At 47.4% G+C, this 125,997-nt stretch overlaps 3 protein-coding genes across 4 annotated transcripts; 1 reads left to right on the top strand and 2 right to left on the bottom strand.

Annotated features, from left to right (window-relative positions):
* Positions 1 to 4,746: 4,746 nt before the first annotated feature.
* Positions 4,747 to 57,585, top strand: LOC136333758 (radial spoke head 10 homolog B-like). The gene is made up of 21 exons (XM_066273361.1): positions 4,747 to 4,885; positions 7,596 to 7,866; positions 8,705 to 8,780; positions 9,938 to 10,006; positions 10,801 to 10,974; positions 13,101 to 13,186; positions 14,285 to 14,405; positions 18,744 to 18,920; positions 27,447 to 27,594; positions 28,634 to 28,755; positions 35,109 to 35,298; positions 36,628 to 36,742; positions 37,602 to 37,681; positions 37,785 to 37,933; positions 44,278 to 44,385; positions 46,333 to 46,476; positions 49,058 to 49,174; positions 50,454 to 50,547; positions 54,802 to 54,900; positions 55,806 to 56,025; positions 57,179 to 57,585. The coding sequence occupies exons 2-21, from the start codon at positions 7,610 to 7,612 to the stop codon at positions 57,348 to 57,350; spliced, it is 2,718 nt and encodes a 905-aa protein (XP_066129458.1). The 5' UTR covers positions 4,747 to 4,885; positions 7,596 to 7,609; the 3' UTR covers positions 57,351 to 57,585.
* A 1,131-nt stretch (positions 57,586 to 58,716) lies between these two features.
* CCZ1 (CCZ1 homolog, vacuolar protein trafficking and biogenesis associated) lies at positions 58,717 to 76,840 on the bottom strand. Of its 2 annotated transcripts, XM_066273362.1 has the most exons (15): positions 76,645 to 76,840; positions 75,296 to 75,393; positions 75,105 to 75,198; positions 74,509 to 74,586; positions 73,575 to 73,622; positions 72,707 to 72,790; positions 71,504 to 71,679; positions 68,307 to 68,388; positions 67,820 to 67,881; positions 67,286 to 67,397; positions 66,981 to 67,014; positions 66,213 to 66,330; positions 62,967 to 63,125; positions 62,197 to 62,324; positions 58,717 to 60,544 (listed from the first exon to the last, which is right to left on the bottom strand). In XM_066273362.1, the coding sequence occupies exons 1-15, from the start codon at positions 76,750 to 76,752 to the stop codon at positions 60,489 to 60,491; spliced, it is 1,437 nt and encodes a 478-aa protein (XP_066129459.1). In that variant the 5' UTR covers positions 76,753 to 76,840; the 3' UTR covers positions 58,717 to 60,488. The 2 variants fall into 2 exon arrangements, with proteins under 2 accessions (XP_066129459.1, XP_066129460.1); XM_066273363.1 differs by lacking the exon at positions 58,717 to 60,544 and having other exon boundaries at positions 62,278 to 62,838; positions 62,941 to 63,125.
* Positions 76,841 to 88,783: 11,943 nt separating this feature from the next.
* OCM2 (oncomodulin 2) lies at positions 88,784 to 91,615 on the bottom strand. The gene is made up of 4 exons (XM_066277643.1): positions 91,547 to 91,615; positions 90,824 to 90,956; positions 90,275 to 90,384; positions 88,784 to 88,858 (listed from the first exon to the last, which is right to left on the bottom strand). Exons 1-4 carry the CDS (start codon positions 91,605 to 91,607, stop codon positions 88,833 to 88,835), a joined length of 330 nt encoding a protein of 109 aa, XP_066133740.1. The 5' UTR covers positions 91,608 to 91,615; the 3' UTR covers positions 88,784 to 88,832.
* Between the last annotated feature and the right edge of the window lie 34,382 nt (positions 91,616 to 125,997).

Below are 125,997 nucleotides of genomic sequence, written 5' to 3'. Positions count from 1 at the left end.
GTGTTAGTCGGGCGTTCGAGATCCACCTATCCGGTGGAGCCCGCAGCACTTGTTCTAAATAGTGCTCTCCAATGACCTGAATGTCTTGACCCAGAGTCAGTTTACTGGCCTCCTTAACAAGGATGGAGGTAGCAGCAAGTGCTCTCAAACAATTGGGCCATCCTGAGGACACGGGATCTAGTCTTCTGGACAGATAGGCTATTGGTCTCTTCCAAGGTCCCAGTTCTTGACAGAGGACCCCTAGAGCAATGCCCTTTTTCTCAGTTACAAATAGTTGAAAGGACGTAGACAAGTCTGGCAGGGTTAATGCCGGGGCTGTAACTAGGGCCTCCTTAAGTTTTTGAAAAGACTCTCGTGCCTCCTCTGTCCATACAAATTGTTCCTCTTTTCCCCATGTTAACTCATGCAAAGGTTTGGCCAGTTCTGCAAATCCCAGTATCCAAAGTCTGCAATATCCCACAGCACCTAAAATTCTCGCACTTGTCTTTTACTGACAGGCTCAGGAATCTGTAATATGGTCTGAATTCTTTGGCTAGACAAACTACGTTGTCCTCTCCTCAAGTCATACCCCAAGTAACTCACGGTTTGGGTGACAATTTGGGCCTTCTTAGCAGATACTCGATAGCCCATCCGTTGCAATTCTTGGAGTAGTTCTAACGTAGCTTCCTGGCAACTCTCCTGGTTTGGGGCCGCGATAAGGAGATCGTCCACATACTGCAGCAGTACAATTGAAGAGTGGCCGGCTCGAAACTCCTGTAAGTCTTTGCATAAAGCCTCATTAAATATGGTTGGGGAGTTCTTAAAACCCTGAGGGAGCCTGGTCCAAGTGTATTGGCCTGAAAGTCCATTCTCGGGATCATTCCACTCAAAGGCAAACATTTCCTGACTTTGCTTTGCTAATGGAATGCAAAAGAAGGCATCTTTCAAATCTAATACTGAATAGAAAACATGAGTCGGTGGCAATGAACTTAATAGGGTATAAGGGTTTGGCACAGTAGGATGTATGGTCTCTACCCGAGCATTCACTTCACGCAGGTCCTGCACTGGGCGATAGTCTTGAGTTCCAGGCTTTTGTACTGGTAGCAAAGGAGTGTTCCAGGCAGATTGGCATTCCCGGAGAATCCCGGCTTCCAATAAGCGCCTCAAGTGCTGCGCTATACCCTGTTTAGCCCGAGCAGGCACAGGATACTGCCTGATGCGTACTGGGCTAGCATCGCTCCGCAACAGCACTACTACAGGCGGCTGATGTATTGCCAATCCCAGAGGATTGTTCTCTGCCCAAACTCCAGGAACCTGCTGCTTTACTTCCTCGGGGACGCCCTTAAACCCGCTCTTACCTTCCGGGAGGGAGGCAATCAGGTATTCTTCTGATATTGGCACAGTCACTAATACCTTGCCTTCTGCATCCTTCTCCTGGTTGAAGGTTATTGTTGCTTGAAATTTTTGCAACAGATCTCGTCCCAACAGCGGGTAAGGGCAGTCTGGAATAATCAGGAAGGAATGAGTAATAGTCCCTCGCGCCAGGTCCGTAATCCGTGCAGTGGCTCGAGGATATGTGACAGCTTTGCCAGTGACCCCTATTACCTTTGTGGATTCCTTTTGTAATGTCCCAAGTGGTCTCTTTAGGACGGAATAAGTGGCCCCCGTGTCAACTAGAAAGGTAGTTGGTTTCCCTTCAATTGACAGTGTGACCATAGGCTCCTGGGGGCCAACGGAAATGGAGCCTTGGCCCCGTCAATCTAATTGGAGCAAAACTTGTGAGCCTTGTTCCTGATTTACGGCCTGTAGCTTAGGGCAATCCTTCTTCCAATGACCCTTCTCTTTGCAATAAGCACACTGGTCTCTATCTAATTGCTTCTGCGGGAAAGTTTCCTTCTTTCCCTTAAAGGGCTGCTGTTTCCCTTTCTTTCCTTTTGATTGCTGTGCCAAGAGTAGTTTTACAGCTGCTCTCCCTAACTCAGGGTCATCGCAATTGACAAAGACTCTCTGTGCTATTTCTAATAATTCACTCCTATTCTTTCCCTCAAATCCTTCTATTTTCTGGAGCTTCTTTCTAATGTCTGGGGCTGCCTGAGTGACAAAGGTTATGTTTATTAGCTTGCGATTTTCCTCTACCTCAGGATCAATAGGGGTATAAACCCGGTAGGCCTCCATTAGCCGCTCTAAATATGCAGCAGGGGACTCATCCCTCCCCTGAGTTACCTCACCTACCTTACTAAAGTTGGTTGGTTTCTTAGCAGCTGCCCTTATTCCCCTTAATAGCGCCTGGCGATATTGAGTAAGCGATTCCCTATCCCTGTCATTGTTTGGATCCCAACTGGGGGGGCTCCTGGGGAGAGTCCTCTCTAGGTCCCTTTTAGTGCCCCCTTCTTCCCTAAATACTTTTTCAGCTTCTTGGCTGATGCGGGTTCTTTCTTCTGTTGTGAACAAAGTGTGCAAAAGCTGCTGACAATCATCCCAAGTTGGTTGATGGGTCCTGAAAACAGTCTCAAGCAAAGAAATTAACCCCTGAGGTTTCTCTGAAAATGGCGGGGTCTGATGTTTCCAATTATAAATGTCACTAGTAGAAAAAGGAATATAAATCATTCGGGACGGTGCATGTGATCCTTCATCTAGTGGGGGCAACACCTCCCTAAGAGGTAACATTGGGGCACCTCCGGCAAAGGAAGGTTGAGCATAAGGAGTTCCCCCCCGGGTGTGGGGAGGACTCTGGACATTCTCGGGCACAGTTGAATCTGGCTCCCTGGGCTTCTGATAAGGAGGAGGATAATTTACAGGGTCTGCTATATCCTCAGTAACATCAGAAAGGACCGGATACGATTTGGGATGCTCTTTTTCAGGTGCAGGTGGAGCGGAGGGAGGGCGAGGCTTAATGTCCGCAGCGCTCACACAAATAGCTCTCTTAACCTTTTGATTTGCTTTTATGCACCTCTTAATGTACCCAGGTTTATCTGTAGCTATATCTATCCAAACATCTATATACACATATTGGTCTGGGTGAGGTACCTGATATATAATAGCTCTTACTGCAAAAACTATGGGCAGATCAAAAGTTCCTTCAGATGGCCATCCAACCTTAAGAGATGGCCACTCTACTTGGCTTAAGGTCCGGAGAGTTTCTCGATCGGGTGGAGGTCCCCCATAACCCTGAGCTCTCTTCTGAAAATCAGAGAAGTTACTTAAAATGCAATCAAGAGGGGACTTAAGAGTAGATTCTTGCTGTCCCATCTCGCGGTGCTTGTTCTTCTCAGCCAGGTATGCTTCTAGTCCTACAAAGACAACACACAGGATTCCCCACCCTATAAGCAGGGTAATCCAAATAGATGAGCGCTGATCACACTGTACTGGCAAACAAATTAACACTAAACACAACAATGCAGCAAATCCCAGGAGGGCAATACACAAAATTTCCCACACAGTCATTCAGGCTAAACAGACAACCAGACAGCAGCGCGGCGCAGCGCGAGTGAGCTCACTACTTTGAAACGATCGATCGATTTCAGACAGAAACAGAAACCTCGGCCGGCAGCGTCCTGCCCTTTGGCCCGAGTGTCTGGGCGGGTCACTGACAGCGTCCTGTCTGCCACCACAGACTGTAAGAGCTCCGGAGCCAGAATACAAAACCAAGAAATTCTACAACAAAATACTCACCAGCTTAAACAGCTGTTCCGCCTGTCTCCAGTCAAGATACCCGTAATGGGCAGTCCCGGGCGAGCCCCCATAAAATGTAGCACTCGCCCGGTAAAACAGACACTGGAGACGCTTGGAGAGTTTAAGACAAATCTTTATGGCCAAAAGAATTAGAGAACAAAACAAAGGAAAATAAACCTGCGCAGGGGTGGACTCTAATGGATAGTAACAAGAGCCACACCGAGCGCCTACAGTCTAGGGGTTTTTATAGCGTAGCAAGCAAGCAGTTCATACAGAAGCAAATTTGGCATTTAGCAATTGGCTCCCCCAAATTAAATTCTAGTCACGTGCCTTAGTAACCAGTCATACAGTTGAAAGCCCCAGCTGGAAATATCCCTATCTATCCCCTAGGATGTGGTTACATTTACTGTCTTAGGAGTTCTTGTGACTTCCTTATCTCAAGGACTCCTTAGCTCCTAACCATCCTGGGAGTCTAACGACTTCTCTATCTCAAGGACTCTTCAGCTCCTAGCCATCCTGGGAGTCTGGGCTCACCTGTTTACTGGACTAGTTCCTTTGAAGTTATTTCTAAAGCCTATTAATATATTTTATAGCTTTTATTCGAATGTCACACAAACGTGCTACTTTCAGGATGCCAGAAGGCAGCCTCCAGAAGCTGGAAAAGACAAAACATTCTCCCCTGGAGCCACCAGGATGAATGGGTCCTGTTGGGACTTGAACTTACAGAACCAGAAGATAAGTTTGTGTTCCTTAACTCCACTAAGCAAGTTTGTTTACAGCACAAAGAAAACCTAATGCCCGAATTAATCATTCCTGTGTTACAGTGAAAAGAAAGGGTGGGAGAGGCGAAGCGGCTCTTAGCAGAACTGGGGATACTCAGGTCGGGTGTACCCAGCTCTAGATTTTCACCCAGCCTTGTGGAGCAGAAGGCCAGAGAACACTAATGCTCTGTGGCTTCTTGGACGCCCGGCCCTTTTAAGGGTGGGGAGGGGCGGGGCTCGCGGTTGCCTGGAGACCGGTAGCGTTTGGACACACAGCCTGCAGCGCATCACCTTGATTGGCTGAACCCGGATCCCAGCACCGCAGGCCGTTGTGGAAACAGACTTGGCCGCCGAGCTGACCGGTCTCAGAGGACCTGAGCAGGTGTGTGACGGACGGACGAGGAGGGGTAGAAAGTGCGGGGACCCCCGGCTCAGAACTCGCGCTCCTTTTGTGCTTCCTCGGGAAAGAACAGGTGCGAGAACACGGTGTCAAGCCAGGGAGAAGAGATGAAACAGAAATTAATGGGAAACACGCCACGAGAAACGGAATCTGCGTTGTAGTTCAGCCTTCCCTGATACGGGACCAGAAAGCCTATGATAAAGGGCCGCCCGAGCTCAGAAGTGAGAGTGGCTTGCTTCCCGAGGACACAGTAATGGGGTGGGGGTGGGGGGCTGAGGCTGAAAGGGGGTTTTGAAGGAGGGAAGAAGCAGTGTAATTGGGAAGCCTAGAGGCGGGGTGGAGCTGGTGGGCGGGGTGTCCAGAGGCAGCCCCCACGCAGTGGGGGGCGGGGAGCACCCTCTGTGGCCTCTGGGCACAGGAGCTAGGATGTTGCCTGGTAATCCAGAACTCGTCAGTGCTCCACCTCCCGTTTTATTTTTTTAAAATTTCTTTCTTTTACGTGGTGGTGAGGGGGGAAAGATAAAGCGAAACATCAGTTTGCTGACCCACCCATTTATGTACTCATTGGCAGTTCCTTGTCTGTGTCCTGACCAGAAATCAAGCCCACAATCTTGGTGTATCGGGTCAATGTTGTAACCAGTTGAGTTACCTGGCCAGGGCTCTGCTCCTGCTTGATGGACTGGGATACTTTCAGTGGGGCCAGTTTTTGAGGACCGTGGATACTATGGCTTTGGAGTCCTGCCCCTCAGCTTGGACCTCAGTACCCTGTTTGTTGTTTGGCATAGGGGCCACTTGGTCAATGGTAGAGCTGTCCTAGAGAGTGGGCAGCCAAGGATTTCAAGTACCGAAACAGGAAAGTGACAAAATGATCACTGCATTATTGATTGTGCGCCCTTTCCCATACTTTAGAAATGTGTGCATCAATTTATTTAATCCATACAAGGAAACAGGTACTGCTGTTCCTATTTGGTGTCTGAAGCAGAAGGACATTAAGTAACTTGCTCAGGAACACACAGCTGGTCGGGGGAACGGGCGGAGCCTGAGTCCAGCTCTGAGCATTTTACTGTGCTGACATACCAGGAGACAGGCTTTTTTTTTGTTTTTTGTTTTGTTTTGTTTGTTTGTTTGTTTGTTTTTTTCTGAAGCTGGAAACAGGGAGAGACAGTCAGACAGACTCCCGCATGCGCCCGACCGGGATCCACCCGGCACGCCCACCATGGGGCGAAGCTCTGCCCACCAGGGGGCGATGCTCTGCCCATGCTGGGCGTCGCCATGTTGCGACCAGAGCCACTCTAGCGCCTGAGGCAGAGGCCACAGAGCCATCCCCAGCGCCCGGGCCATCTTTGCTCCAATGGAGCCTTGGCTGCGGGAGGGGAAGAGAGAGACAGAGAGGAAGGAGCGGCGGAGGGGTGGAGAAGCAAATGGGCGCTTCTCCTGTGTGCCCTGGCCGGGAATCGAACCCGGGTCCTCCGCACGCTAGGCCGACGCTCTACCGCTGAGCCAACCGGCCAGGGCCTGTTTTTTGTTTTTTTCCTGTATTTTTCTGAAGCCGGAAACGAGGAGAGACAGTCAGACAGACTCCCGCATGCGCCCGATCGGGATCCACCCGGCACGCCCACCAGGGGGCGATGCTCTGCCCCTCCGGGGCGTCGCTTTGTTGCGACCAGAGCCACTCCAGCGCCTGAGGCAGAGGCCAAGGAGCCATCCCCAGTGCCCGGGCCATCTTTGCTCCATTGGAGCCTCGGCTGCGGGAGGGGAAGAGAGAGACAGAGAGGAAGGAGAGGGGGAGGGGTGGAGAAGCAGATGGGCGCTTCTCCTGTGTGCCCTGGCCGGGAATCAAACCCAGGACTTCTGCACTCCAGGCCAATGCTCTACCACTGAGCCAACCGGCCAGGGCCAGGAGACAAGCTTTTAAAGTATGGACTGAGCCCTGGCCAGGTGGTTCAGGGAATGAAGCATCATCCCAGTGTACCAAGGTCACGGGTTCGATCCCCGGTCAGGGCATGTACAATAAGCAATCGATGAGTACACAACTAAAGGGAACAACTAAGTGGAACATGAGTTGATGCTTCTCTCTCTTCTTTTCTCTCTCTCTCTCTCTCAATGGGTAACTTTTTTTTTAATTTAAAGAATTTCTTCAAAAAAGTAAATAAGAAATAAAGTATGGACTGACAGCATGCGAGGCCTTAGAGGTTATTTAACCTTAGAGGTTCAGTAGCCATTTTTCTTGGACAGGGTTACCCTTCTTACTAGAACACTATTTGAAAACAAATGGTAGACACATGGTTTCAGTTTAAAGACTTTTAGGAACAACCAGTGCAATATTGAGGCTGTCTGACTCTTATAAACTGGTGATACGTGTTGTAATTTTTCAGGCTTTAGGAGAATGATAATGATATTGGGATGTAAAGCGAAAATTTTAATTGCAAGTGAAACCCTCAAGTCTTTAGAGACGCAATTTTTATTTTTCAGGTAAAACTCTTCGGTGCTTTGAAACAAACAGCTCTCAACCAAAGGAATCATTTGATACTTTAAAATAGATACCATCTGCCTGACCTGTGGTGGCGCAGTGGATAAAGTGTCAACCTGGAAATGCTGAGGTTGCCGGTTCGAAACCCTGGTCTTGCCTGGTCAAGGCACATATGGAGTTGATGCTTCCTGCTCCTCCCCCCTTCACTCTCTCTGTCTCTCTCTCTTCTCTTTCTTTCTCTCTCTCTCTCTCTCTCTCCTTTCTAAAATGGATAAATAAAAACAAAAATTAAAATAGATACCATCCACTTCAGGTCTTCTGAAGGCAATGGAGAAAGAAAAGAAAAAAACAGACAAAAAAGTGGATAAGTCGGCCCGCTCGCCCTCATCTCTCTCAGATAATCCAGAGTTTCCCAAGCAAGATAGCAGTTCTGCTAGACAGGAAACGTCCCCAACCATCGTCCCCTCGTTGGAAGCGCAGCTCAACGAACCGGGATTCCCAAGGGGGTCCAGAGTCGATCAGCAGCAGAATGAAGAGGCCGCTCAATACGAAGAGCCCGTGCTGAACAATCTCATCGTGGAAAGGTTGGGTCTGAATGGGCAGGGCCATCCACGCTCCCTTTTCTACCACGTGGACGCCCTCCATTCTCTCTCCCTGTAGCTTCCTCAACTGCCCCCACCCCCTCAGGTGACTGAGAACCTACGTTGTTAGCACTGTCCCCTCTCCTAGAGCTTGAGGTTCACGTGTCTAACTCCCTACTTACTGGACGTTGTCCACCGGACTTGACCCTCCCTGTGTCCAAAAGCAGAGACTGTGGGGCTTGAAATACGGTGAGCTGGATTTGGGTCAGCTGTAGGACAGAACCCCATCACTGAGTCTTTCTAAGCCTCGGGATCTTAATGAGGGACAATAAGAGAATAACACACTTCAGAAGGTTCCTCTGAGTGTGTCTGTTTCTCCCCCGGACGTTGGCTCCTCCTCTGGTCCCCATTTCTGTAAGAGCACCACCATTTTCTTGTGTTTCTGGGCTTGAGATCGGAGAGCTGCCCTCCTCCTCCTCCCCTGGACCTTTCATATTTCTTTTTTTCTTCCTCTCTCATTAGTCTCTTGCTCTGTGCAGACTCATCACCTCTTGACTTGGCTATTGGACTCACTTCCTAAAGACTTCTCTCCTTCTCATCTCTCTTCCCAAGCCTCCTGTATAGATTTACTTTCCTGTTTACATCACTCTCTGTATTATCTATCTCTGTAACAGAACACCCTAGAACATGACAGGAAGTATCGTCTCATACAGTTTATGGGAGTCAGGAGTCTGGGAGTGTCTGTTGAGTGAATGAATGTGAGATGTGCTTTGTTACCTTAACCCACTGGCACCGAGGTTTACTCATACTATTCATGACCTAGAATTTTACTTCTCTGTAGCTATCAAGGGGAAAAAGTCCGTGGACTATATGAGGGAGAAGGCACTGCAGTCTTCCAAGGCGGTTGTACCTACCGTGTGAGTTATATACATTTGGGGAGTGGGCAGGGAGGAAGGTATGGGGTGGGAGTTATAGGTTTGCATCTTCAGACAAATCCATTGATTCTGCAAAAGAACTTGGAAGTACTTAATGCTGATTTTATTTCGAACCTTGATGACATATTTTAAGGTAAAAACATGGCTCAGTACAACTGAAGTAGTCATCTTATTTTTCTTTTCCTGCTTATTATTTTGTTGTATGAACAACATTAGGATCACTACAGTAATTAATGAAGAGTAAAACCCCAGTACCATCATCCTTTTGCCGTAAATGTTTTTAATTTGCTATGTTCTTTTCATTCCTTGCGTGGATAAATGTATCAGCATTTTTACCTAGGCATGTTCATTTTACAGGAAACATTTTGGATCTTTTGTCACTTATGAATCCTTTGTACTGCTACATGGCTTCCTAGCTTCAGTTTTTGTATTGTGGAAAATACATACGACATAAAATGTATCATTTCAACCATTTGTAAGTGTCCATCCAGTTCAGTGGCGTTGTTGTCCAGCCTTGACCTCTATCCAATTCCGGAACTTTTTCATCATCCCAAACAAACCCTGTACCTGTGAAACACTAACTCCCCACTCCCTCCTCCCTAACAATTGTCTTAAACACTGCATAGTGTTCTGATTCACTATTCACAGCCATCCTAGAGTTGTTGGATACTTTGGGGGTGTTTTCATTTTTTTGTCTTTATTCCTAAGCCTCAAATGAAGATATTCAGTCATTCATTGAGCTTATATGATTGTTATAGGAGCACAAATTTTTGTGGCTGAAGCCATAGATAGGCATGGGTTTTCCTACCCCGATCTGTTTTGTTTTTCTCCTTAACATACAACATGTTCAACTTCCTGTGTCACAACCACTCTCTACGACCGACGCAGAGGCAGACTGAATTCAGGCTCCTGGTTAACCAAGGTGCAGGAATGGGACCGCCTGGGGTCCGTTGTAGGGCACTCACAGGATGAGTGCCAGCGCCGTGCCAGCTCGAAGGCGGGCCCGGCAGCCGTTGCTGAACCCGTGGACAGCCACATTCGTGGGTGTGAGTGAGGAGGAGAGGCTGACGCTGTGTGCAGCAGCTGTCACGTGAAATCCGTGACTGGTCCCAAGAGCGTGTCTTTGTTCTGTTTTGAAGGGTATGTTTTCAGAAGGACTCTTGCATGGACAAGGCACCTACATTTGGGCCAATGGATTGAAATATGAGGTAAAGCATATAACACGTTATAGTTCTCCCCTGTAATTATGAGATTGAAGGGTCAGGTTCCCACAATTAAACATACTATTTTCCTAAAAGTGATTCAGCACATGGGTTAAAGAAATGCACAGAACCAAAGAATAACAGGTGAAAAGTTATTCGTTATGGTCGGGGACCCTCTGATGTTCCTGTTAGCGGCGTCATAGGTATGTTCTGGAGGGCTCTGTGTTCTGTGCACGGAACAGCACACCTGCCTGTACTGGGCCTCTCCTACTTTTTACAGGTAGCTCATTATACACTCTTTTCTGTGCCTGCATTTTGAGCGATCAAGCCATAGCCATTCATGCGGCTCTACCTGTTTTTCCTGGCTGCTGTGTTCCGCTCTGTGGACTTCACTTAACCTGTCTTGCTGGGTTGAGGAAATATGTGTTTAACTAGATGGCTAGAAATGAACTGCCCCCCGAGAGAGGGCACAGACGTCACCTTCCACTCACAGCCTCCTTCGGGGTGGGTTCCAAGAAGTCCCAAGTTCCCAAGGCCAGGTGTCACCAGCTTGCTGCTCGGAGCACAGTGTGCACACAGCCTACCAGATATTTTTTTTCTACCTGGGCTTCTCGCCAGTGGAGGGATCCGGTGAGGGAGGGTGGGGTATGTAGAGAAGGAAGGAGGAGGGTGGTTGCTGGGGGGGAGGGTATTCGGGGGGGTGCGCGGGAGGAGAGACAGGTACAGTGTCGGTAGTCAAGAACGCGTCTCATACGTCCCACTGCCTTCTTTCTGTCACTCTTGTGGCCATTTTGCCTCAGGGGGAGTTTGTGAAGAACGTCCCCATGAACTATGGCATGTACACATGGCCCGATGGCAGCACCTACGAAGGAGAAGTGGTCAACGGCATGAGGAACGGAGTTGGTATCTTCAAGTTCAGCACCCGGCCCGTGTCCTATGTCGGCCTCTGGTGCTGCGGCACGAGACACGGGAAGGTGGGTATGGCAACCACATGCCAGTCACCTGTGCATCGACTGTTCCCACATGGAGGGCGGGAAGTGGGGGCTGTGAAGATCTAGCCACTTTGGGTTTATTTGTATTTATTTATGTAAGTGACAGGAGGGGACATAGTGAGACAGCCTCCTGCATGCTCCCCGACTGGGATCCACTGGCAACCCCCATCTGGGGCTGATGTCCTACCCAGCGGGGGCCATGCTCGCAACCGAGCTATTTTTAGTGCCTGAAGCTGATGTAGTCAGACCAACCAAGCTATCCTCAGTGCCCGGGGCCATGCTCTAACCAATCGAGCCACTGGCTGTGGGAGGGGAAGAGGGAGAGAAGGGGGAGAGAAGCAGATGATCACTTCTCCTGTGTGCCCTGACTGGAGTCGAACCCAAGAAATCCATCTGCCAGGCCGGGGCTCCACCAGCCAGGTCCACTTTTTGTTTATTGAGGTGAAATTCACATGACATGAAATTAACCATTTTAGAGTGAGCAGTTCAGTGGCATTTGGTGCATTCTCAATGTTGTACAAACACAACCTCTATTTTGTCCCAAAACATTTCACCACTCCAGAATAAACCCCATATCTATTAGGTAGTTCCTCCATAAACCCCCACCCCCGAACAATTTGCCTTCTGTCTCCTATGGGTTTACCTGTTCTGGACATTTCATATGAAACAGAATCATACAATATATGACCTTTCACTTAACATCATGTTTTTGAAGTTCATCCATAATGTAGGTAGTTCATTCCTTTTTACAGGTGAATAATATTCCAAGGTGTGGCTGTACTGCATTCTGTTTGTCCATTCACCCACTGCTGCACATTTGGGCTATTTCCATCTTTTGGCTACAGTGAAAGTGCTGTTATGAATGTCTGCAAGGATTCATTTGAGGACTTGTTTTTAGACCTTTTGGGTATATGTCTAGGCGTGAAATCACTAGGTCACATGGTATCTTGATACTTAATTTTTTTTTAATTTTTTTATTCATTTTTAGAGAGGAGAGAGAGAGACAGAGAGGGAGAGGAGAGAGAGACAGAGAGAAGGGGGGAGGAGCTGGAAGCATCAACTCCCATATATGCCTTGACCAGGCAAGCCCAGGGTTTCGAACCGGCGACCTCAGCATTTCCAGGTCAACGCTTTATCCACTGCGCCACCACAAGTCAGGCTTGATACTTAATTTGAAGAACCACCAAACTGTTTCCCCACAGTGGCTTCACCATTTACATTCTCACCATTGTGTAAGTTATATTCGCTTTTAAGCAAGGTGGTTGTTTTTGATAGCATCGTGTGCTTTTGTATGGGATGATAATATACTGTAGCAATGTTTTTGTTTTTTTTGTTTGTTTGTTTGTTTCTTTCTGAAGCTGGAAACAGGGAGGCAATCAGACAAACTCCTGCATGTGCCTGACTGGGATCCACCCGGCACGCCCACCAGGGGGCGATGCTCTGTCACGACCAGAGCCACTCCAGCGCCTGGGGCAGAGGCTAAGGAGCCATTCCCAGTGCCTGGGCCATCTTTTGCTCCAATGGAGCCTCGGCTGCAGGAGGGGAAGAGAGAGATAGAGAGGAAGGAGAGGGGGAGGGATGGAGAAGCAGATGGGCGCTTCTCCTGTGTGCCCTGGCCAGGAATTGAACCCGGGTCCCCCGCACGCCAGGCCGACGCTCTACCACGGAGCCAACCAGCCAGGGCCTGTAGCAATGTTTTTAGAAGGTGTCACAAGAGCCCTGGCTGAATAGCTCTGTTGGTTTTATTGTCACCATATAACTGAAGGTCGTTCATTATATTTGTAACTATTTGATTAATAGTTACAAATATAACAAACATACTGAACCTAATGAATGCAGTTGATGATCCATGCCCTCCTCTGGCACTTTGTCATTAAGGAGTAGTTGATTTGTGATATTATCTCTTTCTCCCTTGTTGTATACTTTACCATGTTCTTGATTTGCAAAATAGAAACATAACATGGATGATATATCTTGCCTAAGTGTGATGTTTGACTTCTGCATAGTTGAGGCTTCTTAAATTCATATAATATAATTTTAGCTTTACCTTTTAAAAAAAAGTTTGTTTTACATGGTTTGATGTTTTTTAATAATATTATTTATTTTAGGGTGCCATATATTACAATCAAGAGGGTACCTCTTGGTACGAGGGAACTTGGTTTCACAACACCAGAAAGGGCTGGGGGATAAGATGGTAGGTATCTCCACTCCTCGTTTTGGGTGTGGGGGCTTAAACGGTGTTCTCTTCGGCTACTTAAAGATAAGGTGCAGAAATCACAGAGAACACATTGTCTGTATAAGCAGGGTGGGATATTTAAATTAACCCCAAGAAAACCTCCATGGAGATGAACCTATGCTTCAGATAATTTAGAAAACCACCACATTAAATGTCTAATGATACTATTTTACTTTATGATATGTGGAAACTGTCTTTGTTCTTTGTATTCATCATGGATCTCCGTGGTAAGTTTTTCATTTTCTAAAGAATGTTGACACATATGATTGATTTTTTAGATTGCGCTGATAGAATCAAAATACTTGGGGGGCAGACCCTCGCTAGTTAGCTCAGTTAGTTAGAGTGTCACCCCCACATGCTGAGGTTGATTTGATCCCCGGTCAGGTCACATAGAAGAATCAACCAATGAATGCCTAACTAAATAGAACAAGAGATGAATGCTTCTCTCTCTCTGCCTCTGTCTCTGTCTCTCTCCCTTCCCCTCTCTCTAAAAATAAAATTTAAAGAGTACTTAATAAAATATTTGGGGGCAAAAGATTAACTGTTTATAATACTACAGGGAATTATTTTTAAAGATTTAAAATCCTGCCTGACCTGTGGTGGTGCAATGGATATAGCACCTACCTGGAATGTTGAGGTCGCCAGTTCAAACCCCCGGGCTTGCTGGGAAGCAACTATGAGTTGATACTTCCTGCTCCACCCTCTGCCTTTCTCTCTCTCTCTCTCTCTCTCTCTCTCTCTCTCTCTCTCTCTCCCCCCCTTACCTTTCTCTAAAATCAATAAATAAAATATTTTTTTTTAAATCAAAGATTTAAAATCCCTGCTCTTATCCACTTTCCTGCCTTATTAAATGATCAGAAGAAAGTTTAATAAAGTGACTAAGATGGTTTTTTACCGACCGCCGACTTATCCATGGAATTTAAATACAGGGAAGATTGTATGGGCAAGAGAGTTGGATAGCTTCGTGAGAGTTCGGGGAGAACATCTAAAATTCTTAGAGGTTCATGTATCTGAGATTAACTGGCTGTTGTTTTTGTTGTTTGTTTTTGGTCCCAGTTACCCATCTGGAAATACGTATGAAGGTCAGTGGGAGAACAACGTGCGCCACGGGATGGGCACGATGCACTGGCTGACCAGGAACGAAGAGTACAGCGGTCAGTGGGAGAGGGGCATCCAGGTACCCGTTAGCTGGCCGTGGCAGCGTGTTCCCGGAGGCAGGCCCTGTGCAGACCCGCAGCGCATGTCACTTGATACGGTGTCCTGTGGTCATCTGAAATTCAAGCTCTGCTAAATTCGGACACTCAACTTATGATTTACTGGTCAAAACCAGACTTTTATTTTTATTTTTTATTTATGTATGTATTTTTTTTTTCAGAGACAGAGAGTGAGTCAGAAAGAGGGATAGACAGAGACAGACAGACAGGAACGGAGAGAGATGAGAAGCATCAATCATTAGTTTTTCGTTGCGTGTTGCAACACCTTAGTTGTTCATAGATTGCTTTCTCATATGTGCCTTGACCGCGGGCCTTCAGCAGACTGAGTAACCCCTTGCTGGAGCCAGCGACCTTGGGTCCAAGCTGGTGAGCTTTTGCTCAAACCAGATGAGCCCGCGCTCAAGCTGGAGACCTCAGGGTCTCGAACCTGGGCCCTCTGCATCCCAGTCCAACGCTCCATCCACTGCGCCACCGCCTGGTCAGGCGACTTTTTTTTTTTTTTAGTGCTGTTTTATTACTTACTTTTCTCTAAAGGTCTTTCACACAAGCCAGGTTCTGCTATTGGCGAATCCACCATGCCTATGTTACCTATAAAGATGGAGACCATTATTTATGAATTAGAAGCTTGTACTTCCTGCACAGAAAAGAAAAGTTGTATGTGGTTAATTTTATATAGTTTATATAGCTAGGATTTTCTGTATTTTTTTTAGATTTAATTTATTCATTTTTTATTTTTTTATTTTTTTTGTATTTTTCTGAAGCTGGAAATGGGGAGAGACAGTCAGACAGACTCCCGCACGCACCCCACCAGGATCCACCCGGCACGCCCACCAGGGGCGAAGCTCTGCCCACCAGGGGGCGACGCTCTGCCTCTCCGGGGCGTTGCCCTGCTGCCACCACAGCCACTCTAGCGCCTGGGGCAGAGGCCAAGGAGCTATCCCCAGCGCCCGGCCATCTCCGCCCAACGGAGCCTAGGCTGCGAGAGGGGAAGAGAGAGACAGGAAGGAGGGGGGGGGGTGGAGAAGCAAATGGCGCTTCTCCTATGTGCCCTGGCTGGGAATCGAACCCGGGTCCCCCGCACGCCAGGCTGACGCTCTACCACTGAGCCAACCGGCCAGGGCCAATTTATTCATTTTTAGAGAGAGAGAGAGAGATAAGGATGGAGGAGCAAGAAGCATCAGCTCTCATATATGCCTTGACCGGGCAAGCCCAGAGCTTCAAACCGGTGACCTCAGCATTCCCAGATTAACGCTTTATCCACGGTGCCACCACAGGTCAGGCAATATAGCTAGGATTTTCTTTTTCTTTTTTTTTTTTCTTTTGCATTTTTCTGAAGCAGGAAACAGGGAGAGACAGTCAGATAGACTCCCGCATGCGCCTGACCGGGATCCACCCGGCACGCCCACCAGGGGGCGACGCTCTGTCCATCCTGGGCGTCGCCATGTTGCAACCAGAGCCACTCCAATGCCTGAGGCAGAAGCCACAGAGCCATCCCCAGCGCCCGGGCCATCTTTGCTCCAATGGAGCCTTGGCTGCGGGAGGGGAAGAGAGAGAGACAGAGAGGAAGGCACGGCGGAGGGGTGGAGAAGCAAATGGGCGCTTCTCCTGTGTGCTCTGGCTGGGAATCGAACCCGGGTCCTCCGCACGCTAGGCCGACGCTCTACCGCTGAGCCAACCGGCCAGGGCAGGATTTTCTGATGGTATCTTATATATAATAATCTGGTAACCAGGGAACTTCCTAAACTCAATATAATAGTTCTAGTCACGTTTCTGTAGGTTCCTTGGAATTTTATTTTATTTTATTTTATTTTTATTTATTTATTTAATTCATTTTTAGAGAGGAGAGAGAGGGAGAGAGAGGAGAGACAGAGAGAGAGAAGGGGGGAGGAGCTGGAAGCATCAACTCCCATATGTGCCTTGACCAGGCAAGCCCAGGGTTTCGAACCGGTGACCTCAGCATTTCCAAGTCGACGCTTTATCCACTGCGCCACCACAGGTCAGGCAGGATTTTATTTTATCTAGACATCATATTGTCTATAAATAGTCACCCTTGTATCTTTCTAACCGGTGTGCCATCTATTTTCCCTCTTGCCAGTTGCCCACTGGCTAAGACTGCCAGTGTGATACTGGATAGGAGCGGAGAGAGCAGACATCCCAGTATTGTTCCTGATCTTGGTGGGCAAGAATTATCTTCTGTCAAGTGTGATGTTAGCTGTAGGTTTCCGATAGATGCCCTTTATCAGGTTGAGGGACCTCTCTTTAATTTTTTAATTTGCTTACAGTTTTTTTTTTGTTTGTTTGTTTTTTTTAACACAAATGGATGTTGAATATTGTCTATCTAATGCTTTTTCTGCCTCTAGTCAGATGATCGTGTGGCTTTTCTTCCCTAGCCCGCTGATACGTTGAATAACATTCGTTGATTTTCAAATGTGGAACCAACCTTGCATTCCTGGGGTAAACCAGCTTGGTCATGATGATATTATCCTTTTTTTGTCTTCTGGATTCCTTTCCCTAATGCTTCGCTGGAGAATGTTTATGTCTCTGTTCATGAGGGATATTGATCTTTTAGTGTTCTTTCTTTATAGTATCTTTGTAACCTTTTAGTAATCAGGGTATTGTTGGCCTCCTAACACAAGTCGGAAAGTGTTCTCTTTAGTTTTCTGAAAGTTTGTAGAATTGGTGCTTTCCCTGTCTTAGCTGTTCACGCCAGGGAAGCCTTCTGGGTCTGCAGTTGTCTTTGTGGGAAGATTAACTGTAAATTAACTATGTATTAACTATAAAACATATTTCTTTGGTAAATAGTGTGCTACTCAGGTTCCTCATTTCTTCTTCAGTAAGCTTTGGAGGTTTGTGCTATTGAGGGAATTTGTCCATTTCATATAACTTGTTGAATTTATTGTCATTAAGTTGTTCATAATATTCATTTATTGTTTTTACATATGTAGGATCTATAGGGGTGTTCCCTCTTCTGATACTAGTAAATTGTGCTTTATTTTTTCATTAGTCAATCTAATTTTGATACATTTTGTTTTAATTTTTGTTCTATTCAATATATTTCCTAATTTCCCCATGACTTCCTCTTTAACGCATAAATTATTTTGAAGTATGTTGTTTAATTTTCAAATATTTGAGTGTGTTTTTTTTTCCAGATATCTTTCTATCGTTGATTTTATGGTTTAATTCCACTGTGTTCCGAGAGCATACTTTGTTTGGCTGCATTTCTTTTAAATACGTTGAGGTTCATTGTGTGGCCCAGAATATGGTCTGACTTGGTGAACGTTAGATGTATTTCCACTTTTGCTGAGTGGAGTGCTCTATAAATGTCAGCTATAGATGAATTTGGTTGTTCAGGCCTTCTATATCATTACTCATTTTCTGTCTACTTTTTTCTATCCATTTCTAAGAGTGTCGAAGGGTCCAAATTGTAGATTTGTCTATTTCTCTATTCCGACCTTACAGTTTTTCCTTCATATATTTTGAAGCTCTGACGTTTTAAGTGCATAGACGTTTAGGACTTAGTAGTGGTTACCTCTGGGAAGTGGGATTCAGGAAGGGTCACTTTTTTTTTTATTTTTATCAATCTGTACGCTAAAAATAAGTTAAATGTAAAATAATAGTTAAAATAGTCCGTATCAAGCCAGGCACCTTATAGGCACTGTCTTCAATCTTAATTTTTTTGTATTTTTCTGAAGTTGGAAACTGGGAGGTAGTCAGACAGATTCCCACATGCAGGATCCACCCGGCATGCCCACCAGGGGGCGATGCTCTGCCCATCTGGGGCGTCGCTCTGTTGCAACCAGAGCCATTCTAGTGCCTGAGGCAGAGGCCACAGAGCCATCCTCAGCACCTAGGCCAACTTTGCTCCAGTGGAGCCTTGATTGCGGAGGGGAAGAGAGAGACAGAGAGGAAGGAGAGGAGGAGGGGTAGAGAAGCAGATGGACGCTTCTCTTATGTTCCCTGGCCGGGAATCAAACCCGGGACTCCTACACGCCAGGCCGATGCTCTACCACTGAGCCAACCGGCCAGGGCCGCTGTCTTCAATCTTTACACCCAAACTTCAGGGTAGATGTTATTTCCATTTTCCAGGTGAAAGACAGAGAGGGCCAGAATAACACGCCTTCGGTCAGAAGGCTGTTTAGTCGGGAGCCGAGCTGGAACTGACCCTGATTCTGTGTGGCGCTGCGGGCTGTGCTCGCCTTCAGACGAGCCCTTGTGTTTTATCCACACCTCATTGTCAGTAGGTCCAAATAAAGAGAGGACCTGTTTTGAACATGTCTCATGGAAATTCTCTTTCTTTTCAGAATGGTATAGGAACTCACACATGGTTTCTAAAGAGAGTCCCCAACTCCCAGTATCCTCGGAGAAATGAATACAGAGGGAACTTCGTAAACGGGCGTCGTCACGGCTATGGAAAGTTTTACTATGCCAGTGGGGCCACATACGAGGGAGAATGGGTTGACAATAAGAAACATGGCATGGTGAGTACCAGCCTGTGATGATAACGTTGTCAAGATCATGAAGGCACTTGAAAGACGGAAGAGGCGTGCCATTCTCTAGCTCAGGGGTCCCCAAACTTTTTACACAGGGGGCCAGTTCACTGTCCCTCAGACCGTTGGAGGGCTGGACTATAAAAAAAACTATGAATAAATCTCTATGCACACTGCACATATCTTATTTTAAAGTAAAAAAACAAAATGGGAACAAATACAATATATATATATTTTTTTATTTATTTATTTTACAGAGACAGAGAGTGAGTCAGAGAGAGGGATGGACAGGGACAGACAGACAGGAACGAAGAGAGATGAGAAGCATCAATTATTAGTTTTTCATTGCGCGTTGCGACACCTTAGTTGTTCATTCATTGCTTTCTCATATGTGCCTTGACCAGGGGCCTTCAGCAGACTGAGTAACCCCTTGCTGGAGCCAGCGACCTTGGGTTCAAGCTGGTGGGCTTTTGCTCAAACCAGATGAGCCCGCGCTCAAGCTGGCAACATTGGGGTCTCGAACCTGGGTCCTCTGCATCCCAGTCCGACGCTCTATCCACTGCGTCACCGCCTGGTTAGGCCAATATTTAAAATAAAGAACAAGTAAATTTAAATCAACAAACTGACCAGTATTTCAATGGGAACTATGGGCCTGCTTTTGGCTAATGAGATGGTCAATGCCTGGTTCCATATTTGTCACTGCTAGCTGTAACAAGTGATATGATGCGCATCCGGAGCCGTGACGCGTGCATCCCGCGTCACCGGAAGTAGTACTGTACGTGAGCAACGCCGCGCTTTGCAGCGCCACCACATATAGTACTCCAGGAGCACAGGATGCGGACCACCAATGGAAGAGGTGCCCCTTCCAGAAGTGTGGCGGGGGCCGGATAAATGGCCTCAGGAGGACACATGCAGCCGCGGGCCGTAGTTTGGCGACCCCTGCTCTAGCTAGTCAAGTGCATTATCTGTTCTGCATGGGATCACTTCCTACCTTGTTAAGACAATTACATGAACTTTATAAATAACTACCAACATATCATCAACTTCCTGTACATTGAGAAATGATGTAATACGTTTGTGTTATATGTGTACATCTGTTTGAGGGTGATTTTAGTGGCAAGTAAAAGAAAATCTACCTTAGTCCTCTAGGAGTTATAAAAAAAAGGTGGGCCTCTCTGTGTTGGTGTGATTCAGCAACCCCGTGATGTCAGGGTTCCCCCCATCCATCCAGATGTCTCCTGCTGTGTCAGCCCCACCCTTACGCTGCCCTCCCCTCATCATGGCCAGATGGCCGCTGAGGTGCCCGACTTCACGTCCATGAACCACACTGAGTGGGAAAAGCAGAAATTGTTTTTCAAGAAGCTTGCCACAGATAATTAAAAAATTAATTAATTAATTAAAAATAAATAGTAAAGGGGGGAGAGAAGATGGCAGCGGAGTAGGCGGATGCACAGACACCCAGCTCTCAACACCAAACTGGAATACAAATCAATTTAGAAAAAATCAGCATGAAAAACCAACACTGAACTGCAAAAACAGCTCTCAAAAAATAAGGAGCAAAGAGGAAGCCACAATAATCCTGGTAAGGAGTGCCTGAATCTCCTCTGCTTACAGGAAGGGAAGGAGGGGGGTGAGGCTGAGAGCCCAGAGAGGATTTCACAGAGGAAAAAGAGCAGAAACTACTGCTCACAGCCACTTACCTGGCGACCAGGGAGCAAGGTGGGTTGAAAAGACCAGCTTATCTCCCAAGTGGAAAAGACAGGGAGAGGGACAGACTGTGAGGGGCTAAGGTATGCAAGAAACAAAATAAACAAGCTGACTCATTCGTGCTGGAGGCGGCCATAGCTGGGGGAGGGACTGAACCTTTCACAAAACAGAGCTGAAGTGCTTCTGGATCAGAGATCTCCGGACATCTATCCAGCTCCAATCAGCACAACAAGACACAGCTGAAAACAAGAAGTGGGGAGGAGGGGCAGTAACTCAGGTCTCCATGGAGATCTGAGATACACCTCCCCCTACTGAAGCTGAGAGAAAAAACCCTGCCCCCAGTGAGATTAGTTGGAGGAAGAGACCTTCAGCGTCTCAGGTTACACCCACAGCATTCCTGGATACAGTTTCAAGGAAGCCCCCTGCTGAGATCAGTTAACAAGACTATCACCTGTTAAGAAAACAAACAAATCAAGACTTCAAAGCTGCCCAAATCCGAAAGTGGATTACAAATAATAGCTGATACCAACCCACAAAGACCTAAAAATAACACAACTGAAAACTGGAGGCAGACAACACCAAGCCTAGACTCAATCAACTCTACAAATAAAAAAAGAGAAGAAGATGAGAAAACAAAGGAGTGCAATCCAAATGAAACCACAAGAGACACTTTCGAGAGATGAACTGAGTGATATGGAAATAATCAAACTTCCAGATGCGGAGTTCAAAATAATGATTGTAAGGATGCTTAGGGATCTTAGAACAACAATGGAGGGGGAGTTTGAAAACCTAAATAAAGAAATAACAAGTATAAAAAAGAATCAGTTGGAGACGACAAATACAATATCAGAAATAAAGACCACAATGGAAGGAATTAAAAACAGGATAGATAGAGCAGAGGATCGAATCAGCGAGTTAGAAGACAACTGGAATGAAGGCATGAAAGCAGAGAAGAAAAGAGAAAAAAGACTCAAAAAGTCAGAGGAAACTCTTAGAGAGCTCTGTGACAACATGAAGAGAAATAACATCCGCATCATAGGGGTTCCTGAAGAAGAAGAAAAAGAACAAGGGATAGAGACTTTGTTCAATCATATCATAGCTGAAAACTTCCCTAAATTAATGCAAGAGAAACTCTCACAAATCCAAGAAGCACAGAGGACTCCATTAAAGAGAAACACAAAGAAACCTACACCAAGACACATCATAATTAAAATACCAAAGCTAAGCGATAAAGAGAAAATATTAAAAGCTGCAAGAAAAAAAAAAGTTATCACCTACAAAGGAGCCCCCATAAGGATGACATCTGACTTCTCAACAGAAACACTTGAGGCCAGAAGGGAATGGCAAGAAATATTCAAAGTAATGCAGAACAAGAACCTACAACCAAGACTACTTTATCCAGCAAGGCTATCGTTTAAAATTGAAGGAGAAATAAAAAGCTTCCCAGACAAAAAACAACTCAAGGAATTCATTACAACCAAACCAATGCTGCAGGAAATATTAAGGGGCCTGGTGTAAACAGATAAAGTGGGAAAAGAATACAGAAAAAAAAAAAAAAAAAAAAAAAAAAAAAAAAAAGAAAAAGGAATACACCTTTAAAGAAGAAAATGGCAATAAACAACTACATATCAATAATAACCTTAAATGTAAATGGATTAAGTGATCCAATCAAAAGACATAGGGTAGCTGCGTGGATAAGAAAACAGGACCCATACATATGTTGTCTACAAGAGACACACCTTAGAACAAAAGACACACACAGATTGAAGGTAAAAGGATGGAAAAAAATGTTTCATGCAAATGGAAATGAAAAAAAATCTGGGGTAGCAATACTTATATCAGACAAATTGGACTTTAAAACAAAGGATATAGTAAGAGATAAAGAAGGCCACTACAGGCCTGACCTGTGGTGGCGCAGTGGGATAAGGCGTCGACCTGGAACACTGAGGTTGCCGGTTCGAAATCCTGGGCTTACCTGGTCAAGGCACATATGGGAGTTGATGCTTCCTGCTCCTCTCCTTTCTCTCTCTCTCTCTCTCTCTCTCTTTCTCTCTCCCCTCTCTCTAAAAATCAATAAATAAAATATTTAAAAAAAAAAAAAAAAAAAGAAGGCCACTACATAATGATAAAGGGAGTAATCCAACAGGAAGATATAACTATTATAAATATCTATGCACCTAATATAGGAGCACCCAAATATATAAAACAGACTTTGATGGATTTAAAGGGCGAGATCAACAGCAATACTATAATAGTAGGGGATTTCAATACCCCACTAACATCACTAGATAGATCCTCAAGAAAGAAAATTAACAAAGAAACAGCAGACTTATTGGAAACACTAGATCAACTCGATTTAATAGATATCTTCAGAACCTTTCACCCTAAAGCAGCAGAATATACATTCTTTTCAAGTGCTCATGGTACATTCTCTAGGATAGACCACATGTTAGGGCACAAAAGTGCTCTCAACAAATTTAAGAAGACTGAAATCATATCAAGCACTTTCTCCGATCACAACGGCATGAAACTAGAAATGAATCACAGCAGAAAAGCTCAAAAATTCTCAAACACATGGAAACTAAATAGCAGGGTGTTAAATAATGAATGGATTAAGAATGAGATCAAAGAAGAAATAAAGAAATTCCTAGAAACAAATGACAATGAGCATACAACAACTCAAAATTTATGGGACACAGTGAAAGCAGTGCTGAGAGGGAAGTTCATAGCACTACAGGCACACTTTCAGAAGCTAGAAAAAGCTCAAATAAACAACTTAACCCAGCATCTAAAAGATTTAGAAAAAGAACAGCAAGTAAAGCCCAAATGTAGTAGAAGGAAGGAAATAATAAAGATCAGAGCAGAAATAAATGACATAGAGGCTAAAGAAACAATACAGAGGATCAATGAAACTAGGAGCTGGTTCTTTGAAAAGGTAAACAAGATTGATGCACCTTTAAGTAGACTCACCAAGAAAAAGAGAGAGAGGACTCAAATAAATAAAATTAGAAATGAGAGAGGAGAAATAACAACTGACACAACAGAAATACAAAATATTGTAAGAAAATACTATGAAGAACTGTATGCCAAAACACTAGACAACCTAGATGAAATGGACAAATTCCTTGAAACGTACAATCTTCCAAAAATCAATCTGGAAGAATCAGAAAACTTAAACAGACCAATTACACCAAAGGAGATCGAAACAGTTATCAAAAAACTCCCAACAAAGAAAAGTCCGGGGCCCGATGGCTTCACAACGGAATTCTACCAAATATTCAAAGAAGAACTAACTCCTATCCTTCTCAAACTATTTCAAAAAATTCAAGAGGAAGGAAGACTTCCAAACTCCTTTTATGAGGCGAGCATAATTCTGATTCCAAAACCAGGCAAAGACAACACAAAGAAAGAAAATTATAGGCCAATATCTCTGATGAATATAGATGCTAAAATCCTCAACAAAATATTAGCAAACCGGATCCAACAATATATGGAAAAAATCATACACCATGATCAAGTGGGATTTATTCTGGGGAGGCAAGGCTGGTACAATATTCGTAAATCAATCAATGTGATTCATCACATAAACAAAAAGAAGGAGAAAAACCATATGATAATTTCAATAGATGCAGAAAAAGCATTTGATAAAATCCAGCACCCATTCATGATCAAAACTCTCAGCAAAGTGGGAATACAGGGAACATACCTCAACATGATAAAAGCCATCTATGAGAAACCCACAGCCAACATCATACTCAATGGGCAAAAATTAAAAGCAATACCCTTAAGATCAGGAACAAGGCAGGGGTGCCCCCTTTCACCACTCTTATTTAACATAGTCCTGGAAGTCCTAGCCACAGCAATCAGACAAGAAGAAGAAATAAAAGGCATTCAAGTTGGAAAAGAAGAAGTAAAACTATCATTATTTGCAGATGATATGATATTGTATATAGAAAACCCTAAAGTCTCAGTCAAAAAACTACTGGACCTGATAAATAAATTCAGCAAAGTGGCAGGATATAAAATCAATACTCAGAAATCAGAAGCATTTTTATACACCAACAATGAACAGTCAGAAAGAGAAATTAAGGAAACAATCCCCTTCACAATTACAACCAAAAAAATAAAGTACCTAGGAGTAAACTTAACCAAGGAGACTAAAGACTTGTACTCGGAAAATTACAAAACATTGATAAAAGAAATCAAGGAAGATACTAACAAGTGGAAGCATATACCGTGCTCATGGTTAGGAAGAATAAACATCATTAAAATGTCTATATTACCCAAAGCAATTTATAAATTCAATGCAATACCAATTAAAATACCAATGACATACTTCAAAGATATAGAACACATATTCCAAAAATTTATATGGAACCAAAAAAGGACACGAATAGCCTCAGCAATCTTAAAAAAGAAGAATAAAGTGGGAGGTATCACACTTCCTGATATCAAGTTATACTACAAGGCCATTGTACTCAAAACAGCCTGGTACTGGCATAAGAACAGGCATATAGATCAATGGAATAGAACAGAGAACCCAGAAATAAACCCACAGTTCTATGGACAACTGATATTTGACAAAGGAGGTAAGGAAATACAATGGAGTAAAGACAGCCTCTTTAACAAATGGTGTTGGGAAAATTGGACAGCTACCTGCAAAAAAATGAAACTAGATCACCAGCTTACACCACTCACAAAAATAAACTCAAAATGGATAAAAGACTTGAATGTAGGCCGTGAAACCATAAGCATCTTAGAAGAAAACATAGGCAGTAAGCTCTCCGACATCTCTCGGAGCAATATATTTGCTGATTTATCTCCACGGGGAAGTGAAATAAAAGACAGGATAAACAAATGGGACTATATCAAACTAAAAAGCTTTTGCACAGCTAAAGACAAGAACAGAATAAAAAGACAAACTACACAATGGGAGAACATATTTGACAATACGTCTGATAAGGGGTTAATAACCAAAATTTATAAAGAACTTGTAAAACTCAACACCAGGAAGACAAACAACCCAATCCAAAAATGGGCAAAAGAGATGAATAGACACTTCTCCAAAGAGGACATACAGATGGCCAATAGGCATATGAAAAAATGCTCAACATAACTAATCATTAGAGAAATGCAAATTAAAACCACAATGAGATATCACCTTACACCAGTCAGAATGGCGCTTATCAACAAAACAACACAGAATAAGTGCTGGCGAGGATGTGGAGAAAAGGGGACCCTCCTGCACTGCTGGTGGGAATGCAGACTGGTGCAGCCACTGTGGAAAACAGTATGGAGATTCCTCAAAAAACTGAAAATCGAACCGCCTTTTGACCCAGCTATACCACTTTTAGGAATATACCCCAAGGACACCATAGAACGGCTCGAAAAGGAGAAATGCACCCGCATGTTTGTGGCAGCATTGTTCACAATAGCGAAGATCTGGAAACAGCCCAAGTGTCCGTCAGAGGACGAGTGGATTAAAAAACTTTGGTACATATATACTATGGAATACTACTCAGCCATAAGAAATGATGACATCGGATCATTTACAATAACATGGATGGACCTTGATAACATTATACGGAGTGAAATAAGTAAATCAGAAAAAAAACTGAGATGAATCCATACATAGAAGGGACATAAAAATGAGACTCAGAGACATGAACAAGAATGTGATGGCAACAGGGGCGGGGGGGTTGGGGGAGGGGGGAGGAGGTGAAGAAGGAGAGAGGGGTTAGGGGAGGGGAGGGGCACAAAGAAAACCAGATAGAAGGTGACAGAAGACAATTTAACTTTGCGGGAGGGGTATACAGCACAATCAAATGTCAAAATAATCTAGAGATATTTTCTCTCAACATATGTACCCTGATTTATCAATGTCACTGTATTAAATTTAATAAAATAAATAAATAAATAAATAAATAGTAAAAAAGAAGCTTTCCACAGATGTCTTGAGTTTTATTGAGCTGAACTGGATCGTTGGTCCCTCTCTGAGTCAGACTGACTATGGGTCTGGGTTTGACAGATATAAAGATTGGGTTCCCAAGCCCTGGCCAGTTAGCTCAGTGGTAGAGCGTCAGCCTGGCGTGTGGAAGTCCCGGGTTCAATTCCCGGTCAGGGCACACAAGAGAATCACCCATCTGCTTCTCCACCCTTCCCCCTCTCTTTCCTCTCTATCTCTCTCTTTTCCTCCCACAGCCAAGGCTCCACTGGAGCAAAGTTGGCCAAGGCACTGAGGATGGCTCCATGGCCTCCACCTCAGGCGCTAGAATGGCTCCAGCTGCAACAGAGCAACGGCCCAGATGGGCAGAGCATCGCCCCCTGGTGGGCATGCCGAGTGGATCCCGGTTGGGTGCATGTGGGAGTCTGTCTGATTGCCTCCCCGCTTCTCACTTCAGAAAAATACAAGAAAAAGAAAAAAAAATAAAAAGAATTTAAAGCTCCCCCCTCAAAATGATTGGGTCTGTGTTCTGTGGTGGGTGCTCTGCTGGTCGTTAGCACAGTTTAGTCAGACACATTCTGTGACCTAAGGTGTTTAAAGCTGGGACGAGGGCTTGCGGCAGGTACAGCCAGAAGAGCGGAGAGAAGGAGGCCCAGGTCGGGGGAGGAGGAGGGCGTACACAGTGACTCAAGAGTCGAGGACGTGTGTGGAACTAAGCGCTTCTCTTAAAAACAAACAAGCAAGCAAGCAAACAAATGAAAAAAAAACACCACTCAAAACTCTTGAGAAAAACCGTAGTGCACATTTACCCATGTTTTTCTAAGAAATTTTTTCCTAAACTGCTAAGGTGACCTTTCTGTCTGCAGGGCCGATACACTTTCAAGAGCGGACGTGTGTATACTGGCCCGTTTTCCAATGACCACATGGTGGAGCTTCCGGATCTTGAAGATGAGCTGGTCAATGGCACAGACCCGGCCTCGGGACCCGCCCCCAGGAACCCATACAGTAGTGCTGGTAGGGAGCGCTCGCCTGTCGGTTGAAAGTTCAGTATTGTATGTTATCCATGGGATCCACTCATCAAAATATACATCCTACTTCAGAAAACAGAAGTTTGCTGAGCAACTGTTTTCTTTTTCTTTCTTTTTTTTTTTTTTTTTTTGCATTTTTCTGAAGCTGAAAATGGGGAGGCAGTCAGACAGACTCCTGCATGCGCCCGACCGGGATCCACCCAGCATGCCCACCAGGGGGCGATGCTCTGCCCATCTGGGGCATTGCTCTGTTGCAACCAGAGCCATTCTAGCGCCCGAGGCAGAGGCCACAGAGCCATCCTCAGCACCCGAGCCATCTTTGCTCCAATGGAGCCTTGGCTGCAGGAGGGGAAGAGAGAGACAGAGAGGAAGGAGAGGGGGAGGGGTGGAGAAGCAGATGGGTGCTTCTCCTGTGTGCCCTGGCCGGGAATTGAACCCAGGACTCCTGCACGCCAGGCCGACGCTCTACCACTGAGCCAACTGGCCAGGGCCTCTTCGTAGGTTTTTAAAAATACTCTTTTTTTTTTTTTTTTTTTTTTTTTCTGAAGCTGGAAACAGGGAGAGACAGTCAGACAGACTCCCGCATGCGCCCGACCGGGATCCACCCGGCACGCCCACCAGGGGCGATGCTCTGCCCACCAGGGGGCGATGCTCTGCCCCTCTGGGGCGTCGCTCTGTCACAACCAGAGCCACTCTAGCGCCTGGGGCCGAGGCCAAGGAGCCATCCCCAGCACCCGGGCCATCTTTGCTCCAATGGAGCCTTGGCTGCGGGAGGGGAAGAGAGAGACAGAGAGAAAGGAGGGGTGGGGTGGAGAAGCAAATGGGCGCCTCTCCTATGTGCCCTGGCCGGGAATCGAACCCGGGTCCCCCGCACGCCAGGCCGACGCTCTACTGCTGAGCCAACCGACCAGAGCCTTAAAAATACTCTTGTATCGCACTTATGTGGAAAATTATTTTGCCATAATGGAGAAAGATGTTAGCATTGCCTTCCCCAGTGATGCCCTGTATCTGCCTTCATTTGCTAGAAATGATCAGGAAGCTTGACACCAGCGACAGCAGTTCCATGTTAGGATTGGGCATCGAGCTGGACCTACGTTCGTTGCTAAGTGTGTACCCTGAGGAAGACCAGCCAGAGGAAAAGAAGCAGGTAGAAACTCGTACTGTTACACATCTGCATTTTAGGCTTTTAAAAATGATTTATTTTTCAGTTACAGTTGACGCGCAATAGTATATTAGTTTTAGGTGTACCACCCCGTGGCTGTACATTATATAACTCACTACGTGATCATCCCGATAAATCTTGCACCCGTCTGACGCCGTACGTAGTTATTTCAGTAGTACTGACTGTATTCCCTACTGCTTGTTCATTTGTTTTTTAGGTTACACATAGAAGCGACATCACCTGGCATTTGTCTTTCTCTGTCTGACTTATTTCACTCAGCACAGTACCCGCTAGATCAGGTGTCCCCAAACTACGGCCTGCAGGCCGCATGCAGCCCCCTGAGGCCATTTATCCAGCCCCCCCCACCGCACTCCCGGAAGGGGCACCTCTTTCATTGGTGGTCAGTGAGAGGAGCACTGTATGTGGTGGCCCTCCAACGGTCTGAGAGACAGTGAACTGGCCCCCTATGTAAAAAGTTTGGGGACTCCTTCTCTAAATTCATCCATGTTGTTGCAGATGGCAAGATTCCATTCTTTTTTCAGGCTGAGCCGTATCCCATGGTATGTATGGTACCACTTTTTCTTCATCTGCTCATCTATTGATGGACACTTGGGCTGCTTCCGTATCTTGGCTATTGTAAATAACGCTGCAATGAACATACAGATGTACATGTCTTTGATTAGTGTTTTGAGATTCTAATTTTATTTATTTATTTGTTTGTTTGTTTTTTTGAGACAGAGCAAGAGTCAGAAAGAGGGATAGATAGGGACAAACCTACAGGAACAGAGAGAGATGAGAAGCATCAATCATCAGTTTTTTGTTGCGACACCTTAGTTGTTCATTGATTGCTTTCTCATATGTGCCTTGACCACAGTACTTCAGCAGACCGAGGAACCCCTTGCTCAAACCAGCGACCTAGGGTCTAAGCTGGTAAGCTTTGCTCACACCAGATGAGCCTGCACTCAAGCTGGCGAGCTTAGGGTCTCGAACCTGGGTCCTCCACATCCCAGTCCGACGCTCCATCCACTGAGCCACCGCCTGGTCAGGCGAGTGTTTTGAGATTCTTTGGATAAATATCCTGAAGGGGAACTCCTGAGTCCCTCTTTGTCTCTTGTCATAGGCTTAAATACCAGGTCTACCGGAAAGTTCTGTTCGTTTCTATCACAACAAGTTTTGACACATAAGCACATGTTTATTTGGCGCATGTGTGCCTCTCTATTTTTATTACTTAATGTATACATACTGACGTAGCAAATTAACTAAAACAAAGTTGATTCACGTTAGTCTTATGTGTGAAGCGATAGTGTACCCATGGCTACTGATAAAGTTCATTTACACCACTGTAATTTTTACAAATTTCAACAAGGAAGAAATGCTACAGAAGCATGTAGAAATTTATTGAAAGTGTTTGGTGAAGGTGCAGTTTCTGATAGGACATGCAGAAGATGGTTTGAAAAATTCGAAACAGGTGATTTCGACCTTTCTGATAAGCCACATTCTGGGCGACCATCTTTCATCGATGACGATGTTGTTAAGACCATGTTGGAGCAAGATCCTTTTCTGACAATATCGGAGATTGCAGAAAGGCTTAATTTAGTTCAGCAAACCATTTCGGACCATATTCGGAAGATAGGATTGGTGTGGAAATATTCAAGATGGGTGCCACATGAATTAAGTCAGAAGAATTTGGATGATCGAGTCGTCATATGCACATCTCTGCTTGCTCGGAACAAAATCGAGCCCTTCTTGAACCGGATGATAACTGGGGATGAAAAGTAGACTACCTACGAAAACATTGTAAGGAAAAGGGCATATTGTGAACCCAGAAAACCTAGCCCTTCCACCTCTAAACCAAATTTGACTCTGAATAAGAAAATGTTGTGTATATGGTGGGACATTCAAGGACCAATACATTATGAGCTTTTAAAACTGAATGAAAAGCTCAATTCGGAGAAGTATTGTCAGCAACTGGATAATTTAAAGACAGCAGTCCAAGAAAAGAGGCCAGCGATGTTCAATAGGAAGAACATCATACTGCATCATGATAATGCCAGGCCACATGCTGCTTTGGGGACTGTCAAAAAAATTGCAGAACTAGGCTGGAAATTCTGTCGCATCCACCATATTCCCTGGACTTAGTACCCTCCGACTATCACTTGTTTTTGTCCTTACAAAATTCTTTGAAGGGCAAAAAATTCAACAATGAAGAAGATATCAAACAAGCACTGGTTCAATTTTTCGCATCAAAAGATAAAACATTTTTCAAAAATGGGATATACAAATTGCCCTCATGCTGGCAAGAAATCATTAATAATAATGGCAATTATATTATTTAATAAAGTTTATTGACAGTAAGAAAAATCTGTATTTTGTTTTATTCCAAAAACAGACAGAACTTTCCGGTAGACTGTATATTAATCAGGGTTTCCACAGTCCTAGGAAAATACCGTTGATGATGGCTGTCTTTTATATGAGTGTCTTTTATATGCCCGATGGGAGGTAGCTGTGAGCGAGGAGGCGTTATGAGGAAATGGAAGCCGGATGTAGGGACTCAGTGAATTATTAGTAACCCAGATCCCCAGAGCTCAAAGGGCCGAGTCACCCTGACACCCAGACTGGTCTGAAGGCCTAGGCTGTGGCCACCCCACTCAGCAGGACATTAATTCTACTGTGCATTGTTATGGGTTACCGAGGTTCAAAGAACCTCAAACCCTTTGAAATCATCAGAATCTAGGAATCCTTAGAGATGGAAAAATTGCGTGTACCTGGACCTCATGCAATTAGCATCTGGCCTCTATGTGTCTTCTGTGAAACTGCTGTTGAAGACGTTGCTTGTGACAAGAGAACCATTGGTACCTCGAAACTGCAAGGCATCTTTGCCCCTTGTCCCTTGCTCATTGCTGCCCCTTCTGGCCCCCAGGTTTTCGGGCCTCGGAAGGGACGCCCCCCCCCCCCCCCCCCCCCCGGCCCTGTCTCCTGGTCAACGCTGTACTCCGGGCTCCTGCGTCACTCACTCCATCTGTCAAGATTCCCATTAAAAATAGGAACCTTTATTACTTTCTCTGGTTACACAGGTTACACATGGTACTTGTAGAAAATTTAGAAAATTTCAATAAGAAAAAGTAGTACAGAAGAGCCTTGAGGAACCTGGACAAAATCTTGTTACCATCTCCCACTGATTTTTTTCCTGTGCAAATCCATCTCGTCGTGGGTCATTTTGTTTATGTAATGTCTCTTTGCAGGTCACATGTCACATGTAATGGTAGCTCTTCAGTGCCATGAAGGATATTCTGCCTCAATATTCAGATAAACAAATATAGATACTGATTTACCAACACAAGAAGGGATCACATTGTTTCACCGTATATACAGTTTTGTTTCACATACATATTATTTGTACTTTGGAGTTCTATTTTGAAACATGGGTCTTTCAAAACCTATGTACCGTATTTTTCGCTCCATAAGACACACTTTTTCCCCCCAAAAGAGGAGGGGAAAATGCCCATGCATCTTATGGAGCGAAAAATACAGTATTTTATTAAATATTTTAATATACCATTTGGTTCAGAATATTTTTTTTTCTTATTTTCCTCCTTAAAACCCTCGGTGCATCTTATGATCAGGTGCGTCTTATGGAGCAAAAAATTCGGTATTTGAAAAATATACCTCGACTGTTTTATAATTACAAAAGTAACACATGCTCTTACAAAAATCCAAACAGAAATCTTTGACATAGAAAGTGAAAGAATTCTGTAATTCCACACTTGAGGAATACCTTTAAAATATTTAATTATTAAAATCTTAAAAAAAAAATCTTGCCTGACCTGTGGTGGCGCAGTGGATAAAGCATCGACCTGGAAATGCTGAGGTCACCGATTCAAAACCCTGGGCTTGCCTGGCCAAGGCACATATGGGAGTTGATGCTTCCAGCTCCTCCCCCTTCTCTCTCTCTGTCTCTCTTCTCTCTCTCCCTCTCTGTTTCTCCCTCTCCTCTCTAAAATGAATAAATAAAAAAAAATTTTTAAAAATCTTTAATGGTAATATTTCACAACATGAACATACTACAATGTAGTTAGCAAAATCTACTTACTTTTTACTTATTTTTTTTTCTTTTTTCTTTTTTTTTTTCATTTTTCTGAAGCTGGAAACAGGGAGAGACAGTCAGACAGACTCCCGCATGCGCCCGACCGGGATCCACCCGGCACGCCCACCATGGGGCAACGCTCTGCCCACCAGGGGGCGATGCTCTGCCCATCCTGGGCATCGCCATGTTGCGACCAGAGCCACTCTAGCGCCTGAGGCAGAGGCCACAGAGCCATCCCCAGTGCCCGGGCCATCTTTGCTCCCATGGAGCCTTGGTTGCAGGAGGGGAAGAGAGAGACAGAGAGGAAAGCGCGGTGGAGGGGTGGAGAAGCAAATGGGCGCTTCTCCTATGTGCCCTGGCCGGGAATCAAACCCGGGTCCTCCGCACGCTAGGCCGACACTCTACCGCTGAGCCAACCGGCCAGGGCCAATTTTTACTTATTTATTTTACTTTTTATGTGAGATGATTTCAGACTTACAGAAGAGTTGGCAAAAGTAATACCGTTCCCATATTTCTCTCACCAAACCTCTCCCCATGTTGCCTATGTCACCATAGCATCTTAATCTAGCCCAAGAAATTAACTTGGCTACAGCGCTAGAACCCAACTACGGACTTGGTGGTCCCCCAGTGCCTCCTAATGCCCTTTCCTGTGTCCCAGGATTGCCCCCCCCCCAGGGTCCCGCACTGCATTTCGGCTGCACGCCTCTTTGTCCTCCCCCAACTTGTCCTGGCTCTTCCGTCCCTCACAACCTCAGGCTTTTTTTTTTTTAAAGAACTTTTTTTATTTTTATTTTTTGTATTTTTCTGAAGTTGGAAACGGGGAGGCAGTCAGACAGACTCCTGCATGTGCCCAACCGGGATCCACCTGGCACGCCCACCAGGGGGCGATGCTCTGCCCATCTGGGGTGTTGCTCTGTTGCAACCAGAGCCACTCTAGCGCCTGAGGCAGAGGCCACAGAGCCATCCCCAGCACCCAGGCCATCTTGGCTGCAGGAGGGGAAGAGAGAGACAGAGAGGAAGGAGAGGGGGAGGGGTGGAGAAGCAGATGGGCGCTTCTCCTGTGTGCCCTGGCCGGGAATCGAACTCGGGACTCCTGCACGCCAGGCTGACGCTCTACCACTGAGCCAACCGGCCAGGGCTTACCTCCAGGCTTTTGAAGAGCACTGGTCACTTACTCGGAAGAATGTCCCTCAACCTGGGTTTAGCTGATTCCCCCCCACACACATGATTATATGTTTTTATGATCTGTTATTAGAATCATTTGGTCCAAAGGTGGGTGTCTTCTCTTGAGCAGGGTTCTGGATCATTCTCTCTTCAGCTGGGACGAGCAGAAGCCTCCCCAGTGTATCCTTTCTCCTCCATGGCTGCCTTTGTCAGTCAGTTCAGTGTCACTGGTTAATCGGGGCTTCGGGGTGCGACAGGACAGAAGCCCGTCCTTCCAGCCTGCCTCTGTCAGCTCCCCACGCCTTGCCGTGCAGACATATTTTTTGAGCTATATCGCTAGATTCCATTTGCTAAGATTTTGTTGAGGATTTTTATATCTGTGTTCATGAGGGATATTTGTACGTAAGAGAATTTTATTGCTGCCATTCAAATAGGATGGCATCACATAGAAGCAGAAAGTAATTCCATTGTCCTGATAACAGCTTGTTTTTGTTTTTGTTTTTTTTTGTATTTTTTTTTCTGAAGCTGGAAACGGGGAGAGACAGTCAGACAGACTCCCGCATGCGCCTGACCGGGATCCACCCGGCAAGCCCATCAGGGGCGACGCTCTGCTCCTCCGGGACGTCGCTCTGTCACGACCAGAGCCACTCTAGCGCCTGGGGCAGAGGCCAAGGAGCCATCCCCAGCGCCCGGGCCATCTTTGCTCCAATGGAGCCTTGGCTGCGGGAGGGGAAGAGAGAGACAGAGAGGAAGGAGAGGGGGAGGGGTGGAGAAGCAGATGGACGCTTCTCCTGTGTGCCCTGGCCGGGAATCGAACCCGGGTCCCCCGCACGCCAGGCCGACGCTCTACCGCTGAGCCAACCAGCCAGGGCCAACAGCTTGTTTTTTACTGTTATTCAGAAATTGCATTTTATTGACCTGGGGATGGGTGGGTGGGTGGGTGGGACAAGTAACATTTATTGAGCTCTCACAGTGACAAGAGGTAGATACTATTTGTGTTTGTTATCTCGTTTAGTTTAGAAAGCAGGTGTTTCTTTTGCTTTTGTTATTCTTGGGTAAGTTTCAGATGGGCATGGCCTTCTCTTTCCAGGTGGAATTTGCTCTCTTAAGAAACATTACAGAATTAAGGAGAATCTATAACTTCTACAGCAGCCTAGGATGTGAGCGCCTCATGGACAACACCTTTCTGATGACAAAGCTTCACTTCTGGAGGTTTCTAAAGGATTGCAAACTTCATCACCACAAAATAACTCTTGCTGACATGGATAGGGTATTAAGTGGTGAGTATTCCAGGTCCTTCACACCTCGATGCCAGTTAGGAAATGTTGAGGAGTGACGGCGGCGGTTGGGAGAGGTGTTGTAGAAATCGACACCTGGGCTTCTTTCTTCACGAGGTGATTGAAACGTTCTTGAAGAGGCAGTCTCGTGATCTAACAGTAACAGCAAGACCATTTACAGCAGGGGTCAGCAAAACAGGGGTCCACCCCGCCTGTTCTTGTAAGTTAAGATTTACTGGGCCTGGCCAGTGGTGGCGTCTGGAATGCTGAGGTCCCAGGTTTGAAACCCTGAGGTCACCGGCTTGAGTGAGGGCTCAGCTGGCTTGAGAGTGCGCTCACCAGCTCGAGCGCAGAATGATTGACACGACCCCTTGGTCTCTGGCTCGAGCCCAGAAGTCCCTAGTTTGAGCCCAAATGTCACTGGCTTGAGCCGAAGGTTGCTGGCGTGAGCCCTAGGTTCCTGGCTTGACCAAGGGGTCGCTGGCTCGGCTGGAGTCCCCCGGCCAAGGCACATATGAGAAGCAATCAATGAACAGCTAAGGTGCCACAACTACAAGTTGATGTTTCTCATTCCTCATCCGTTCCTGTCTCTCACTCTTGCTTAAAAAAAAAAAAAATTATTATTTTTTTTGGAACACAGCCATGCCCATTTGGTTACATATTATCTATGGCTTCCTAAAACACCAGAACTCAGTGGTTGTGACAGAGGCTGGCCCACCTAGCCTAAAATATTTACCGTCCGGACCTTTGTAGAGACATTGCCTACTTCTGATCTATAGGAAAAACATGCTAAATTGTCAGGTCAGAAGCAGAGAGGGTCAGGGAGGGCTTGGAGCAGTTTAGGAAAGGCTCTAGGTGGTCTTGGGCTTGGGCTTGATTTCAAAGTAGAAAGTTCATGCAGTAAATTTAACTACTTTGAAGATTTTAAACCTTTCAGCCGAGTTTTGGGAGGCCGTTTCAAGTTATCTACGTGAAAAAATAAAATACTAGAACATTGTAATACCTCTTTACTTCAAGTCGGAGTTTGAAATAGACATAGAATCCATTTAGAATTACCAGCATTAATCACAGTGTGGCTCAGAAGACTTTGAAAAACCGCTGGGACGCGGCATCTTAAGTTTCTTATAAAGTGACCAGACACAGATCTTTCGAGGGAGACTTCATTTTTAGTTGGAAGTGGATCTGCAGGTCGGAGTAGTCTCTGGGGAGAAAAAGGACTCAGTTCTTGGAAATGGGTACCGACATTCAGATCCTTGAATTGTGGATCAGGAGCAAGTAAGGTAGAAGGTTCTAGAAAACACCAGGCATCCTCTCCACTTTTTCTTGTTTTAGCCAGTAATGACATCCCAGTTGAAGAGATTCATTTTCCATTTGCAAAAATACTTTTGAGGACATTTCTGAATTACCTCCTGCAGTTGGCCTACCACATTCATCACAAAGAGTTCCAGTAAGTACTTCCCTCTGGGCCCTGTGCGAGGAGGGGGTTCCAGCGTCAGGCCCCTGGCCTTGGGCGCCCGTAGACCTGCAGGACCAGGACAAAGCCGTTCGCCGCCAAACCCCCAGATGCCGGCTGAGAAACTGGGACGCCCTCCAGCTGTCACTCACTGGTTTAATACTGCAGACAGTCCTCGGGTTTCGTTCTCAATGGTCACAACCAGCTTCTCCTGAGGCCAGAATTTCCTGTCTGTCTCAGAGCAAAACTGATAGGTGGACCCTTCGCCCCTTCCCCGAATAACATCTGACCGACCGAGGTACACTTACGGAAATTGAGGCACTAAATACGGCTGTCATACCGTGACGTAAATGATAGACAGTCTGTGGATTTTCCAGGTTTTCCCGCTGACGTCCCTTTTCTATTCCCGGATCTAACCCAGGATCCCACATTGTGTGAAGCCGTCGTGTTTTAGCCTCCCTGCTCTCCTCTTCGTGACTGTTTCTCAGACTTTGTCTTTTATGCCCTTAACACTTTTGAAGAATATTTGTCAGTTATTCTGTAAACTGTCCCTTGAGTTCTGTCTGCTGACGTTTTCTCCTGATTACGCCGAACTGGTGGGCTTTGGGGGAAGTATGCCCAGGAGGTGAGCTGCCGTTCCTGTCATGGCCGGTCCGGGTCTCGTATCACGGGTGATGTTAACCCTGACCACCTGCTCACGGTGGTGTCGGCAGGACCGCCTTCTGCACACGCCCTCTTTCCCCCTTTCTCTGCTGGTAGAAGCCAGTCCCTGAGCCCACCTCCCACTCTGAGAGGGGCGTTGCGGCCCACTTCCTGCAGGGAGGAGTGACGGTGGCGTCCTTTCTAACCGCAGACACAGAAGCCCCTCGCTCTCCTTGTGTTTTACAAAGCTGATGAACGAGAACATTCATCCCAACGCCTGCTGCGTAAAAGGTGAGCGCAGAACCAGACCGTTCCACTGAGCACTCTTTCTCCAAAATATAATTTTGTGATAGTTTTTTTTTTCCCCAAATATTTCTTTCTGTGGTATTTTCAGGCAATTTATTCAGCGAGAGACAGCTGGCACTCTGCTTCCTGAATTACAGCGACAGGTGCTGGGAGGTATACACGGCGTACTGCCGGCCGAACGCGGAGCCGCCCCACGAGCTCACCATGAAGATGAGACACTTCCTCTGGATGCTCAGAGTAAGCGCTCACCGTGGACACTAGCCTTCTGTCCACAGGCATTCTGATTTCAATTAAGGGCGAAAGACGCTAGCCATGTTATGTGAATAATGAGGTGAAGACCTGGGATGCGTTTTCATAGCCATCAAACGTTTCCTGGGTCTCCTGTGGCAGAAAAGAGAAATTCCACTGGCCCGTGGTAGTGGGTGGCTGGAAACAGGGAGTGCCCGCCACTGTGCTTCCCACGGAGGGGAGTGGAAGGTGCAGTCGGGGCCTCTGATGTCTTCACTAATGCAGACCTTGCCATTAAAGGAAGGTGGGATGGCCTGACCAGGAGGTGGCGCAGTGGATAGAGCATCGAACTGGGATGCGGAAGGACCCAGGTTCGAGACCCCGAGGTCGCCAGCTTGAGTGCAGACTCATCTGGTTTGAGCAAAGTTCACCAGCTTGGACCCAGGGTCGCTGGCTCAAGCAAGGGGTTACTCAGTCTACTGAAGGCCCGTGGTCAAGGCACATATGAGAAAGCAATCAATGAACAACTAAGGTGTTGCAACGCGCAATGAAAAACTAATGATTGATGCTTCTCATCTCTCTCCATTCCTGTCTGTCTGTCCCTGTCTATCCCTCTCTCTGACTCACTCTCTGTCTCTGTAAAAAATTAAATAAATAAATAAAAATTAAAAAAAAAAAAGGAAGGTGGGATGGATATCATTTAAGAAAATTAGCATTCATCAAAAATGTAATTCTAGACCCTGGCTGGGTGCTCAGTGGATGGAACATCAGCCTGGTGTATGGACATCCTGGGTTTGACTGGGAGGTCAGGGCACACAAGAGAAGCAACCATCTCCTTCTTTCCCCCTTTCTATCCCCCTTCTCTCCCTCTTCGCCTCCTGCAGCCAGTGGTTTGAGTGTCAGCCCTGGGCACTAAAAATAGCTCAGTTGATTTGAGCATCGGCCCCAGACAGGATTGCCAGTTGGATCTTGATTGGGGCACATGTGGAAGAGTCTGTCTCACTATCTCCCCTCTTCTCACATTAAAAAAAAAAAGTAATTTTAAAAAGTTACCAGTTTAGAAAATAGAACATCAAATTTATACAATATTCTCATACTACTGGTATTTTTTGTTTCATAATACTTTTGATTTATCTTGTGGGAAGAAAAATGCTAAAACTAAAAGCAAGGAATACCAGTAGGAGATAGACTGCTTTAAGAAATTTAAGTGTTGTCTATATATATGAAAAACTGACAACCTAGTGTCTATAGGAAAATAGTGGGTTTTTTTAAAATTTTTTAAATTCATTTTTAGAGAGGAGAGAGAAAGGGAGAGAGAGAGAGACAGAGAGGAGAGAGAGACACAGAGAGAAGGTGGGGAGGAGCTGGAAGCATCAACTCCCATATGTGCTTTGACTAGGCAAGCCCAGGGTTTCGAACTGGCGACCTCAGCATTTCCAGGTCAACGCTTTATCCACTGCGCCACCACAGGTCAGGCAATAGTGGGTTTTTTAAGTAGGTGATTTTACACAGTGGATAGAGTGTTGGCCTGGGACGCTGAGAACTCTGGTTTGAAACCCTGGGGTTGCCTGCCTGAGTGTGGGATCATAGACATGACCCCATGGACGTTGGCTTGAGCCCAAAGGTCGCTGGCTTGAGCAAAGGGTCACTGGCTTGGCTGGAGCCCCCCGGTCAAGGCATGTGTGAGAAAGCAGTCAATGAACAACTAAGGTGCCGCAACTATGAGTTGATGCCTTTCATCTATCCCTGTCTGTCCCTCTTGCAAAACAAACAAACAAAAAAAGTATGTGATTTTTATTTTTGGGTGGAATATTATATAACTATTGATTTGTTCACTTTCCCCGGTTCTTCACTGTCCTTTATAATTGAAGAAAGGAGGTCGTGTGTCCCTGCAGATTGGTCAGTTTGGGCTGGCTGCAGCCTCCGAGTTGATGAACTTGTTTCTCCTTGAAGTTAGTTAGAAGCTTGGTTGGATTCAGGCTTTTTCCCCTGGCAGAGCCACAGCGGTTCTGCACACTACCTGTTGCATCACACCCAACGCTCCCTCTCAGGGCCGCTGACACAGACCAGCGGGTTATACGGTGTCAGCACAATCCTTCCATCAGCTCTACCCCGTAAGCCTTTCTGTCATGGCTGAGCAGCCCTGGGGGGTCACGGCTAACACCCACACTTCATAACGTGTCCCCCAACCGTAACTCTAATTCTGTCATTCCACCTGCATTGGTTAGCTGTGAATCCTATTTAAAGTCAAGAAGGTGACCTCATCAGCTATTTGATTACTCCGAAATCCAGCCCATCCAGGAAGGAGGGAGAGATGCTCTATTTCCCCTTTTTATTAATTTTCAGGATAAAGATCTGTGTCTTAGTAATTCTTCAAAGGTGACTGGTAAACTTTTCAAAAAATGATCATCAACTCTTGGATTTGTACATATTTTATGTGTTTTCAATCCATTGCCGTCATTTCTTTGTTGATGGTCAAAGAGTCTCTTCAAGTCGGGACCTGTTACCGTGAATCTATTGATGCTGTTTATCAGTTTTGAAAATTTCCCCAGTGTTACTACTTGAATCATTGCTTCTGAACCATTTCTCTCTCTGGGACTCTAACTAAAATATTTTACACTTTATAACACTGTAGCCTCTATTTCTTTTCTCACGTCCCATTCTTTTTTTCTCTTTGTAGCATACTCAGCATTACTTTTTAAAAAGAATTTACTGACTTTTATAGAGAGAGGAGGAAGGAGGAGTGAGAAGGATTGACTCATGGTTGCTTTACTTGAGTTGTTCATTGCTTGCTTGTCGTCTGTGCCTTGACCTGGGCGAGCCCAGGGTTTCAAACCAGCAACCTCAGCGTCCTGGGTCGATGCTCTGTCCACTATGCCACCACAGGCCAGGCATCAGCATAATTATTTTGAGATTCATCCAGGTTGTACTTATAGTTCTTCATTGCTGATTATATCCCATTTGATGACTGCAGTACACAGATTTGTTTATGCGCTCACCTATGGCCACCTGAGTTGTTTACAGTTTGCAGCTGTAATGAGTAAAGACAGTATGGCCTGACCAGATGGTGGCACATATGATATTCTATCCAGGTTTATTTATTCTGACCACCGCCTGGTCAGGATAGAGCGTCGGACTGGGATGTGGAAGATCCAGGTTCGACACCCCGAGGTCACTAACTTGAGCGCAGGCTCATCTGGTTTGAGCAAAAGCTCACCAGATTGGACCCAAGGTCACTGGCTCGAGCAAGAGGTTACTCGGTCTGCTGAAGGCCCGCGGTCAAGGCACATAAGAGAAAGCATTCAATGAACAACTAAGGTGTCACAACGAAAAACTGATGATTGATGCTTCTCATCTCTCTCCGTTCCTGTCTCTCTGTCCCTATCTATCCCTCTCTCTGACTCTCTCTGTCTCTGTAAAAAAAAAAAAAAAAAAAAAAGACAGTATGAAAAATTGTGTACAGGTTTTTCTATGGACACTTTTTATTTCTCTGGGGTAAATGCCCAAGACTGTAGTTGTTAGGTTGTGTAATAAATATTAAATTTTTTTAACATTATTTTTTAATCTTTTTTTAAAATTTTATTTATTCATTTTTAGAGAGGAGAGAGAGAGACAGAGAGGGAGAGAGAGGAGAGACAGAAAGAAGGAGCTGGAAGCATCAACTCCCATATGTGCCTTGACTAGGCAAGCCCAGGGTTTCGAACCGGCGACCTCGGCATTTCCAGGTCGACGCTTTATCCACTGCGCCACCACAGGTCAGGCTAAATATTAATTTCTTTTTAAAACTGCTATATTATCTTTGAACCCTCCTATCGTATGTCTCATTTCTGCTGGTCATATTCTTAATTTCCAAAAGCGTTCTTCGTTCTTTATCTCTTTTTTCAAGCACTTATTTTTTTATTTTTATACAGGACAGAGAGAGAGTCAGAGAGAGGGATAGACAGGGACAGACAGAGAGGAACGGAGAAAGATGAGAAGAATCAATCATCAGTTTTTTGTTGCGATCAAGCTGGCGACCTCAGGGTCTTGAACTTGGGTCCTCCGCATCCCAGTCTGAGGCTCTATCCACTGCGCCACCGCCTGGTCAGGCACAAGCACTGTTATTTTTTAAACCTGGATAGAATATCATTGTTTTCTTATGCCTCTGAACAAATGAGTGATCTGTGGGAGGGCGCTAAATGGAACGTGTTTTTCTGCACTCCGCCTCTGTGCCCTCCAAGTCCTGTTCCCCCCACCCCCATCTTGGTTTGGTCCTCTGTTGTGTGAAGGCTTTCGCTTTAATGTGTGGTGAACCTGGCTGGCCAGTCTTACATAGGACTGGGGCGTGATGAGCTGCCCGGGGCCTCTTTGTGGATGAGGGGCACTTGTCACAGATGAGGTTAGATTTCGTGGAGCAGCCAGGTCACTCTGTCCTCCCCCGCCAACGCTCCAGACACCCCTCTCTTCTCTCGGATGTGTCATTTTCCAGGAGAGGATTTCTCCTCACTCACTCCTGAGGGACGTAAACCTGGTTTCCAGTTCCTAGAACAGAGCGGAGGGGGAGGGTCCGTGGAGAGGCAGGGCCTTCCCAGGATGTACTCCACCTAATCCTTGGTTCAGCAGCACTGTGACGGTTACACAGGATTGACTGTTCTCCAGGCCAGATGCGTTCTGGTTCAGTATCGCAGAGAGCAGACCTGCCTTCTGCTCGAAGGTGGAAAGGGCCTTCACCTAGACTGTCACCTCGTCTCCGTGTGTTCAGCCCTACCTGCCGTGGGACTTCCAGAGGTGCCTCTGCTCCCCGAGTTCCCACAGCGTCTGCTGACTGTCCTCCCCCCTCCAGCTCTCCGTTCCTCTGCTCTGATGAGTCCGCCACCCAACATGTTCCCACTAACAGAACTGCGCTGATACCTCACGTCCAGATTACCTACGTTCCCATTCTCACTGTGCTGTGTTTATGCCTCTAAAAGAATCTTCCCTGTTACCTTTTAAAAGGATTTTAGGTTAGGAAAAAAGAGGCGACTACTGATGTTAATCCAGAATGCTTTACAAAATTACCAGGTTTTTTTGTTTTTGTTTGTTTGTTTTTGTATTTTTCTGAAGTTGGAAACGGGAGGCAGTCAGACAGACTCCTGCACGCGCCCAACCAGGATCCACCCAGCATGCCCACCAGGGGGCGATGCTCTGCCCATCTGGGGCATTGCTCCACTGCAACCAGAGCCATTCTAGCGCCTGAGGCAGAGGCCATAGAGCCATCCCCAGCGCCCGGGCCAACTTTGCTCCAATGGAGCATTGGCTGTGGGAAGAGAGAGACAGTGAGGAAGGAGAGGGGGAAATGTGGAGAAGCAGATGGGCACTTCTCCTGTGTGCCCTGGCCAGGAATCAAACCTGAGACTCCTGCACGCCAGGCCGATGCTCTACCACTGAGCCAACTGGCCAGGGCCAATTTTTTTTTTTTTTGTATTTTTTCAAAGTTAGAAGCGGAGAGGCAGTCAGACAGACTCCCACATGTGCCCAACCAGGATCTACCCGGCATGCCCACCAGGGGGCAATGCTCTGCCCATCTGGGGCATTGCTCCACTGCAACCAGAGCCATTCTAGCGCCTGAGGCAGAGGCCATTGAGGGGTCCTCAGTGCCCGGTCCAACTTTGCTGCAATGGAGCCTTGACTGCAGGAGAAGAGAGAGATAGAGAGAAAGGAGAGGGGAAGAGTAGAGTAGCAGATGGGCGCTTCTCCTGTGTGCCCTAACCGGGAATCGAACCTAGGACTTCCACAGGTTGGGCTGATGCACTACCACTGAGCCAACTGGCCAGGGCCCCAAATTACCAGTTTTTAATATAATTCATTTCTGGTACATTTTCTTAAAAGTGTTGTATCAATATAAGCTGACATTAAAAAAATATATGCCCTGGCCGGTTGGCTCAGCGGTTGAGCGTCGGCCTAGCGTGCGGAGGACCCGGGTTCGATTCCCGGCCAGGGCACACAGGAGAAGCGCACATTTGCTTCTCCACCCCTCCGCCGCGCCTTCCTCTCTGTCTCTCTCTTCCCCTCCTGCAGCCAAGGCTCCATTGGAGCAAAGATGGCCCGGGCGCTGGGGATGGCTCTGTGGCCTCTGCCCCAGGCGCTAGAGAGTGGCTCTGGTCGCAACATGGCGACGCCCGGGATGGGCAGAGCATCGCCCCCTGGTGGGCAGAGCCTCGCCCCTGGTGGGCGTGCCGGGTGAATCCCGGTCGGGCGCATGCGGGAGTCTGTCTGACTGTCTCTCCCTGTTTCCAGCTTCAGAAAAATGAAAAAAAAAATAAATAAATAAATAAATATATAGCTGTGTGTAATTATAGGCCATTACGGTCTGATTGGCTGTGTTTCTTTTACAGGACTTTAAAATGATAAATAAAGAATTAACAGCAACCAAATTTGTGGAGGTCATAGCAGAAGACAATCCTTTTGTATATGACGGAATTGACTACAACTGTGAACTTGAGGTCTGTAACGAGGTGACGCAAGTGGTAATGATCTAATTCAGGCTGTTTGTTTTACCTTGAATACCAAGAACCAAGATTTGATTGAAAGGAATTCTAACTCAAATACATAAAATTGTGTGTGTGTGTGTGTGTGTTTATCTCCTTGATTATATTAGAAACCTAGAGATTAACATTAAAAATCCTTCTGTCAGGACATGATGAACAAAGTCGAAAGAATATAAAGGTACCATATTATTTCATGGATAATTTACTGAGCAATTTAATACATATTCACGTCCTGTGCTTTACATGTCATATACTCCAAGAGGCTAATTGATCTGCAGCGAATTAGGGATGAGGGTCTGGGCTTGTTAGTGGTTCTTGTAGCAGGCAAACACCTCCTTGTGCCAGTTAGTTCAGTGGTCGGCAAACTCATGAGTCAACAGAGCCAAATATCAACAGTGTAACAATTGAAATTTCTTTTGAGAGCCAAATTTTTTAAACTTAAACTATATAGGTAGGTACATTCCTTATCGAGGTAGCGCCCACACGTGGTGTTTTGTGGAAGAGCCACACTCATGGGGCCAAAGAGCTGCATGTGGCTCGCGAGCCGTGGTTTGCTGACCAAGGTAATGGACCCACCTTCGGGCAGGTCTCAGCCCATCAGACCAGACACCCTGGTGCTGAGGGGATGCTGAGCAGACCCCCTTGGAGAAGCAAGTTTTGGGTCTTCGCTGGAAGCGATGTTCTTCTCCCTGGAAGCAGGCAGAGCTCAGGACCGACAGACATAAGAGGTGGACAAAGCCAGTCCACGCCGGCCATCTCCACACACACACACACACACACACACACTCTGCAGGCCCACGTGCTGGGGCCACAGAGGGTGGCAGGGAGGGCCGCAGCTGCTGAGTGGATAACACTTGCACGTCACAATTGGTGACCAGGTGCCACTTTGCTAATATTCAAGAAAAAAGGAAACGCTTTGGAAAATGACGGTTTTCAATTAGCTATATTACAAAATGTTTCCATCAAAGTAGGAAAAGTGACTTACAAATCTAATGCTAAAACATATATCATAATAGGTTGTTATTCTTTTTTAGTGAGAGGAAGAGAGAGAGAAAGAGAGAGAAGCAGCATCAACCTGCAGTTGCGTCACTTTAGTTGTTCACTGATTTCTTCTCATCCGTGCCTTGACCTGGGGGCTCAAGCCAAGCCAGTGACCCCTTGCTCAAGCTGGCAACCTTGGGCTTCATGCCGCGACCATGGGGTCATATTTATGATCCCACGCTCATGCTGGCGAGCCTGCACTCAAGCTGGATGAGCCTGTGCTCAAGCCAGCAACCTTGGGGTTCTGAACCTGGGACGTCAGTGTCCCAGGTCAACACCCAATGCACTGCACTACCACCGGTCAGGCCATAATAGGTCTCTTATTTATTTATTTATTTATTTATTGTATTTTTCTGAAGTTGGAAATGGGGAGGCAGACAGACTCCCGCATGTGCCCGACCGGGATCCACCCAGCATACCCACCAGGGGGCGATGCTCTGCCCATCTGGGGCATCACTCTGTTGCAACCAGAGCCATTCTAGCGCCTGAGGCAGAGGTCATAGAGCCGTCCCCAGCGCCCGGGCCAACTTTGCTCCAATGGAGCCTTGGCTGCGGGAGAGGAAGAGAGAGACAGAGAGAAAGGAGAGGGGGAGAGGTGGAGAAGCAGATGGGCGCTTCTCCTGTGTGCCCTGGCCGGGAATTGAACCCAGGACTCCTGCACGCCAGGCCGACGCTCTACCATTGAGCCAACTGGCCAGGGCCCATAGTAGGTCTTTTAAATGAAGTAGGTTTGATTGCAAATTGGTATACCCACGATCCTTAAGCACTGAAGAGGCGTTTCCTCTGGAGTGTAGGACTCTGAGGTGAGGTGCTGACTGAGCACAAGGTCAGGATGAACAAGACCATTTTCCTCTGTTTCAGCTGGTTTTCCTGGAATTCTTTGAAGCTCTCTTAAGCTTTGCATTCATCTCCGTTACTGACCGAATGACTAAGTCATCTATAAGTTTTCCAAATGATGACTTCACTGTAAACAAACCTGGAAGAAGTTCTAGGACAGAAAATAAGGTAACGAGCAATATCTTAGCATGCAGAGCAAGAAATGGTTTTATTCTGGAATGGTTAAACCATCCTCAAAACTGTCCTCAGCTTTTGTAACCCTTCAAGAAATAATTTAAGACTTCTCTTCACATTTTGGTTTTTTTTTTTTTAAGTTAGAGAAAATGTATTTCCTGGCCACAACCCAGGAAGCAGACTCCTAGCCACCAAAAAAAAAAAATAATAATAATAATAAAAAAATAAAGTAATGAAGGTCAGAGTGCTTACAAACTTGCTGGGTGGGCTGTGAGTCTTAGAACGCCGGAGAAGTATTGTTCTGAGATGTTTCGTTACACAATGCAGCGTGTGCGAGGGTGGTGAGCCTGCCCCCGGGGTGAAGTGCTGAGGGACAGCTCCTGAGTGTGTGTGGGATGCCAGATGGGTCCCTGGGGTGGGGGACCGTCTCACGGGGCTGGGCCCTGGCCTTCCCTGAGAGACTGCGGGGGGTTGGGGGCAGGGGCAGTAATTTACTGAAGGCGAGATCCGGTGCTGGGCACCCTGAGACAAAGCAGTTCTGGGTGGGGGTTTGAGGTTGATGGGCTCAAATGATTTCTGATTTTTTTTTTTTTTTGTATTTTTCTGAAGCTGGAAATGGGGAGAGACAGTCAGACAGACTCCCGCATGCGCCTGACCGGGATCCACCCGGCACACCCACCAGGGGCGAAGCTCTGCCCACCAGGGGGTGATGCTCTGCCCCTCCGGGGCGTCATTCTGCCGCGACCAGAGCCACTCTAGCACCTGGGGCAGAGGCCAAGGAGCCATCCGCAGCGCCCGGGCCATCTTTGCGCCAATGGAGCCTTGGCTGCGGGAGGGGAAGAGAGAGACAGAGAGGAAGGAGGGGGGGGGTGGAGAAGCAAATGGGCGCTTCTCCTATGTGCCCTGGCCGAAAATCGAACCCGAGTCCCCCGCACGCCAGGCTGACGCTCTACCGCTGAGCCAACCGGCCAGGGTGATTTCTGATTTTTGAGCCATTTATTTGGAGCCATAAGGGAGTCTTGGGGGCCAGGGAGCCCCACAGCTGCGAAATTCTTCAGAGCTGCTCATGCAGGAGCCCTCTCATTGTGGTTGGTCTAAGGACAGACGACATGAACCCTGGGCTGGACTTTGGGCCCTTCGTGTGCTGGAAGCTTCCTGTTCAACTTGAGCGGCTCAGGGTTCACCCCTGCAGCCAGATACGCCTCCTCCGGGCTGAAGACGTGACTGGGGTCCAGCTCTCGGCTCTGAGGGAACTGCATGTCCACCTTAAGTCCATCCATGATCTTATGGGTGGTGTCACCACGGCCTCTGGCCACCGACTGTGAACATTCTGGTCCAGGGATCGTCCTCAGACACCATCAGACCTGCTTCACTTCTGGATGTCGGTGTGGTGTTTCAAAATAAACAAACACTTACATTCATACAGGGGAGCGTGAGTCAGTGATGAAACAACTCATGACACACATAACACCACACATGAATCAAAACGAATATGCTGGCTGAAAGAAGGGTATATGCTGCTGTGATGATACAAGGTATATAAAATTCTAGAAAGTGCACAGTAACCTGTGGGGACAGAAAAAGCATGTCAGCGGCGCCTGAGGGTAGGGACGGGGGAGTTTAGCAAGAGGCACAGGAAATTTTCGGGGGTGACAGATATATTCACTGTTTTGACTGAGGTGGTTTCATCCATTAGGACACTATGTGTAGTTTATTGTAAATAGCACTTTATTAAAATTGCGTGCGGCCTAGCGTGCGGAGGACCCGGGTTCGATTCCCAGCCAGGGCACACAGGAGAAGCGCACATTTGCTTCTCCACCCCTCCGCCGCGCTTTCCTCTCTGTCTCTCTCTTCCCCTCCCGCAGCCAAGGCTCCATTGGAGCAAAGATGGCCCGGGCGCTGGGGATGGCTCTGTGGCCTCTGCCTCAGGCGCTAGAGTGGCTCTGGTCGCAACATGGCGATGCCCAGGATGGGCAGAGCATCGCCCCCTGGTGGGCAGAGCGTCGCCCCATGGTGGGCGTGCCGGGTGGATCCCGGTCGGGCGCATGCAGGAGTCTGTCTGACTGTCTCTCCCTGTTTCCTGCTTCAGAAAAATGAAAAAAAAAAAAAATTGCGTGGCCCTGGCCGATTGGCTCAGTGGTAGAGTGTCGGCCTGGCATGTGGAAGTCCCAGGTTCAATTCCCAGTCAGGACACCAGAAGAAGCACCCATCTGATTCTCCACCCTTCCCCTTCTCCTGTCTCTCTGCCTCTCTCTTCCCCTCCCGCAGCCAAGGCTCCATTGGAGCAAAATTGGCCCGGGCACTGAGGATGGCTCCATGGCCTCTGCCTCAGGCGCTAGAATGGCTCCAGCCGCAACAGAGCAATGCCCAGATGGGCAGAGCATCGCCCCCTGGTGGGCATGCCGGGTGGATCCCGGTCAGGCACATGTGGGAGTCTGCCTGACTGCCTCCCTGCTTCTAACTTCAGAAAAATACAAAACAAAAGAAAAAAACATATAAAATCGTGTGTATTTATGTCTGTCTCCACGGAAACCAGGAATTCTCTCACGGGTTTGTCCTTGCTTCGCATCCCCAGAACAGGAGTCTGGCCACAGTCACGAGCGAGGACTCCGATGCGACCGGGGGAGGCACCACGTCCTCTTCCAGCAAGATGGGGCTCCTGTTTGATTTCAGCAAAGTCAAGCTACCAGAGGTTAGTATTTACAGCGAACCCCAGAGACACAGCACGTGGTTGTGGTTTCACCACTGTTGTGCACCTGCTGTGTGAGGACGCTCTTCTCTGTGCTCGGGAATCGTGCCGTGAACAGAAGCCCGTCCTCTCGTGGACTGGATCTTCTAGTGAGATGGTGACAGGTGCCCTCAGGAACAGCTAACACCCGTGGGGTGCTTGCCAGGCACTTCCTGGGCACTCGCCCCCGCAATGCCCCCCGCAGCAGTTCGGGGCTGTTACCGTCTGTAGGCGGGAAGGGGGGCACAGAAAGGTTAAGTGACGTTTCCACAGCCTCGGAACCAGGACGCGGCGGAGTTGGGGACCGTATGCGGTGGTCTGGCTCCGGCTCTGCCTGTGAGCACGGCGCCACCGTACTTGACTCTTAGGGGGCAGAAGCGGCAGGAAGCGGCAGGCTCTGGTCTGCGTGGCAGCGGGGCAGGTAGGGAGGTCTTCTGACAAAGTGACCTTCCAGCATTCCTGAAGGAAGGGAGGTGCCCCCGTGTAATGACCCGGGGCTTGCGTTGTGGACGGGACCGGGCAGCAGCGAGCAGAGCCGCGCGGCACGGCTCAGGAAGGTGCACGCGGGCAGCGGAGGGCCAGCCCAGGGCAGCGTCTGGCCCTGGTGGGGGAGGTGAAGGCCCCCGCCACCCCCCCCCCCCGAGCAGAGGGGCCAACGGGCTCGCTGTGGCTTCGCTGCTGCCCAGTCAGGGGAATCATCTGAAGGCATTTTGAAAGCCATGGAGTCTGAGAGGGAAAGACAGGCGAAGATGATTGCAAGACTTCTGGCCAGAACGACTGGAATTCCGTGTAGAGTCACCATTGACCGTGGAGGGGAGATGAGATTGGGGCAAAATGAAGGGGTTGGTTTTGGACTAAGACACATGTCATCCAAGTGGTGACAGCAAGTGGCACGGCCGGATACACAGATGTCGAGGGTGAGAGCTAGCTGGAGACAGAAGTGTGGGTGCAAACAGCATGCCTATGGCAATTAAAGCATTAACATAGGAACGTCAGTAGGGTTAACTCTGTACAGTACTGTCTCAAATCTTTGGTTTCTTAGGGCTTGCAGTAGGTGCAAGAACTGTTACTCATTTCCTTAGTAGTATATCACTATTTTATACAGGTTAAAAATAGTCAAGGTAGCTTAAAGAGAAGGGCCTCATGAACAATTTTCTAAATTACTTATAATATAGAAAATTAGTTTTAGTCCATAATGATGCAGAAATAATATTTTGCTTTGTGATTATTTAAAATATAAAAGCGCAAGTCCGGAAGGTCTCTAAGTGATGACAGAATTTCCAAGATGAATTTCAGATGTCTAGGAAAAGGGCTAACCTCTCCTTTGTCTCAAAATGGTGAGTATTTGAATTGTAGAACTTTAATTTTGACAAAACTGTTGCTTATAAATGATTTAGTTTATAAAAAAAATGTATGACTCTTTTAAAACAAACACCGTTTTATGTATGTATATAAAGTTAGGCTGGTACTCCTGCTTCCAATTCTGCCGCCTGCTTGACCGAGTTCGCTTTGAAGGCGTGATCTTACTAAGGTTGTTTTTGTTTATGTTTTTTCAGTTTTATTGAGGTATAATTGACTTACATTGCTGTATAAGTTTAAGGTATACAACATAATGATCTGACATACCGTATTTTTTGCTCCATAAGATGCACCTGACCATAAGACACACCTAGAGTTTTAAGGAGGAAAATAAGAAAAAAAAACAAACATTCTGAACCAAATGGTATGTTAAAATATTTAATAAAATACCGTATTTTTCGCTTCACAGGATGGACGGGCATTTTCCCGTCCACTTTTGGGGGGGGGGAAGTGCGTCTTATGGAGTGAAAAATACGGTGGTATATATTATGAAATGATTATCACAATGTTTAATTAATAGCCATCATGTCATAGAGATACTAAAAAAAGAAATGTTTTCCTTGTGATTGAGAACTCTTATGATTTGCACTCTTAACGATAGCCTTCATGCTGTACATTGTATCCCTGCTGCTATTTATCTTATACATGGGTCTGTTCTTCTTGACTGCCATCTAATTCCCCTTCCCCCGCTTCCGGTAACCACAAATCGGATCTCCTTTTCTATGAACTTTTTTTTTTTTTTTTTTTTCATTTTTCTGAAGCAGGAAACAGGGAGAGACAGTCAGACAGACTCCCGCATGCGCCCGACCGGGATCCACCCGGCACGCCCACCATGGGGCGAAGCTCTGCCCACTAGGGGGCGATGCTCTGCCCATCCTGGGCGTCACCATGTTGCGACCAGAGCCACTCTAGCGCCTGAGGCAGAGGCCACAGAGCCATCCCCAGCGCCCGGGCCATCTTTGCTCCAATGGAGCCTTGGCTGCGGGAGGGGAAGAGAGAGACAGAGAGGAAAGTGCGGCGGAGGGGTGGAGAAGCAAAGGTGCGCTTCTCCTGTGTGCCCTGGCCGGGATTCGAACCCGGGTCCTCCGCACGCTAGGCCGACGCTCTACCGCTGAGCCAACCGGCCAGGGCTTCTATGAACTTTTTAAATGGTGGTGTTGGGATTACGTATAAGTGAGATCATAAGTGTTTGTCTTTCATTGCTTGACTTCCCTCACTTAGCATAATACCCTCAAGTCCGTCCCTATTGTTGCAAATGACAGGATTTCCTCCTTTTTTATGGCTGAACTATTGAATATATGGACCACAACTTCTTCATCCGTTCCTCTGTTGAATACTGGGGTTGTGTGAATATTGTGAGTCCTGCTGCTATGAACAAGGGGCACAGATACGTCTTTGACCCTGTCTTTTCCTTTTCCTGTGGCTAAACACCCAGAAGTGGGATTGCGGGATGATCAGGTCGTTCTATTTTTTTTTTTTTTTTTTTTTCATTTTTCTGAAGCTGGAAACAGGGAGAGACAGTCAGACAGACTCCCGCATGCGCCCGACTGGGATCCACCCGGCACGCCCACCAGGGGCGAAGCTCTGCCCACCAGGGGGCGATGCTCTGCCCATCCTGGGCGTCGCCATGTTGCGACCAGAGCAACTCTAGCGCCTGAGGCAGAGGCCACAGAGCCATCCCCAGCGCCCGGGCCATCTTTGCTCCAATGGAGCCTTGGCTGCCGGAGGGAACGAGAGAGACAGAGAGGAAAGCGCGACGGAGGGGTGGAGAAGCAAATGGGCGCTTCTCCTGTGTGCCCTGGCTGGGAATCGAACCCGGGTCCTCCGCACGCTAGGCCGACGCTCTACCGCTGAGCCAACCGGCCAGGGCTGGTCGTTCTATTTTTAACATTTTGAGGAACTGCCACACTATTTTCCATAGTGGTTGCCCCAGTTTACATTCCTCCAGTATGCAAGGGGTCCCTTTCCTCTACATCCTCACCGAGTTGTTTCTTGTCTTTTTGATGATGGCCATTCTCATAGGCCTGAGGTACTATCCCAGATGGTTTTGATTTGCATTTCCCTGATTAGTGACATGTGGAGCTGCTTTTCATGTTCCTGTTGACCGTATGGATGTCTTTGGAAAGAAGTCTACTTGAGTTCTCTGCTCATTCTTTTTTTTTTTTTTTGGTATTTTTCTGAAGTTGGAAAAGGGAGGCAGTCGGACAGACTCCCGCATGCGCCCAACTGGGATCCACCTGGCATGCCCACCAGGGGGCGATGCTCTGCCCATCCGGGGTGTTGCTCTGTTGCAACCAGAGCCATTCTAGCGCCTGAGGCAGAGGCCATGGAGCCATCCTCAGTGCCCGGGCCATCTTTGCTCCAATGGAGCCTCGGCTGCGGGAGGGGAAGAGAGAGACAGAGAGGAAGGAGAGGGGGAGGGGTGGAGAAGCAGATGGGTGCTTTTCCGGTGTGCCCTGGCCGGGAATCGAACCCGGGACTTCCACACGCCAGGCCGATGCTCTACCACTGAGCAAACCGGCCAGGACCCCTCTGCTCATTCTTAAATTAGATTGCATTTTGTTATTGAGTTGTATGAGGTCTTTAGGTATTTTGGATATTAACCCCTTCTCAGACAGATGACTTGCAAACATTTCCTCCATTCTGTATGTTTCCATTTTGCTGATGGTTCCTTTGCTGTGCAGAAGCTTCTTACTGTCCCTAAAGCTTCTGTATGCCTAAATAATATAGATAATTAGTTTAGGACAGAGATGCCTGAGTGGCAGTGCTGACTGCCAGGAGAGAAACCTATCGGAGATTTAACTAACAAGTGACACTGAGGGGGTCTCATTTGCTTTGGTTTTTAAAGATGCTCAAGTTAGGTCCTGGCTGGTTGGCTCAGTAGATAGAGCATTGGCCAGGTGTGTGAAAGTCCTGGGTTCTATCCCTGGTCATGGCACACAGGAGAAGTGACCATCTGTTTCTCTTCCCCTCCCTCTCTCCCTTCTCTCCCTCTTCTCCTCTCACAGCTAGTCAAGCATTGGCCCTGGGTGCTGAGGATAGCTTGGTTGATCTGAGCATTGGCCCTGGACAGGAGTTGCTGGGTGGGTCCTGGTTGGGGCACATGCAGGAGTCTCTATCTCTTCTCAACTCACTTTAAAACAAAAAAAAAAGCCTGACCAGGCAGTGGCGCAGTGGATAGAGTGTCGGACTGGGATGCAGAGGACGCAGGTTCGAGACCCTGAGGTCACCAGCTTGAGCACAGGCTCATCTGGCTTGAGCAAAAAGCTCACCAGCTTGGACCCAAGGTCACTGGCTTGAGCAAGGGGTTACTCGTTCTGAAGGCCCGTGGTCAAGGCACATATGAGAGGGCAGTCAATGAACAACTAAGGTGTCGCAACAAAAAACTAATGATTGATGCTTCTCATTTCTCTCGATTCCTGTCTGTCTGTCCCTATCTATCCCTCTCTCTGACTCTCTATCTCTGAAAAACAAACAAAAAACCCTCAAAACCAAAAAAACAAAAACAAAGGCTCAAATTATAAAGAACAGAATAAAACCCTTATTCAGTCTCTCAAATTCCTCTTAATACAATGAATCCGTAAAGTCATGGTGCACTTTTGACTGATCACAGGAAAGCAACAAAAGATGACAGAAATGTGAAATCTGCACCAAATAAAAGGAAAACCCTCCCAGTTTCTGTAGGATGATGTGGCAGCATGTGTGCATGCACAGATGATGACGTAACACCGTGTATACAGCGGAGCAGCCCACGGCCATACCAGTGTAGATGTGGACGGTACAGAGGAAAGCTTAGTGAGTTCTGTGGCTCGCTAAATTCGAATCCGTGAACAAAGTGCAACGTGAATATCGGCGTGTTTATAACGAGGCACCCCCACATAGGAATAACATTACTTGGTGGGATAAGCAGTTGAAGAAACCGGCAGTTTGGTGGAGAAACCCGTTCTGGTAGGCCATCAGTCAGTGACGAGTCTGTAGAGGCTATATGGGATAGCTACCGAAGGAGCCCTAAAAAATCTGTGCGTGAGCCCACATCGAACTGCACTGAATAGGTATGAAACTGGGAGAGTTTTCCTTTTATTTGGTGCAGATTTCACATTTCTGTCGTCTTTTGTTGCTTTCCTGTGACCGGTCAAAAGTGCACCATGACTTTACGGACACACTGTATATATTTTTTCATAGTCGAGTCACTCTATCATTCTGTCTGCTGACTCCATTTTGTCCTCTCCCAGCTGCTCCTCAGCCCTGTCCACAGTGGCCGCCACCTTCATGCCTCTCCTTCTGTTGGGGTCACCCAGAGCCTCATGGTCTTCTTACTAAAGAAGAACCAGGTATGTTGGGCTTGAAAAGCAACACACCATCCAACCACTTGGAAACTGAATGCAAACCAAACAACAAAAAGCCCCACCAAAACCACAGTCCTCTATTCTTCTTAGAGAAAATAAAATCGCATTGCTGAGAATACTCAGAAAATTGAAATAGCTTAAACACCACCCAGAAGGTATGGTCAAAACCATAAAGTAAATCTATAGAATTAAACGTGTTCGCTATCAAACAAGAAAACATCGTAACTTACACGTGCAGCCCAGAACGAGGAGAGCAAGGAGAAAAGCATTAACAAAATAAACTCACAAGTGATATGTAAGAAAACAGAAAATATTAATGCTCATCGTGATATCTCCCGGAGAGCCCCGAACTACCGGGGCACTGTCTGCCCAGAATCAACTGTTTTACACCCGCTCCGCAGCGGGTCTCTGCGGCCTCTGGATGGCGAAGCCGCCTCCTATGCAAGCCTGCGCTGTTATTTACCTTCCTGTTCGGCTGGGAGTTCAAGGCTGCCCATTATTTTCTTAATGGGCACTTGGACACTGCCTTTAAAGACGATATACTCAAATGCCAAGGGTCTCCCCCCCGCTCCGAAATAGGGAAAGTGGTGTACATTTTCTAAAACTGTACTTTTAGGAAACAACAAAAAAGCAAGCTATTTAGAAAATAAAGCCCAGGTACCAGGAGACTCCAAGGAAATGGTGACAGTCACAGCTACGGCCGACCTGGTGATTCGGCCTCTCGGCCTCGTCCCAGGTCGTCCGAGCAGCTACTTCAGCCCCCCCCCCCCCCCCCCCCCCGTCCTCCAGGGGGTGGGGGAACCGCCACAGTGAGGGGCAGAGGGTGGGCACTGGCCCGGAGGTCACTGCAGAACTGAACGGAAGTTCACGGAAGTCCCACCTTCTTGCAGAGCAGAAGGAACCACTCGAGGACGAACAAAACCACAGTCCCGCCCCGGGCGTCACCAGCGTGCACCCGTGCGTCACCAGCGTGCACGTCTTCCTCGTGCACATCCTCTTCCAAGCACACAGGCACGAGGAGGCCCTCCGGGAGACGGCGAGGGAGAAGGGGCTCTGGCACACGGTGACGGCCACCCAGCTGCCGGCGGAGGACGGCGAGCTGGAGGCCAGGTAAGGAGCGCGCCGCGCGGCTGCACTCCCGCCACCGCACACAGCCCCCACCCTTCCTTCCGCGGGCTCTCAAGACCAGGACACGGCTTCCTAAGGGCGGCCTGTCCTCAGGGGGTCCCGACAGCCTGTGGCCACCTGTTCTCTCTCCTGGTTGTCCGAGATGGTGGTGACATCTGTGTCCCCAGGCTCACACGAAGAGGCAGGGCGATGCGGTGGCTGAGAGACCACAGAGCTCGACTGCCTAGGTTCAAATCCCAGGTGGCCCTGGGCAGGGTCCGCCACTGTGTGCCTCTGTTTCCTCGTCTGTAAGCCGGAGACGATACCCCATAGGACCATGGGGAGGATTCAGTGACCTAAGGTTTGGAAGGCGTCTAAAACAATGACTGGCACCCAGGGGGAGCCCCATAAAACTGCTCATGCACCTTTCTAGAGCCGCTGTCTGGGGACAGTTCTAGGCAGGCACGCTGGCCCCAAGGACAGACCCCTGCTTTCAGGGCAGTGGTGCATCTCAAGCCTGTAGGTCTGCTGAAGGCATTAAACTATTACATAAGAAAAAATACTATACTAAGAAGTATAGTATTTTCAAAAGGCTATTTACCAGCTGCTGGTTGTTGCAGAGAAGAATGGTTCACAAGTCCCTGTAGATCAGGGGTCCCCAAACTACGGCCCGCAGGCCACATGTGGCCCCCTGAGGCCATTTATCCACCCCCCCACCCCCCGCACTTCTGGAAGGGGCACCTCTTTCATTGGTGGTCAGTGAGAGGAGCATAGTTCCCATTGAAATACTGGTCAGTTTGTTGATTTAAATTTACTTGTTCTTTATTTTAAATATTGTATTTGTTCCCGTTTTGTTTTTTTACTTTAAAATAAGATATGTGCAGTGTGCATAGGGATTTGTTCAGTTTTTTTTTATAGTCTGGTCCTCCAACAGTCTGAAGGACAGTGAACTGGCCCCCTGTGTAAAAAGTTTGGGGACCCCTGCTGTAGATATTTTCTAGGGATCACTTTGTTTCCGGGAAAGCGATAACTTAGTTTTGTTGACAAAAACTATTGACATCAAGGTAGGGACTACTTTACACCCCACATATACCATAACGCTGGGAAATTATCAAGGAAAAAGAAAAAACACCCTGCTGTTTGCTTCTGGTAATAGGCTGAATAGCTTGCGAGAGGAAGAAGCCAGAAGACCAGAGTATGAGGTGGACATCATGGTGATCAAGGAACCGGTGGAGGTCTCTTCCTCACCCGTCACACCGAGCCCCCCGAAAGAGGACACAGTGGTGGCCCAATCCAAATCCATCATAACTAAGAGAAAGAAAAAGTAGAGGTTCCTGGGTTAGTGAAGGAGCCACAAGAATAAACAGTTGGAAAAGGAGTTTAGAACCAGTGCACTGTCACCAACTTCCTGACCAGCACAGGTGTCTGACTTCCTGTCCCGGCGTGTCTGAAGTTGCACCACCTGGGCCCTCTGCGTTCCGACTTTTTTCTAAGGCGGGGGTCACTGAAATGCCTGCATTGGACAACTGAGCTGAATGAAAATACATGTGTGTGGGTAGTAAATGAGTGTATATTCAGTATGATTTTTATTCAGTATGACTGGGGATCAAGCTTAGAATCTGATAAAACCCATCAGATACCAGCGGTGAGTAGATGCAGTTCACGAAACATTTCTTCAGGCTCCCTTCCCCAGAACAGCTCCTTTGCCCCTGGTAACCCTGTGTCCACGTCCCACCTGGCCTTCATACGCCGCCTCGGACGTGGCTCTTCTCCTGCCCCTTGCCCACGAGTCACAGCACTGCAGACAACATGGTGTGGGGCAGAGGCTGAATGACAGGACCAGGAGCTGGTGTGCCGTCGGGGTTAAATGAGTACTTGGTCTCTGCTAGAAAAATGTAAGAGCTAATAGTTTATTTTAAAATTTATGAACCATTTGACCAGGTTGTGGCGCCGTGGATAGAGTGTTGGACTGGGATGCGGAGGACCCAGTTTCGAGACCCCGAGGTCGCCAGCTTGAGCGCAGGCTCATCTGGTTTGAGCAAAAGCTCACCAGCTTGGACCCAAGGTTGCTGGCTTGAGCAAGGGGTTACTCGGTCTGCTGAAGGCCCATGGTCAGGGCACATATGAGAAAGCAATCGGTGAACTACTAAGGTGTCACAATGAAAAACTGATGATTGATGCTTCTCATCTCTCTCTGTTCCTGTCTGTCTGTCTCTGTCTATCCCTCTCTCTGATTCTCTCTGTCTCTAAAAAAAAACAACTATAGCCCTGGCCGGTTGGCTCAGCGGTAGAACGTCGGCCTAGCGTGTGGAGGACCCGGGTTCGATTCCCGGCCAGGGCACACAGGAGAAGCGCCCATTTGCTTCTCCACCCCTCCGCCGCGCTTTCCTCTCTGTCTCTCTCTTCCCCTCCCGCAGCCAAGGCTCCATTGGAGCAAAGATGGCCCAGGCGCTGGGGATGGCTCTGTGGCCTCTGCCCCAGGTGCTAGAGTGGCTCTGGTCGCAACATGGCGACGCCCAGGATGGGCAGAGCGTCGCCCCTGGTGGGCGTGGCGGGTGGATCCCGGTCGGGCGCATGCGGGAGTCTGTCTGACTGTCTCTCCCTGTTTCCAGCTTCAGAAAAATGAAAAACAAAAACAAAAACAAAAAACAACTATGAATCAATAAAAACACAATCTATAGCTTCCAAAGTAGCAGAAGGAAGGAAACCACCATCCAACACAAACCTGGGAAAAGGAAAAACAACAAAAAAGAAAGATGGAAACAGAAAACAGAAGATGGTGGGAGAAGTCCCAGGATGGCAGGAGTCACCTGGTGAAACAGGCTCAACCCACCTCGTCCCCAGAGATACTTAGATTGGGTTAAAAAATCAAAATTCACTTCACTGTTACTCTTTACAAGGGAAACATCTTCCACACAAAGCCATACTGAGGCCCTGGCTGGGCAGATAGGTCAGTCAGAACATCATCCATAAGCCAAGGTTGCGGGTTCAATCCTTGGGCAGGGAGGGCACATACAAGAACCAACCAGTGAATGCATGGATGAGTGGAACAACAAAGTGATGTTTCTCACTAAAATCAAAAATAAAATTTAAAACCATATAGAAAGGATAAAATATGAAAAAAGGATGTACTAGGAAAATCTAATCATGATGATTAGACTAGCAAGCAATATTTTAAAGGTAGACAAAATAGAAATTAAGGCAAACATCTGCATTATATGGATAAAAATAAAAATGAAAAAGGACCAACAACCAGAAGGATGCAGGCTCAGGTGCATCTCACGTGCTAGCCTTGCAAAAGCAGTCTCAGGGAAGAAATCCTGAGGGAAGAAAGGGATCAGGAAGAGAAACATTTAGTAAGGATATAGATAATTTAAGCAACTATTTATTGATAAAAAGTCTGAACTAACACAGAAACCAGAATGCAACAGAAGAAACAATGACTACCTTTTTGGTAGAAATGTGTAACAGTTTCAAATCTTACATCAGATACCTACTCTAATTACACTGCAATTAATGTCAGTAATGAATGCACACTATTAAGCAAGCCTCAGATCATGGAAAACTGAACCCATACAATCTTAAGTAACTCCTGGTTAAGAGGAAATCCTGACGGAAAGTTGTGAATTACGAAGTTGTGAATTACGTAAGACATTAAAGAGACTGCCAGCTGATGCAAAGTTTGCCCCCTCCTCCCTAACTCAGCAGGCTCATGCGGGTCAGGGGGAGGGGGAGTCTAGAGCCCCTGCTGGGACCAGGGTAGTTCCAGTGTTCTAAGGCCATACCTGGCTAGTTTTCACCTAAACTCCGGGATGTCCCAACCACTAAAGGTTAGCTTATGTTAAATAAAATTCAGCCGGCTCCATCCCAGCCGTCCGGCTGCATGCAGAGTGTGGTGACCTGGGAGTTCTACGTGACAGACAAAAATGCTTTATGTTTAAATCACACTGGGGCACCTTCACCAATAGGTCTAAAAATCACATCAGCACTCAAGAGAAAAACCAAGTCTAGCAATTACTTTGGGCAAATGCCTTAATTCACCACGTGAGGTCCAGTGACCATGGAAGGGACCCAAACTCTGAGAAGCTCTCACTGCTGGTCCCCCCCCTCCAGGACGCGCCAGGGACCCGCTGGCCAGTGTGGTCTATGAACAGGCGACAGGAGAGAGACTTGGTGCAGAACCAGAGTTTAAAAAACTTTACCAATTTATTAGTCTTATTTTCCAGTAAAATAGTTGCATAATGCCACAAAAGAATGGAATGATAGAGATGTAGCTGACTACCTGTAACCAATTCCACATAAATATTTAAAATCTAAAAACTTGAGGGGATCATCAGACTGAGTAGAAATTTGATTTCTTCAGAGCAAGTATTGCTTTACTATTGTCATTAATCCAGTCAATAAAATGACCAATAACTTGCAGTGGTAAACAAAACACTTGCTGAGTTGTTTTGAGCCGTGATCGGTCAATCCAAGAAGAAGATGTTATTGAACTGCGTCGCGCAAAGTTTCTTTACTTCCTCTGCGAAAAGAACAGAAAACAGTGAGCAAGAGGTTTTCACATAGCCTGACCTGTGGTGGTGCAGTGGATAAAGCATCGACCTGGAATGCTGAGGTCACCAGTTCAAAACCCTGCCCTTGCCTGGTCAAGGCACATATGGGAGTTGATGCTTCCTGCTCCTCCCCTTCTCTCTCTTTCTCTCTCTTTCTCTCTCTCTCTCTCTCTCTCCTCTCTCCTCTCTAAAATGAATAAATAAATACAAAAAAAAATTTAAAAAAAAAAAAAAAAAAAAAGAGGTTTTCACATAAAGCTTATATAATACACATTAGTACCTTAAATTCTTCTGGAATCAAGCTGGGAATAAGGAAATGTCTGCATTAATTTGGACCTTATTTCTAAGAAGCTTACGGAGCAACGAGGCTAAACCGAGAGAAGAAAAAGCCTCACGTGCCCACGAGACCTCGATGCTCTAACAGAGACACACTGCTTCCCTGGGCCCGAGGAAGCTCGAACCCGGCACCCAGTGTCTGACACCCATGGGTTAGCGGGTTAGAAGCGCAACTTCTAAAACCTTGAGAACTCTGATGCACACACAGCACAACACTCCAGCCGCGGCCACACGGGCATCGCTGTCTTAGTGCCCCTGCACTGAGCCGTGTCTGCACCGAGGTTTCTACTGCACACAACTATCAGTCTGTGTTAATAAAAGAGAAAATTTAATATGCCCTAGAAGACATGCAGAAGGAAACCTCACACCTAACCTTCCTCACAGGTGGCACTTGGGGTGCATGCCCCCAACTGTCCACTCCATGCTCAGGGTCTCTTACAGAGCCACAGAGGAGCCGGATGCAGTAAAGGCGACACCCCCTTTCCTCCAGGGCAACAGAACTGCCAGGATCAGTCAGAGCAGCTGTTTGGATCACTCTGAGCAGAGGACCAGAGCTGCTGCTTTAGCCCTTTGGCCGAGACGGAAGGACACGTCCGCAGTGTCACCCTGCTCTGCACACAGGCAGGTGGCTATAAGCTGCTACAGGGACCTGGCAGCTTGGCACCAAAACGTGTCTTCTTATTACAGGAAATAAAAATGACCTGTTTAGCCGGACCAGTGGTGGTGCAGTGGATAGAGTGTTAGCCTGGGATGCTGAGGGTCTCTGGTCTGAGTGTGGGATCACAGACATGACCCCATGGTAGCTGGCTTGAGCCCAAGGTCACTGGCTTGAGCAAGGGGTCACTGGCTCAGCTGGAGCCCCCTGGCCAAGGCATGTATGAGAAGCCATCAGTGAACAATTAAAATGCTGCAACTATGAGTTGATGCTTCTCATCTCTCTCCCTTCCTGTCTCTCTCTCACTTAAAAAAAAAAAAAGACCTGCTTAGACACAGTAGATAAAGCCTGGGGCTTTTTTTTTCCTTTAGCATTATAAAAAAAATAATTTTCTTTTGGGCAATGTCACGTTTCCCATGACACAGGAAAATTTCTTACATACTTTTTCGAGGAACTAAGCTACAGAAAACATAGAATGGATTCAGTGGTTTCCTTTAAGCAAAAGGGGCATCTGCTTAAAACCTCGCAGGCTGCGATGTTCTGTTTGGCCCTTCTCAGTACAGTGAAAAGACAGCAGTTTTTAAATATCAGAAGCATTAAAATTCTGCTCACACACCACGTCCTACTTACCATTTACTTCAATCAGGTTTGCATTTTTTTGATTCAAAATAACATAGAGCTCCCGCTGATCAGACTTTTTCCCAACAACCCAATAATCGCTCATGGCTTTCACAATGATCTCCTCGTCCTCATCCACCCTGCAAGACAACGGTTTCAGAATGCCATCGTTTATTACAGATATAGCCAGACTCTGAAAAACAAAACAATCTAAAATAAAAACAGGAAACTTGAGTCACGTGTGAGGGACCAGGGACGTCTGGGCCTAACGGTCAGTCCGGAAGTGGCACCCGGAACTGTGGTCTAGCAGGAGCCCCTTCAAGGGGCCCTGGGTGACTGGATTTTGAAGATGGTTCCTTTCGTGGCTCGGGTCTTATTAGGAAGGGGACGCCTTGTTTGAGGCGTGGTCAGAGGTACCTCGTGAATTTATCAGGAAGGGGACGCCTTGTCGGAGGCGTGGTCAGAGGTACCTCGTGAATCTATCAGGAAGGGGACGCCTTGTCTGAGGCGTGGTCAGAGGTACCTCGTGAATTTATCAGGAAGGGGACGCCTTGTTGAGGCGTGGTCAGAGGTACCTCGTGAATTTATCAGGAAGGGGACGCCTTGTTGAGGCGTGGTCAGAGGTACCTCGTGAATCTATCAGGAAGGGGACGCCTTGTCTGAGGCGTGGTCAGAGGTACCTCGTGAATTTATCAGGAAGGGACGCCTTGTCGGAGGCGTCAGAGGTACCTCGTGAATTTATCAGGAAGGGGACACCTTGTCGGAGGCGTGGTCAGAGGTACCTCGTGAAGTCACTGTTGATGTCCCCCAGAATCTTCATTAAATCCGGGTGAACAGACGTCAGCGACACGCTCGGCGTTTTCCTCATGTGAATTGTGCTTTTTTCTGCTAAATTCATGTGGTTGAAGTAGATAAACTTAAACTGGGGCTCTTTCTCAGACCTGTGAAAACAGATCAGTGGAATGGTAACATTCTGAAAGGATTATCCAGACTATATGACCATGTCGTTAAAGTTTGGAAGTCGTGTGGCTAAGCTCTGTATTTCCAAGGGCTGGGTCAAGTCAAGAATCTCAGTTAGGACGCAATAGGCTCCTCATTCATTAGTAACTTACTTGATATTGTGAGGTATTCGATACGATGGAGTTTTCCAGAGAGCTGAAGTATACTTTTTTAAAAAACACGTATTTAAATCATTTTATGATTTTCTCAATAAAAGTAAAATGTTTTATAATGGCACTCGGCTATTCCCTCACTGTGCCCTCACTTAAGCCAGTCCTGGGTCTGGGTGCAAGCCTGGGAGGCTCAGAGCCTTCTCTGCTTACGTCAGGGCTAGCAGCCACGTTCTGGAGGGCTGAGGGTGCTGGAAATCCGACCTCCAGATAAGAAGGGCTACTACTATAATACTTTACATCCAGGCGAAGAAAGAATGTGGATGATTTAGTTTCCAGGAAAATGAAGAGGGAGTTCTTATAAAAGCAGATTTTTTTTTTTTAAAGATTTTATTTATTCATTTTAGAGAAAGGGGGAGAGAGGGAGGGGAGGAGCAGGAAGCATCAACTCCCATATGTGCCTTGACTGGGCAAGCCCAGGGTTTCGAACCGGCGACCTCAGCGTTCCAGGTCGACGCTTTATCCACTGCGCCACCACAGGTCAGGCAGTTTTGTTTTTTTTTAAGTGAGAGGAGGGGGGAGAGAGAGAGAGAGACAGACTCCTACATGCGTCCTAACTCCTACATGGATCCACACAGTAACACCTATCTGGGGCCGATGTTCGACAAGCTATCCCCAGAGCCCAGGGCTGATACTCAAACCAGCTGAGCTACTGGCCGCAGGAGGGGAAGAGGGAAAGAATGGGGAGTGGGAGGGGGAGGGGTGGAGAAGCAGATAGTTGCTTCTCCTGTGTGCCCTGACCAGGAATCGAACCTGGGACGTCCAAATGCCAGGCTGATTCTCTATCCACTGAGCCAACCGGCCAGGGCCTAAAAACAGAACTTTCTAGTAGACCCCCTGAAACTAAGACAAGAATACTTACAAGAAAAACTGGAAAGACAAAATATTAAAAGGTGTTTGGAAAGAGTCGGAAATTTAGTTGTTTGGTAGACAGACTTCCACCCAACTTCAATTGGACTTAAAAAGTTACGGCTGTTCCATCTAATCCAGTGGTCCCCAACCTTTTCTGGGCCACGGACCGGTTTAATGCATTCAGAAAATATTTTCACGGACCGGCCTTTAGGGTGGGACGGATAAATGTATCATGTGACCAACACAAGCATCAAGAGTGAGTCTTAGACGGATGTAACAGAGGCAATCTGGTAATTTTTAAAAAATAAAACATCGTTCAGACTTAAATATAAATAAAACGGAAATAATGTAAGCTATTTATTCTTTCTCTGTGGACTGGTACCAAATGGCCCACGGACCAGTACCAGTCCGCGGCCTGGGGGTTGGGGACCACTGAGCTAACCCCAAACATACAGTCTGGCTTTGCTCTTTCCCTCGTTTATAAGATATAAACTCTTCTCAAACTGAAATGATTTCTTTTTCTTATTTAGGTAGCTAAGGCAGGCAGAAGCGGCCTCTTCCCACTCCCCCTTCCACAAAAGATGATTATATTTAAAAACACATAGAAAATAGTGACTTGCAGTGTACTGTTAATAAAAAAAAAAGCCCTCACATTAAAAATAACAAGGATCATCTTCATCCTACAAGCGTGTTAGTTATCAAAATTAACATCTAACAGCGCATTAGTTCGAATTAGCAAGCAGCCACATTTATCTGGTATCTTTTCCAAAGAGATAAAACGTATTCTTTTTAAACACAAAAGCATTTTTTTCCAAACATGAGATGATACACTCTTGCCTCCCCCCCCCCCCCCGTGAGTAAACAGCACCAATTTTATTGAAATGCAAGATTTACATGTGTGAGGACCAGGTATGTGAAAACCTTCCCAAACTGCAAAAGCAAGCCAGGAATAGGTTTTTCACAGATTTCTTCAAAACGACCGATAAAAAAGGATTGTAAAGAAATTGCTCACATGACAGAGGTTCCTTTTCTCATAACTATATGTACTCCTCACACCTTCTCAAATTTAGTATTAGAACTGGCTAGTGTATGTGAAGGAAACAGAAACTAAAGACTCGCATCTTTAAAATCACTGACGTGTTCGAAAATTTTCATAATACTGTAAAATACTGGAGAGGAAAACTGCTTTCCAATTGTTGGAGAATCATTATCCAAGGCCCCCTTTCTTCTGTGCTAGGAAATCCTAAGGAGAGTTCATCCTATTTGCAGAATAGGAGGTGCGTGCGTGAGCCACACCTGATCTGTGGTGTGTGCTGATGAGTTACCCGAGACCCATCCCATCTACCAGAAGCACACACACGACGGCCAACCTGGCCAGCCGTCTCCCAGGGAGCTGGGGAGGAAGGCAGCTACCCTGGATCACTCCTGACTTAGTGCGTAACCCAAAGTTGATTTAACCCACTTACGCGTCCGCTAAAATAAAACATCTGGCAGTCTCATGTCTTAGAACCAAGAGGAGTTTGACTTTGAGTTCCTGGGTGCTTGGGGAGCGCCTTTTGGGGCCGCCGGCCTCAGCACCAGGGCCCAGACAGCTTCCAGCACAGGCCGCTGCGCCCGACACGTTTCTGCACAGTAAGGCAGAGGGCGTTCAGTCTCTGCAGAGCCAGCCCTGCTGGTGACTGCTGCCAGTGTAAGTACCACAGCCGAGGCTGGTCAAGTGGCAGGTCAGATGGCCCTCAAGGCCCAGTTCACAGGCCTGGCTAGCACACCTCAACCCACATTCCTGCCGCACTCAGGGGAGGGCCAGCCCCAGGCGTCCTCATGGGGCAGAAAACTCAGGAGCACTTCCCCAGGACGCTCTGCAGACAGGACCAGACAGCGCACTGCCGTTCTCTGGATGCAGAGAAGATGTAAATGTTAACACCGTCCACATCCTCAAGGAAAAAACACCCTGATCTTCCAAGCCCAGGTAAGTGCTTGAAAATAAACACAAAGCAAAGTACAAACCCAGACACTCTTTTGTTGATGTGAAATTGCTCACAAATGTCGGATGCCAGCACTGTGAGCTGGGGCCCCACAATGCTGTCCAGTCTCCGGCAGAAGTCCAGCGTAGGCTGTAGAGAGGCTAACAAGCAATTAAAAAAAATACCAGTGAGTGTTATCATACTTTGTGTTAAAATGGTCAATATTCATTTTATATCGTCTTAAGAATAATTCTGCCATCTTTACTGAGTTAACAATTCAATCTAAACTTTTACTGGATCTGGGAAATAAAATAATTAAGTGATCAGATCTCCCTGTCTACTCCCCTCCTCCAAATATAAGAGAAACAGAAAAATCAAAATTATCTTTACAATAAAAAAAAAATTCAGACCTATCCCACTGGGCATGCTGATTTAAGCACGTCCTACGGGGCGGTAAACGGGCTTGTCCACCCCAAGTAGACCTAGAAGGTCAAATATTTAACAAACATTACACAGCACTCCCCGGCCACATTTAGTGCTTTTCAAAGACTACTTCATTTGACCTTCAGAACTCCTACTGAGACGGGTGCTACTGTGACCACTCCTGGTCAGGGAGGCAGAGAAAGGTGCCCAGGACTTACTGCTGACAAGTGGGGAAACCAGGACCTGCAGGGGTCCCAGACGGGGCCCAGGCCTAATACAGCCTCTGAGTTGCTTATGACAACCTAGTTCTGACTTAGGAATGCAGCATAGCAAACTGCAAGGAGAAAAGCTTTCTTGGAGGCTGAAATCAGATACAGGATGTACCTACCGTCAATCATAAAGCAGACGGCAGCACTCATGGCCTGGGAGGGAGAACAGACAGGTTACCACGCGCCGCAGAAAGGAAGAGTCCTAACCCCGTGCTGTCCCCTTGGGCGACTCCTGACTGGGACAGACCAGCTTGATCAGGATATTGTTTAGTCAACTAGAGAAATCTGGGTAGGGACCGAGCATTAGATGATATTAAGGAAGAAATGCTTATTTCGTCAGGTGAGACAGCAGCAGGGAGCTACATTCAACAGATGTCCTTGTTAGAGCAGCACACTGAGGTATTCGGACAGAAAAAGTTGTTACCTTATAAACGATTAAGTGGAGGGCTTCGTAAGTGTCGTCTGTATTTACAAAGATTTTGGGGAATCTGCATTTTGCTTCTGGATCATTAAGGTTCAAGGGTCCAGTCAGAAATCTGAGAAGTGAGCAGAGAGATGATTCAATTCAAGCAGGTGAATTATAAACGGGAATTTACAGGGTGGGTAAAAGTAGGCTGACAGCTGTGACCACATGAAACAGTTTTTCTTGTAGTATCATTTATTAATTGTATTACTTTCCACAGGAACAACTGTAAAACCTACTTTTGTCCCACCCTGTATGGACGGGGTGCATTCCTACGTAACATACAGCCGTTTTTTTGGAAGGCAGACACTGCTTGGAAAGTACCAAGTCAGAATATAAAAATATAATAGTATTAATTCACTGGTAACAAGAGAATTCCTTTGTTGATTATTGTCAACAAAAATAGCACAAAGGCAATTCAGGGTTCATGATTTTATGTCTACCAAGAAAGATAATAAAAACCCAAAGCTGTGTATCAAAGAACAGAAGTCCTACCTTCCGTAGTGCTGAAGATTTCCTGGCATTTCTGTCCTTATGGGAGAATCCCTTCCTGCCAACTGTAAACACATGTAATGTTGAGAAATGACTTATTAGATTATCTACTTTCAAAGCTTTGAGCAACAGCCTCCATATCTACGAGCTGGCTCCGTGCCACTTTTTTCTGCATCAATTTCCCATAGTCCTGCCCACCAGAAAAGGGAAGATTACAGATAACTCATTTTAGCCAGAACGATCTTAACATAATAACTTCACTCCTCTACTCAGTGAACTGCTCAATGCTACTGCCACTGAACGTAACAAGACGAAGAAGAGCTAACACACCGGGTTTCTGTGTTAAAGTGATACACAACTAAATAGATCTCACTGAACATCACACTGGTGGTGTGAAACAGGGAGCAGAGCTGCCCTGCACGACCACCAACCCTGCGCGAGACACACATGCCTGCGTACCTATCGACGCGGTATTAGCACCCGGCCGTACCTCAGGTTCGATGTGCCTTGGAAATAGGGATGTGGTGAGGTATTTGTATAAAATTCTCATGTCGTCTTGCTCCAATCCACTCCTGAAACATCAAACACTGTGTTAGAAGCTTGGAACTGGTCTTGTCTTCCTGCTGCTCTACGATCAAGCTCATCCTTCTCCTTTCACATTATGCCCGGCAGTCCTTTGCTTTGCCAGGGAGGCCCACGAGGGAAGGACTCCCACTTGAGTCTGGCACTAGATCCTGGGCTGAAGCCACTGCTGCGTAGTCTTGTGTTTTCTGCGCCATTTAAAGTAAAATGTCACAAGACTTGATGCTCCGGTTGGAGTCCACCCGGGACCCTTCAGGAAGCATCAATAACCACAACGCTCCACTTCAGATCAAAGATCTCCCTCGGCTTTCGGGGCTGCAGGGCAATGCCATGCTCTTTCGCTCGGCATCCGAGGAGTACTGGATGCTGAGGACCAGGAACTGATGCTACTCTCAGAAGTGGAGTGGGTTTAAATTCTCTGGAGTTCAGTGTAGGCAAAAAGGAGGAAGAGAAAGAAGCCAACCCCGGGCAAACCATCTAACCTGAAATGCAACAATGAACAGCATGTGGGAAGATTACTGTGAAACGAGCAGGCATCGGACTCAATTTGAAGTTTTTGTTTTGTTTTTTTTTAATTTTAAGACTTTATTTACTTTAGAGAAGAAAGAGAGAAGGGGGGAGGAGCTGGAAGCATCAACTCCCATATGTGCCTTGACCAGGCAAGCCCAGGGTTTTGAACCGACGACCTCAGCATTTCCAGGTCGACGCTTTATCCACTGCACCACCACAGGTCGGGCCTGAAGTTTTGTTTTAGGTAGAATAGAAATAGTTGATGAGTCTGTATTTGTTTTTTGTTTTTTTCTGTTCAGGATAAATTTAAAAATCGTGTGAGGAAAGCTACCTTCACATGAATCAAGCCTCCATCCTGTACGCCAGTGGCTGTCCCCTCTTTTCCCGCTAAAACCATGTTAGAAGTGGTCTGTCCTGTCAAATGGGTGCTTCCCACCTCCCTGGACCCTCCGCTTTCTGTCTCTCCCCCACCACCTCGCTCCTTTCCAGGTCCGACCCCACGTCTGGGCCACAGCTGAAGCCAGGAGCCCTGCACCCTCAGCCTGGTCTGTCCCGTTTCCTGCCCAGGACAAGGAGGAGTTCCGGGTCCACAGGGAAAACCGGAGGGGAAGCCATGGAGGGGAACACGGAGGCTGGTCCTGCCCATGACAGCAACTCTGAAAGTGTCTCACAGCCAACCAGGCAGACGGAATTTCCAAATCAAACACATGGCAAGGTCACCCACTGTTTTTCTTTTTGCAGAAATAATTGAGATAAGGTGGGGGAGGGGGAGAAAAAAACAGCTTCTGAACTTTCTCTTTCCTTTTAAGACATAACTGTCAGGGGGAGGGGCTGTTAAGGATCGGCTGATGACAGTGTGTGAAGAACCGGGCGCTGGGCAGGTGCTTCCGTCGCTGCACCTCCAGTAACAGTGGCTGCTGGGCACAGCTGCCTGCTCAACACTTGAAATGCAGCTGGTCGGATGGGGGGGAATGTGCACTGGATCTCTGAGCTTTAGCACAAATGCAGCGCCTTACACAGGCAGCTTGCATTATATTCTCACCGGACGGTGCTGCTCTAGACCAGAGGACACTGCGCAGACAACGCCCTAGGACAGGAAACAGCGCAGAGTTCCTTAACTGCTCCCCCTGTGCACTGCGGGCAGGGCTCTGGTCTCACGACTGCCCTGGAAACCTAATGCTAGGCGTGCAACACTTTGCGCTGGTTTTCTGAGTAGGACTGTTTTCTGGGTAGGTTTGCTGGTTTCTGGGTAGGACTGTTTTCTGGGTAGGTTTGCTGGTTTCTGGGTAGGATGGTTTTCTGGGTAGGTTTGCTGGTTTCTGGGTAGGTTTTTTTTTTTTTTTTTTTTTTAATTTTCCTGAAGCTGGAAACAGGGAGAGACAGTCAGACAGACTCCCGCATGCGCCCGACCGGGATCCACCCGGCACGCCCACCAGGGGCGGTGCTCTGCCCCCCAGGGGGCGATGCTCTGCCCATCCTGGGCGTCGCCATATTGCGACCAGAGCCACTCTAGTGCCTGAGGCAGAGGCCACAGAGCCATCCCCAGCGCCCGGGCCATCTCTGCTCCAATGGAGCCTTGGCTGCGGGAGGGGAAGAGAGAGACAGAGAGGAAAGCGCGGCGGAGGGGTGGAGAAGCAAATGGGCGCTTCTCCTGTGTGCCCTGGCCGGGAATCGAACCCGGGTCCTCCGCACGCTAGGCCGACGCTCTACCGCTGAGCCAACCGGCCAGGGCCTGGGTAGGTTTTTTAAAAGAAAAAAAAAAACACAACAGTGCGCTGCAGCCAGCTGTTCAGAGCACAAAGCATCAGCAGGCGACTCCCGCTCTGCCCACGGAGAGGCGTGCCCAGGGGTAGGGTCTCCGCCAGCTCTGATCACAGCAGCGCTCTCCTGTGTCTGCCGCCCTGTCCCTACCCCTGCTCCCCTACAGGAGCAGATGACGTCATGTCCTATTATAGCTATGCAAGATGGTCCATCTGCAAAAAGTTATTATAACTGTATGGCAATATTCAACAATCTCAAATTAAAAAAAAAAATCAAACAAGTTCTTTCTTTAGAACAGGGGTAGTCAACCTTTTTATACCTACCGCCCACTTTTGTATCTCTGTTAGTAGTAAAATTTTCTAACCGCCCACCGGTTCTACAGTAATGGTGAGTTATAAAGTAGGGAAGTAACTTTACTTTATAAAATTTATAAAACAGAATTATAGCAAGTTAAAGCATATAATAATTACTAAGTACTTTATGTCGGATTTTCACTTAAGTTTGGCAGAATAAATCTTTATAAAACAACTTACTCTAGTTCAATCTATCTTTTTATTTATACTTTGGTTGCTCCGCTCCCGCCCACCATTGAAGCTGAAGCGCCCCCTAGTGGGCGGCAGGGACCAGGTTGACTACCACTGCTTTAGAACAAATAGGCAAACACACACATGAAGCCAACAAAACCCTGCAATGACAGGCCCAGTGACTCAGGACCCATCAGCGGCTCAATGACAGGCCCAGTGACTCAGGACCCATCAGCGGCTCACAGTGGACAGGACGCAGCCCTCTAGTGCTCAGAAGCGCATGTGTCCTCAAGCCTGAGGCTGCACCTACCAGATGAGCTGATCGTTGTACAGAAAGGCAGTGTACTTGACTACGCTCAGGCTTTCCTCCATCCTATTGATAAAGGACTGGATTTTCAAATAAGTCATTTTATCCAATGGGAAGAAGCTGATTCCACCAAAAATGTCAAGAAGATCACATGACTGCAGGTGCAACGTTTGCAAATACTGTAGAAAAAAGAAGGCATGGAATATTTACTAGTAAGTACACTGAATGCGGTCCTCTCTGACAACTGAAAACAACTAGTCCTGATCTATAGCACAATGCAAGGACACACTAGCAAACAGCACACTAACAAGTCAGCAGGTAGGGCAATAGGGGCCTGTGTCTGAAATCAGTACCATTTTCAGAATAAGTGTTCATGTTTACTCAGTGTTGTGGTTTTATCTCTGAAGTATTTAATTCCTTGTATTAGTGCTCTTCAAATTAGGTGAGCCTCATTAGGGAGGCACCCAGCTTTATAATGGACACCACTTAGGGCCTTCTTACACGTGGTCATAGAAGGGCAATAAACCCAAGAACGGGAATCAGGGGAGAGCACGAGAGTGAATAATTAGCCACTGAAGTGAAAAAGCAAGAAAAGTAATTCACAAAAATAATTTAGAAATTGGTATCAAAGGGAGAAAGAAAATTGAGCATGATTCTCCCAGACAAGCTGAGTTTGAACAGAGGCGGGGTGAGCAACGCAAAATTCAACTCCAGTGACGGAGAAGGGCTCCCACTGAGGGACGTTCGTGCGTCACTCCGCAAAAACCACACAAGGAACTGCTAACATGATAAAGTCTGTGCCCCAGCCAAAAACCTTCACCTTGAGTCAACACTGTTCAGTGGACAGAATCAATCGGTAAGAACGTGCAGCTCAGTGAAGAGTTTCAATTTTGCCAACTAACCAGCCCACCACACAGTAAGTTCAACTCTTGAGTCAGCTCACTCTGACCGCTGCAGGGGAAACGGATGAAGCCAAAAAATGTCTCCAGGAGCCATGCACCGATGCTAAAGGGCTCTGGTCCTACCCCCAGGGGAGGACAGTGAGTTTCCTCACTGGGAAGGTTCGGCCACAGTATATCTTAGGCTTTTGGCCACTTTCAACTTCTGGGGGGGGGTTTTGTATAGAAAAAAGAAACTTGTCTGTATAGTTCTCTAAAGGTTTGTCTAAACACTACCAAGATTATAAATAATATTCAAAATACTTACCCGATGGAAGAATTTCTCTAATCTTTCTTTTAGAAGCTTGACACCTCCGTCTTCCATGGCTCTCAGAAATGTACCATTAAAAAGCTAATGGTATAAAAGATTTTAAAAAGTCAGTTTTCTATGCCCTTCAAGTACCCAGAATGACAAGTTCTTATACTTTTAGATGAATTGTTGTAAGTCACCAAAAACTTAATGCACTGTTAAGTGCTATAATTTTTACAAAATCATCTAATCATTTTAATCTCAACTCATACCTAAGTTTAACTTTTTTTTTTTTGGACAGGGAGAGTCAGAGAGAGGGACAGACAGACAAGAAGGGAGAGAAATCAGAAACATCAGTTCTTTGTTGTGGCACCTTAGTTGTTCATTGATTGCTTTATCATATGTGCCTTGACTGGGGGACTACAGCAGAGCGAGTGACCCCTTGCTCAAGCCAGCGACCTTGAGCTTCAAGCCATCGACCCCACGCTCAAGCCAGATGAACCTGCACTCAAGCTGGCAACCTCAGGGCTTCGCACCTGGGTCCTCCGCATCCCAGTCCGAGGCTCTATCCACTGAGCCACCGCTTGGTCAGACCCTAAGTTTAACTTTATAAATAATATCACCAGACTTCTTAAACCATACAGTGTGTATTTTCCTCAAGAACCTGGACTGTCTTGTTTACCACTGGGGATACAATTTGTGGTCCAAGGCCAGGAAGAGAGAACAGAGAAGAGCTCAGGCCTCAGCGACAAGTGTCCATACAAACTCAGTACTGTTCCAAAGGCTACCAACAGATACACCGGCACCTTCCAGTCATCTAAAGGATTAAGAATCATGTAAACAGGGGTGACGGGCTAGCGTCCATGCAGAAGGCAGCCCGGCTTACCTTGTACATGCTGTAGCACTGCTGGAGAACCGAGCTGTAGACCTTGTCCTACAAACGACAGAGACGGAGCACAAATCTCAAGTTGAAAGGGAAAACAAATTCTGTGACAGAGCAGAGATACAGCGGCGCTTGGCAAAGCAATACAATGCTTGTAAAACCTGCTCCCGCAACAGCTGTGTGCTGAAAACAGCAATATTTAAACTCAATTATAAACCAGTAAGCCTAATTTTAGGAGGGAGTCAAACATAGATAACGAGGAGAAGGTATCAGTGAGACACGGTACATCCACATTTTCGTAAGACTGTACTAATGTCAATAGTTGACAGGAAAGCCTCCCTTTGTGGACACCCTGAGAACACACTTCTGCAAGGCAGCACAGCTTTCAAACTGACCCAGTCAGTCATTCAACATTTCGTAATACACTTTTTTCTAAAAACATGAAAGAGGACGAGTGGATTAAAAAGCTTTGGTACATTTATACTATGGAATACTACTCAGCCATAAGAAATGATGACATCGGATCATTTACAATAACATGGATGGACCTTGACAACATTATATGGAGTGAAATAAGTAAATCAGAAAAAAAACTAAGAACTATTATGAATCCATACATAGAAGGGACATAAAAATGAGACTCAGGGACATGAACAAGAATGTGATGGCAACAGGGGTGCGGGGTGGGGGGAGGGGGTGAAGAAGGAGAGAGGGGTTGGAGGAGGGGAGGGGCACAAAGAAAACCAGATAGAAGGTGACAAACGACAATTTAACTTTGGGGGAGGGGTATACAGCACAATCAAATGTCAAAATAATCTAGAGATGTTTTCTCTCAACATATGTACCTTGATTTATCAATGTCACTGCATTAAATTTAATAAATAAATTTTAAAAATAAAATATCTTAGTGTGTAAGTTAGACAAAAAAAAATATTACCAACAACTCTTCCTCTTGGTATTCAACAACTGGTTTTCCATCTTTGCTTTGCTTTTCAATTATAGGATTCCGAACAACCTATAAAATTCAGTAAACTGAAATTATACAATGGATCAATTATATGTGTTACATTTCCCCCAAAATTTAAATATTTGAGCATGCCACAACACCAGAAACACACTTCTCAAAACTTCCCTGAGGCCTGACCTGTGGTGGCGCAGTGGATAAAGCGTTGACCTGGAATGCTGAGGTCACCGGTTCAAAACCCTGGGCTTGCCTGGTCAAGGCACATATGGGAGTTGATGCTTCCTGCTCCTCCCCCCTTTCTCTCTCTCTCTCTCTCTTTCTCTCTCTCTCTCTCTCTTTCTCTCTCTCTCTCCTCTCTAAAAATGAATAAATAAATAAAATTAAAAAAAAAAAAAACTTCCCTGAGAACAAATACACCGAATGTGAATTTGATTTCAAAATTGCAACCAATTTTATTGTAATTCTACTTCGATGCAATAGCCACAAGACTTTTCTAAATTCCTAACAGTAAAAGATCACCCACAACTTTGCTATACAAATTCAAAAAGATGTACTGTGTATGTAAGTACCATGACCATCCAGAAATTTTCTTCTGGTTCATTGAAGAACTGTCTATTCTTCTGTGTATGTAAAGATTTTGCAGGTTTTGATGGGCTAAAGGTCCTAAAAGAGTTAAAAGAATATGTTGGGGACAACTCTCCAGTTTAAGTGGTAAGAATTCACTGACTAAGCTATGCAGAAGCACATTTAAAGGCATTACCTTGTAAACTGTACAATAGCTTCACATAATCCAACATTCCTAATTTTTTCATTCTTCTCTACTTCATTTGGATAATAAAACAAAATTTTATTTTCTTCCTAAAGTACAAAGAAACAGAATCACAACAGTAAACATTTTTTTATCTTAGCTGTTAAAAATGCTGTTTAATGTCAACCTCTTGTGTCATATATGCTATAGGCAAAACAAACAAAAAAGAAGTCCCAAAGCAAAAAACCCTTTTTTAAAAAAAGAATGAGCTTGCCTGATTAGGCAGTGGCACAGTGGATAGAGCTCTGGCCAGGGATGCAGAGGACCCAAGTTCATAACCCCGAGGTTCCCAGCTTGAGCGTGGGCACACCAGCTTGAGTGCGGGGTCCCTGGCTTGAGAGTGGGATCATAGACATGACCCCGTGGTCGCTGGCTTGAGCAAGGGGGTCACTGACTTAGCTGTAGAACCCCCCCACACCACCCGCACATATGAGAAAGCAATCAATGAACAACGGAGGTGCCACAAGAAAGAAATGATGCTTCTCATCTCCCTTCCTGTCTGTCTGTCCCTATCTGTCCCTCTGTCTCTAAAAAAAATAATGATCTCACTGTGTAAAACGCTTATCAGACTGAAAGACAATTGTGATACATTAAGTCACCTGTCATCTGAAGTAGCACTACTAGACAACTGTTTGGAGTTCTTTCCTCGTGCTAATTTGTAAAAAATACACCAACGCCTGTAAGAAATAAGCGTGGGCGTGTGCAAGTGCATAGGCTAATACCGCCCGCCTGCAAAATTAAACCCAGCAGGTTCACGGACACTTAGCCAGTCTTTTAAAGGACTGATCGGCTGCCAACAAAACCTAGCTCCGGATATCCTTTGAGGAAGTCACCGTCGCCAGCTAAAACATCAACACAAAACTCCTGCCACTTATTTATTTATGTAGGACTACATCGGAAATCCTTCCGAGGGTCCTCCAAGTCTGCATCGCTCTTCTTCCACGCTTCTCGTCGGGGACTTCCCGCAATAAAGACACAAGCTCGTTCTGAATCACTCCAGGATGAGCACAAAGGAAAAAAAGACTCAACCCGCGTGGAGGAATTCGTCTGAAGAACCTTCTATTCTAGACCCAGGCGCTGACCCGGGACCTGAAACAGATCCCACCCGCGCGGTCCGGCCCCCCGCCGCAGGCGTCTCACAGCCCCGCGCACACCTGGCGCCCGGCAGTCTCGCCAATGCGGCTCGAGGAGGGCAGAGTGGCAGGTGCTTCCCCGCGCTGGGCGGGCCAGGGCCGCCTCGGGGTACGTGCACCCCGCGGCTCCCCAGCCGGATGCCCGCCCGGCGGCCCCACTCCGCCTACCTCTCCCTCACGCGGCCCGAAACGCGGGTTGTAGATAAAGAAGCTCAGCAAGGCCGGCGGGAACTGCTTCTCTTGGGCAGTCCCGACCCCAGCCGCCGCTGCCGCCATCCCGGCCCGCTCACCACCCCCGCCTCGGGAGCCTCTGCGGGTCCGGAGACAGCCGCCGCTGGGAAACCGCACTTCCGCCTCGCTTGCGGCCGCCCCGGAAGTAGTCGCCACCGGCCCGGAAGTAAAAACACGCAGCCGAGTGTCTTTTTCTGACGCGTTCGTCTGGGTTTCTTCCTGGGTAGGCGTTTCTTATGTTAGAGGTAAGGTAAAGGTGAAATGTATTTGCTGTTGTTTGCGCCCAGATTTGTGTCCTGGATAAAAAGGGAGGTCACTTGCTTAACGAAAAACGGATGGAGCATAGCTTTTTGTAGAAGGGAGCGTGGAAGCCCAAAAGAAGCCCCTGCGTTCATTCAGCCGGAGAGATGTGCACTTCAGCGTCCCGCCGAGCATTGAAGGGTTTTTTGTTGTTTTTATTTTTATTTTTAAATCCCAGTTTGAGAGGCCTCAGATGACCATGAATGAAATAAACCGACAAGACTTTGCACTTTTCCTCAACTCCTCTGGCTCCAGGCAGAAGAAAAACTGCCCCAGAGCTGAAGGCGCCGCCCTGGGGAGGCGCCGCGCGTGTGCCTGGCGGGACCAGAGCGTGGCTTCCTCCGGAGTACCAGTTCCCTGGGCTCGGCACACAGGGCATTGCCCTTTGCAGCTTTTGGAATTCCCTTGCTTTTGAGTCCTGTGAATTGTAACACCGTTGGGATGGCTTGTTGCTTCTAGTAGTTGGAGTTCAAGCCCCTATAGCCCACTGCTTGGCCAAATTCAAGAAGACCTCGGTTTTAGGCTGTCTCACGTCCACCCACTGTTATCGGTGTCAATTCAACCAAGGAGTCCCCCATTTTGGGGTACAGAAAAGGGGGGGAGAAGTTATTCAGTACAAACATCTCGACTGTGATACCGCACAGCTGTGGAACAGCAGGGCTGTGGGCAGAAGTGGATTAAGGTCGGTTGAGTCCCTGGGCGCAGAAGAAAATATTGGGCCCCTGTCATTGGAGAAAAGTGTCAAGTTGGGGTTTCGCGGGACCCTTCAGAAGTCGGGGCCCATGTGGGTGCACGCCTGGTGCACCCGCCCGTTAAATCTGCCCTTGGCTCTGGGGCAGTTCAGGTGTGAGGCAGCCCAGTGTTGTATTGATAGCTTGGCCCCTCTCTGGCAAGGTAGCTCTGGCTCCACAACCCTCCACTCCAGCGAGACTCCGCTGCGCAGGTCCACTCTGGTCTGGCCAGCAAGACGACTTAGGCAGTACAGGACCACAGAGAGAGCCTTCCCCGAGTCAGAGGGAAGCTAACTTTAATATAGAGCCCCTGGTTCCTGATTGGGCTATTCTCATGCAAATGAGAACAACTAAACCTATTCTCATACAAATGAGGGCTCCTAAACCTCAGTTTGATTGGTCCAAAAAACAGCGTCCTGATTGGTCCTGATGGAAGCATCTGTTTGGTCAGTGAAAATGGTAATAAGGATATAGCTGTATAGTTCTAGGACAGGGAAGGTTACAGTTGTATTGATTGAAATAGGATTCCAGGGGTTTCTTTAGAAGGGTTGGCTCCGATGACAGGCAGGCAATTCAGTGCAGGCTTTTCTCTGAGGTGTGCCTTGTGCCAGAGGCCCCTATGTAGCAATGGTTACTAGTCCCTGCTTTTAAATTTGACCCAGTTAGGCCTTGGCTGGTGGCTCAGTGGATAGAGCTTTGCCAGTGTATGGACGTCATAGGATCCATTCCCCATCAGGGCACACAGGAGAAGTGACCATCTGCTTCCCTACCCATCCCTTTTCCTCTCCAGCAACCAGTGGCTTGACTGGTTCCAGCATGGCCCCAGACACTGAGGATAGCTTGGTTGCTCTGAACACATCAGTGTCAGGTGCTATTAGCGCCGTACTCAAGCATCAGCCCCAGAAAGGGGTTGCTAGGTGGATCGTGGTCTGGGCACATGCTGGAGTCTGACTATCTCTCCTCCTCTCACCTATTAAAGTTGGCTCAATTAGCCACCAAGAGCTCTTCTTGGTATTTTCTTTCTTGCAGTCAACAGTTGTCTGTCTCAGATGAAGTTTAGAAACAGGGCATCTTATCCAGCCTTGCAAAATGGATCTGCACATTAAGGGAGGCAATGTTGGAAATTGGACCTGAGACAGATCTGGGTACTTATCCTAGATCTATCACTCACTAGGTGTGAGACTTCTGACTGATTACCTAAACCTTCTCCAGCCTGTGTCTCATTTGTAAAATGACTAATAATAAATGCTTTCCTTGAAGAAATTTCACTGTAAGAATTAAATGAGAGTATGAATTGGACATCTAGTGCCCAGCATGTAATCATTATTCAGCAAATGATTATTATTATTTGCTCTTGAAAGACTCTCAACATTTGCAAATCAATATATGTGATACACCACATTAACAAAAGACAGTAAAAATCATATGATTGTCTGAATAGATGAGAGGCATTTGACAAAATTCAATATCCTATCATGCCTGACAAGGTGGTGGTGCAGTGGATAGAGTGTCGGACTGGGATGCAGAGGACCCAGGTTCAAGACCCCGAGGTCGCCAGCTTGAGCGCGGGCTCATCTGGTTTGAGCAAGACTCACCAGCTTGGACCCAAGGTCACTGGCTCGAGCAAGGGGTTACTCGGTCTGCTGAAGGCCCATGGTCAAGGCACATCATGGTCAAGGCACATATGAGAAAGCAATCAATGAACAACTAAGGTGTCACAATGAAAAACTAATGATTGATGCTTCTCACCTCTCTCCGTTCCTGTCTGTTTCTGTCCCTATATATCCCTCTCTCTGACTCTCTCTCTGTCTCTGAAAAAAAAAACTTTAAAAAATATCCTTTCATGATAAAAATTCAATAAACTGGGTATAGAAAGGATATATCAATACATCAGCCTAATAAACGTCATATTCATATAGTTTATTTACCCACAGCTAACATCATGTTCAATGGTGAAAGGTTGAAAGCTTTTCCTCTAAGATCAGGAACAAGACAAGCCATTTTTAGCTACTTTTATTCAACATAGTACTGAAATCCTAGCCAGAACAATTAGGCAAGAAAAAGAAATAAAAGGCATCCAGTCATAAAGGAAGAAATAAAATTGTCTCTGTTTGGAGATAACATTATCTTATATATAGAAAACCATAAAGACCCCACCAAAAATCTCTTAGAACTAATAAAGGAAGTCAGTGAAGTTGCAGGATACAATATCAATATATAAAAATCAGGGTTTTTTACATTAACAATGAACTATCGGAGAAATAAGAAAACTATTTACATTAACATCCAAAAGAATACTTAAGAATAAATTTAACCAAGGAGGTGAAAGGTCTGTGCACTGAAAACTATAAAACACCGATGAACAAGAAGAAGACACAAATAAATAGAAAGATATTCTGTGTTCAAGGATTGCAAGAATTAATATTGTTAAAATATGCATACTACCTAAAGTGATCTACAAGTTCAAAATGCCAGTGATGATTTTTATAGAGACAGAAAACCAATCCTAAAATTTGTATGAAACTACAAAGACCTTGAGTAGCCAAAGAAATCTTGAGAAAGAAGAACAAAACTGGAAGCATGTGGTCCCTGATTTCAAAGTATATTGCAAAGCTATAGAAATCAAAACAATATGGTATTGGCATAAAAACGGACATAAAATCATTGGAACAGAATAGAGAGCCCAGAAATAAGCCCATGCACATATGGTCAATTCGTTTATGATAGGAGGCAAAAATATACCATGGAGAGAGGATAGTCTCTTCAATAAATGGTGTTGGGAAAACTGGATAGCCACATGCAAAAGAATGAAACGATCTCTATTTTGCACATATGTAAAAATTCAAGATGGATTAAAGACTTGAACATAAAAGCTGAAACCATAAAACTAGAAGACAGGCAAGCTCCTTGCCATTGGTCTTGGCAATGACTTTTTGGATTTGAATCAAAAAGTGAATGCAGCAAAATAAGAAATAAACTACCAAGCTTCTGCACAGCAAAGGAAACCATCAATGAAATAAAAAGTCCATCTATAGAGTAAGAGAAAATACTTCCAAACCACACATCTGGTAAAGGGTTACTATCCAACATATCAAGGAACTCATTCAAACAATAAAAAAAAACCACCCTCAAATAACCCAATTTAAAAATGGGCAAAGGACTTGAGTAGACAGTTTTCCAAAGAAGATGTACATGATAAGATGCTCAACATCATTAATAATTAGCAAAATGCAAATCAAAACCACAATGACATAGCACCTCACATCTGTTAGGTCTATCTTCAGAAAGACAAGAGATAACAAATTCTGGCCAGGATGTGGAGAAAGGGGAACCCTTGTGCACAATTATTGGTAATGTAAATTGTAGCCACTATGGAAAACAGTACAGAGATTCCTCAAAAAAAAAAAATAAATAGAACTACCTTATGACCCAGCAATCTCACATCTGGTTATATAGTCAAAGGAAATAAAAATCATTATCTATATGAGATATCTGTGCTCCTCTGTTCATTGTAGTATCAGTCACAATAGCCAAGGTATGGAAACAAGTGTCTGTTGACAGATGAATGAGTAAACAGAATGTGGTACATATGGATACAGGAGGATATTATTCAGCCATGAGAAAGAAGGAAATCCCGCCGTTTGTGACATGATTGAGCCTAGAGAGCATTATGCATAGTGAAATTAGCCAGCCAAGGAAAGACAAATGCTTCATGGTATCACTTATAGGTGGAATCTTTAAAAAAAAGAAAAAGTCAAACTCAAAGAAACAGTAGTATAGTAGTTGCCATGGGCTGGAGAGAGAGGGGAAAAGGGAGAGACTAGTAACGGGGTACAAACTTTCAGTTATAAGATAAAGTCTAAGGATCGATCGTACAACATGGTAACTGTAGTTGATAACACTGTGCTTTATAATTGAAACTTGCTGAGAATAGAATTAGGTTTTCAAGCCCTGCCTCCCCCTTCCCCCCACACACAAAAGGTAAATATGTAAGGTAAGGAATGTGTTTCTTAGCTCGATGGTGGAAATCCTTTCACAAAGCATACGTACATGAAAGTATCACATTGTACATTTTAAATACATTACCATTTTACATGTCAATTATACCTCAATAAAGCTGAAAAAAGAATTTGTGAGCCCCAGTTCTGAGGGAATGGGAGGTAAGACAAGCATGTTTTTTTTTGGGGGGGGGGCAAGGGTGTAGAAGGGTGCACAGTTCCAGGTAGAAAGTCAGAGTTCCTGGGTGGGAGGCTCTGGATACGTTCTCACCTATATCAGGAGACCCCTGCTAACAAGAAAACTGAGCATCTACATGGTAGGACGATTGGGTCATTACTGTGGTCCCATTGTCCGGCCCAGTGCCTGTGTTAAAGGACACCGTGTGTGTGTGTGTGTGTGTGTGTGTGTGTGTGTGTGTGTAATGGATGAGCTTTGGCGGTTAGGAACAGAGTGGGTGGAGACACTTCAGAGATGGATTTCCTCCTTCCGAGTTCTGCCTGCTGCAGAACATGCCCACAGCGCTCAGTCACTGGCTGACCTCACACGCCAGCGCGTTCTCTCCTCCCTGTACTCCACTCAGTACTGAGCTCCGAGAGGAGGCTGCTGGGCAGAGGGCAGGGTGTGACAGACTCCTCCGAGGACATCTGTACAAAGGGCCACTTCATCCCACTCTGTAGGTTGAAATAACAGACGTGTGCGTCAAGGGTCCAATCCGTACTCTGCTGATTTCGAGTCGATACTCTGTCATTCAGAGGTGACTTGTCATCTTGAGGGTACACTTCTCTGTAGTGAAAACTGTCCTCAGTCTTCAAAAATGCGTGATTCTTTTTATTAAACAACGAAAAATCTGAAGCAAACTCTGTAAGTCTGTATTCAATTGGAGAATAGGACCCACTAGGAAAAAAATATACCATTCATCTCTATGTATATTCTATATCATGTAATTTTTAGATATTTATTGCAGGTATTATGCTATGATGTAGCCATGTAATATATAGTCAGAGGCAGGGATGAGCAAAAGTAGGTTAAATGACCAGCCATCATTGCCTAAAAGATAAATCATAAGGACACTGAATAATAATAAGACAAATAATACAAATAGATAATATAATAATGAATAAAATAATGAAGAACACAAGGATAAACTCTGTGTTTCACATACAGCTGAAAACCTACTTTTGTCCACCCTGTATGTATCTTTCTATCTTACAGGTCTGGGCTTGTTGAGCTAGAGAGCTAGTTCGACAGCCCCCTCAAGGCCGTTGCCTTCATCCACTGTGGAAGCTTTAAGTCAGGCAGTCAGGAAAGGATGACGGCCGTGAGCGAGGCCGTCGGAACCCACGACTGTAGACGGGAATTAATGTCAGTCTCGCATCGCCACCCCAACTCGGATCATAGGGTTCCTCCAGGAAGAGCTGGTGTCCTTTGTCACAGAAGAAAACACACACTTAGAACTGGACCCCACACCAAGGAAGGGAGCCTGAAGGTAGGTGACCCCCCTCCCCCATGGAAGGTAAAAACTTTGGCTGCTACTTCAAACCCACCCTCCAAATCTCAGGCAAAATGGCTCTTGTGGTCCACCCTAACTGGGTACTACAGCCTAAGCTGGTGGACAGATTACTAAGCCACCAGGCAGCTCATGCCAAGATTTGATGAAGTGAGGTGGTACCCGGGTGTTGATTTTGCTGCATAGTCTCAGCTGAATGCCTGAAAATACTCTGCAACTTAAAAATTATTGAAGCTGTGCTTTCATGTATTCATTGTAGAAGTCCTATAAAAATGATGTCGAAATTCATTCCCTGCCAAAAAAAAAAAAAGTTGCTTTTTAAAACCAGTTAAAACATTATGTAAATGAATAGCCTTTAGAGTGAATAAATTAACAGGCCTGGTGGAAACCATCCTGATGATTCCAATTTCATCTGTCGTCTTAAGTGTTTGCGAGGTAATGCCATACCTTAATATTAGCAGAGGAGATAGAAGATAGGTTTTTGCTTGAAATTGGATTCCTGAGTACTCATTACACAAAATTAAACTGCAGCCATTACACAGAATTAACTATGGAACTTGTACACCTGAACAAATAGGCAACTATTTCAGAAATCTTCGCTGATTTGCTATACTTTTTATTTGAGCTGAAAAGAACCGTGAATGTCTGCACATGTTTTTTAAAAAATCATATGACTCTTATATAATGTGCTGTGCTGAAGCAAAATACCAAGTCATGTTTGAAGTGTTTTAATCATTCTTATTAGCCTCAACAATTAAAACACATTCATGAAGCTGACATTGAGATCGTATTCCATTAAATTATAAAGTACCCTACCAAACTATAAGCCAAAATGATAAGGAAGTAAAAATCCTCCAAATTAAAGTCACCGTGGCTTCCCTATTTTATAAGCAATCAGGAAAGATAACAGATACGAGGTTTTCAGCTCTGCAAACTGTGATGCCATCAAGACCCTCATTTTAAAGTCAAACTACATCATTTCACTGCTGAGAACACACTCTCCTGAGGCAGGTCAGTGATCATCCGCAAATGAGGAAAGCAGAGAAAACAACCATGAAAATCAGGTTGTTTAGATGCTTGTCAGTTCCTTTCCTGGATTGTTGGAAATTTTGTTTAGGGTTTTTCCAATTTGGACTTCACTCTGGATATGTTACATTTAAGATTTTGCCTGACCTGTGGTGGCACAGTGGATAAAGCATCTACCTGAAGTGCTGAGGTTGCTGGTTCAAAACCCTGGGCTTATCCGGTCAAGGCACCTGGGGGAGTTGATGCTTCCTGCTCCTCCCCCTTCTCTCTCTCTCTCTCTTTCTCCTCACTAAATAAATAAGAATTAAAAAAAAATTTTTTTTTTCATTTTTCCGAAGCTGGAAACGGGGAGGCAGTCAGACAGACTCCTGCATGCGCCCGACCGGGATCCAGCCGGCATGCCCACCAGGGGGCGATGTTCTGCCCCTCTGGGGCGTCGCTCTGTTGCATCCAGAGCCATTCTAGCACCTGAGGCAGAGGCCACAGAACCATCCCCAGCACCCGGGCCATCTTTGCTCTAATGGAGCCTCGGCTACGGGAGGGGAAGAGAGAGGCAGAGAAGAAGGAGAGGGGGAGGGGTGGAGAAGCAGATGGGCGCTTCTCCTGTGTGCCCTGGCCGGGAATTGAACCCGGGACTCCTGCACGCCAGGCCGAAGCTCTACCGCTGAGCCAACCGGCCAGGGCCCCACAGAAATATTTTTTAAGATTTTAAAATTCTGCCCTGGCCAGGGCCCCACAGAAATATTTTTTAAAGATTTTAAAATTCTGCCCTGGCCAGGGCCCCACAGAAATATTTTTTAAGATTTTAAAATTCTGCCCTGGCCAGGGCCCCACAGAAATATTTTTTAAGATTTTAAAATTCTGCCCTGGCCAGGGCCCCACAGAAATATTTTTTAAAGATTTTAAAATTCTGCCCTGGCCGGTTGGCTCAGCGGTAGAGCGTCGGCCTGGCGTGCAGGAGTCCCGGGTTCAATTCCCGGCCAGGGCACACAGGAGAAGCACCCATCTGCTTCTCCACCCCTCCCCCTCTCCTTCCTCTCTGCCTCTCTCTTTCCCTCCCGCAGCCGAGGCTCCATTGGAGCAAAGATGGCCCGGGCGCTGGGGATGGCTCTGTGGCCTCTGCCTCAGGTGCTAGAATGGCTCTGGATGCAACAGAGCGACGCCCCAGAAGGGCAGAACATCGCCCCCTGGTGGGCGTGCCGGCTGGATCCCGGTCGGGCGCATGCGGGAGTCTGTCTGACTGCCTCCCTGTTTCCAGCTTCGGAAAAATGAAAAAAAAAAAAATTTTCTGTGGTACATAAATTACAGTTGAGTCTAAAAAAATGAGTAGAAATTTCAGGTACATAATAAGTATACAAGGCTTTCATTATTTTGAGTGTGGGGTGAAGTTTTTAAAAAAATTGTAATATATTGTTACTTGGGCTTCATGACAATTAATGGGTAAACTCTCCAGTTTGTGTTTACTTCTCTGTAATGACTAAGTTCTGCTTCTAGAAGGGCTTCGTTCCTACCGTTCCGTAACCCCACCCGAGGAGATAATGCTGGTAATGCTTTGCTCTGGGTCCTTTTCTTCTTTTCTCGTGACTGAGGTGCATATTGAATAGGACCCATTTAAAAATGAATGGCTTCATATGAAATTTACATAATAACTAAACCTGGCTGGTTATTGAAAACATTTTTTGTTTTCAAATCATACTTCACCAAAGATTTGGAAATGTTATGTTTCTGCAATATTTAAACCTAAAAAAATAACAACAACAAAAAGGTGGTACCTGACCAGGTGGTGGCACAGTGGATAGAGCGTCAGACTGGGATGTGGAGGACCCAGGTTTGAGACCCCGAGGTCGCCAGCTAGAGCGCGGGCTCATCTGGTTTGAGCAAAGCTCACCAGCTTGGACCCAAGGCCGCTGGCTCCAGCAGGGGGTTACTCGGTCTGCAGCAGCCCCACGGTCAGGGTACATATGAGAAAGCAATCAATGAACAACTAAGGCGTCGCAACAAAAAACTAATGATTGATGCTTCTCATCTCTCTCTGTTCCTGTCTGTCTGTCCCTATCTATCTCTCTTTCTGTAAAAAAAAAAAAAAAAAAGGTGCTAATGAACAAATATGATCAAATGCCCAGAGCTGTTATCACCTGCCTTCAGAGGTGGAATACTCACCCCCACACCCGAAAACACTCAAATCCAAACAACATGATGAAAAACTGATGCCAGTGAAGACAAGATTATTGCTTCTTTTAAGCATACCCCTCGACACTGTATGGGTGTTGGATACAGAGAGATGTCGCCTTTGATTGCTACTTCTTGTCTGTTGGCGGAGACTCTAAAATCAATTTCTTAAAACTGGGCTGGAAGAATGGAACATGACTATCTTTGAAATGGGCAAAAATAATTTGAGTTATACTTTCGTAACAGTAGACTGAACATAATCCATGAATAACTGACCGTCAATCTGTCTATCGAATATTTGTGGCAGTTTATCCTCTTGTATATATGTGTCCTCTAAGCATTTCCCCAAGGCAGTCAGAATGTCAGTGTGACCCGAGGACACAGCGTCCTGTGGGTGTTCCAAATAACCCTCTAGTCATCATTCCTACGCAGATGCCCTCCTGAGCGCCAGAAAAGAAATAAGAGAAACCCACATCTTCACCTCAGGTGGGAGTCGAGGTGGCCTTTGCTGGTCCAGAGGGTGTCGGGTGGCTTTCAATGGACTAGTTAAAAGCTAACAACCATCATTTTTAAAGCACCGCCATTCACATTGTTTCTCGGAAGCATGCAGTGGCCAGGACCCTGTGGGCATAGGGTGGCAGGATCACTCTGAGTTACTCGGAGGACCCCTTTGCTGAGCAAAGCTAATGGAGTGAATCCAAAGTAAGGGAAGGGCCTGCGTGTCCAGGTGTGGCGTGGAGGCCAGGGGCCACCTGGGGTATGTTTTAAGAATCAAGGCTCCCAGGTCCTCAGTAGCAGCCAGGAAGACCCTCCGGCTGTCTCCATGTGAAGCGGTTCACTGGTGCATCTGGGAGACGTTTGGGGAGGAGCTGGAAGTGGGGGGGGGGGGAAGTAGCCCGGGTCCTGCCAGGAAGGCTGGGGCGGGGGAGAGGAGGGGAGTGCAGACGTGTGCAGGGAGAGGCCACACACAAGGGGCTGAACACGAAATGACAGAGCCGTTCTCTGCCCCCCTCCCAAGAGTTCTTCATTTCCCAGCTGCGTTTCCCCATTTGGATGCATTTGGAGACCACCTTCGTGAGTCTGTCCCTCCCACTACCATCTCCGTTATTACTCTTTCTTCCTCAAGTGGCTGTCCTCCCCAATGTCTAACACTCCCTTTAGCCTCACTCTAAAGTACTGAGACCATGTGTTTGTGTGTTATTTTTCTTACGTGTATTAAAATAAGCGCATGGCTATTAAAATAAGAAGTGTTGACCCTCTCCCCTTGAAGTCATTCTGAGGCGCCCTAGAGGTCCACGTCCCCACCCTCGGACAAGAGGCTCTCACATGACCCTCCGAAACACAGGGGTTCAAAGTCACTGAGTGAGGTAGTGTGATGGAAGAGCCGAGGGCCTTGTGAGCTTGGGGGTTTGGGGAAAAGCTGAGTTTTTAAAGGAGCACCCAGAAAAATGCGTCTGTTCTGCCCAGGAGTCCTCAACCCGCGGGGTCAGCCGGAGGGAGCAGCTTCAAGCTGCCACCTGGAAACCGGCCTAATGAGAATTTCCTGGCTGGAGATCACCCCGCCCGCCTGAGCCAAAGCCCTGTAACAGGACCCCCGCGGCTGGCCTCCGGTGTTAGGGTGTACCTGCTGCAGGCGGTATCAAATACGAGCCAGGAAAATAGTGTCTGAGGACTGGGAGGGGGAGGCGGCAGGAGGGTGGGTCAGAGCAGGCAAGTCTTGTTTTTCTAAGAAGAAACAAAGTTTCACTGCCGGTCTGTTTGTGCTCAGCTAGCCTCGCAGGCCTCCTTAGCTTTACTGCCTACTGCAGCCTCACACTTTTTTCTGTCTTCCTTACATCTTTCTCATGGGAAATCTAACATCCGGTAGCAGAAAACACGTTAGCAAGAGTGGTTTTCAGCTGGCTCAAATGTCTTCTTGTTAATTTCCGACTGGGATAAACTGCTGAGAAATCCTAGCTTGACAATGCCACTTATTTGTGAATTTGCTTTTCAACCTGTTTCCCTGTTGGCTCCTGCACAGCACAAAGATTGTTTGCTCAAGGCTTGGTAGGACCAGGTATCTTAGGTCCCCAAATTGCTTTCATCCATCTCCCTTCCTGAGGAAAAAAAAACAACAACACACCCACATGTCACAGATGATGAGAAACATGTCTTTATTGGACGATTTTTAAGGGCATTGTCTGCTGAGGGCCTTACGGGAGTCGCTGGGGCGTACCCACCACCCAAAAGTCATGAGTGATCGTCTATTACCTCACTAAGATACCAAGCAAGTCGCAGAAGCATTTCAGGGGAGATTAATAAATAAATCAGGGGGAAGATGTGGGGGTTTCCCATTTTCCTGGGGGTTTGGAGGCCTTCCAGCTGAATATGTCTATCTCCATAGTCTGGGATCTTTAAGAATGTACCATTTCCTGGAATTCTAGAACAGAAGAGGTGAGAAGAGAGTCAGTGGAGATGGCTCGGTACTTTCCGGACACGTGATGGCCAGTGGGAGTTCTGAAGGGGAAGGGGAAAGTCAGTGGAGCAAACTGTCCAGCCTTTGTTGGGTGGGCAGGGTCCCAAAGGGGCTCCCAAGGAAGAAAATGTGTGTCACCGCGTGCGGGTCCAGGTAGCCGAAGTGTTTGTTCTTTCTGCATAGTCTAATTTTAACAAACGTCACTACCTTTGCAATAAGGCCCCTTGGATCAGAACTTGTCAACCCAGTCACCCCTCTCTGGTAATGAGTAAACTGGGTACAATGGCCGATCACAACCTGTGATCTTTGAGCTTTTTGTCGAGTCGGTTTAAAACATAAATGGGAGATTTTCTTCTGTTCTATAGCTACATTATGCGTTTTTAAGAAACATTCAATAGATTGAACTAACTTTTCTCTTTGAACCCTAACTGTACCCCCAAAAGTTTATATTACTAAAGGGTAACTGATGATGATGATGATGATGATGTATGGATACTACAGGTAGGAATTGGAAACTGGGGATTCACTCCCTACTTACTAGTAAGCCTTGCCAATTTGCCTCTTTCCCAGCTAGGTTGAAACAAATCAAGGTTTCCTTACCTGCACCATTTTTCTGAGTTATTATAGAAGCTACGTTAACTCCCATGTGGTAAGTTATAGTGGCGTTGCTTTGACTGGGTTTATCAAATAAGGATCTAAAGTAGCAGTTTTAACTTTCAAATTAATACCACCATAAGGTCCACACAGAAGTCCTCCTGAGCCAGCATACCCACAGAGTAGTCAAAGAGCATGTAGGCAACACGACAAAATCAGGTGAAAACAGTTCTACAGCCATGAAAATTAGGCTAAATTGACTATCGGGCTCTGCACACAGAGGATGATATTAGTAGTGTTTGAATTGGTTTATGTGTTCTCTGATATTGTCCAGTTGAATAAAATACATTTGTTTAAACCCTTGAAAGCTTAAGAGGCTTTCCTACTCTAGGCAATAGACCCTTGAGTATGAAACACGTTTGAGAATGTCAATTCTTCCCTTATTCAGGGGGGCTGAAAAGCCTCGGGTGGAAATTCCTTGTGCTGTTTTCAAGGAATAATTTGCCAGGCAACGAGCTAGTTCCCCCAGTCAGGTGAAGGGTATTTTCTCGTTCATAGACAGTGACCAGCGGGACCAGCATCTATGGAGCATCCCCAGGCATTATGCCCGAGTCGTCCCTTAGATCATTTGCACCCGCACTTCAGTCCCATGTTACAGATGAGAAGACTGAGGCTCAGCAAGGTGAAGAAAGGGGGCTTTGAACCTCCATCCATCTGACCTCACGGCCCACGCCCCTGGATGCTCCCTGAGCTAGTCTTTTGTGCTGTGTGCAAGGGTGAACATACCTTCAGCCCCAATCTTTCCATCTCCATCGTTATCTGCAGCCGCCATCAGGGACTTGGTTTCTGACTCGGTCAGTTCTCTAGCACCACTCTCAAACTTCTGGAGGAAAAACCTGCAGGACAACAGAGAGCCAGGGGGACTTTCTGAAGGACCGCGCCTTTCTCCGCTAACCCTTTCTCTTTGTCTTGAAGCAAACAAACCCTCTGTTCCCAGCCACGGGTCCTCAGTCAAGGTCTTCGCAAGCAAAGGTTTCCATCGTTGTGGAAAGTTTTGATGGGCATTTTGCTTCTGAAAATTGCTTTCATTGTTTTATTGATAAGTCCATTTGCCAAAGAAAATCCCTGTAACTGGTGAATTTTGACACCTCCAGTCTTAAGAAGGTGCCCGTGTTTAGATGTGCGGCCAACTGCCTCTCCTCCTTCCCTTTCCTGAGGCCCCCGCCGCATGACAGGTGTCAAGGCCCCAGGAGAAAGACCGAGCAGACCGACCTCCACGGCACCCCAGCCCCACCGGCGACGCCCGGCGCCACATGGGCTTAGGACAAAGCTTACTTCAGTTCTTCTTCATCCAGGAATCCACTCTGGTCGTTGTCTATGAACCGGAAAACATCCTTCACCTGACTGGCTGACATCTTGGCCAGGCCTGATGTCTGGAAGAATTTTTGAGGTTCAAAAGTATCTGGGTCTGAAGAACAGAGGATAGGTTATTCTGGTGCCACTGACTGGATCACATCCTGTGTTTGGGCCGATGTGGTGAAAACACGGGTTATTAAAAGTGCTTTTCATAATAGCATTGAGCTACAAGGATGCTCTACTCAAAAAACAGAACAAAAAACTTTTTTTAAGACAAAGAGGGCTGTGACTGGTTCAAGATTTTTAAGCAGCCGAGACTAGATGGCTTTGGGTGTCATCCCCCCCCCCCGCATTCCCTCTCCACTGGACTTGTCCTTCTCCCCCCTGTCCTCCTCTCCCGACCCATTTTACGGGCTGTGTCTTCAAGACTCCAGCATCCCTGGTCTAATCAGTGAAGGGAAAGGAAATCATTGGCGTCAAACGGGCCACCTGGCAGCCACTGACCTCTTTTCCCAGGTTGAGTCTCTCTCGCCTTACAGAAATGTCATCTTAGGTTCAGATCTCATCTCCTTATAACTTTAGTGAGTTAAAAGCAGTTTTATTCTCTGGCCCCATGAATTTCTGACAAAGTTCCCATTTAAAAATTTTTGTGGCTTTGCCGAAAGGGCGAATACGTGAAGCGACCCCTCTGTGGCCCGTTACCTTGGCACTCCTGCAGGGCCGCCGCGATGTCATCCGCACTGAGGACGTCTGTGATGCTCATGGTCCCACCTGTTCATGCAGAATAAACAACATCTGGTGAACGGCGAGCAGGAACATGCACATCTGTGGGGGAGCCCGCCCTCTTCGGCCCACAGAAACTGCACATTTGTTGAGAATTTTTTCAACAACAACAAAAAAATTGGTGAGCGTGGCATTGAGTGATGGGGTTGAGTATCCAAACAAAAGCCAACTACTGAGTAGACACCAGCCCCCTTTGTCTTGGGGCTCTCCCCTGAATATACCCCAAAGAGGAAATGAAAAGTACAATCTAGAGACCAATGTGGTTTCATTTTCTTATAAAAACTATATTTACATAATTGACCACTTACTGTCCTATATGTGCTACCCCGAGGCGAGCACGACTTGGTCACTGATAGAAGCATCTACCCACCACTCAGAAGTAAACCACGTCACTATCGCAAACAGCCCTTTCCTGCACCAGCCAGAGGAATGCAGTGCTGCACATTCCACCTGGGAGAGGCTAGAGCGTGGGCTGCCTGCAGCCCTTCTGTGGAAGAGACGCCATTTCTCCTGAAGGGTGGGAACCGGCGACGGGAAGAGCCCATCTTCCCAGAGGTCAGCATCCTCCCGGCCGTCAACGGCATAGGAAAAGAGAAATCTGAGCACAGCATGCACCAGCCTACTATGAATTCATGTAGGAAAGAAGAGTCTGGGGTCTAGCAGGTCCACCCGCTACTCACCGTTTTAGATTTTCCCTCAAGAAGAATCAGAAAAAAAATTGTTGGAGGAGCAAAAAAAAAAAAAAAAAAAAAAAAAAAAGACCGGCCGCGCTTTTGCTGTCTTACTGACCTACCTTATATAGGATTGAAAAAGTGATAGTAAGAACCTCTTAGATTTCCTTTTCAAGGATCAAGTGGACATAGCTCGAATGTCTTGCCTTGCTAATTAAACCTCTTTTTTTTCTATTTATATCTCAAGGGAATGTGGGTGGGAACAGCCAATTTTTTAAAAAAACCTCAACACACCTTAACTAAGGTTTCGGTTCTGCAGATGAGCTGCTCTGGCGAAGCGTGGAGCAGACACCAGAGGCCCGGTAAAGTGGCTGGAGGGAGCTAGACACGCGCGGGGTGCTCTGTCAACCACAAAGGGCACCCCAGATGCCGTTAGTAGCTGCCACCCGAGCAACGTCCATTGCCAACCTCTGAACCTGCGGCTGTGAGGCCGGCCTCAGTCCAGAGTGGAGATTCAAAGTCGTTGTGTCAGATGGCCACACAGGACTTGTCCAGCGGATGGGTGGCACTTGGAGAGATGACTTTCCAAAAACGGCTTAACCGGGATGTCCCCCAGCTACGTCTTAAATTGCACACACTAAAGAGGCAACAAGGGGAGGGACACCAACCACTCCCAACCCCAGAGCTGAAGTTTTCAGAAAAAAATATGAGGCCCGGATTTGAGACTACAGGATGCTTTGTTTTTAAAACTTATGTATTGATTTTATTTTGTTTTTGTTTTTGTTTTGTTTTTTTATTTTTCCGAAGCTGGAAACGGGGAGGCAGTCAGACAGAAACCCCAGAGCTGAAGTTTTCAGAAAAAAATATGAGGCCCGGATTTGAGACTACAGGATGCTTTGTTTTAAAAACTTATGTATTGATTTTATTTTGTTTTTGTTTTTGTTTTGTTTTTTTATTTTTCCGAAGCTGGAAACGGGGAGGCAGTCAGACAGACTCCCGCATGCGCCCGACCAGGATCCACCTGGCATGCCCACCAGGGGACGATGCTTTGCCCCTCTGGGGCGTCGTTCTGTTGTGTCCAGAGCCATTCTAGCGCCTGAGGCAGAGGCCAAGGAGCCATCCCCAGCGCCCGGGCCATCTTTGCTCCAATGGAGCCTCGCTGTGGGAGGGGAAGAGAGAGACAGAGAGGAAGGAGAGGGGGAGGGGTGGAGAAGCAAATGAGCGCCTCTCCTGTGTGCCCTGGCCGGAAATCGAACCCAGGACTCCTGCACGCCAGGCCGACGCTCTACCACTGAGCCAACCGGCCAGGGCCTGTATTAGTTTTAGATAGAGAAAGGGATAGAGAGACAAGACAGAAACTTCGATCTGTTCCTGTATGGACCCTGACCGGGATTGAACCATCAACCTTTGAGCATCGGGACGATGCTTTAACCAACTGAGCTATCTGGCCAGGGCTACAAGATGAGTTTTGCTGTGAGCAAACTATTTATTTATTTTTTTAAATTTATTTATTTTTAAATTTATTATTATTATTATTATTATTTTTACAGGGACAGAGAGAGAGTCAGAGAGAGGGATAGATAGGGACAGACAGGAACGGAGAGAGATGAGAAGAATCAATCATCAGTTTCTCGTTGCGACACCTTAGTTGTTCATTGATTGCTTTCTCATATGTGCCTTGACAGTGGGCCTTCAGCAGACCAAGTGACCCCTTGCTCAGGGACATTAGGTTCGAGCTGGTGAGGTTTGTATTTTTTTGTTGCTCAACTTAGATGAGTTCGTGCTCAAGCTGGTGACCTCGGGGTCTCGAACCTGGGTCTTCCCCATCACAGTCCGACGCTCTATCCACTGCGCCACTGCCTGGTCAGACTCTGAGCAAACTATTAATTGAGTCCCCTATATGTCCAGGACTGTGCTAGGCTCTTTTTTTTTTTACTTGTGGTAAAGAACATAGAACATGTAATTTATGATCTTTTTTTTTTAATATTTTTTTTATTTATTCATTTTAGAGAGGAGAGGGAGAGACAGAGGGAGAGAGAGAGAGGAGAGACAGAGAGAGCGAAGGGGGAAGGAGCTGGAAGCATCAACTCCCATATGTGCCTTGACCAAGCAAGCCCAGGGTTTCCAACCGGCGACCTCAGCATTTCCAGGTTGACGCTTTATCCACTGCGCCACCACAGGTCAGACCATAATTTACTATCTTAATCACTTTACGTGTAGCTACAGTAACTATATGCACATGGTTGTAAAGCAGAGCTCTAGAAGGTTTTCATCTTGCAAAACTGAACTCTATATCCATTGAACAAGAACTCCCCATTCCTCCCCCCCCCCAGCCCCTGGCAACCACCGTTCTACCTTCTGTCTCTAGGAGTTTGAACACATTAGATACGTCTGTAAATGGAATCCTAGTGTGTTGGTCTTTTTTGTGACTGGCTTATTTCCCTTAGCATAATGTCCTCAAGGTTCATCCATGTGGTAGCATATGTCAGAATTTCCTTCTTTTTTAAAGGCTGAATCCAAGTTTTTTTAAAAAGTAGAAGACAAACCCCATGCTGAAATCAGAACTATTCAGTGGCTTAGACAATTCAGGAGCTCTGGACAGAGGCCTCAGACTCTTCCCTGTGTAATACACCCTGGACCGTCATCTTCAATTTGCCCCAAATATGTTCCCCTGTCCCCTCCCAGGCATTGTGCTTTAGCTAGTATCCTCAATGAAAAATTTCTGTCAGGAGCACCTGCAACATTTCTCCAATTACCAAGCCACAGGCCAGCACCATCTCTGTCCTGCCGCGTTAGATGCCCCGGTGCTCACCAGCACTGTGCCCGACCCGGTCAGGCGCTCAGTAAGTATTTGATGAACAGATACAGAAAAACAGCAAAAAGAACTTGAAAAACAGGATTACCAGCCAACATCAACTTGCCCAACTCTTAAAAAACAGTTTCTGAAAATAAGTCTCAAGGGTTTTGAGTTAGGTTTCTGACATTAAGTTGCTATAGAAACTCTTCGAGTCCCTTTTCTTCCATAGAAGGGTTTACGCATGTCTCTAGAGATTTAAAAAGCGTTTCAAAAAATCTGCCCACTTAAATGAAACAGCATATGGGTTAAACTAAGACACTCCAGATTGCCATGTTGTTTTTCCAATAGAAAGTAAAGATAGCAGAGACCCAGTGAACACGTCATTGGAATCAGCTTAAATTCCATGTGTGCAATCCGGCGTAAAAATGTTGATGCACACAGAAGGACAGACCATGTGTGGGTCCGCTAATACGAGGTAGCTGGAGTAGTCAGGTTCACAGAAATAGAAAGGAGAGGGTGGGGGCGGGCATGGTGAGTACTGCCAGATGGGTGCAGAGTTTCAGTTTGGGAAGATGCACAAATTCTGTGGATAGATGGTGGTGATGGTTGCACAACAACATGAAAAGCCACAGACACTTAAAAATGGTTAAAATGGTACATTTGATGTTATGTATATTCTACCACAATAAAAAAAAATGCTGATCCAGTAGTCTTCATTATGTTGGCCACCCAATTCACAACTGCTTCCAAGAAAGCATAGAAGGAAGATTTGGAAGTAGATTTTCATTGGAGCCCAGCTCTGTCCTTTACCGGCCATGGGGTTCTGGGCCTCCGTTTCCTCTCGAAAACAGGAGTAATGCAAGCACCTTCTCTGTCAACTTCCCCCGGTTCCTTTGAGGATCAAGGGACCAAGTGCAGATCTGTACACGTCTGGAGAAGTTTCAGAGTCCCCTGTGGAATCCCACCCCTGTCCTGGGATGGCAAGAAGGTTTCATCTGTATCCATTCTGCTTGGTCGGTAGGGGCTTCCGGAGTGGAAGGGGTGGATGTGGGGATCGGGCTAGCCGTGTCTGCAGTGGGGAAGACAGACTCTGTATTTGAGCTCTGCCAACGGCCCTGGGACTCTCAGATCACATTTCTGTCTCAGATATTTGATGCGGTTCCAGTCGATCACCTATTCTAATCCAGATCCCCAATGTGCCTCTTAATCCCCAGACGTCCTCCACCCAGAGCCTTCACACTGACCTCCTGCTTCCTGCTTATTGTGCAGCCCTGGGCTGTCTCTCCGGCCATGCTGGCCCGACCCACTTCCTGACTCCCTGCCCTGCGCTAGGTATCCTCGCAGCCTGTGCCCACCTTGTTGGTGACAAATCTCTTGAACGTGTCTGAGGCCCACTTTTCAATGTGTTTGCCACTTCCATGCCATCCCAATGGATGTCGCCTCCTACACAGGCCTCAGCTTCACCTTCTTTCCGTACCTCACTGTCACCACCCTAGCCCACGGCACCATCATCTCTTTTGGGGACAACTGTGGTATATTCCCAACCGGTCAACCCTCATCCACTTGGACTCCCCTCCAACCTAGCTGGGTGGATCATTTTAAAGCCCAAGTGAGTTAGTGTCTTAGGGCTGCCATAGCAAAGTACCATAGACTGAGTGGCTGAGAACAAGAGCAATCTATTGTCTTAGGGTCTGGGGTCTGGAGTCCAAAATCGAGGTGTTCCAAGGCTCCCTCTGAAGGTCTAGGGGAGGATCCTTTCTTGCCCTCTCCAGCTTCTGGTGTTTGCTGGCCGTGCGCGGCGTCCCTTGACTTGAAGCTGTATCACTCCAAACTCAGTTGTCACATGGCCAATGTCTCCCTTTGTGTCTGTAGTCTTCTTACAAGGACACCAAGAAATTCAGTGGGATTTAGGAGATCCATATCAGGAAACCAGAGTCAAAGACGAAATGTTTGAATGAAAGGTCTCCCTAGTGCTAGTACTTTTACCACTTAGGGAATTACAAGGGTTTTAGAAGCTTTGTGTAAGGAACTGGGAGAGACACCAATATATATAAGGTCTACCGGAAAGTTCTGTCCGTTTTTGGAATAAAACAAAATACAAATTTTTCTTACCATCAATAAACTTTATTAAATAATATAGCCATTATTATTAATGATTTCTTGCCAGCGTGAGGGCAATTTTTATATCCCTTTTTTTTTTTTTTGTATTTTTCTGAAGCTAGAAACAGGGAGAGACAGTCAGACAGACTCCCACATGCGCCCGACCGGGATCCACCCGGCACGTCCACCAAGGGGTGACACTCTGCCCACCAGGGGGCGATGCTCTGCCCCTCTGGGGCATCACTCTGTTGCGACCAGAGCCACTCTAGCGCCTGGGGCAGAGACCACAGAGCCATCCCCAGCGCCTGGGCCATCTTGGCTCCAATGGAGCCTCGGCTGTGGGAGGGGAAGAGAGAGACAGAGAGGAAGGAGAGGGGGAGGGGTGGAGAAGCAGATGGGCGCTTCTCCTGTGTGCCCTGGCCGGGAATTGAACCCGGGACTTCTGCACGCCAGGCCGACGCTCTACCACTGAGCCAACCGGTCAGGGCCTGTATATCCCATTTTTGAAAAATGTTTTATCTTTTGATGAGAAAAATTGAACCAGTGCTTGTTTGGTATCTTCTTCATTTTTGAGTTTTTTGCCCTTCAAAAAATTTTGTAAGGACAAAAACAAGTGATAGTCAGAGGGTGCTAAGCCCGGGGAATATGGTGGATGCGACAGACATGCTTCTGTAGCATTTCTTCCTTGTTGAAATTTGTAAAAATTACAGTGGTGTAAATGAACTTTATCAGTAGCCATGGGTACACGGTCGCTTCACACATAAGACTAACGTGAATCTACTTTGTTTTAGTTAATTTGCTACGTCAGTATGTATACATTAAGTGATAAAAATAGAGAGGCACACATGTGCCAAATAAACAGGTGCTTACGTGTCGAAACTTGTTGTGATAGAAATGGACAGAACTTTCCGGTAGACCTTATATATATATATGCACATTCTATAAATATTATCTTACAATTACATGATGAGATCTCAAGGGCTCTGTGATATAGATACTCATTTTATATTATTTCTACATCAGCAATATTTATTCAATTAATTAATCGATCACTTAAACTAATAACTTTTATTCCTCGTGCCAGGCACACATAATAAGCACCCCATAATAATTTACTGAGTAAATGAATATGAAAACTGATGTCCTAAGAGCTTGAGCGAGTTCCCCAAGGCCAGACAGCTGGGAAAGTCAGAGGAAGGGTGGGGCTCCCATGTTCCTGGCTGTCATATTCAAGGCCCTGTCCAGAGACGAACGTGAGGCTTTAGAACAATCTCCTAGATTTGGACCTGGCTCCGACATCTGAGGTCTCCAGAGTTTTGGGGTGACAATGCCCCTTCCTGGCTTCCTGGAAGTTTGTCTTATTGGATGGCTTTCCCTGAGGTCTGATTCTCGGGGGGGGGGGATGTCTACCCAGGACAAGGATCCCCCAGCACCTATAACCGTGGGGAGGAGCAGACAGAGAAGAGGGCCCCGGAGCAAGAGCAGCACCAGGACAAGGATCCCTCCAGCACCTATAACCGTGGGGAGGAGCAGACAGAGAAGAGGGCCCCGGAGCAAGAGCAGCACCAGGACAAGGATCCCCCAGCACCTATAATCGTGGGGAGGAGCAGACAGAGAAGAGGGCCCCGGAGCAAGAGCAGCACCAGGACAAGGATCCCCCAGCACCTATAATCGTGGGGAGGAGCAGACAGAGAAGAGGGCCCCGGAGCAAGAGCAGCCGCCCTCTCATCATGTCGGGTTTAGTTGCAATTTCTCCTTAATTAACTCGCTTAGCGTCCATTAAATGTTACCTCCAGCCCAACCGTAAGCTGAGATGCCGATGCTCACATTTCTTGTTCATGAAAAAATCAGCCTTTCTGAAGCATTTTGTTTCTTTTTCTCCTCTGACATTTCATACATGCCTGAGCAGTTTGGGGCTCTCCTGATATTTTCGCCCTTGGTCAAAAAAAAATCAACGAATCGATGAAATAAACCACAGAGTCAGCCCGGTGGCAAAAACTCCAGGAAGGGGTTTTTCGTAGAGGGTAGAAAAAAAAAACAAAACATTCAGAAGCTTCTTGCCAAGAAGTCCTTGAGCGTGGAAGCCCCGGGCAGCTTCCCACCACTGACACAGCGTGGGCTGCCACAGGGGCTGGGGGCTGCAGCGGTGGCTGTTTGTAACGGGAGGGGGTGGGAGGCTGTGCTCAGGAATCCCAGTGGCCCGGTGGAGGAAGCTGCAGCGGCATAGCTGGGTCCTACGGTTGTTGTAACATTGTAAGACTGTGCCAACCTGTTTCCAAAGAAGAGTAAATTCGGGAGGGAAAACCCATTGATAAGTAACCAAAGAGCCCATGAGAACTGCTCAGCACTTGGGAAACACACGCCTGTTCCCTCAGAGGTCGCGAGTTCGGCGGTGAGTGAGAGTTCCAGACCTCCATAGCCTCGCCAACACCTGACGGGGTCAGTCTTCTTCACCTGGGACATTTTCATCGGTGCGCAATGGCATCTTGTTCGAATCCCCATTTCCCTAATGACAGTGATGTTGAGTATCTTTGCATGCGCTTGTGCTGTAGACTAAATGTTTGTGTCTCCCCCAGCCCCAATTCATGTGTTGAAATTCATTGTTGATGGTATTTGGAATTGGGGGTCTTTGGTAGGAGATTAAGTCATGAGGATGGAGCCCTCATGAATGGGATTAGTGCCCTTATCAAAGAGACCCCATAGAGTCCCTCACCAACTTCTGCCATGTAAGCAAATGACAAGAAGCTGGTCGTCTGTGAACCAGAAAGCAGGCCCTCACCAGACACAAATCTGTCTTTACCTTGATATCGGACTTTCCATCCTCCAGAACTGTGAGAGACAAATGTGTGTGTGTGTGTGTGTGTGCGTGTGTGTTTTGCATTTTTCTGAACTGAGAAGCAGGGAGGCAGACTCCTGCATGCGCCCGACCAGGATCCACCTGGCATGCCCACCAGGGGGCGATGCTCTGCCCATCTGGGGCGTCGCTCCATTGCAACCAGAGCCATTCTAGTGCCTGAGGCAGAGGCCATGGAGCCATCCTCAGCGCCGCCCGGGCCAACTTTGCTCCAATGGAGCCTTGGCTGTGGGAGGGGAAGAGAGAGATAGAGAGGAAGGAGAGGGAGAGGGGTGGAGAAGCAGATGGGCGCTTCCCGTGTGCCCTGGCTGGGAACTGAACCCAGGACTTCCACATGCCAGAGGATGCTCTACCACTGAGCCTACTGGTCAGGGCCAGAATGTCTGTTGTTTTTAAGGCCCCAGTCTGTGGTGTTCTGTTAGAGCAGCCTGAATGAATTTTGACAGCTTCTTTGGCATTCAAATCGTGAATTAATTTTAAAGATAGGATCGATGGAAACCATGTTTACATGCTGATGAGGAAGACGTATTAGGCAATAAAAAGTTGATGATGAAGAAGAGGGAGCTGAGAGTAAGCAGAGGGATGTCCTTGAGAGATTGAGAGGGGATGGGGTCCAGTGATACATGGAGGGGGGGTTGGCAGAGCTCGGTCATGATCAGTTCATCTTATAGCTGAGGCAAGAAGGCAGAGTGTGTGGGTTGCAGATGCTGGCGACGGGCCAATGGGGTCTGGGGGCAGACGGCTCTCTTCTGATGGTTTCTGTTTTCTCAGTGAAGGAGGGAGCCAGGCGACCTGTTGAGAACAAGGATGTGTTGGGCTTTGAGGAGTGAATGAGTGATGGGGGAGGCGAGAGAGAAAGAGCTGGGGTTGCAGAGGGTGATTTCCTGGCAGCAGTTTTACTTGCAGGAGACGCTGCAGACTTCAACGACCTGAAAAATGTGACGGGCACTGTCAGTAGTTCGATACCACTGGGCATGACCTGGGATTCCCATTAACCAAATTTGGTGTCATCATGACCCAGTCACCTGATCTAGTCACCTTGAGCCTCTTTGTAAGTGCTCAAGGTGTTTTTTGGCCAGTGTCAGCACAACTGAGCAGTATGGTTCACAAATAACTGAATTATTCATGTTTTTGACCTATTCTAATGAGAACTTTGCCCAAAAGGCTAAATTATTAAGCACCTGGGTGCGATCTTGGAGGCCGCTGTCTAGTGAAACCAGGACATGGTGAATTTTCTTGCTGACGTTGCTTCTTAAGGGAGTTGAGCCCTTGCTAACGATTCACAACTGTTCCCCAAATAAAAGTGGTGACGCCAAGTGTCATTAACATGGCAGGACACAGAGGAGGCGAGAGAACCCTGACTCGTTAGACAGGAGAGAGCACCAGTCCTTAGCTGGCCCGAAAGCCAGTGTCCTTGAGCACGTTGTGAGTATTGTCGAGGGCGGCCACGCCACACCCTTTCCTCCTCAGGCTGAGACAATTGTTTTTAATAAACATAAATCCCTTCTGGCAACAGAAGAAAATGAAGTTCAGAAAATAAAGCACATTTCACAGTGCCCAGGAGCTCATGAGAACTGCTCAGCACTCGGGCAACGCATATCCAATTCATTTAGAGACAGTGAGCTTGGCTCTACATTTAAACAAACAGATAACAGTACTGAAATCCTCCGTTCTTTTATTCACTTTTGGAAAACAGAAGGAAGGCACACATCTAGATGTGAGGTAAATATGCCAATCTTTTATTAAAGTTATAGTTGTCTGTTTTTGTTTTCCACTTGGATAAAGATTGTAATTGCACCTGACCAGGCAGTGGCGCAGTGGATAGAGTGTCGGACTGGGACGCGGAAGACCCAGGTTCGGACCCCGAGGTCATCAGCTTGAGCACGGGCTCATCTGGTTTGAGCAAAGCTCACCTGCTTGAGCCCAAGGTCGCTGGCTCAAGCAAGGAGTCACTCGGGCTGCTGTAGCCCCACCGTCAAGGCACATATGAGAAAGCAATCAATGAACAACTAAGGAGCTGCAGTGAAGAATTGATGTTTCTCATCTCTCTCCCTTCCTGTCTGTCCCTAACTGTCCCTCTCTCTGACTCTGTCTGTCTCTGCCACACACACACACACAAAAAAAAAAAAAAAGAAAAAGAAAAAGAAAAGGGATATGATGGAAACAAAAGGAACTGATTAAAAAAAAGATTGTAATTGCTTCAGTCCGATATCTGCAGGGCAACTTGAAGCCTGTTCATAAATATAATGTTATATGTATCGGTGCACGATTTTCTATATTAGAACTCTAGGCTTTTCCTTGTTTGCTTTCGGGAATTTCTAAGGATGTTGGGTATTATTAAAAGACCACATCAGGCCCTGGCCGGTTGGCTCAGCGGTAGAGCGTCGGCCTGGTGTGCAGGGGACCCGGGTTCGATTCCCGGCCAGGGCACACAGGAGAAGCGCCCATTTGCTTCTCCACCCCCCTCCTTCCTCTCTGTCTCTCTCTTCCCCTCCCGCAGCCAAGGCTCCATTGGAGCAAAGATAGCCCGGGAGCTGGGGATGGCTCCTTGGCCTCTGCCCCAGGCGCTAGAGTGGCTCTGGTCTCGGCAGAGCGACGCCCCGGAGGGGCAGAGCATCGCCCCCTGGTGGGCAGAGCATCGCCCCGGGTGGGCGTGCCGGGTAGATCCCGGTCAGGCGCATGCAGGAGTCTGTCTGACTGTCTCTCCCCGTTTCCAGCTTCAGAAAAATACAAAAAAAAAAAAAAAAAGACCACACCATGTGCCTGACCAGGCGGTGGCGCAGTGGATACAGGGTCAGACTGGGACGTGAAGGACCCAGGTTCGAAACCCCAAGGTCACTGGCTTGAGTGCAGGCTCATCCAGCTTGAGCGCAGGGTCACTAGCTTGAGCCCAAAGGTCGCTGACTTGAAGCCCAACATCACTGGCTTGAGCCCAAACTCACTGGCTTGAGCAAGGGGTCACTCAGTCTGCTGTAGCCCCCCCCCCATTCAAGGCACATATGAGAAAGCAATCAATGAACAACTAAGGTGCCGCAATGAAGAACTGATGCTTATCATCTCTCTCCCTGTCTCTCTGTCCCTCTCTCTGTCTCTTTGTCTCTGTCACATACACATACAAGAAAAGAACACATCTGTGCCTATTGAAGCATCTGTAAGTGACATGACACTCTATCTAGAATTTGCTTTATCATCCAGCATAAGAAAAGAGGGGGAGCTTCTGGGAATAGATGGATCATGGTTAGAAACTTTATGGCTATAGGTGCATAGCAGTTAGTTATACTATTCTCTCCACTTTTGCGTATGTTTGGACATTTACAAAATCAGGTTTAAAAACACACCGTAAGATCTGCTTCTAAACTGAATTTAGCTATAAGCAGGTTTTACTTTCTGAACTAAAATAAAACTTCCATGCATTTCCTGTCTCTCTGACTTCATGTTTCGGTAGTTCCTGACTGACCAAAACCGAGGTGAAGCGAGGGCTGGAGGAGGTAGTTTGCACACCCATGTTCCTAGCGGGTTATCCACAATCGCTGGAACAGGGACGCAGCCCAAGTGTCCACTGACAGATGAGCAAATGAGCAAACCGTGGTCTGCACAGAAAGGATGAAGCTTGAGGACATGATGCTAGGTGAGATAAGCTAGTGACAACAGGACGAATACTGTACAAGTCCCCCTGTGTGAGGTACGGAGAGCAGTCAGAATCGTATAACCAGAAAGCGGAACGCTGGCTGCCCCGGCTGGGGGTGTGGGGCAGGGCTGGGATTCTCCGTGCAGGCAGTGGTCGGTGGTGTGTATGAACCACCGTCTGTGAATTGTAAAGGACTTGTGAAATGCTACATCTGCTGTCGAATATTAATAGTTCACTGCTCTGGGTGGTGGCAACTTAACCACACAAACAGTACACAAACATTTTTCTGGAAACTGAAGCTTCAGCAGAGACTCCCTGAGTCTCAAAGAAGCCTCTGGGAGTGGAAATGCCCCAGACACATAGGGGGACCATGGAGGGTCGTTAATGACCTGACTTACCGACCGAGGCCGTTTAGAACCTAATTCATGGAAGGTCCTACTTGTGTGTTCTGCGGTTGGAGCCTCAAGAATTATAAAACATGGTTCCTGCCCTCAGGCTGCTTGAAATATAAGGGCTTTAGTAAATAATAATAATAATAATAATAATAATCTATAAAGAAAATGTGACTCACCAGTTCTAACAGCCAAGTGCAAATGACGTTGGTGAAGGCAGAGGAAGGTGTCAGTAATCTACATTATTTATTTGTATTTATTTTCCTCCTCCTCTTCCTTACTGTCATCATAGCAAACATGCCATAGAGTAAGTCCTAACCCCTAGTACCTCGGAATGTGCCCTTATTTGAAAATAGGGTTTATTTTTCAGAGGTAATCAAATCAAAATGCGGTCACCAAGGTGGGCTCTAGTCCAGTTTGGCTGGTGTCCTGATAAGAGGGAAATCTGGACACAGGCACAAACACAGTCGGAATGCCCTGTGAAGATGAAGACGGAGATTGGGGCGATGCAGTCACAAGCCAGGAAGTGCCAAAGACACCCAGGAGACTCCCAGAGGCTAGGGGGAGAGGCCAGGAGCAGACCCCCGCTCACAGCCCTCAGAAGGAACCAACACCCTGCCGCCATCTTGATTTTGAACTTCTGGCTTCCAGAGCTGTGAGACCCTATGCTTCTGTCGTTCACGCCACCTGGTGTGTGGTACTTTGTTACTGCTGCTCCTGTAAACTAATACACCAAGTCCAAGTGACAGGGACTGTCTCAAATGCTTTCTGTGTATTAACTCATTTACTGTATTTTCCCATGTACAAGACACACCTTTTTTTGAAAAATTTGAGGTCTAAAAACTGGCTCTGTCTTACACAGTGGTTGTAGTTTTTTTTGTGTGTGTTTTTTTTTTACAGGGACAGAGAGCCAGACAGAGGGATAGATTGGGACAGACAGACAGGATCAGAGAGAGATTAGAAGCATCAATCATCAGTTTTTCATTGGGACACCATAGTTGCTCATTGATTGCCTTCTCATATGTGCCATGACCGCGGGCCTTCAGCAGACTGAGTAACCCCTTGCTTGAGCCAGCAACCTTGGGCTCAAGCTGGTGAGCTTTTTGCTCAAGCCAGATGAGCCCGCGCTCAAGCTGGCAACCCCGGGGTCTCGAACCTGGGTCCTTCCGCATCCCAGTTTGACGCTTTATCCACTGTGCCACCGCCTGGTCAGGCTGTAGATTTTTTTTATACTTGCATTTCCCGCTTTTTCACGTTTGTTTTTAAACTCACTGTTGAAGACAGTGATTCGTCATCAGACGCAGATGAGGACAGGATAATGGATGGGAGTTTTGACAGTGACGAGGAGTTGTATGAATTTTATGATGAATAAAACTTGAGTTCAATAACTTATGTAAGACATCTTTTAAAAATTTTGGGCCCCCGGCCCTGGCCGGTTGGCTCAGCGGTAGAGCGTCGGCCTAGCATGCGGAGGACCCAGGTTCGATTCCCGGCCAGGGCACATAGGAGAAGCGCCCATTTGCTTCTCCACCCCTCTGCCGTGCTTTCCTCTCTGTCTCTCTCTTCCCCTCCCGCAGCCAAGGCTCCATTGGAGCAAAGATGGCCCGGGCGCTGGGGATGGCTCTGTGGCCTCTGCCTCAGGCGCTAGAGTGGCTCTGGTCGCAATATGGCGACACCCAGGATGGGCAAAGCATCGCCCCCTGGAGGGCAGAGCACCGCCCCTGGTGGGCGTGCCGGGTGGATCCCGGTCAGGTGCATGCGGGAGTCTGTCTGACTGTCTCTCCCTGTTTCCAGCTTCAGAAAAAATGAAAAAAAAAAAAATTTTGGGCCCCCAAATTCAGGTGCGTTTTAGACATGGGAGCGTCTGACAGATGGGGAACTAGGGTCATCATCGCAGCAACCCTGTGAGGCTGCTGTTCTGCATCCCACTTTCCAGGGCAGGGCAGGGCAGTAGGCCTGGAGCAAGGCTCAGTGAGGTCACTTGGGCCGTGGGAGCGGGGGCTGCCTGCAGGCATTCCAGGGGAGCAGTGTGGGGCCGGAAGGGGAAGTGTCCACTGTGGGCCCCCGGGAGGCAGTGATGAGGAGAGGGCCTTTCGGTGTTAGTACAGTCAGATGTCATTTCATCTGTGGTGAGGCCCAGTCCCGCTGCCCAGGGGCCATCATGTTCAGCCTTGGATGTCACTGTTATTGCTCTGACCACTGTAGCATCAACCCAGAGAACAATTCCTCCCCCACTCTCTCCCTCGCCCTTCAGGTGGGCTCTGAAGGCCACCCCGTGGAAAGCCGTGGGCAGTGGTCAGTACCCTAATCACAGTCATGGTTGAAAAGCCCCCCCAAAGCATCTAGTGTTGTCCTCTCAATGCAGGTCCCGAGCGACCAGGGGACTTGCTGGAGGCCTCCCATAGTGGGTTGGTGCTCCATGAAAGAGCTAGTTTTACTGTGGCACGGTGACGCTCGAAGGCCGGTGACAAGGGCGTGGCCAGAAAAGCTGAGGTACAGGAGAGTGTCTTCATCCTGGAATACACTTGAAAAGACAGATGCTTCCATTGATTTATTTATTTAGTTAGTTAGTTATTGTGACAGGGACAGAAAGAGACAGAGAGAGGGACAGACAGGAAGACAGAGAGATGAGGAGCATCAGTTCTTCATTGCAGCACCTTAGTTGTTCATTGATTGCTTTCTCATATATGCCTTGACTGGGGGGCTACAGCAGAGCCAGTAATCCCTTGCTCAAGCCAACGACCTTGCTGAAACCAGATGAGCTCGCGTTCAAGGCGGAGACCTTGGGGTTTCGAACCTGGGTCCTCTGCATCCCAGTCTGACGTTCTATCCACTGCGCCACCGCCTGGTCAGGCCAGATGCTTTCATTTAAATGGGCGCTTTCTCATTGCACTTGTCTACCCAGAGGGCCTGGCATGTCTGAATGGCAGAGCAAGTAAATCTGTGGGAAATTTTACCCTAAGCTGAACTCTGGGGGAAGAGAGATTATGTTACAGTCAGTGATATATCTTTTATCCTCATTCCTAGCTCCATTTTTTGTCCTAACCTCTGTTTTCCTGTTTTCTTTCCCACTTTGAATTTAAGCTGTAGGCTGTAAGACACTGTGAATCCATTTCTGAACACACTTGAGTCACAAATATGTAAATAATTAAGCAAATCTGTATCATACTGCTTAGAGGCAGAGCGGGCACTAGGATGCAACACCGACTCTCTCTACCTGCCAGGCCACTGAATAATCCCACTTTATAGACGGTAACACTAAAGCCCAGTGCGCATTCAGCGTTTCCAATGACAATAACAACAGCTAACTTGAACCGGCTGTTTCTTATACCACCTGTTCTGAGTGCTTTAGGTGCATTGGCCTTGCAGTCCTCCACAGAGGGAGGAGTTGACATTATCCTGCTTTTCAAATGAGGAAGCTGAAGCATGTCACTTAGCAGGAAGTACTAGAGCTAGGATTAGAGTCAAAGACGTCTGGCTCCAGGCCTTGGCCAGCTAGCTCAGCTATAGAGCATCAGCCCGGCGTGTGGAAGTCCCAGGTTCAATTCCCAGCCAGGGCACACAGGAGAAGCTCCCATCTGCTTCTCCACCCTTTCTCTCTGTCTCTCTCTTCCTGTCCCGCAGCCAAGGCCCCAGTGGAGCAAAGTTGGCCCAGGTGCTGAGGATGGCTTCATGGCCTCCACCTCAGGGGCTAGAATGGCTCCGGTTGCAATGGAGCAACGGCCCAGATGGGCAGAGCATCACCCCCTGGTGGGCATGCCGGGTGGATCCTGGTTGGGCGCATGCGGGAGTCTGTCTCTCTGCCTCCCCACTAATCACTTCAGAAAAATACAAAAAAAGAAAGAAAAAAAAGAAGTCTGACTCCAGTGCCCGAACTCTTAAGCCTTCCAAATGTTAACAAAGAATGGGAAATGGCTGCACAGCAGCCTGACATGTGGTGGCGCAGTGAAGAGAGCATTGACCCGGAATGCTGAGGTCCCCGGTTCAAAACCCAAGGTTGTTGGTTTGTGTGCAGGCGCAGGGTCGCTGGCTTGAGCAAGGGGTCACTGGCTTGGCTTGAGCCCCCCAGTCAAGGCACGTATGAGAAGCAATCAATGAACCACTAAGGTGATACAACTATGAGTTAATGCATCTCATCTCTTTTTCTTCCCGTCTCTCTCTCTCTCTCTCTCTCAAAAAAAATCAATTAAAAAATGTCAGCAGAATGGAGATGAGGGGACAGCGTGGCCCCATCGTCCAGGCCTCTCACCCACTGTCCATCCTTTCTGGCTCATCCTTTCCTTTATTCTTTTGTCTTTATTTGGGAACACCCCCCCCCCTAAAGCAGACTCAACAATAAAGTTCGAGTGCAAATAGTTTAGGTGGGGGGGTGACCCCAGGAACCATGGCAAAGGTGCAGAATGCATGGGCCACCCCTCCAGACACTCAGAAATGAGGGAGGTGGCCGACAGAAGGTCCAGACGGCCAGAGCCGAGGAAGCGAGTGTGATGTCAAAACCCCAGTCGGCAGGTGTCCGCTCGGCGATGGGAGGTGCGGCTGAGGCAGGATGTGGATCAACGATGAAGATTTGAGAGACAGGAGGGCACAGGGAATGGCTGTGGACAGGCTCGGGCCAGTTCTCTCCTCACGGAAGACTACCTTCCTCCCCAGTGGGGCCAGGGCAGGGACAGAGGCCCAGCAGGGAGGTGATCTTTTTTTTTCTTCACTTTTTAAAAATTGTGGTAAATATACATAACATTAAATTTGTCATCTTAATTATTTTAAATGTACAGTTTTGTGGATTAAGTACATTCCCATTATTTTGCCACCATCATCACCATAATCTCCAGAACTCTCTTTTTTGTGTGTGACAGAGAGAGAGAGAGGGACAGACAGACAGGAAGGGAGAGAGATGGGAAGCATCAATTCTTTTTATTTTTTTATTTATTTTTTTTTTTTGTATTTCTCTGAAGCTGGAAACGGGGAGAGACAGCCAGACAGACTCCCGCATGCGCCCGACCGGGATCCACCCGGCACGCCCACCAGGGGCGACGCTCTGCCCACCAGGGGGTGATGCTCTGGCCTTCCGGGGAGTCGCTCCGTTGCGACCAGAGCCACTCCAGCGCCCGAGGCAGAGGCCAAGGAGCCATCCCCAGCGCCCGGGGCCATCCCTGCTCCAATGGAGCCCCGGCTGCGGGAGGGGAAGACAGAGACAGAGAGGAAGAAGGGGGGGTGGAGAAGCAAATGGGCGCTTCTCTATGTGCCCTGGCCGGGAATCAAACCCGGGTCCCCCGCACGCCAGGCCGACGGTCTACCGCTGAGCCAACCGGCCAGGGCCAGGAAGCATCAATTCTTCATTGCAGCTCCTTAGTTGTTCATTGATAGCTTTCTCATATGTGCCTTGACTGGAGTACAGCAGAGCAAGTGACCTCTTACTCAAGCCAGTGGCCTTTGGGCTCAAGCCAGCGACCATGGGGTCATGTCTATGATCCTGCACTCAAGCTAGTGAGCTCATGCTTCAGCCAGCGACCTCAGGGTTTCAAACCTGGGTCCTCTGCGTCCCAGTCCAATGCTGTATCCACTGCACCACCGCCTGGTCAGGCTCATCTCCAGAGCTCTTATCAGCCCAAACTGAAACTCTGTCCCCATTAAGCACCAACTCTCCCATTGCTCCCCCCCACCCCTGCGACCACCATTCTACTTTCTGTTTATAAAGTAAACGACTCCAGGGACCTCATGTTAATGGAATCATATTTGCCATTTATTTCTAGCTTATTTCACTTAACATATGTCCTCAAGGTTCATCCATGTTGTAGCAGGTGTCGGAATTTCCTTCCTTTTTAAGGCCGAATAATATTCCATCGTGCAGGGGCGGACTTGCTGCATCTGCTTTTGTTTTTGAGGTGGGTCAGCAAGGGTGGCACACCAGGCTGCCTTAACTCTAATCCTGGTGCAGATTTGGGGTGTGACAAGCCCAACCTACCAGAACCCAGTTTTCTTCAACTGTGAAAAGAGATAAGGATGATAATAGTAGTGATGACAAGATTATTTTGAGAGTTATTTCAAATGATACACTTTGTATACTGGACAATGCCTGGCGCCTACCCAGCTTTCAACCATTTTTGCCTTGTTTTTTTTTGTTTTTTTTTACAGAGACAGAGAGAGTCAGAGAGAGGGATAGACAGGGACAGACAGACAGGAATGAAGAGATGAGAAGCATCAATCATCAGTTTTTCGTTGCGACACCTTAGTTGTTCATTGATTGCTTTCTCACATGTGCCTTGACCGTGGGCCTTCAGCAGACCGAGTAACCCCTTGCTTGAGCTAGCGACCTTGGGCTCAAGCTGGTGAGCTTTTTTGCTCAAACCAGATGAGCCCTCGCTCAAGCTGGCGACCTCGGGGTCTCGAATCTAGGTCTTCCGCATCCCAGTCTGACACTCTATCCACTGTGCCACCGCCTGGTCAGGATTTGCCTTGTTTTTGATACACCATATAAACAGAATGAAGGGTAAATAAAAATCACATGATCCTATCAATCAATGCAGAAAAAACATTTGATAAAATCCAGCAATAATCGTTTATGTTAGAAACTCTTAAAAGTGGGAATTGAGAATACATAGCTCAACGTAATAAAGGCCATCTATGACAAACCCATAGCCGACATCATACTCAATGGGCATAAACGACAAGCGTTTAAGGTCAGGAACAAGACAGGGACGTCGGCTGTAAAAATCAGAGAAAGGGGACGCATGTGTCCACCGGCCACCAGGGGTCGCCGCTGTCCGCGGTGCTGAATCCTGGCTGCGCGAGGCCGGCCTCCCGCCTCCACCGTCCACCGGCTCCCAATCATTTTGCCCTCAGCAGTCAGCGAAAGACCTCCAGCTCTGTCGTCCACCCAGTCCCTCCTTATTGTCCAGCTCCATTGGTCTTCCTGTGCCATTGCTTTAACTCAGCAACAAGAAGTTCCCGAATTATCCGGGCCAGCTCATCTCATCGGATGACGTGTGCCTCATCCCTGGGGTAGGGGTGGGGATGGGGGTTCCTCCCACAGGAATTTCAGACCGCCACGTTGGCATATTAATAAGGCCCAAATGACCTCCTGCTGCAGGTAATTGCCGTGTCCTATTTCACTCTCGAAGGCTTTTTCCAGAGCTCAGGTGTGGCCCTGTGCGGGGCCGCTGTAGTGAGTCTGAGACCCGGGCCCTGGGGGTTCCTTCCTCGGTTTGAACGCCCTGCAGGAACGTTTGCGGTTTCTGAGCAGGAATGGAGCGTGTAAGCGTCCACAGGGCCTGAGCTGTCGTGGCCGTGGGAGGGAGAGGCCCATGGTCACTGTGGCCCACTCTAAAGGTGGGGGACAGCTCCTCCTGAAGCTGAGTCCAGGGTCGCTTGCCAGGTCCGAATGGGGGCTCAGTGCGGCCAGATGCTCGGACTCTTCAAGAGGCTCTGAACGTGCAGATATTTTTTTTCATACAAAATCTCCAGCATTCTCGATATGGGCAGTTATCATGTTTTTCAAACTGTGTGCAGCTGTCAGAACTCTCCAGGCGGGTCGGAGCCCGTGGGCACTGGCTTGTAGCCTCTGATGGAGTCTTGTTACAGACCCTGGTCAGTGGCCGATGATGAATACGCTGTGGCATGGGCCATGAGGAAGACCTGGGTTTCAGCTGCCCAGATGCTCTTTGGTGAGGGACGGCCCAGAAGTCCTGACTTCTCCAGTGGGGGTGGTATCTTTTGTCTGTTGCCCCCAAGAAACATCAAGTGCTAGTTGCCTGCTGATGGTGCCATCATCCCGAGAAAGGTCAACCTCGTGCAGTCCTTCTGAGGGGCGGGGGAGGACCTGTCCTCACAGCCCAACAACAGGAACCAGAAGCCAGGCCTGGGAGGAAAGAGTGTCCCTGAGCGTTGGGTCAGAATGTCCCGATGCTCTTCACACCCACCCAGTGAGTGTGATCATGGCTGCGGGCTCCAAAATAGATGTGCTTGGCAGAGGGCCTCGGAAGGCGCTGAAATGGGATTTCACACGCCGGGCTGATGTCTGCATGCAGTAAGGAGCTAGACACTCTGCCCCCGCCCCACCGTGTGTACTAGGGGACAGCACTTCTTGTGGAGGTCCAGTTTGTCTTTGCTTCTGACCCCAAGCAGGCAGCTGGGTCAAGTCATCCTGAGGAGGTAACCCCGCTCCCCAATTTGGGAGTGTGAAATGCAGAGAGCAGCTCTCCCTGGCACATTTACCCTCCCCCCACACACACCCCAGACTTAACATCTGTGGAATGAACCAAGTCCAATTGTAACAAGGATGATATAGCCAAGGGCAAAATAATGCCGATTCTCTCTCTCTGCAGCTCCCCAAAGAGCTGGAAGCACACATGAGTGCCCACACCAACACGCGCACACCCCTTAAATCACTACCGTTGAATTTTAGAAACAGAACTGCTCAAAACAAATGAGGTTAATCACAGCAGCATTTTTCATGATTCTGAAATTTGACATCCAATCGAGGAAAGGGATTCCCCTTGCCAATCCCAAGGAGTGGAGCTCACGACCAGTGCCCCGCCTACTTCGTATCCCCGGTCTAATCTAGTTGTGGGAGGAGCCCTCAGTCTTGCGGAGAAGGGAGAAACACAGCCCGAGTGTCGAGTGTCGCTGAAGTCTCTTTCTGCAGATACGAGGGGGGAGCCTGGTGGGTGTCAGTTCTGGAGGGGAGCTAAGGGGATGGGATCTCTGTTCTTTTCACCACAACAGCCGAAACTCCAACACATACAAACCACTGCTCCCCGACACAGGGCTTCTCAACCTCAGTGCTGTTGACATTTGGGGCAGGATCATTCTTTATTGTGGGGGCCGTCCTGTGCATTGTAGGGTGTTGACCAGTATCTCTGGCCCCCGCCCACTAGATGACCCTAGCTCTCAGTCTCCCCCCCAGTTGTGACAACTGTAGACGTGCCCAGATAGGACAACACTGCCCAGATAGGAGCACTTTACGGCATCTCGTTGGCATATTTGAACTGCTAGGATCACCACTCCTGAGCTTTGGGTCCCTTATTAAGTAACATAAGGGTTATGTGAACAAAAGCACTGTCATACGTTGACAGGTGATCTGATAACCAAGACGGGTGATTCACATCCCAGGCGGGAGGGAGTGAGTGAGACAGCGTGAAATTTCATCACACTACTCAAAATGGCACAGTGCTTAAAACTTATGAAGTGTTTATTTCTGTAACGTTTCACTTCACAAGTTCGGACTGTGGTTGACTGTGGGTGACTGAAGCCGTGGAAAGGAAAACCGTGGATAAGCAGGAACTACTACAATTATAAAGAAGGGGGCTGGGGTTGGCAGCGAGGGCGGTGCACACTGTAGGGATCCAGGAAGGCCTGGGCAGGCAGGGTGGGCGGGGGCACGTGCTCTAGGAGGAAGGGTTCCAGCCTCTCCTGGTCCAATCCCTTCTTTTTTTTTTTTGTATTTTTCTGAAGTTGGAAATGGGGAGGCAGTCAGATAGACTCCCGCATGCGCCTGACCGGGATCCACCTGGCACGCCCACCAGGGGGCGACGCTCTGCCCACCAGGGGGCGATGCTCTGCCCCTCCGGGGCGTTGCTCTGCTGCAACCAGAGCCACTCTAGCGCCTGGGGCAGAGGCCAAGGAGCCATCCCCAGCGCCCGGGCCATCTTTGCTCCAATGGAGCCTTGGCTGCGGGAGGGGAAGAGAGAGACAGAGAGGAAGGAGGGGGGGTGGAGAAGCAAATGGGCGCTTCTCCTATGTGCCCTGGCCGGGAATTGAACCCGGGTCCCCCGCATGCCAGGCCGATGCTCTACCGCTGAGCCAACTGGCCAGGGCCCGGCCCCCTTCTTTTTTTTTTTTTTTTTGTATTTTTCTGAAGTTGGAAATGGGGAGGCAGTCAGACAGACTCCTGCATGCGCCCGACTGGGATCCACCCGGCATGCCTACCAGGGGGCGATGCTCTGCCCATCTGGGCCATTGCTCTGTTGCAACCAGAGCCATTCTAGCGCCTGGGGCAGAGGCCATAGAGCCATCCTCAGTGCCCGGGCCAACTTTGCTCCAGTGGAGCCTTGGCTGTGGGAGGGGAAGAGACAGAGAGGAAGGAGAGAGGGAGGGGTGGGGAAGCAGATGGACGCTTCTCCTGTGTGCCCTGGCCGGGAATTGAACCCAGGACTCCTGCACACCAGACCGACGCTCTACCACTGAGCCAACCGGCCAGGGCTCCAATCCCTTCTTGCCATCTCCATCCAAGTCCTCTGCCTCAAGGAAAAGCCTGGCTCCTTATTGGTCAGGACCAGGGTAGACAGGAGAGAGCTTCTGGATCAGCCTATAGGGACAAGGCACGTTGAAGGGGGCCTGACCAGGGAGGGCAGGATGGAGACCCAGACAGTGCTGAGAGAGGGCTGGGAAAACAAGTCACCTGACTGAGAGTCTGGGACACAGGGAGCTGTCTTCAGATCCCGGCTGGCGTCACTGCCCCAGGGACCTTTAGTTCCGGATTTATCACTCCCCCCCCTCACCCAATAGCATATTGGAAAAGACAGGTTTTTCTGCTTCACTGAAGTGGCTCTTGTCCTGGTCTAAGATCGCAAATGCTTTCCTGACAAGGTCAATGTTCTTGCTGGATAAGCCCACTTGGGAGAAGAAAGCTTTGTGGTTGAAGCTGCCAAGTTCTACAAGATACAGAGATCTTTAAGGGTTTTTTTTTTTTCTTTTGTTTTTAACTTGAGATGTGGCCCAACCCAAAACCAGGAGCCCTGACCTCTGCCGTCTCCACGAAAGTCCTTGTAAATGGGTTATAGGGGTGTGTGTGTGTGTGTGTGTGTGTGTGTGTGTGTGTGTTTATTGGGGTAAAAATTCACCTAACATAATATTAAACATTTTAAAGTGTACAATTCTATGGCATTTCGTACACTCACAGCGTTGTGCAAGCTCTGCCTGTATCCAGTCCCAAATCATTCTCGTCCCCCCAAAAGGAAACCCCGTACCAGCAAGCTGTTGTTCCCCGTGACCCCCTTCTCCCTCCTCTGACAACCCCCACTCTACTCTCTATATTTAGGACTTGCCTATTCTGACTATATATACAGAGATTTATACAATATTTGTCCTTTTGTGACCTGTTTCCTTCACTTAGCATGTTTTCTTTTAAAATTTTAATTTAATTTAATTTTTAGAGAGAAAGATAAGGGCAACAGAGACAGAGAGAAACAATGCTTTGTGGTCCCACTCATCTATGCATTCAGCAGTTGATTCTTGTATGTACGCTGACCAGAGATCAAACCCACAACCTTGGTGCCTCAGCACGACTCCCTAACCGGCTGAGCCAGCTGGCCAGGGCCAGCATAATATTTTCAAGGTTCTTCCATGTTGTCATACAAGTCAGTACTTGACTCCTTTTCGTGGCTGAATACTATTTTATAGTATGTATATACTGCATTTTGTTTTTCCATTCATCCAGGGGTGGGCATTTGAGTTCTTTCTACTTTTGTGCTATTGTGAATAATGCTCCTCTGAACATTGGCGTACAAGTGTTCATTTGAGAGCCGGTTTTCAATTCTTTGGGGTACATACCTAGAAGTGGAATTGCTGGGTCATATGGTAATTCTATATTTAACTTTTTGAGGAACTGCCAAACTGTTTCCCACGGTGGCCGCACCATTTTACATTCCCACCAACACCAGCAATGCATGAAGTGCAAGTCACATCCTCGCCAACAGCTGCTCCTTTCTGTTTTTAGAATTAGAGCCGTCCTAGTGGGCATGAAGGGACGCGGGGCTTTTATAGGATGTAATGGCATATAGTCATTAGGGAAATCATATCAAGTATCATCTTCTAGATGAGTCAAAGTGTCTAGGACTGGAAGTAGCCATCACATATAGTCTTTAAAATGTATATGCTATCGCCTGACCTGTGGTGGCGCAGTGGATAAAGCATCGACCTGGAAATGTTGAGGTCGCCAGTTCAAAACCCTGGGTTTGCCTAGTCAAGGCACATATGGGAGTTGATGCTTCCAGCTCCTCTTCCCCTTCTCTCTTTCTGTCTCTCCTCTCTCTCTTTCCCTCTGTCCCTCCCTCTCCTCTTTAAAATGAATAAATAAATAAAAAATTTTAAAAAAATGTATATGCTATCTTTAGACATGATTGGATGCTAACAGCACCCCTAAGCAAGACATGCTGCAGACCTGGCCACAGATAACAAAGGGACCTCACTTCTTTTGCCAGAATAGAAACTTTCTCTAATTTACAAAGAAGTTGCAATTAAAGATGTCGATGTTAATAATAATAGTATATAGAATTTATTGAGTGCTTAACCACATGTCAGATAGAGATTGGGCATCTATTGTAGGAAATGACTTCTATTTGTATCTCTATTTTACAAATAAACTCTGTGAAGCTAAATGGCTATTTAATGGGAGTTAAGTGGCTGTTCTGTGTCCTAGGGTTGGTGAGTGGCCAAGCAGAGGCTGAACTTGAGCGGTCTGAGCCCAGGGCCTTTGCACATGACCAGGACCCTTTGCTACCTCTTGATACGATGTGCTCCCTTACATCCCGGATGCTACAAGAGGAGCCACGGTCTCCGTGTAGGGAGCAGGACCTGAGGGTCTGGGAGCCCAGCGTTGGCCCTGGTAAGCATCCCCTCTGAGCCTCAGTTTCCTTATCTGAAAGCAAGAGGATTGGACTGAGTGACCTAAGCCACATCTGCTCTGACACCCCAGGGCCCTCCCCAACTGGGAAAAAGAGTAGACCCCCTCACTTTGCACCGGGACAGAGCAGCGTCGATGTCCTTTGGGGAGATGGTATCGATCATCACCGTGGCTAGGCTAAGAAGTAACAAGCACGTATGAGTCCTTGTCCTGGAGTCTTCAACCTGCCTTGCAAACGGTCGAAACCAAAGCCAAGCCGGAGAGTCTGCGGTTTGGTGATGAGGGAGGCGTCTTCAGAAACAGACAAGGGAAGGAGGGGAGCAAACCTCACACTCGGGGCCCATCCATCGCTGTGCTGGCACACCCATACACGTGGTCTGGGGACAGGAAATGCGCTCTTGGTCACCATCCCAGGGGCTGACTTGCACTGGCCCCCCCTGCCAGGAGGGCCCCCACAGACTCTGAACCTAGTCCAGCTCCGAGGCTGGAATCCATCAGTTCTGGTCGGCAGGTGCATTCTCTGTTTAATCAAGGAGAGTGGATCCCTGGACCTCGCTGACGCCACGCTGAGCTAATGCTTTGGAAATAGGGGCCAGGCTGGCAGCCATGGCGGGGGTGGGGGGTTGGGGGGGGAGGAAAAGCTTTTCTGCCTTGTCATTGTGACTCCCTTCACAGGAAGCCAGAAATAGCCATGCAGGGAACAGGGGTTCTGCCTGGGAATGGCAAGGGTCCCCCCAGAGCGCAGGTCTCAACGTGGCCTTTTTGTGGAACTCAAAAGAACTTATCTCGTTAACACGTTAGAGAACTTACAAATCCCTTTGTGTGTGTGGCCGGGGCAAAGTCCTCTTTTCTACAGTAAACGAAGGCGCATCCCTGGGGACAAACCACGCTGCAGGCAGGAAGAAATGCGAAGGGGGGGACAGGATGAGGGAGGGGTCCTGGGGCCGCCGCTACCCTCTCCGGGTCTGCTTCAGGTAAGCCCAATGTGAGGTGCTTCACATTTTTATATGGAGAAGGTATTATGGGGAACTAACACGGCTATTCCTTGGGCAATTACATCTTAATTCTTAAAAGACCATTCAGTTGAAAAACATGGTTTTCCCCCTACAGACCTCAGGGATGTCCTGATTGTCAGGTTACTGTGTTCTTCAGTTTGTTTTCTTCATCAATTAAGGTCATTGAAATTATCTTAAGTATTGGTTCACTTGGGGTGGGGGAGTGTCTGTCTCCACTCGTTAGGAATGTAACAATTATAACGTGATACAGAATTTACTCAGTGCCAGGCATCATTCTAAGTATTGTGTATGTAAATTAACGCATTTAAACATCACCGCAGACACCAGGAGGGACGATTCCTATAAATACCCCATCTGATAGATGAGGAGCTCAGGCCCAGAGAGATGAGATGATTTGCTCAAGGTCATGGCCACCAGGAGTTCAATCAGTCACTGAGCCATTTGACAAAGACAGAGAGGACACATAGGGACAGAAAGACAGGAAAGGAGAGAGATGAGAAGCATCAATTCTTTTTTTTTTTTTTTTTTTTTTCATTTTTCTGAAGCTGGAAACAGGGAGAGACAGCCAGACAGACTCCCGCATGCGCCCGACCGGGATCCACCCGGCACGCCCACCAGGGGCGACGGAGAAGCATCAATTCTTTGTTGCAGCTCTTTAGTTGTTCAATGATTGCTTTCTTATATGTACCTTGACCCGGGGGCTCCGGCAGAGAGTGAGTGACCCCCAGCAAGCTTGGGCTCAAGCCGGTGACCTTGGGGGTCTCAAACCTGGGTCCTGTGCATCCCAGTCCGATGCTCTATCCACTGCGCCACCACCTGGACAGGCAAACCGCTGGTTTTAAAGACAGGACTCAGATAGGTCTCGAGCTTAGTGATCTGGCAGGGTGAGCTTGTTGACTGCCCCACAGGCACGGTGCACCTGTGAGGGAGGAAGGCAGTGCACCTGTGCAGGCTGTGTCTGCAGGGGCTGTTTCTCCTAGCTCATCTGGGCGGGAGTCCTGAGCTCAGCAAGAAAGGGCCCCTTGACGGAGCTCAGGCCCACCCTGGCCCCGCCCTCCAGTTAGTCCCCGCACTCTCAGGGGCTTGACATCCAAACCCACTTACCTCCACGTTGCTGACATCATAACTGGGCCTTCAAGATCCTCCTTGAGAAACACGGTGGGATACCCACGCTTACCTTTGGGTGCTCCTGGGTGGGGCCCCATGGGTGTTCAAGGAGCCAGGTGCCCCGTCCTGTGGGATTTCCCACTTTTCCACAATGTAAGCCGAGTCTATATACAGACCACAGACCCGGCATCCAAATGGGGCCGGCATTAGACGGACCCCTGGATTCATCGCTTCTTGCTATTTTTATCTTGAGAAAATGCATATAATGTTTGCAAACAAAACAGGCTAAGTGGTTAACTCTGGGGAATGTGCAGAGCCAGGCTGAATTTCTTATGATTTAAGCAGAAAGTTTTAAACTTCTCCTCAAGCCCAGAGCCAAGGGCAAAAGACAAGTGCTCGGCTGTGCCCCAGGACGCAGGCCAGCGAGCCAAGCTGACCCGCCAGCAGCAGCGGGGAGCGGAGGGCCAGGGAGACGTGCTAACGTGTTCCCGCTGCGTGCACAGTGCCTGGGGAAGAAACAGCCCTGCGCTGTGCGGCTCAGGCTTTGGTTCTGGGAAAATGAACAGGAAAAAGATCAGTGTTGTTGGCCCTGGCCGGTTGGCTCAGTGGTAGAGCGTCGGCCTGGCGTGCAGGAGTCCCAGGTTCGATTCCCGGCCAGGGCACACAGGAGAAGCGCCCATCTGCTTCTCCACCCCTCCCCCTCTCCTTCCTCTCTGTCTCTCTCTTCCCCTCCCACAGCCAAGGCTCCATTGGAGCAAAGATGGCCTGGGCACTAAGGATGGCTCCATGGCCTCTGCCTCAGGCGCTAGAATGGCTCTGGATTCAACAGAGCGATGCCCCGATGGGCAGAGCATCACCCCCTGGTGGGCATGCCGGGTGGATCCCGGTCGGGCGCATGCGGGAGTCTGTCTGACTGCCTCCCCGTTTCCAGCTTCGGAAAAATGCAAAAAAAAAAAAAAAAAGATCAGTGTTGTATGATCTTTGGAAGTGGAAAATTAAGGAAAGAACAATTAAAGGCGGGGGTTCCCTGATCTGTTCCCTCTTTGTCGGAAGAAGGGGGAGTCCTGTCTCTCGAGGCCCCCACGGATGGCTGCCCATGTCCACCCCTGAAGTTTCTTACTCATCCATGGGTTGGCGATTGCCAGTTTAACATTAGCTTTATGAAAGGGAATCTTGCGCTTAATTTTTGTAGTTCAGAGGTTTTTGTTATTTAAAAATTTTTTTCTTTAGCCCTGGCCGGTTGGCTCAGCGGTAGAGCGTCGGCCTAGCGTGCGGAGGACCCGGGTTCGATTCCCGGCCAGGGCACACAGGAGAAGCGCCCATTTGCTTCTCCACCCCTCCGCCGCGCTTTCCTCTCTGTCTCTCTCTTCCCCTCCCGCAGCCAAGGCTCCATTGGAGCAAAGATGGCCCGGGCGCTGGGGATGGCTCTGTGGCCTCTGCCTCAGGCGCTAGAGTGGCTCTGGTCACAACATGGCGACGCCCAGGATGGGCAGAGCATCGCCCCCTGGTGGGCAGAGCATCGCCCCCTGATGGGCAGAGCGTGGCGTGCCGGGTGGATCCCGGTCGGGCGCATGCGGGAGTCTGTCTGACTGTCTTTCCCTGTTTCCAGCTTCAGAAAAAAAAAAAAAAAAAAAAAAAAAATTTTCTTTTGAATTATGTTCAAATACACATACCATAAAAGTTGCCATCTTAATCACTTTCAAAGTCCACAGTTAGTTCCGTGGTGTGAACGATGCTCACAGCCATTACCACCGTTTATCCTCATAGCTCTTGTAGATCTGACACTCTGTATCTTACTCGCTTAGCATAATGTCTTCAAGGTTCATCCATGTGTCAGAATTTCCTTCCTTTTAAGGCTGAGTCCTACCCCATTGTCTGCATACATCACAGTTTGCTTATCCATTCCTTCACCCATGAACATTTGTATCGCTTCCCCGTTTTACCTGTTGTGAATAACACTGCTCTGAACGTGTGCGTACAAGTATCTCTTGGAGAACCTGCTTTTAAGTCTTTTGAGTATATACCCAGCAGAGGAACTACTGGGTCATATGGTAATTCTATTTGTAATCTTTTGAGGAACACACTGTTTTCCATAGTGCTGAACCACACAGTGCCCAGGATCCCAGTGTCTCTACCTCCTCACCAACAACTTGTCATTTTCTGCTTTTCCTTTTAAATACAGTAACCAGCCTGACCAAGTGGTGGCACAGTGGATAGAGTGTCGGACTGGGATGTGGAGGACCCAGGCTCAAGGCCCCGAGGTCACCAGCTTGAGTGTGGGCTCATCAGGTTTGAGCAAGGCTCACCAGCTTGAGCCTAAGGTCACTGGCTCGAACAAGGGGTCACTCGGTCTGCTGGAGCACCCCGGTCAAGGCACATATGAGAAAGCAATCAATGAACAACTAAGGAACCACAACGAAGAATTGATGTTTCTCATCTCTCTCCCTTCCTGCCTGCCTGTCCCTATCTGTCCCTCTCTCTGACTCTCTCTGTCTCTGCCAGAAAAAAAAAAAAGAGATGATGAGATTAAGCAAAGAAAAAAAAATTAAATACAGTAACCATCCTAATGGGTATGAAGTGCTAGCTCATTGTGGTTTTGAATTTGCATTTCGCTAATGATTAGCATTGAGTATTTTTCATGTGTCTATTGGTCATGTATATATCTTCTTTGGAGAGAGGCCTATTCAAGTCCTTTGCCCATTTTTAATCAGATTGGAGTTTATTTTTTGTTTTGTTTTGTTATTGAATTGTAGGAGTTCTTTATATATTCTGGATATTAACCCCTATCATGTGCATGATTTGCAAATATTTCCCTATTCCATGAGTTGCCTTTTCACTCTGCTGATAACATCCTTTAATGCACAAAAGTTTTTAATTTTGAAGTATTCCAGTATATCCATTTTTTTCCTTTGGGGCTGTGGGTTTTTTTTTGTTTTTTTTTTTTGTTTTTTTTTTTACAGAGGCAGAGATAGACAGGGACAGACAGACAGGAATGGAGAGAGGTGAGAAGCATCAATCATTAGTTTTTTGTTGCACGTTGCGACTTCTTAGTTGTTCATTGATTGCTTTCTCATATGTGCCTTGACCACAGGCCTTCAGCAGACCGAGTAACCCCTTGCTGGAGCCAGCGACCTTGGGTCCAAGCTGGTGAGCTTTTTTTTTTTGCTAAACCCAGATGAGCCCGCGCTCAAGCTGGCGACCTCGGGGTCTCGAACCTGGGTCCTTCTGCATCCCAGTCCGACGCTCTATCCACTGCGCCGCCACCTGGTCAGGCTGGGGCTGTGGTTTTGCTTAACTTTTATTATTTATTTATTATTATTATTATTATTATTATTTTTGTATTTTTCCGAAGTGAGAAGTGGGGAGGCAAACAGACTCCCTCATGTGCCCAACCAGGATCCACCCGGCATGCCCACCAGGGGGCGATGCTCTGCCCATCTGGGGTGTTGCACTGTTGCAACTGGAGCCATTCTAGCACCTGAGGTGGAGGCCATGGAGCCATCCTCAGCGCCCGGGCCAATTTTGCTCCAGTGGAGCCTTGGCTATGGGAGGAGAAGAGAGAGACAAAGAGAAAGGAGAGGGGGAGGGGTAGAGAAGCAGATGGGCGCTTCTCCTATATGCCCTGGCCAGGAATCAAACCCAGGACTTCCACACACCAGGCCGACGTTCTACCGCTGAGCCAACCGGCCAGGGCCATGTGGTTTTGCTTAATTTTTAAAAAGTTATTTTCTTCCCCTTCCTCCCTCCGGGATGCCAGCAGCAACTCCCTCACCAGTCCCCTGCTGCCACCTCTTCCCGCCTCGTCTCCCAGGCTCTGTCACACGGCAGCTCACATGGCAGCCAGATGTCCTTTTAAAAACAGAAGCCTTGGAATGAAGTTCTGATTCATGCTACACCATGGAAACAGCATGAAAACATTCTGTTGAGCAAGAGAGGACAAACAGTGTGTGATCCCATTTATATAAAATATCTAGAATAGAGGAATTCATCCACAGAAAGTAGGATAGAGGTTGCCAGGTGCTGGGATGGAGACAGGCATAGGGGAGTTATTGTTTAATGGGTGCAGTTTAATGCATCAAAATTTTGCCCTCCAATCTCAAGCCAGCATAGGAGGGTGCACCCTGGCCACCTCCCAGATGGTCTCCCAGAGCCCCATGAGATGGAGGAGAAGCTTAAATCACTATGGTTATTTCATTTCCCTGTCAGGGGTGAAAATTTTTTGGACATATGTTGGGCAGATAAAATATATTATGCTTACTTTGTTAAAGATGGCACTGCCCACATGGAAGCCCGTAGCCCAGGTGATTGCTTGGGATGGGCGTGATTATATTAATGTGTGTTGGGGGCGGGCTGTGGGCAGGCAGGATCCTTGTAGCCTGAGGCTTGGTTTTAGGACTAAGCCTTTCCCACCCTTTTTGATGTGGGGTGGTGCATTCTCATGAGGAATCCCATCATACCTCAGATAAGTGACTTTGTATTAGAGACTTCCCTATTTGTATATTGGATTAAAGGTTTGGATTTCTGGCCTGACCTGTGGTGGCGCAGTGGGATAAAGCGTCGACCTGGAACACTGAGGTCGCCGGTTCGAAACCTTGGGCTTGCCTGGTCAAGGCACATATGGGTGTTGATGCTTCCTGCTCCTCCCCCTTCTCTCTCTCTCTGTCTCTCTCTCTCACTCCTCTCTCTCTAAAAAATCAATAAATAAAATATTTAAAAAAAAAAAAAAAAGGTTTGGATTTCTACACTATAAAGAGGGACAGACTGGGAGCTTGCTCTTGCAGTTCCTGAGATTAGCATTAGAGCAGAGAGCAGGTTGAAGAGCAGAGTAAGGCCATGTGGAGGAGAGGAGAGGCAGCCAAGATGGTGGAGTGCTGAAAGAGAAGCCAGTCAGTGCAGAGTTTGTGCAGAGAGAAGGAGATGGGGAACAAAGGAGAATGAGGCTAGTGAGCTAGAAACCTTTGCTTCTAGGAAACTCGGATAAGTCAGTAGCTTTGTGAGTGCTGAATGAGTGGGTTTTGGAGCCCAGTGTGTGTTTTTACTTGCCCGCTGGGGGCAAGCTAGGATTAAAGATAATGGCCCACCAGTTCGTGGCTCTGTTGTTTCGTTACCATCTGTCCGAATCCAATGAGAAGCTGCATGGGCCAGGCAGCTGTGATGGTGGCTGTGGCTACTGGCTTTACAACATAGATGGTTGTATGGTGAAGGGCTGCCATTGTGGCCATGCACATGCAGGTTCCCATCGGATTCGGGCAGCAGGTAAAGAAACAGTGGAGCCAACAAATGTTGGGCCATTCCTTTATTCAAGTCTTGCACTGGCTGATGAGCAACACACAGGGAAACACTTCCCTTTCACTCAGAGCTCCCAAAGCCACTGACGCATTCTCCGGTTCCACAACCAGGAGAATCTTCTCTGGTTTCTCCTAGAATCAAGGCCCCTCAGCTCTGGTTCCCCATCTGCACACCTTCTCCTCTCTGCACAAACTGGCTTCTTCCTCAGCACTCTGCATTCTCTCTGTTCTCTCTCTCTGCAAACATGGCTTCCTTCTTCTTCTCTCCTTCTGCTCTCCCTTTTCAAAGCTTTCTGGCTCGAAAACCTCGCCTCCAGCAAACATTAGCAAAACAATGGCCCTTCCCAAGCAGGAAGGTAATTTGCAATTTCACAGACCACATATACCTGACACTGCCAGCCCCCAATGCAAACTATAAGGGAGCAAACATATAAATCACATTTTACAAACCTATTTGACCAACAATGGTGGAGATTGTTGTAAGATATTGAATAGAATGAATGATGCTGAATTCTACACTTAAGGATAGCTAAAGTGGCAAATTTTATGTTATATATATTTTACCACTTAAAAAAAAATCAATAATGTACTAAAAACCCTTTGTCTTGAACAGTTTAAATGGATGACTTGTATGGTACCTGAATTATATTTCAATAAAGCTGGTTCTTATTTTTTTTAATGGAAGCTTTGCCTGATATCAACGCCTTCCTGAGCTGAAATTTTAACCTGACCAGGCCCTTGGTGACCTGCCTCCTCCTCCTCCTCCTCCTCCTCCTCCTAACTTACTCATCAAACCACATGGGTCACTTTGCTCTTCTTCTGGTGGACTAAGGGCACCTGCACTCGGGGCCTTTGCACGTGCCGTTCCTTCTCCTGGAGTGCTTCCCCAGGTATCTGCGGTATCTGACCTGCACTCGGGGCCTTTGCACGTGCCGTTCCCTCTCCTGGAGTGCTTCCCCAGGTATCTGCGTGTCCCACCATTGGCGTACGGCTTTGTTGAGTTCTTCTGTCAAATTATTGAATTTGAAGCAGGTCAGGGGTCCTTTAATCTTGAATTTATTTTTGCTAAAGATTGGCAGCAACTTAGCCCTGGCCGGTTGGCTCAGCGGTAGAGCGTCGGCCTAGCGTGCGGAGGACCCGGGTTCGATTCCCGGCCAGGGCACATAGGAGAAGCGCCCATTTGCTTCTCCACCCCTCCGCCGCGCCTTCCTCTCTGTCTCTCTCTTCCCCTCCCGCAGCCAAGGCTCCATTGGAGCAAAGATGGCCCGGGCGCTGGGGATGGCTCTGTGGCCTCTGCCCCAGGCGCTAGAGTGGCTCTGGTCGCAACATGGCGACACCCAGGAGGGTCGCAACATGGCGACGCCCAGGATGGGCAGAGCATCGCCCCCTGGTGGGCAGAGCGTCGCCCCCTAGTGGGCGTGCCGGGTGGATCCCGGTCGGGCGCATGCGGGAGTCTGTCTGACTGTCTCTCCCTGTTTCCAGCTTCAGAAAAATGCAAAAAAAAAAAAAAAAAAAAAAAAAAAAGATTGGCAGCAACTTATGTAGCCTGTGTGGGTATCTGTGCTTTCTTCTGCCTGCCTTTCGGGGTCCACTAACGGTCCCAGGTCTCCCCCAACCATAGTTATTTAGTCTTCTGCTCCATCTCATGGGGCTCTGGGAGACCATCCGGGAGGTGGCCAGGGTGCACCTTCCCATGCTGGCTTGAGATCTGAGGACAGCCTGACCAGGCGGTGGCGCAGTGGATAGAGCGTTGGACTGGGATGCTGAGGACCCAGGTTCGAGACCCCGAGGTCGCCAGCTTGAGTGCGGGCTCATCTGGTTTGAGCAAAAGCTCACCAGCTTGGACCCAAGGTCACTGGCTCGAGCAAGGGGTCACTCTGTCTGCTGAAGGCCCACGG

The sequence above is a fragment of the Saccopteryx bilineata genome, chromosome 4, assembly GCF_036850765.1.
Source record: "Saccopteryx bilineata isolate mSacBil1 chromosome 4, mSacBil1_pri_phased_curated, whole genome shotgun sequence".
In the NCBI taxonomy this organism is placed as follows: Eukaryota; Metazoa; Chordata; class Mammalia; order Chiroptera; family Emballonuridae; genus Saccopteryx; species Saccopteryx bilineata.
Note: the sequence above shows the minus strand (reverse complement) of the source record. Positions and strands in the feature narration are given on the sequence as shown.

What these genes read in the sequence shown, in the direction of transcription:
- LOC136333758 (XM_066273361.1), top strand. Translation starts at nt 7,610, where the DNA reads ATGGAGAAAGAAAAGAAAAAAACAGACAAAAAAGTGGATAAGTCGGCC. An exon ending in AACAATCTCATCGTGGAAAG is followed by an intron (nt 7,867 to 8,704) that starts GTTGGGTCTGAA and finishes ACTTCTCTGTAG; the next exon opens with CTATCAAGGGGAAAAAGTCC. An exon ending in GAACCCATACAGTAGTGCTG is followed by an intron (nt 27,595 to 28,633) that starts GTAGGGAGCGCT and finishes TTCATTTGCTAG; the next exon opens with AAATGATCAGGAAGCTTGAC.
- CCZ1 (XM_066273362.1), bottom strand. Translation starts at nt 76,752, where the DNA reads ATGGCGGCAGCGGCGGCTGGGGTCGGGACTGCCCAAGAGAAGCAGTTC. An exon ending in TCGGGCCGCGTGAGGGAGAG is followed by an intron (nt 75,394 to 76,644) that starts GTAGGCGGAGTG and finishes TTTGTACTTTAG; the next exon opens with GAAGAAAATAAAATTTTGTT. An exon ending in ATCAACAAAAGAGTGTCTGG is followed by an intron (nt 63,126 to 66,212) that starts GTTTGTACTTTG and finishes CTGTTTTCACAG; the next exon opens with GTCTGAGAAAGAGCCCCAGT.
- OCM2 (XM_066277643.1), bottom strand. Translation starts at nt 91,607, where the DNA reads ATGAGCATCACAGACGTCCTCAGTGCGGATGACATCGCGGCGGCCCTG. An exon ending in GGCCCTGCAGGAGTGCCAAG is followed by an intron (nt 90,957 to 91,546) that starts GTAACGGGCCAC and finishes TCTGTTCTTCAG; the next exon opens with ACCCAGATACTTTTGAACCT. An exon ending in TGGAAAGATTGGGGCTGAAG is followed by an intron (nt 88,859 to 90,274) that starts GTATGTTCACCC and finishes CTTCTGTTCTAG; the next exon opens with AATTCCAGGAAATGGTACAT.